The following is a 111,908-nucleotide window of genomic DNA, read 5'->3' on the forward strand; positions in this document are numbered from 1 at the left end:
CTTCTGACCCCGCATCCTTCCTTCCCTCCCTCCATCACTCCCTCTGACCCCGCATCTTTCCTTCCCCTCTCCCTCCCTCCCTCTGCCCTCTCCCTGATCCATCTGTCCATCCATCCTTAATCTCTCCAGCCGCCCCCACCCAGGCACCATCCTGTCCCGGCTGACACATCCACCTCCCCAGCCCTATTCCCCTCTCCATCCAGTCCCTCTGGACTGAGCCTCAACCCTTCCTCACCCTTCATTCCCCTGGAAACAATCCATGATCCCTTCCTCACCCCTCTCAATCCTTCTTCCAACTTCACAGTCTCCCCAGTTAGCCAGGATCCCCCATGGCACCCTCAAACATCAATCCTGACACCCTAATTACCTGCCCAGTAATGTCCATCCCAATGTGACATCCTCAATTCCCTTTGTCACCCCAGAACCCCATGAGTCCCCAGGTACTGTTCCAGTTCCTCAATACCCTCACTTTCATTCTAATTGTCCATGACTTCCCAGTCCTCTGCTGGGAACATTCCTACACCTCTTGATCCCCATAGATCCCCTTGAACACCCACCATCCCAGCCAAACACCCCCAAACTCCCCCACCCCTTTCCTCTTCTTTGCCACTCCCCTTCCCAGCTCCAATAACCCCAGTCCCTTTGACACCCACAACTCCTTTACCTGCTGGACACCCCAGTCTCGGGTTTTCTGCGGTTGAAATGGCTCCCAAGGTGTTAAAGAGTTTTTTTTTCCCAGCCCCGTGACCGAAGAAGAAGTTGAGATTCCTCGGCTCTGGTTCTCAAGGTTGTTTATTTTCTCTGATCTGTTCCATTCTTTCTCTGCCCTGCTGAGATCTGTCCAGCAGGTTGGGTTGTGGCACAGTCCCTGCCCTTGGGGTGGTGTTGGCTTTTTATACTGAGAACTACGTGTACTTTATTTACAATAATTTTCCAATACCTATCACCTATGTTAGACAGTCTGTCTGTACTCTAAACCAATCCAACAGTGTCACCATCACAGCAGAAGATGGAGGCCAAGAAGGAGAAGAAGAACAGGACACGCCCAGATTCCTCCATTTTGCCTCTTGAACCCCCATTCTAAATCCCCAAAATTCTACTTTTTCACCCTGTGACAAATTAACCATCATTCTGCTCAAACTCTTGTGGCTTGTAAACCTTCACACAACGTTGGTAATTGTTTCCATGGGTTAAAATCAAAGGCACAGGTGTCTGTGACTCCATGCCAAGGTCTCTGAGCCCCTGCCAGGGTCCTGAGCCATCCAGGGCAGCCAGAGGAACGTCCTGGGTTCTGACACCCCAATAGCAGCGCTGCCCCTGACTGCTCCCCCAGCCCCATTCTCTCTGCAGGGACCCTCCCCCTAATTCCCCGCTGCTTGGCCCCATTCTCCCCTGTCCTGCACTGCCACAGCCCTTCAACCAGCTGTCCCCATGGCCACCCACCTGCCACCAAGCAGAGTCTGTCCTTGCGTGGAATGATGACCAAGGAGCCAGGCGAGGGCTCAGGGTTCCTCTCCATACCCTCGGTGTTACCTGTGTGGATGGAGAACCACTGAGCTGGTGGCAAGAAAGAAGGAGGAGGTCCTGTGGTGATGGGGGGATTCTGCTTTTGCTCTGACAAATGGATCAAAGTCATATGACCAGAAATTTGGAGGACACGGTGGCCAAAAAAAGTAACTTTTGTCTGATTAAGGGCCATTTAAATATTAACACACATGTCCTGCATATGCTAATAAGCTTAAGACATGGTACCACATCTATAGCTCCATACTCTCCACTTTGGTTGTGCTCTGCATAACGTAGGAGTAGGGGGAGAAGTTTGGGCTGGATATAAGGAGGGTAGGAATCTTATCTGATTAGGAGGAAGACCCAAAAAAACCTGGGAGACAGAATGGGCTACTCTCCTCTCCCTCCCCCCTAGTGGGGACACCTTCGTGGTAAGTTTCTGCATACAATTGTTATTATCACCACACAACATTATTGTCACTGTTAAAACTCTATTGCAGCTGGTGTATTTATCACCAGCAATTCTGTATCTGTATTTCTACTGCTTCCACATGCTGCACTATTCATGAATGCGTGATTAGGAAGGTTTTTATGGAATGTGCCCAAACCTATGGTGTTGAATTAATAAGCTGCACTACTTGTGAAGCTGCACTCATGGATTTTCCTACTGAACACAACCTATAGTGCCAAATTGTTTATACGCAGAAATTCAGCTCAGCTGTCCCCAGCCCTCTGACCTGTGAGGAGCAGCTGGAACACAGGCGTGTTTATTTTCTGCCAAATTTCTTACTCTAAACGCAACACCTGGTACAAATAGGGTCAGCAGGGGGGGTGCTGTGGCCCGCTACCCCACTCACTTTATCCCCGTTGTGGCTCATCAGCCACCACAGCCCCCATCCCCCGGCACCCATCCCGCTGGCCCTGCCACCTTTGGGTCCCCTCCAGCCTTTGGGTCCCCTCCAGGCGGCTCTGTTGGTGGCCAGGGGTGTGGGTACATGCCTGCTGGCACAGGCACGCCGTCAGCACTGCCGGTGTCCCCGCAGGCCCGCGGCGAGGCGCGGGTGCCGTGGGGCTGTGCCTCTGGCCGCGATGCCCAGGAGAGGGCACCAGCCGGCCGGGAAAAGCCGCAAACGCGCTGGCGCCGGCAGCCACGGCTCGGCCACGCGTGTCCTCCGCACCAACGGGCCACAGGCGCGGGAGAGGAGCCACCGGCGGTGCCGGCCGGGGAGCGGGGCGCCGGGATGGCAGGTCCTGGTGTGTCCTCCGGGCACCTGGAGCAAGGTCCTAATGGCTAAAACAGAGACCGGCGCCCGGCTGTGCCAAGGGCTGCGTGCGGGGCCGTGTCCCAGCCGCAGCAGGTCCCGCAGGGAGGGTGTCCCCAGCCCACGCCACCCGGGAGGCCGTGGCGAGGCTGCCCTGTGGCGGTGCCCGGGTCACAGTTCCCTGCCGAGGGGCCGAGGGGCCGTTCCGGGATCGCTGCAGATTTCACCAGCCGCTGCCCTTGACCGCATCTCTCACCCCGCGCCGGCCGCCCTGGACTTTCCCCGCTCTGGCGTCACGGATGTCCCCGGCCGTGGCTGCAGGGCGGCACCGGCCCCGGGTGGTGCCAGGCTGTACAAAGCGCTGGGCTCTCCCACCCAGGCGGCGCTGCCTGCGGCGAGGACACTCATCCTACTCCGGCCACCTCCAGTCTGCTGGGACAGCTCCGTCACTTGGGCTCCGCTTGGTTTGACAGCCTCCGGGGCCCCCCAGGTCTCACACAGGGCACTTTGGTCCCGCAGAGCCTGGGGACGGGCCCACTCCCATTAGGACCTGGCTTGGCAGCGCTGGGTGGGTTCTGCCCACCCCCCATCCGTAGAAAGTGCTGGAAGGCAGGGCCAGCCCCTGCTCCCCACGGGCGGGATCTGGGGTGTGTCGGGTCCCGGTGCCCGGTCAGGGTCTGGCCGCATCCTTTGCCATCCACACGCCCGGGCTCCCGGCCCCCTCCCCACCAGGGCCAGCACTTCCCCCTGTGAGGTCACTGGACGCGGCCACCTGGCTCTTGTCGCATGGAGGGCGTTTGCTGGGTGGCTCCCGTGCACCCCACGGCATTGGGAGCCAGGGGCCAGGGCTGGCCCCGCGCCCCCGGTCCCTTATCAGGGGCATTGCTCAACAGCAGGCACCAAGTCGGGGGTGGGCCGGGGCCGCGGCACTGCCTCACCTCTGAGCTGTGGGGTCTGGGGAACCCCCATTCCTGGGCGAGCTGGGGAGGGTATGTCTGGGTTCGCCATGGGCTGGGCTGCCCCTGCCAGCGGCACCCCCAGCTTTGTGGGGAACCACCCACGCCATCGTGCCTGCCACTGCCGTCCCCCTCCTGCCTTACTGAGCTGTCATAGGCGGGACGGAGAAACTGAGGCAGGGTCGGGACAGGCTGGCCCCGGTTTTCGTGGCTCCCCGACCCACGGGGTCCTGGCAGGGCCCCTCCTTCCTTTTCTCTGCGGCTGCTGGGGGGCCCGGCCCAAACCTGGCCCCGCAGGCTCCTCCCCCCCGGGGGCGGGGGGGATGAGGGGGGAACCGGGCGGGCTGGGGCGGGGAGGGGAAGGGAAGGAGGTGGGATTATGGAGACGGGACCCAATGAGCCCGAAAAACGTGACCGCTCGCAGCCCTTTTAGCGCGGCGGAGGGGCAGCAGCAGCCTCTCGGCGGCGTGCGGAGAGAGCCGGCGCCCCCGTCCCGTCCCTCCCCGTGCCGCCGCCCCGCTCCCGCCATGGCCCTGGGCAAGCTGCAGAAAGTGCTGATCAGCGAGAGCCTGGACCCCTGCTGCCGGGAGATCCTGCAGGCCGGCGGGCTCCGGGTGCAGGAGAAGCCCGGGCTGAGCAAGGAGGAGCTGCTGCGGGAGATTCGGGTGAGGCAGGGCTGCGCCCACGCGTGGCTGGCTGGCTGGCTGGCTGGGTGCATGGGTGGGCACAGCTCAGGCCGGCGGTCCCGGGTGCCAGCGGACCCCTTCGACCGGTCCCCGCCTCCCGTCTGATGCAAGAGCCCGGCCGGTTTCGCACGGCAGGTCCCGGACCCGGCGGCGGCAGCCCCCGTCCCGTCACCCACCCGGGGCCATGGCCCCAGATCCTGGTCCCATTCGCCGTGTCTGTCACCCCTTAGGACTGCGATGGGCTCATCGTCCGCTCGGCCACCAAAGTCACGGCCGAGGTGCTGGAGGCAGCAGAGAGGCTGAAGGTGGTGGGCCGAGCTGGCACCGGTGTGGACAATGTGGACGTGGAGGCAGCCACCAGGAAGGGCGTCCTGGTCATGAAGTAAGAGCAGGAGTGTGGGGACATCCGTACCCGTGAACCTGGGGTGGTCGGGGAGACTTCAGTAGGGTGCCCTCCCCACCCATGGCAGCCCTGGCACCCCCTGTGTGCCTCCATCCTCACGGGGCACAGATCCCTGTCAGCCCAGGGGACTCACACCACTGACACCCCTCTCCATCCCCAGCACTCCTACTGGGAACAGCCTCAGCGCCGCCGAGCTCACCTGTGGGATGATCCTGTGCCTGGCCAGGTGAGCACAAGGCAGGATGCAGACAGGTGTGCCCTACAGCCCCCTACCCCGCACTGACCACCGCCTCCTTTTTAGGCAGATCCCACAGGCAGCTGCCTCCATGAAGGAGGGCAAGTGGGACCGTAAGAAGGTAGGAGGCAGTGAAGCGCCTCTGGGGGGGTGTCCGTGTGGGGTGTGCTCGCTCACTCTCCCTGTACTCCCCAGTACATGGGCATGGAGCTGAACGGGAAGACGCTGGCCGTGCTGGGGCTGGGACGCATCGGCAGGGAGGTGGCCACTCGCATGCAGGCTTTTGGCATGAAGGTGAGGAGATGGGGCAGGGAGGAACGATGGGAAGCATCAACCTTCCTGACCTGGCCAGAGCCACCGTGCCAGGCTGTAAGAGTGAGTGCCTGCTCTGCCTCAGACCATTGGCTACGACCCCATCATCACCCCCGATGTCTCAGCCACCTTTGGTGTGGAGCAGCTGCCGCTGGAGCAGATCTGGCCCCGCTGCGACTTCATCACGGTGCACACGCCGCTGCTGCCCTCCACCACGGGTATGGAGCGGGCACGGTCACAGGGAGGTTTGGGGAGAGCTGGGGCAGCCCCCTTCTGCTCACAGCCCTCCTTCTGCAGGGCTCCTGAACGACAGCACCTTTGCCAAGTGCCGCCGCGGCGTGCAGGTGGTGAACTGTGCCCGCGGTGGCATCGTGGACGAGGGCGCGCTGCTGCGGGCGCTGCAGTCGGGGCAGTGTGGCGGGGCCGCCCTCGATGTCTTCACACAGGTGAGTGGGGCTGTGGGGACCTCCTGAGCTTGGCTCTCTCTCAGCACCACCTCAATTTTGCCCAAAGCAGCCTAGCAAACCCTGTGGGGCTGGGACCAGGAGCCACCCTCAGCTTCTCTCCTTGCAAAGGAGGCGGGGTAAATGCCCCCTGCTCCGAGCTCCCAGCTGGGTGCTGGGAGCTGATGGCAGGATGGAACTGTGTCTGCAGGAGCCCCCAAAGGACCGTGACCTGGTGAACCACCCCAACGTCATCTCCTGCCCACACCTCGGTGCCAGCACGCGGGAGGCACAGAGCCGCTGCGGCAAGGAAATCGCCATGCAGATCGTGGACATGGCCACGGGGAAGGGGCTGACCGGCGTCGTGAGTGCCCTGCAGCACCTGAGCTCTGTGCCTCAGCTACCCCAGCTGTAACCCATGGGGGCATTGGGAGCAGTGCTCCATGGGGGATCCCCAGCAGGCTCTCACCGCTCACTCTCTCCTGCAGGTTAATGGGCAGGCTCTCAGCAAGGCTTTTTCACCCCAGACCAAGCCCTGGATCGCCCTGGCCAGGGCCCTGGGCACGGTGCTGTGCACGGTGGGCAAGCAAATGCAGGGCAGCATGCAGGTCTGCACCCTAGGTGAGCCTGGGTGTGGGGGCTCCAATGGGCAGGCAGGAGAACAGATAGACAGGAAGGTGGTTAACAGTGAGATTGGAGCCCTAGAGTGTGCAGGGATGGATGGGTGGATGGATTGGGTGGGTGGAAGGACCAGCCCCAGGCAGGCCACTCCACTGTGGGCCTGACCTCTCTGCTGCTGGCTCATGCACACCTCCTCCCTGCACCCCAGGAACACCCCTGAAGGAGGCTGGGAGTTACCTGACACCTGCTGTGGCTGCAGGCATGCTGGCTGGAGGGACACAGAAGGAGGTGACCCTGGTGAATGCCACGCTGCTGGCCCAGGAGGCTGGGCTGAAGGTGCGTGGACACCCAGGCTCTGCACCCCAGCCTGGTGTGCCTTCCCCAGCAAGCAGCATGAGCCTGGGGACACCCCACCGTGCTGCTAATGCAGCATTGAGGCTGGCTGTTCCCTGGGTGCTCCCAAGGACATCCCTTCCCTGCCCCAGACACACACAGGACCTGGGCACTGAGTGGCCGTGTCTCCCTGGCAGGTCACAGCCACCCACAGCGATGTGGCCCCTGAGCCCGACAGCAGCACGGGTCTGGTGCAGGTGTCCCTGCAGGGCACCCCACACCAGGTGACAGGGACAGTGCAGGGCAGCACCCCGGTCCTGCGGCAGATCAATGGGGCTGCCTTCAAGCTGCCAGCCCCACTGTCCGGCCCCCTCCTCATCTACAGAGCCAAAGCCTCAGACACCAGTGCTCTGGCCACGCTGACCGGTGAGTGCCTGTGCCAGCCCTGAGCTGCAGGGACAGCCTGGGGAACCCCCACACCCGACCTAGAGCTGAGCCCCTGCTGCAGCAGATGGTGCCTGGATGGATGGATGGATGGGATGGGGGGTTTGGGCCGGGGGTTGTGTGATGTTGAGCAAAGGACTTGGGCTGGAGGAAGAAATGGTGTCATGGGCCTCTGAGCAGGGAGTTGGGGCGAGCAGAGAGGCTCAGCTCCCTGCTGGGGCAGTGGGGGCAGCCTGTGGTCCCTAATTCCTGTGCTCCCCTCCAGGGCTGCTGAGCAAGGCAGGGGCCCAGCTCCTGTCCTACCACAGCTCCAGCACGGTGGCAGGGGAGCAGTGGAGCATCGTGGGGCTCTCAGCCCCCCTGCCCAGCCTCGGCGAGCTAAAGCCACGTGTCACAGAAATCTTCCAGCTCCACCTGCCATAGAACCCGACTGCTGACAGGGACTCTCCCCACAGCCACAGCAGCTGGGCCCTCCCCAGCTGGGGAAGCATTGCACATGGCCATCCCTGAGCCCCACACTGGGTTTGGGGTGGCCCCATGTTCAATAAAGGGTCTAGAAGGAGAGAGCATGTTGTGCCTTGTGTGGTCCTTTGTCCTCAACCCCAAACCCCCTCCCTCCTGCCCCTGCTGCTCCCTGGCCTTGTTGCTGTTTGCTGAAGGGTGCAAAGGTTCCTGTGGCCACAATCCCGTGATGGGCCATGGCTCAGAGAGCAGCACTGCAAGGGGCACGAACCTCCCTGTGAGCTACTGTGTCACCTGTGCCCTCCTGCCCACGGGTTTTACCATGAGGAGGTTTCAGTTTAATGACATCGTGGGGAAAATGCCATCTTGCCCCCATAAACTGGCAACTGGGAGGCTGAGGCTTCCTTGAGTCCCCCAGACTCAGGGCAAACTCCCATGTCTAACAGGGCAGCTGGCCATGGAATAAATCCCTTAAGCAGCTGTGATCCAGACTGGTGGTTGTTATTTGGGAGGGACCGGGGGTGGGAGGAGACCATTCAAGACCAGGAGCCAGAGCTGGGCTGCTGCCCCCTCCCATCCACACCTTTATTCCCCCACACTGTCCAGGTGTTTGCAGAAGCCACTGCCATCTCCAGCAGCTCTGGGGCCCGAGCCACTGCTGGCCATTCCCCACCCATGCAAAGGGAACTTTCCCACACAGACCAGCCCCAGATGTGGGGAATGAATGGGGGAAAGAGAGCATCCCCCTCTCCAGGGCTCACCACTCTGGTGATCCCACTCTAGATGGGCTTCCTGGCATATTCGCGGCGGTACTTGGAATCCACCCGGGTCAGGTACCAGGTTCCGGGGAACAGATCCGCCTGGGAGCCGTGGGGAGCGTGGTCGGCTGCAGGGAGAGGGCAGTGATGCTCAGGGGTGCTGTGGGGTCCCAGCAGGGCAGGCTCACATCCCCCCAGCCCCACTCACCCAAGTGATGGGTTTCCTCCCGCCGCTTCATGATCTCGGCGAAGTCCTGCGGGGCCACGCGCTTGCGGGCGTCCAGGCGGGCGGGCAGGTCAGCCAGGCTGGAGACCAGCTTGTCCAGGGGGGAGCCTGGCAAGGGGCACCCCGTGTGTGAGATGGCAGCGCTGACAGCCCCACGCTGCCCTCCCTTCCCAGCCCCTCTCTCCCCTGGGGCCCACCTGGGGCTGCATCCTGCGAGACGCGGAAGGAGAACATGCTGGCCGCCAGTCCCGAGCCGTAGGAGAAGGCACCGATCCGGGAGCCGGCCAGGTCCCGTGCTGAGCGCCTGAAGCGAGGGGTGAGGGGGTTACAGGACATTTGGGCTGAGAGGGAGATACAGGGCTGTGGGGGCAGCGTAGGGGGCTGCCTGCTTGGTAGGCAGGCAGATCCTTGGGGCCACATTTCTGAAGGAGTGTAGCCCCGAGGCAGTGCGGTGGTGCCAGGGAGGCCCAGGACAAGGCTTTTGTTCCCCTCAGAGCCTGTCTGTTCCCATGACTCCTTTCCCATGGGGTCACTCATTCTACTGGGCATGACAACAAGGGTTTTCATCCTCCCATTGATGACAGAGGGGCTTTAGGCACTGGCTCAGCTCCAACAAGCTGGGATGAAAAGTCTGGCAGGGAGATGGCCTGGACCAGGATGCATCCGCACTGGGGGTTGTGAGCAATGAAAGGATCGGGTCCTGTTGAGGCAGGGGGAGATGAGGGCTAGGAGATGAGTTCTGCCCCTCCATCCAGACAGAGAGTGCCCTCCCCAAAATGACCTCCTCCCTCTCCCCAAGCCAGCGTTTTGGGGGACTCACTGGGACAGGAGGGAGGCCAGGCAGCCATACATGGATGGTGTGTACATGTTGCCATTGCGGGAGGAGAGGAGCAGGGAGGGCTTGGTCTTCTGGTTGAAGATGTCCTGGCTGGCAGCCTGGAATGCCTTCTCCACCTCCTTGCTGGTGTAGGTGTCCTCCAGCTTCACACCACTGCCCAGAGAGAGACCAGCTGGAACCCCAGAGCAGCACGTGCCTGTCTGGGCTGAGGGATGGGGACACAGCCCAGGGACCCACCGGAAGGATTGCAGCCCCTTGTAGAGGCCGGAGGCTGTGTCGGGGTTGGGGCAGGCCAAGAAGTCGTTCAGCAGCAGCCGCCCCACCGACTTCTGCACCAGCTTGCAGAAGGGCGAGTGGAAGATGATGTACTTGAAGTCATCGAGGGTGAAGGGCCTCTGGATGCCAGCTGGGAGGCAACACGGGGCCATCAGTATGCAGGGGGCTGTGCTGGGCACCTCAGGGGCGCTGCCACTCACCCTGCTGCCACTGGCTCTGCGCCTTCCGCCGGTACACGGCGTAGCAGCGGTCCAGCGCCCGCAGGTAGCACTGGATGGAGAGCTGCCCGTCCACCACCGGGTACTCAGAGGACAGATTGGGCTTGTAGAAGTCGTAGGCATGCTCCATGTGGGTTCCACGCAGGCCTAGGGGCACGGGGAGAGCCAGCTGTCAGAGAGCATCGGGAGGTCCCAGCCCGGTGGCAAACACCCGGGGTGCTGCCTGCCACTGCAGCCCTGGAATCCAGCAGCCTCCCTGAGTCGCTCCATGGTGCCCACAGGGATGGGGCTAGCCAGCATCCGAGTAGCCAGCAGAGTCTGGCTGAGCAGCTCTGCCCAGGGCTGGGACATGGATGCATGGCCCCCAGGGACAGCACCCATCAGCTCGCCACCCCCAGGGCCTCATGGCACCGACCTCTCTCCAGCACCAGCGGGGCGTTGGGTCCCACCAGCATGGCGATGGCACCGGCACCTCCCGTGGGCCGCGCGTTCCCCGTGGCGTAGACAGCGATGTCCCCACACACCACCACGGCATAGCGACCTGGGGGAGGACAGAGGGACTGGCAGGGCCACCAGCGGGTGGAAGCCTCCATCCCGTGGCCCTTGTGTGTTCCCATCTTGTGTGTCACACCAAGATGGGCAAGAAACAGGGGTGACGGAGAGCCTGGAGGTGCAGTGGCGCCCTTTGCAGTTGGAGAATCTTTGGGTTTCAGGCCACCTCCTGCCTCCTTCCCCTGTCCCACGGCAGGGTCCCTGCCTGTACTCACCATCCCAGGCACTGGACTCCACCCAGGCGGCTGCGTTGAAGAGCGAGGCTGTGCCCCCGTAGCAGGCGTTGGTGGTGTCGATGCCCTCCACATCGGTGTTGCCAGAGTCATGGAAAAGTTGCATGAGGACGGTCTTGACGGCCTTGGATTTGTCGATGACGGTCTCGGTGCCCACCTCCAGGCGGCCGATGGCGTCCCAGGAGAGGCGCCCGCGCTCCACCAGCCGCTGCACCACGGTCAGGCACAGGGAGTTGATGTCCTCATGGGCAGCACAGAAGCCCATCTGCTTCTGGCCCAGGCCCCGCGTGTACTTGCCGGCCTCCACGCCATCAAACCGCTCCAGCTCCTCCTGATCCACGTACTGGGCAGGGAAGTACACCTCCAGGGCCAGGATGCCCACGTCCTTGGGCCAGGCACCGGTCCTGGCAGCACTGGAGAGGCTGTGGGACAGAGCGAGTGGCAACAATCCCGTGGCAGTCTTGGGCACAGAGGGTGGCCCTGCAGAGATGCCACCAGCGAGCAGCCCACGCTGGGAGCACCCCAGATCCCTGGTAGCTCCTTGTGCCTGGCAGTGCTGCAGGGAGGAGGGAGAGGCTCCCCTTCCCCAGCAAGGTTTAAGAGCTCAGCCAGCTCCCCAGCCCTACCCTGGTTGTGTCTCCAGCCCCCCCGATCCACGTGGGTGCTCACCATGCCCTCTGCCAGGCCGCGGGGTGCTGGGTGCCCCGGGGTGCCCGCTCCGGCGCGGGCGGTGCCCACCTCGCCCCCCAGCAGCGTGCGGCGTGCCCGACCAAGCGCAGCATCTTCGCCCCGACCGCGCTGTGGACGGAGGGACGGCCGGCCGGACAGGCGGACAGCGGGATGGGCCTCGCGTAGTGCTTTTATAAACTGCGTGGGCAGCTCGGCACAGCCCTCCCGGCCTTTATCAGCCTGCCGGACCCTGGCGCTCAAAGGTCACCGAGCGCCAGCCAACGCAGCAGGGGCAGCGCAGCCTCGGAGGGGGGAGCCTGCCAGGTGTCTCCGTCTCGTGTGCCCCAAAACCCGGGGACGCGGAGCCGGAGCCGGGGCCGAGCAGCGGCACGGGCTGTGCCGAGCTCGCTGCGGTCACTGCGCGGCCTCCCCGCCGCCCCCGGGGCCTGGGCAGGGAGCAGAGGGCGGCCGGGCTCGGGGGCCGGCACCGTCCGAGCCTCACACGTGCCGCAGCTCTGGGGGGCAAAAACTCGTGAGCTGGGTGGGGGCAGAGCCATCTCAAAACAGCAGAGCAAACAGCCACGTGATGCCCGTGGCAAGATAACAGTGGCACAAAAGGGACCTTTGGTCCCAGTGCTGCTGTCAACATGGCCATGGGGCCGTGTTGCAGGCCCCGGAGCCCTGTGGAGCTGTCTGCACCTGGGGGATCACCTGTCCCCATGCCTGCACACCCACCACAGCTCCCGTCCCCACCCACGTCTGTGTCCCAGTCTCCGTGTCTGCGCTCTGGGGACACTCCTGTCCCCGCACCTGCTCCTCAGGGACGCCCGTGGTGTTTGGCACCCGAGGGCTGGTACGAGCAAACCCGAGTGCTCAGCCAGGAGAGCGACGGTCCCCGCAGCTCCTGGGGACACATCCCCGAACAGCTCTGCCCGCACCGGCAGCGCAGAAGCCTCTGGAAGCCGGGAAGCTCGGGGAGCCGGGTCAGAGCCCGTCTCTCTCCCTCTCACGGGGCAGCCCAGGGCTTTGCACCAGCACCAGGCTCACACAGCACTTGCATGCTTCTTTTTTTATAAGATGTATTTATAGGAGTTGCGGGGAGAGACACGGAGGTGGCACGGGAGGAACGCCGCCGGCGCGGGGTCCGCCGCGGGCCGGGGCTGCGCTCAGTGCAAGGGGTAGAACTTGCAGATGTAGGGATGCTGCCGGGAGCAGTCGGCGCTGGACCACACGGAGAAGTCTGCGGGAGAGACAGGCAGGGGAATGGCGGGGCCACGGCGAGGACGGGCACCAGCCGTGCCCACCGCAGCCCCGGCGGGGCTGGCCCGGCAGGAGCACGGGGCAGTGCCGCCAGCCCGGGCGCTGCGGTGGCTGCGGGAGCGGGCACTCACTGCTGTCATGGGTCAGCGCGGCGCAGCTCGCCCCGCGGGCACCGCTCCCAGGCACCTCACTGGTGCCGCTGTAGTCCTTCCCACTCGTCCACTGCCACGCCTGGCTCTGTGCAGGGCGAGGGGGGTTCAGAGGCACGGCCCTGCTGTCTCCCAGCCCCCATCAGCCCTGCCGCGCACACCTCACCTCTTTGCTCTTTTGCAGTCCAATCCAGACGGGCTGCACATGCTGGTAGTAGAAGATGGTTCTGCGCAGGGTGGCTGCCTCGAGGTCGTCCTCCACCCAGGCCAGGTGGGCGCCTTTCTTGACGTCCTGGCACCGACTCTGCAGGGAGAGGTGTCAGCGCCAGGGCGCCCCGCGGAGACGGGGGATCCCTGTTCCTCTGTGTACCCCGCTGCGCTTACCTCAGCCTCGTCCCAGCTCCGGGGCTCGGAGAAGTATTTGAAGCAGCTGAGCTTGTAGTAGGACCAGCCGGCGGGGCAGTAGCCGATGTACCTGCCTTCTGTTTGGGGAGAGCGGCGGGCAGGGATGAGCACAGCCGGCATCCCTGCCTGGCGAGGAGCGGGGCTCCCCGCTGCCCCCCGAGCCCTGGCACTCACCGAGCGGCCGCAGGAGCCCCACGCAGCCCAGCAGCAGGAGGGCGAGTCTGGCCGCAGCCGCCATCCTCCTTGCTCCCTGTAAAGGCTCGGGAGGCTCACACAGGGTCCCCTGGGGACAGAGGATGCTCTCTGTGCTCAGAGAGTGCAAACCCGCCCACCTGGCCCCTTTGAGCCGCCCGGAGGAGATGACAGGCTGTGGCTGCCTGTCTGCCCCCCGGCACAGGGCACTGCCCCAGTTCTGCAGCCCGTGCCCCAGGCATGGCTTGGAGTCCCCAGCCCACACTGGCAGCGGATTGTCCTGGCCCCAGCAGCCCCAGACTCGGCAGGAGACAACCGGGAGAGCCAAACTGCTCTGTGGGGACAAGGGGAGGGCCCTGTAGCGGACACGGGACCCCAACCAGGCAGTGGCACGGGTGGGGCTGCAGGCACTGCGTGCACGGCGGCGTTTGCACGCCCTGAGCTCGTAGCGCTGCCCAGGCCGGGGAGGCAAATCGGCCCCATCAGCGCAGTTCCCCTTTATCTGGGCTAATCCCCGGGCAGCGGGGCCGATTTGCAGATTCAGCTCGTCTTCCCCTCAAAGAAGCAGCGACAAAAGTCAACGCAGGGCTGAAAAATGCAGCATCACAGCCTGCCCCATGCAGCGAGGGCAGAGGGAGAGGCACCAGCTCCTGTCTGCCCGTGAGCCAGCTCTGAGCATCCCGAGGCCCCAGCTGCCTTGCGAGGCTCCTCTTCCTCACCTGTTGTCCGGAGATGGCGAGGAATAGCGGCTTGTGGCGAGTCACCGGGACGGGAGAGGAGAGGAGCTGCCCTTTATAGCCTGCTGCTCATCAGCATCTGTTTGCCCTACTCAGGTGATTCTCACTATAAAAATGTTACTGCTGACCCCCCTCCATCCTCCCCACTTTGCTGGAAAATTGCCCAGACCTCCAATCTGTTTGCATTTAACATATCTCCGGAAACAGACAGGAAGAACCTGTCCTAGTTGGTCAATAAATCCCCTGCAATCATCATTAATTGCTCCCGCGATACAGATACAATCTTCCAGCCCCGAGCAGCCTGGCACCTGGCAGGGATGCCCGCTGGGCCAGCCCTGCATCGCCCGAGGGCTGGCGGGGCTGAGCCCCGGGCGTGATCCCCGATCCCGGCCAGGGCATCCCTGACACCAGCGGGACCTGCCGCGGGTCCGACCCCCTGGCACTGCCCCTGTCCCCAACCAAGGGAGGGCACCCAGCCGGGCCCCGCACCCTGCCCGGCCGTGCCATGCGTCACCCGCACACCGCCCTTGTTTGAACTGCCGGGGGATGTTTGCGAGCAGGACGGGACGCCGGGATGTGGGAACAGCCTGCAGCCGGGGGCTGGCGGTGCCATCAGATAGCGGGGAGGATGCCCAGCCCTCGGGCCCGGCCGTGACGCAAGCCCTCGTCACTGGGTGTCCCTCCGGGAGGAAGGGGCAGCTCCCGCAGCACGGGCCCCGCTGCAGAGGGGCGGCTCCCGCAGCACGGGCCCCGCTGCAGAGGGGCGGCTCCCGCAGCACTGACCCAGCTGCAGAGGGGCGGCTCCCGCAGCACGGGCCCCGCTGCAGAGGGGCAGCTCCCGCAGCACTGACCCAGCTGCAGAGGGGCGGCTCCCGCAGCACTGACCCAGCTGCAGAGGGGCGGCTCCCGCAGCACGGGCCCCGCTGCAGAGGGGCGGCTCCCGCAGCACTGACCCAGCTGCAGAGGGGCGGCTCCCGCAGCACTGACCCAGCTGCAGAGGGGCGGCTCCCGCAGCACGGCCGCCCTGCAGAGGGCCGCTCCCGCAGCACTGACCCAGCTGCAGAGGGGCGGCTCCCGCAGCACGGGCCCCGCTGCAGAGGGGCAGCTCCCGCAGCACTGACCCCGCTGCAGAGGGGCGGCTCCCGCAGCACTGACCCACGCAGAGGGGCGCCGCCCCGCTGCAAGGGCAGCCCCGCACTGACCCCGCTGCAGAGGGCGCTCCCGCAGCACTGCCAGCTGCAGAGGGCGCCCCGCAGCACGGCCCCGCTCAGAGCAACTCAGTACACGACCACTGCAGGGCCGCACCCGCTCAAGCACACCCCAGCTGCAGGGGCGGCTCCCGCAGCACGACCAGCTCAGAGGGGCCCCCGCAGCACTGACCCCGCTGCAGAGGGGCGGCTCCCGCAGCACAGGCCCCGCTGCCCCTGCCGCTCCCTGCAGCCCCAGCCCGGGGAGGCTGCTGCCAGCATGGAGCCACAGGGATGAGCTCCGGGCCCAGCAGCTGGAGCCCTGCGGCGAGGACTGGCACAGCCTTCTCTGCCACGGTCTTTGCTCCACGCCCCGGGTGCCCTGTGCACCTGTGGAGTTCTCCACGTTCCTGTGCCACCACGCTGCTCTGCAGCGTCACTTCGCTGGCTCCCGATGGACCAGAGCGGCTTTGAAAGATCATCCTGCTGCTGGCAGCTCCGGCCAACGCCCGGCTCTCCCTCCCCAAAACCCTTGGTGCAGGCTGGTGGGAAGTGGGGAGCTGCCCTTGAGGGCCTGGTGCTCACCAGCATTAGTGTGGCCTGCAGAGGATCCAGACCCAGGGCTAGCCCTGCTTCCCCCCACATGGAGAGCTTGTGTCAGGCTCAAGCCTTGTCCAGCCCAAGGGACCTGCCACGGGCTCTCCTGTGCAGCAGCATTTGCTGAAACACGCAGCTGGTGAACGCTGCTACACCCACAGGGAACAGCTCCCTGCCGGCGTGCAGGGGCAGGCCTGGCTTCTGCCCCGGGAAAGGAGGAGGATCAGGCCCCTCTCCTTCACCCACACAGCAGGATAGAGCTGCTGCTGCTTGCTAGGCATCCTCTGGGGTGACACCTTCTCGTGTCCAAACACAGCTGCTGCCTGCTATCACTTCTGAAGAAACAACCTGCCACACATCAGCTGCCCTGATCAATGGCAAAACCCTGCAAACACAGCAACTCCCCAGAAAACAGGACTCCACCCTTGATTTATGGAAAAACAGTGAAAAATCTCCCCCAAAGAGCCTGAGGCTGCTCCACTACTCCTCAGTTAGATAAGGGATGTGGCAGCTCCCTGCCTGGATGGCTCAGCTTGGATGCAGCACAGCAAGTTTCCACAAGCCCCTGGCCATGCTGGGCTGGGGAGGAGGCAGGAGCAGCCCCAAGACAGCTTCAAGTCTCAGCCTGAGCACCAGGGAGCTCGATGCTGCTGTGCCAGGGGCTCAGCAGAGCTCGCTAAACTTTGGCACAGATGTGCAAGCTGTGGGAGAACGTGGATGAACGCCTCCCGGAGGTTTGGACTCGCCCAGCTGGCTCTACCAGGAGATAAAGGAGCTGCACTGTTTGAATATTAAACCCTTAAAACGCCCCCAGCAACTTTACCTCTGCTCAGCATCGTAACTCAGCTGCTGGCTCCATCTGAGTCCACAGCAAGAGCTGGAGAACAGCCAGGTGAGCACCCGGGGAGCCCAAGGCTCCAGTGGCACCTCTGTGCTGCAAACACAGCTCAGCAGCTACTGACTGCTTGTTTTCTGATTGCTCAAGTCAAACTCTCCCAGCCTGAGACCAGCACAGAGGAGGGGTGGTTCCCTGTTTCAGGGGCTGGAGAATCACACATCTTCATGCTCTTGGTCTGGAGAAATGGAGGCTCAGGGGAGACCTTATCACTACAACAACCTGAGGAGGCAGTAGGCAGGTGGGGGTTGGTCTCTTCTCGCAGGTAAGAAGCAATAGGATGAGAGGAAATGGCTTCAGGTTGCACCAGGGGAGATTTAGACAGGATATGAGGGAAAATTTTGTCAATGAAAGGGCAGTCAGGCATTGGATCAGGCTGCCCAGAAAGAGGTGGAATCACCATCCCTGGAATGCTCCAAAATGTGGCATGTGGCATGTGGGGACATGGTTAAGCGGTGAACAAAACAGTGCCAGGGTAAAGGTTGGACTCGATGATCTTAGGGGTCTGTTCCAGTTTCAGCCTTAAGGATTCCATGCATCAGCTGCTGAGACAAAGCCAGGGAGGCAGCCCCAGCTCCAGGGATGAGAGTCCTCTTCTCTACTGAAAGGACAGGAAACAACCAAGGGCAGCAAGCAGGACCTGAGAGAGTGAGTGAATCCACAGCCCCACTGCCCACTGCCCAGCCCACACTCACTCAGCACCTTCCTAAAAGCCTTCCCTGGCTCCCACAGGCAAGTGAGAGCTCTCACCCAAAGTGCCCAGGAAAGGACCCATCCCAGTCCCTCCCCATCCTTCCCAGTATGCCCAGCTGCTTGGCTGCTGCTCACTGCCCCCTTCCCAGCTAACCAAGAGACCCAAAATCCACCTGCTACACCCACTCCAGGCTGCTTCCAGCTCCCTTGGGTGGAGCTACATGGTGAGGTTCACGTGGTGATGAGACAGAGCACCCCTGATTCATTTATAAACCGGTGGCTGTGCCACAGTAGCCAGGAAAACAAAATGAAAACAGCAGCACACAGAAAATGGGCACATACTTTTTATTCTGGGGATAAAAATTGCTTATACATTTGGCAGCAACTATTTTCATAAAAGACTTTTATAAAAAATGTAAAAATAAGCAAATATTTTCCATTATTAATATAGGAAAATGATGCTGTGTGAATGGTTACTCTACAACTTACGAGATAAAATACCACCTTAAGGAGATATTATCTTTACAAGTAGTTAAAAAAAAATAGAGAAGAAAGGCAGAGGGCCATCGTATTAACAGCCAGGCACGGAACCGGCTTCATTCCACAGAAAGCACTCATCTTGTAAAAGGTAGCCACATATATAAAAAGGCACTTGGTTATTTGGAGCTAACGAGCAAAAGCCCTTTGTTTCTTTAGCATGGTTGTAGCAACACTTCATTATTTGCAGTGAAAGGTGTACCTGGACAGACCCCTGGAGGTCTGAGTCAGCTGCCCCGCTGCAGCCAGCGTGCCGGGAATGCTGTGTGCGCCGGGAAAAGCGGCAGCTCCACACACAGCTAAAAACTAAAAACGTCAGCCCAAAGCGACGGCCCCGGGAACCAGCTCCTCCTGAGGCCCTGCCTTCATGTACCATGGGGTGGAATTGGAAAACAAAACAAAACAAAAACAAGCAAAGCAACTTTGACTCTTGATTAGAATGGGAGGGAAGAGCAGAGGCAATACTGTACACGGTAGGGTGTTGGATGGCGGCTCGCAGGGCAGCGGCCTTCAGTCCTTTGGCAGCAGCTGGCACCCCGAGCTCTTTGGAAGACGTGTCTGCAGCACTCCCCTGAAGAGGTAGGAGCAAACCATCCCCACAATGTTCACTTCGGCTGCTGGCTGGTCTGGAGCCCTTCGGAGAAGCGCTGCTCTTGTGGACAAAGCAGAAGGGGCGGCTGTGTGCCAAGGTCAGTGCCAACTGGCTGCCACAGCTCCAAACGATGGAGCAGCCGCACCACGAGCGGCCCTACTGTCCCACAGAGCACAGGGGCCCCCTGGGCTGGGAGAGCTCTGCTCAGGCTGGAGCTGAGGGCAGAGGACAGCCCCAGAGCTGTGCACCAGGCTGCAGGAGGCAATGGTTTCTGAGCTATTTGGTCGGCTGCCACAGCCCAGCTCCTGGAGGCCTGCGGGGCAGTCAGTGCTGCGGCCTCCGTGCGCTGCGAGGGGAGCACAGGCCGCTGTGACCCAGGGCTGCAGCAAAAGGGACACTTCTCAAAGGGCTGGGTGTCGTTCCTGATGCAGAAGGACACACACCGCAAACATGTAACCACATGTTTGGCACTTGTTGATAATACCATAAAGAGGCAGCATATGGTATCTGGAGGACAGGACACACAGCCACCCTTGGATGGAGGGGAGGGGACTACTGTGCAAGAACGCTGGGAGCTTGTGTTAGCAGTTTTTGAAACACTCGTGCTCATCCCAAAAGGCCTGTATCAGTTGCAGTGCATCTCTTCTGGCATGGGAGCCCATGGAGGCAGTCATGGATGCTCCTGGCAGGATGGGGGCACGGGGAGGGTAGTGTGTCAAAATGGTCAGGGGTGTCTCAGGGAAGAGATGGGCCCATGGGCCACTGTGGTGGGAAGACCAGGTCGGACCAGCGTTTTTGGGAGGGAAAATAACAAAACAAACAATCTAAAAAGACTATATGTATATATAATCTCATAATACCTGGGGAGCAGGCAGTGAGAACGCTAAGGGATGTTAGTGGGTCTCTACAAGGCAAAGACTCCTGAAGAGGAAGGGGTGAAGCTGCGTGACAGGAGGTGTCACTTGACCTGCAGGTGTTTTGGGAGGTCCAGCTCGCTTGCTGAGCAAGAGTGGACGAGGGAAGGAGCAGGGCTAGGAATGTGGGTGCAGCTCTGAGCTGTGTCAAGACAAGGCAACTTGAACTCGAGGAGAACTAGTAGAAGGTGCTTCAGAGAGAGGTTACGTGGGTAACAGGAGGAGTAACAAAATAAGGATACAAAGCTGGTTTTGGCTAAATTTCTGGAGAAATGACCACAGATGTATTAAGCTGAAGAGCTGTCTCCCCAAAGCAATGGTGGAACGTGTTTAAAAGCAGACTGGAGAATCCAGTGCAGACAGCAGTCACATCCAGTTGGTCAGAAGTGACCCAGCTGGTCTTCTCCATCACCAGCTTCTACAGTTCTCCATTTAGCATGAAAGCATACAAGTCTACAGCGACCACAGTCCCTCCAACGAAAGAACATCCTGGGCTCATTAAGACTCTTGGATACTAAAATGGTTCTTCATTTCCATCCTGGAAGACCTTCATGAGTTCTGGAGTCCGCTTTAGTGGGGCTGCTCTGTGGGCAGCCGTCAGGCGTACACCTGCATGTTGTTCCGCTGCTGCTCCGGCATGTGGGCGGCCGCGGGCCCGCGCTGGTTGTTGCTGGGACTGGTGGCCACGTCAGACCAGTCAGAGGCAGAGTGGGGGGAAGAGCTCGACCACTGGTCCGGAGATTCGGGCGACGGAGTCAGGTACGGGTGCTCCCCTTGTAAGTGCCGGTTGTGGCTAGGAGTCCGTTCTGTGGCCGAGGAGTAGCAGCTGTGCTGGGAGGGAGGCGTGGGGTACTTCCCCATCGAGCTCTGGAACTGGTGGTAGGCCGGGAGGACCGTCTGAGCCACCTGCCCATCCTGCTGAGGGATGGCAGCCATGGAGAACGAGGCGCTGGGCAGCTGGGCTAGATCTGGGATCTGGTACATGTTGCTAAGAGGGCCAGCCATGTTCTGAGCGCAGTTGGACTGGGCCTGCTGTGGCAGTGCTTGCTGGTTTATGCTGCCCTTGGGAACCAGCTGGAAAGTCATGATGGGGGGCAGAGACTCCCTGGACACCCCCAGGTGCTTCGCGTCCGCTTGAACCAAGCCGCTCTGCTGCGAAACGCTGGGGTGGGAATGCATCACCTGGGGCACCATGCCGAACATCTCGTTGTACTGGGACTCGTTCACCTCCATGCGGTTCATCCACTCGCTGGAGACGTTGCCTGGCCGCAGCCTGCCCAGCCCGCTGTTGGGAGGGGTGGTTCTGTGCTGAGACAGCAGCTGGCTGACGGAGGGCAGCACCGTGCTGGAGCCACGGCCCAGGGGCTGCATCTCGTGCAGGTTGGAGAAGGACATGGTGTGCGCGGCCTGCACCGACGCAGCCGTCAGCAGCGAGCTGGGCGATGAGTGCAGCACCCCTGGTGACGGCATCACAGGAGAGGGGGTTGGTTCAGATGCAAAAGCATGGGGAGACTCCAGGGAATCCACCGGTGACAGGGTCACGGAGCTCTCGGAAAACTGCCCTTTGCCCTCGCTGAGGGACTTCTTCCTCCTCCTCTTTGCATCTTTGGTGAGGCTAGTGGGCATGCCTTTGGCATTCGGTTTCCGTGACTTCTTGCTTAGTGATGCGTGTTTCAGGTTGAGGAAGGACCTGTTGGGGCCACAGATGACAGGGGAGAGGGCAGAGTTCAGCATGGCCCCGGGGTGCCCGGCAGGGCTGTGGGCCACGTTGTACTCGTTGAGGAGCTGCACGATGTCGTGGTGCATCCGGTCCTGGGCCACGTCCCGCGGCAGCCGGTCCATGTGGTCCGTGATGTCTCGGTTGGCAAAATGGTCCAGCAGGATTTTTGCTGCTTCAAAGCTGCCTTCCCGAGCAGCGAGGAAGAGTGGAGTCTCCTCCTGGAAACACAGAATAAATATTTTAGCAGCTCCAGTGTGGGGGGACTGACTTACAACTCATAGTCCCTTATGGTGTGGCAGACTGGCAAGCACTGTATCATGCAGTGTCATGTTAACAGTGCCCAAGAGCCACCCATCCTGGGAGTTGCCCACTGAAAAAGGCAGATTGCAGATAATTTCATACACAGCGGTGGAGCACAGGCTGAACTTTCCCACCAGGAAGGATGCTATTGTGCCCTGGAACCTTGGAGGAACCATGAAAGCACCTGGTGCCTTTCTCCTATTGCCTCCTATGAGGGAGAAGGTACAAAAGGCTAAAACAGCCCAGTAAGGAACTAGAACTTGTTGGTAGCTCTAAAATCTACTGAGTGATAATAATCCAAAAGAGATGCTTTAGGCAGAGGAGATAAATCAAGGACTGAGACACTGCAAAAACTAACAGTGAAGCTACAGAACATCTGCACAGTGCAGTCTGTCAAACAGAGGAGCTTGTCCCCCATCTCCACCCTGCACTGAGATCCCTGGAAACATCACAGGACATCACTGCTGCTGTGCCACCAGGTATTTTTCTAACTGCTAACTGGAATCCAGCTGTTTGACACCAGCAGCACTTCACCTGCTGCTCTCACACAGCAGTGACTGTGTCTTGCATTCCTTCCCTGCAAGGAAAGCAGGACAGCATTGATGCCCAGCACCTGGCCAAACAAGGAAGAGAACTGCTCTCCCATATCAGGAACCCTGTCAGACACCCAGCACCTGGGGAGAGCTCCAGTCACAGTCTGGGTTTGGAAGACCTGCACTGAGCACCCAGTTCAGAAAATCTGAACTTAGCTCACTACCAACAGCAAAGAGATGCTTTGAGATAGGAAGCACAGGCTTGCTGAGCACTGCCACACTGTACCTTGTTGTCCTGCATGTCTCTGTTGGCCCCATTTTTCAGCAGTACTAGTGTTGCTTCCACATTGTTGACAGCAGCAGCCCAGTGAAGAGCAGATTTACCTGCAGGGAAACACAACAACATCAGTAACAAACCAAGGAGCTATTTTGCTTCTCCTCCAGGATTATTTAGCCAAGCCACTGTGCAGCAGCCTGTAGTTTATTACCACTGGAGGACTTTGCAGGAGAGCCCAGTGTGTGATTTAGCTACAGAATTCATGCAGAGCTCCCACTTTGGGAGAGCACAACCCACCCCTCCCTGCTCACACCACAGCAAACATTTGCCCAGCCTGGCACACGGTGTTCCCATTACCGTGGTCATCCACGGCGTTGACATCAGCCTGGCAATTGATGAGCTCGGCCACCATCCCTTCCACAGCCAGACGTGCAGCCAGAATCAACGGGGTCGTCCCGTCGTTCATCCGAGCGTCCAGGTCTGTCACTCTGTTACGGATCAGGATCTGGACAACAGGGGAAGATGGATTTTTTTCAATACCACTACAGACCAAAACTGAGGAGAAATTTTACCATGACAAAGCAGCCTGAGCACTGAAATCCAAGGACCCAGAAAGCAGGTGACAGGCAAACAGACCAAATAAATACACGCCAGATGATTTATGCATGCTGAGCTCTTCAAGCAGTGAATACCCAAGGAAACTGGGTGTAGACAGCTCTGCCTCACCACCACACTGTGGAAGGCACGAGAGCAGGGTTGTGACTGAGCAGAGCACAGCTTGGACAGGCTCATATAAGCACAGAGCTCTCCAGCAGCCATACCTGGAAGACGCCCTGGGCGTCAGCAGCCACGGCCGCATGCAGAGGGGTCCGTCCCATGTTGTCCCGGGCATTGGCATCGGCCCCGGCATCCAGGAGCCGCTTGGCGGCGTCGGCTCGGGAGTAGCGGGCTGCCAGGTGCAGGGCCATCTCCCCAGTGCGGTCTGTCTGCGCCTGCAGGTTGGCCCCCTGGTAGATCAGATCTGTGATGATGTTTGCTGAGGAATCCTCCCCGTCCTCATCATCCTCGCTGATGTCGGAGCCGCCCGCACGCAGAGATGCCAGCATCAGTGGGGTGCAGCCGTCTGCAGAGGGGGAGATGGGGATACAGGAACCTGGCAGAGGCATGGAAACCTTCCTACAAGCCTTCCCCTTGAGCTACACACAGTGCCTCCAGTTGCTTTAACACAGACCTCTTCTTAAAGCCCCACAGTTAGCGAGTTGTCTTCCTTCCAAGCACGAGTAACCTACTGCAAACTCAACAGAACTTAACATATTCCTCTAAAGACTAAGATAATAAAACAAAAAAACTTTGCTGCTGAAGTGTAAAACTTCCACAAAAAGTAAAGGCTAGCTGAGAGAAGCAAGGGCTATAAAAATCAAAGTGATCTGATAACTCAGTGTAACTGTTTGTACAGATGTTCTAATCACATCCCTGGGGAAAAGAAACAGCTGAAGGAAAAATTATTCAACAACTAGCCACTGATTACTGGTGACATAGGTGACATTTCCTTCAAATATTAACCTGAAGTTAAAGCCTTCAAATCTACATCCAGGTTATCACAAGAAGGATCCTGAAGTTGTGACAGTCGAGCACTCAAAGGTGACAAATGCTCCAGGATGAATATTCTCACATAGTCTGAGTACTTTGGGAGATACTGGTCTTACTCTCCTCAAGCCTCCAGTGATGGGATGCAAACCTACTGTAAACCCAAGAGAACTTAAGATATTCCTGTAAAAACTAAGATCATCATAAAACAAAAAAACTTTGCTGCTGAAGTGTAAAACTTCCACAAAAAGTAAAGGCTAGCTGAGAGAAGCAAGGGCTATAAAAATCAAAGTGATCTGACAACTCAATGTAACTATGGATGTTCTAATCACATCCCTGGGGAAAAGAAACAGTTGAAGGAAAAATTATTCAACAACTAGCCATTGATTACTGGTGACAACTGGTGACATAGGTGACATTCACTTCAGATATTAACCTGAAGTGAAACACAGACAAAAGCCTTCAAATCTACATCCAGGTTATCACAAGAAGGATCCTGAAGTTGTGACAGTCGAGCACTCAAAGCTGACAAATGCCCCAGGATGAACTCTCACACACTCTGAGTACTTTGGGAGATACTGGTCTTACTCTCCTCAAGCCTCCAGTGATGGGATGTCCACAAAGACTAAAGTCACACTCATCCAACCAGGATCCCTGCATTGCCAGTGGAAAGAGAAAGGCTCCTCCAAACCTCTAATTTAACTTAGCTCCCCCTCTGATGAATCTCCCTCTCTGCCAGTCAGAGAGGACAGTGCAGGAAGACCACCTCATGCTGCTGATTTTTCACCCTTGTTATACCCTCCTTGATGCAAGATAATTAAGATTTAAAACATGTCCACGTATTTTCAGCAACCCATAAAAGTTGTGAGTGCTTGAGTTCCAGCAGCTTCTGAACATTATGTGAATTCCCTAAAGCCCCAAAACTGCAGCTGTAGTCACTGATGCTTCCCTGCTGATTTTACTGTGTTCCTGCACATCCTTCAGAGGCACCTGGAAAGCAAGAGGGACTGAGATGGCAGCAGAGGGGAACCTCACTCTGCTGATTGCTCCACTGGAGCCCACCAGCAGAAATACAGGAGCATTTTTTCAGCAAGTACCTGATTTATCTCATGGGCAAGCAGGGGACAAACAACAGCTGCTCTGCTTGCACAGCACTCAGTCACAGAGCACAAAGCCATACTGGGCACATAAACAAGGTGATATCTCCTACTGGAAGTAACACACACAGCTCTAATGCCCTGCTCCCCTTCCCAGCTTCTGATCACTGAGCCTTCCTGGCTCTCTGCTTTAGGACAGTCCCAAAACTTTCTAGAAATCTGCGTTTCCAGCAGGGGCACTGGAGGAGCAGGCTCTGCCCAGCTCCAGCAGCCTGCACGCTCCTCCTAGTGGCTCCCCACCACAGGACACACAGCCTCCCTTCCTTCCCCAGGCTTTGCACAGACAGCAGCCAAGTGCTGGGTTCAGTTCCAAGATCCAGCCCTGTCTGCAGACCCTCTCTGCTGCTCTCCAAAGCTGTACCTCCCTTTGTGCTGCTCCCTCCCGCTGCTGGCTCTGCTCCCTTGTCCCAAATGAACTCTCCTCAGTATTCCAGTCAGGCTGGGCTCTCCTCCGTACTGCCACAACACAAAGAGCAGAGACACAGAGCACAGGAAGGAGCTTTCCTTTCCCCCAGCACCCCAGCTCTGGGAAAAACCACTCACAGGCTGGGTCTGCCTTGCTCAATCACTGCAGCTATCCTGGATGTTCGTGCCTAGCTTCTCCCCAGGGACAGCACAGCATTAAATCCCTGGAATGATTAGCTGCCACCCTCCACAGAGTTTCTCAGGTACATGCAGCTCTTTTCAGAGCCTTGCAAGTTGGCCACACACGGTTGGTTTTATGAGGCTAGCAAAAGCACATCCAGCTAGACAGTCACAATTAAGTGCTTGATGGACTACTAGAGGAAAAAAAAAAAAGCTGTGGACACAATGTCTTTTTTCCCCCTTCCAGCTTGTTCTCTCAAAGAGCTGGAAAAGAACCCAAAAGCATCCAGCTGGAGGCAGACATCCAGCATGGAAAATTCCAGTCTAAACCACTGAAGTTTCAGTAACTGAAAGAAAGAGGGGCATAGAATAGAGACAGTTCATCAATTTTAATTATAGGTGGTGTTACCAGTTATGCTATAATCACATTACCCTGGTTACACACTCACAATAACTGCAGTGAAAAGAATGTCCTCCCTGCTCTGGGGGACACAGCAAAAGAATAGCATGGGGAGACAAAGGTGGTGGCAGCATTTTACAAAAACTCTTCTGTTTGCTGTCTTTCAGTAGGACAGCCCCTGAGTACACGTGAAAATGCAGAGTGAGATAGTAAAGCCAGGAGTTCACCAGACAGGTACTCCTGAAGGTCAGGCACAAGGTACTCAAAGCTGGGATATAAGGAACCCACAGGGAAAATCTCCAGGCAATGCTTCTGGAGAACACTGGAGGTCTTGGCTCCCCCCAGATTTGAGAGACTGCAGAAGGTGTGGGTTAAGAGAGGGCACAAACCCTTGGTACACTGAGCTGTTTCTCCCCTCTCAGGAAGAGATCTCTGCTGCTCAACCTGCACCTGCAGCCAGGATCTAGCTCACCCAGCCTCAGGTGGCTCCAGCCCAGACACCTGCACTCAAGGCAGTCAGCCTGAACACCCTTTGTAATTAGTGAGGGGCAGCAAAGCATTACTGGGGTGTGAAATCCACTTTTCAGACTTCTCGGGACAGAGGGCAACTACCTCTCAGAAGGGCCCATTTTTTCCAAGTGCCTGGGAAAGTGAGGGTGGCCAGGGCAGAGAAACAGCCACATTAACTGTGAGAAATCCTACCCCTCCTTACTAACCCCTTGTTCCAACACCTCTCAGACTTTTAAAATTATTTCTGCCCCTGACAGCTGCTTGCTTCTGATGCCACAGAGAGAAATAACTTAGAGCAGCTTGCTGCAAGCTTGACAATTGTATCTGGATGGCAGGAAAACAACTCACAGGTCAGTATTATTTCATTGCTGTTGTTGGACAAAGCTTTGGGTGAACGTGGAAATAAACTGGAGCCTTAAGAACATTATTGCCTGCACTTGGAAAGCTTCTAGCCTGCCACACAGCTAGAAGTTTCAATTGGGGAAATAAAGAAAAGCTTAAATTTGGCAGAAAGTGATGGTTTATGTTCTCACACTCATTACACAAAAATCCCTCCTTCCCTTTGCATTTAGGAGAGCCAACGGGTCAATGAGCAGAAAAGACAATAGGAAGGAACTGAGAGAATGGGTCCATTCATCCTTAAATTGCATGGAAATATTCCCACAAAACACAGCAGAAAAAGGCATTGCAGCAATATCATCAGCATCGCCTCTCTGCATATGAACAAGAGCCATGCTTGCAGCTCTTCCAAGCAGAATAAAGTCCTTGATCAACTGGCTCCTCTCAGAGCCCAGAGATCAGTTCTTACCAGGTGACCCACCCAGCCCCTCACCAACTTATACAGCTTCAGCACCACAGTCATAAAAGCAGAAGAGGGTTCCCAGGGCATCTACTCATTTGGGACTGAGAGACAGCAAACATGCCTGCATGTGAAAGAAACCTCCCACGTCCACAGTTCTGTTATGAATTCAATGACTTGATCATCATAAGCTGAAGATATAAATCAGGGAATAAAAAAAATCAAGAACAATCTTGCTGCATTGCTGCTCTGTTCAGGACAGACACCTCACACACTGCTAATGAGGGTCAACTATCTGCCAAAAAGTCATCTTATTCAGGAAAAGGCCATCCTTGCTTGCTCAGCTGATAACAGACACCTCAGGTATAAAATCTGCTAAGCTGTCCTTAGAAAAGTCTGGCATGGATATCTGCAGTGAACCAGCTGGAGAAACTGGGGGTTATTTCCAGCACGATTATGCATTCAGAATTTCTGACAGTATCACTTAGGCACACACTGTTACAAGTGAGATTCTACAGGTGCTTGCTAAGTGAATTTTCCTGCTGGCTCCATGATATTCCACGTGCTACAGACCATGGTTTCACCTTTCCAGCAGTGCACACATGTGCTTCCCTTGGGCACCATGCTGGTGATCCTGCATACTCCATTCCATTTGTACCACCAGCAGCCCCAGCCACGGGGCACAGGGCGGGCTGGCAGGACACACAGACACTCTGAGTACTGACCTGGCCCCCTGACGTTGACATCCAGCACATCCACCTCCTGATCAGCCTGGGGCGGGGTGAGGGCCAGGGAGGTGCTGCCGCAGACGTCGGCCGCCTCCAGGTGCTGCTGCGTCCACTGGCGCTGGTCAATCTGCTCGTCCCCCTCGGGCAGCAGGGCCTGGTCCTCAGCCTGGGCACACACACAAGCAGCTGCTTCAAAACGCCCAGCAAGCGGCCAAAGACACTCAAAGCTCTTCGTTTTGGTGGGGATTTTTGTTGCGTTTTGGTTTTTTGTTTGCTTTCTTGGTGTTTTAGGGGGGGTTGTTTTATTTTAAGCTAATGGTGGTCTGCATTTACTTCTGCTTTCATACTCTCACCATACATTACCAGGCCTGAGCTGCCAGACATGTCATTAACCTTCTTGTCCCTCCTGCTGCTGTAGGGAGGGGACACTGAGACAGAAGGTACTGACTTTCTCCACCAGCCTGTGGTGGCAGTGTTAACCTGAGGATTTGCTCCTCAGATAACATTAATAATATTTTACCAATCCCTAGGCCAAGGGATGTTTTGAGCAAGGGAAGGTAATGCAGATGCTTGTCTCACCAGCAGTTTCAGATGGTATTTAAGTGTTGGAGCTCCTCACCTTAGCTCTCTTGGGCTGAGGTCCACCATCTCCTGCCCAGTGCTCAGTCGTCCCAGGGTCGGCCAGGTTACCCTCTGGTATCTGGACTGACAGATTTCTGACAAACAAGGAGAAGATATCACTTTGCAGCCTGAGCAGGTGCTACTGCTGCTACTTACACTACCCTGCAGAGACTAACAAAGGGGTGCTTGTAAGTTTGGTAGCTTGCAAACAGAGGAACCAAGAAATCACAAATTTCAGGCAACCAATGGTGGCATTAAATGCACTTAGAACTGAAAAGCAGTTTAATTCAGTAGAAAGCCAAAACTGCATAAAACTTTTGAAACTTGCCATTACTTCTCAGTCACATTTTTGATGCATTGATCTAGAGATATTAGAAGTTTGCTGTCATCTATCAACCTAAAATGTCTCACCTATTCCAGGAGAAAATTAGGCAAACAGTGCCCAGCTGCTGATATATACTGCTCAGTGTCAGAAAACCAAACAAAGCCAGGACATCAGATTCCTGCTGGCATTTATACATTACAGTTAATTAAAATTCTTCCGTCCAAACCAGATGTTTTTAAATTTAGAGGAATAGCCTAAGACGTTCTAGTTTAAAAGGAAGCTTTCTCTAAGGAGTTAAGTGCCTCTGATGAAACATATTTCAGCCACATTCTCAAAATCCTCAAGCCAGTAATAAACAGAGTGGCAGTGGCCTAGATGCAAACTCACTTGAGTCCCACAGCGTCCTCCCCGACGGGCTCTCTGCGTTTGTGGTTGCTGGGGTCCCTGCGCAGGATGAAGCCCTCGGGGAGCCACAGGGAGCCATGCTTGCGCTTGCGCTTGGCCATCATCACCCCCAGCAGCAGGATCAGCAGGATGATCAAAGCTGCCACAGCAAGCAGGTAAAGCAGCTGGGTCTTTGGTGGTAACAAGGGCTCACCTGAAAGTGCCAGTTAAAACACAGTGGGATTAACAAAGTGGAGACAACAATCTTCAACCTACAGACTCTCTTTTCTCAGCACAGCCCTTCCCACAGGGGGCATATTGTCTCTACAGAGTTGAGGTGCCACCGAGACTGCTGTAAGTACACATCCCTTCTTTTTGACTTCCCTTGGTCTGGTTTCTCAAAGTATTTTTCAGAGCACATGGCTGCTGAATCAAAGATCTTGCCCCTTCCTCCAGCCATGCTCACTTGGCATAGAGAGAGCTGATCTACATGAATCACGGAATAATGAGGTTGGAAGAGACCTCTAAGATCATCAAGTCCAACTTGTGCCCTAACACCTCACCTAGACTATAGCACCAAGTGCCATGTCCAGTCTTTTATTAAACACATCCACAGATGTGTTTAATAATGTGATTCCACCACCTCTCTGGGAAGAAGATACAAGCACGACCCAACTAGGAAAAGCAATAATGCCAGCCTAGAACAGGTTTGCAGCTGAGCCTCAGACTGAGGGAGATGGAGCAGAAATCAAAGAGATTACATATTGCCGGAGGAGAAAACATCTGGCAGACTGGACTGAGGAATGCCTCCCAGCCTTTCTCTCTAAATGGCACCTTTTCCACTGAATTCATGGCTTAAAGCACATCAGTGGTTTTAGTGTGGAGATCACCACTGCAGTGCTGTAGCATGAGTGATTACTGATTCTACAAGTGACTGGGCTCTAAATTAAATGTCCTGTCTTACTAACCAGACGTGCCCTCTGCACTTTGCACAAACACACTCCTATGACTGGGGACAAACAAGTTACCTCCCAGAAACCATGCTGAACAGTGAGACACAAGAACAAGATGATCAATAATCTGAGTATTTTGCAAGCCCAAGTTTGATGACTGCCTCCCTCAATAAGCAATTTTTCCTCTCCAATTACTCACTCTGGACAGACACAAAAGGATAGGGCAGCATGCCCTTGATGGCCTGAGCAGCTAAGAGAGCTGCAGCAGCTTCTGTGTTGTGAAAGCATTGCTCTGAGTCCTCTGCACACTGGCGGTTGTCGATCTCCAGGAACACCTTGGTGCTGCAGAGACACAGTAAGAGGGCACAGCAGTCAGGGACAGAAACTTATGCCAAAGCACTAGGTCAAACTGCAGCAGTGCTTTACGTTAATCTTCCTACCCCAACGCCAAACTGGGCAGTTGCAATAGCGTTGCACTTTCCCATTTATAAAATGTCACAGACATGTTTTATGAAAAATCCTTTCCTTAGAATTTTTCCTCCTAAGAAGCTGAGAGGCCTCAAGAACAAAATGTAAACAATGATTATCTGCTGCTGTGGAATGCAACAGGTGCCTCTGTGATTGGTCTTATGTGGGTTGTTTCTAATTAATGGCCAGTCACAGTCAGCTGGCTCAGACTCTCTTTCTGAAACACAAGCTTTTGTTATCATTCCTTCTTTTTCTATTCTTAGCTAGCCTTCTGATGAAATCCTTTCTTCTATTCTTTTAGTACAGTTTTAATATAATATATATAATAAAATAATAAATCAGCCCTCTGAAACATGAAGTCAGATCCTCGTCTCTTCCCTCATCCTCAGACCCTGTGAACACAGTTACAATAAAACAGCCTACAGCCCTAGAAAATCTAGAAATACTACAAGCAAGAGTTACCAGACAACCAGGCCAGAGGGAGACAGAGGCATCCACTCACCCAATGACCTCTTGCTCCAGCTCTCTGTGCTTGCGAACCACCACGAGCGACCGACGGCTCCGCGCCGCTGATTTCTCCCCATAGTAGGGGAACACCATGGGGTTCCCCTGGGAGTCCAGCTTAATCCTCAGGTTGGTGTGCAGCAGCGTGCCCAGGGTGCGCAGGAAGCTGCGGACGTCCTCCAGCAGCTCGTCGGGGGGCATCAGGACCACGATGATGAGGGTGCCCTCCGCCAGCTTCTCGGCCTTGTCGCCGGCGCAGTCCAGCCCGTCCCAGCCGCACTCCTCGCTGTTGCAGCCCTGGTCGCAGCGCCCGTCCGCGTAGTGATCCGCACAGTACTTGTCATACCTGCAGCAGGGACAGCACATCTGTGCTCTGCACAGCACATCTGCGCTCTGGGGGACTGGGTCTTACACTCTTCAGCATCGTTTGAGGTAAAACAACACCCATAATCAGGGTGGCAGGAGAAGAAATACAACCCCAGGATAAGCTTGCAGCCTGAGAGGGTGAAAATAGGAAGCACAGCACACCCCAAGAAGCCATTATTTCATTCTGGTAACGGTGTAAGAGAACTGCTTATTCTGTTTACTAAGATACTAACACCTCCTGCCTCACTGAGGGAGAATCATCACTGCAAAGCTGTGGCATTGCTCAAAAATAACTGAAGAGAAAGAAGTGCCCCTACAAACAAGCTAGAAAACATGTTCAGAGGCAGCAAGCACAGCTGGGATTAAAAGACAGGTATTGCTGGTATGGAAAAAAATTCAGGATAGCAGGCAGCACACTTAAAATCTAGTACAAGACAAAATGCCTCCTATTAACATTTCCAGGGAAAGCAGGGCACATCCATCAAGCAGGTTAACACATTACCATTGTTCAGGTTATCGACTTAGTGCACAGCACACAAACTCCAAAAATAGACAAAGCAGCAGAAATTGCTGGATGCCAAGCTTTCAGCAAGGACAGCAAGAGAAACAATGGGAGAGAAGGGAGCCACAGGCAGGAGCTATGTTAGTCACACAGAAAATGTTCTCAGCATTGAGCCTTACTTGCATGTCCTGCTATTTTGCTGACACTCAAAGTTGTCAAACAGGCACTCGGGCGTGTTGCAGAACTCGTCACACTGTCCATTGAAAAGCATCCAGCAGGGCAGGGAGGAGGAGCAGTTGGCCCAAGGATCCTCCACAGTCAGGGAGCAGTCGCCTCCATCCCACTGGCAGGCGTGGGTGTTACAGTCCTCATCACAGTAGCCATCCCTGGCTTTCTCTGCACACTGGGAATCCAGGCATCTTCGGGGCTCCGGGCTGAACGTGACGGGCTGCTCACAGTGGCTGCCCTGCGTGTGAGCAGGGCACTGGCAGTAATAGTAAGGGGGCTGAGAATGAGGGTGGCAGCTGCCCCCATTCTGGCAGGGGGCACTGGCACAGCCTGGGTGTGTCTGGCATTCCTCTCCCACAGACAGCTTAGGGCAATAGCACCGAGGACCAGAAGACGTTTGGATGCACTGTTCCCCCTTCTTGCATTTCACTTGTCCACAGGTACTGTGGCTGTTGAACTCACATTTTGCTCCAGAATAACCCTGTGGGGTGGAAAAAAAGGCAAAACAATCAGTGTCACAAACCTATTCTTCAGCACTCTGAGGGCTGGAGGGAAGGTGTCGTGCAAATCCTTTCTCCCCTGTAACTCCTCTAGCCTCACTGCAGGAGCTGTGACTTTGTGGACCTAACCTTATGGATAAAGAAGGAAATCACAAGGCTCTGTTACATTTTGAAAACAGCCTAAAAGGGCCACAAACAAGGGGAAGCTTGCAGCAAGCACAGAAAACACAGGACTGCAAAAAAAACAAGTTAATTAAATTAAGTTAATGTAATTTAACGGTAGATTTAAGACAAAAAAGCCAGCTGTGATACTTGAAGACCATACACGTTTGGGGTAGCAACAGGCAGCATCACTCTCCTGGGGCAGCTGGAAGCCCTGGGCCTCCCTGCTGAGCAGATAAACGAAGGGATGTGGGTAAATCACCTGCAGTAAGCAGTGAGAGGCCGGGCAGAGGGCTCTGGGGCTGGGGCAGGCAGGGCAGTGGGAGCAGGGGTGGGTGCTTACCGGGGGGCACTGGCAGATGAAGCCCTCGGGCATGTTGCTGGCCACCGCGCAGGTGCCGCCGTTCTGGCACGGCTTCCGCGGACACACGTCAATGACACTCTCACAGTGACGGCCTGGGACAGGGCACAGAGAGACACAGAGCAGAGAAACGTGTGTGTGACCACCCCAAAGCCATCACACCACAACACACACTGTCAATAAACAGCGAGCTGAGCAGTCCTTTTGGAGGGAGCATCCCTTTGGATGAGGTGTGGTCTCCACGTGGCTGCCTAAGCAGTAAAGAGGGAGGCACAGCCCCAGATCCACAAGGTGCATTTGGAGACAGCTGGCAGTGCCTGCCTCCTCAAGAACACACACAACACAGCACAGAGACAGAGGGTGCTGCTGTCATCCCCAAGTCAGCCAGGCACAGAGGCTGGAAGTGATGTACCACACCAGTTTGGGGGTTTCTAAGACTTCTTTACTATTTGGGAGATGCTCAATGAGTCCAATGGCAACTCACACTGTAACCCTCAGAACCAGATGCACCACGAGTGAACAGGAGAACCAAGCAGAGTCTCCTCAGACTGATCAGCCAGACAGAGATCTTACTGCACTGACCAGCTTTGCAGCAGCTCCCAGAGTCAGGCTGACACCAAACTTCTAAAAGTTGGGGATGATCTCAGCATGACTTAGACCCCCTAGGAAAACATTAATAGAAGTCTCCAGACATGTGCAGCCAGGACTCTGCAGACAGGAGCAGACAGGGCAGGATGGCCCACAGAGTTCTGGCATCCCACCAGTCACAGACCACAGCAAAGCCACCCTGTCCCCTCCCAGTCAGAAGGGTCAGTGGGGAATGTGCAGAACACAGACAGCTAGAGGAGGAAACATGTTTTCCCTTTGTGCCTAACATTTCCAGACAGACTCCATGTCTGAGACACAGCAGCTCTCCCGGCTCCTCCTGGGGTGCAGCAGGCCTGCACTCCCCACAGCACAGGATCCAGCAACCCTTCCACGAGGGTCAGAAGCCACATGAGACATAATTCATAAAAGCAGCCTTGACAGATAGGCTTAAAATAAACCCATCTGGTGGCCTGCACCAGTGTCCCACCAGCTCCACTTCCCTCATACATCATTCTTCCAGGAACTTCTTTTGGCAGGATAAGTAATGCATTCAAAAGCTACAACATGAATTCTTCGAACATACATTTTGTGATTTCTTTGCATCTGAAACTCACAAATTCAGTGGAAAAACACAGCATCGTTAAGAAAAAATAAGAGTAAAAACTGCTGGTAAAGCATGCAGGAAAGGTGACTGGTAAGCAGGGAAAGTGAAAGGTTTTAATGGAGGAAAACTGAATGCATAAGAAGTTAAACTGACATGGAAAATGGAAAGCTGAAAGTTAAGACACATCTGGAGACTATTAGACCAAACTTAAGCCCAGTGGGAGGCAGAAAGCAGAATAGCAGCAATACTAACAAAGAGGAGGTCTAGAGAGAGTGAGACATAAGTCTGCACAGTGTGAAATTCTTGCAAAGTTGTGATTCAAAGTTGGATTGTGGAAGGCTCACCAAGCTAGGAATGTAAAGCCTGTCTATGCATAGAATACTCCATCCTGACCACATCACCAATGCAAGGAGGAAAGGCAGCTAGGAGTAGAAAAGGAGGCCAAAAGCTAATTATGACACCATGATGCTGATTTATAGAGAAAATGCACATGGCTGCTTTGCAAAAGGAGAAGTCACAGCTAAGCTGACACATGAACTGTTACACTTTCAATATTAGAAATGTGACATTATGAAGGCGACAAAAGTACCACAAGGAAAGAGAAGTCCTGGAAGCCAAATGTCTCAGGAGATTCCTTCATCTGAGACAGCTCTGGAAGCCAAATTTCTTAGAAATTTTAAAAGAAAGACCGGTTTAAAAACAAACATGCTGTAGGGTGTGACAGTGTCACAGGGGTCCAAGGATGAGGGAGGAAACGAGGATCTGACTCCATGTTTCAGAAGGCTTGATTTATTATTTTATGATATATATTATATTAAAACTATACTAAAAGAATAGAAGAAAGGATTTCATCAGAAGGCTAGCTAAGAATAGAAGAAGAAGGAATCATACAAAGGCTTGTGTCTCGGACAGAGAGTCTGAGCCAGCTGGGCTGTGATTGGCCATTAATTAGAAACAATCAGCATGGGCCAATCACAGAGGCACCTGCTGCATTCCACAGCAGCAGATAATCATTGTTTACATTTTGTTCCTGAGGCCTCTCAGCTTCTCAGGAGGAAAAATCCTAAGGAAAGGATTTTTCATAAAAGATGTCTGTGACAGTAGGGAAACAACCAGACACTGTGAAGAGAAGTGGGCAGATAACAGCACTGCCAGGAAGGGACAGAGCCACCATTTCTCAAGATGCTGCCATGAAATGGGATGCTTGTTGATGACTACTCACCAGTGAAAGCGCTTCTGCAGATGCACCTGTAGTCGTTGGTGAGCTGCACGCAGTCCAGGCTCCCGCGCGGGTTGCAGGGGTTGGAGAGGCACTCGTTGATGTCGCCCTCGCAGCGCTCCCCCGCGAAGCCCTGGGGGCACAGGCAGCTGAACCCCCCGATCTGGTCGATGCACTGCCCCCCGTTGAAGCAGCGCGGAGCCCCTGAGTCTGAGATGCAGTCATCCACGTTCTCCTCACACAGCCGGCCTGCCAGGAGAGAGGGACAGCTTGGGGACACAGTGCCACGCCTGCCTTCCCTGGGATGGCTTCAGATTCTGTACTGCATTCGTTTATAACTCTGAACTTCATATAAAGTGCTGGCAGTTCTCCTCACAGCTCAGTCCCACAGAACAATCCTTTTCCAGCCCCAGAACCAAGGGCACCACTGCAGCTTCAGGCCCAAAAAGTGCAAACAACAGGGAATTGAGGAGAGCAAACTGGGAGGGTGGGACTGCATCACCTGGAGCTGGAATTGGACAATGAACCCCAAGATGGAAATGGACCAAAACTTATAAAAGTGTGAGAACTCAACCCAGGGTCTATCTTGGGTGTAGCCATGGCCAGGCTCTGGTACTGCCCAGGGTGTATCCTGTGAAGGCCTTTAATAAATCCCTACTTCATTCCTTTAATAAATCCCTATTTTATTCCTTTAATAAATCCCTACTTTAATTCCTTTAATAAATCCCTACTTTATTCCTTTAACTCTGCCCAGCCTCTGTTCCATTAGCCTTTCAAGGCATCACCTACACTGCTCATCAAGTTTTAAGGCCATGTCACGCACAGACCTTGAAATAAGCAGGTAAAGATCCCAGTTTAACACATTCCACACCCTCTGCAGACAGCCAGCTTCAGGCCAGGCTTAGGGTACATGTGTTTTACATCCAGGCTGTCCTCAGTGCTAAGCTGTCCTGGTATTTGGCAGCTTTCACACTTGACTTAATTTAAGGGCATAATTAAAAACACAAAACCAAACCAAGCCCAAAAAAGATGCACTTGATTCAGCCCTGAGACTGAGCAGAGCCTGGGAGCCCCGTGCTGGCCTTGACAGCCACAAGCTGCCACCAGGCTACCCTGGACCTGGGCAAAGAGCATTTGCAGCATTAAAACAAGCAGCAGCACACCAACAAAAAAAGCAGCTGTGATAAAACACGGATTCCTCCAGCCTGGCTGCTGGGGACTTACAGCAAACCCCCACCAGCAGCCAGGGAGGGCAATTTCTTCTCCTCCCTGTGGGATTTCCTTTCAAGGGACAAGGGCAGGTGCTGGTTCTGCTTTCACTGCACAAGGGCAGAGAGGGGAAGCTGAGCAAGTTGATTGCTGTTGTTCCACCCAGAGCAAGTAAAATCCTTCACCTAAATAGGGAGGATGCTTATACTGGCATCAGTAAAGTACTAACTACAAACTGGGCCAGGGACAAAAGCTAAGTTTTACTATTCTAAATAATTGTATCAAGTCTCCTCCAATTCCTTTCATTTACAAAAAAATTAAAAAACCAACAAAACAAACAAAAAAAACCCAAAAAAACCCAAAAACAAAAACAAAGAAAAACAACAAAAAAAGCCAACCCCCCCAAAAAACCAACAAAACTGTTACATCCAGAAAGTAATTAATCACAACAAAGAAAGACTGAAGGATTAAAAGCAGCACACCCAGAACATCTCAAAGGATGGTGGGGAATTGAGTGGAATACAGAAATTCTGGCAATGCAGATACTGGTACCTAAATACACTCTTGGATGTAGAGACCTAAAAAGCAGGTTTGTTTCTGCTTTTGTTTTATTGCACTTTTTTGCCTGTTTTTTTTATTGAAGAATAATATTAAGAACAATACATGAAGAATTGGTAGTGCAATGATTTACAATGAAATAAACACTTATCCAGAGTGGGGAGAACCACACTGAAGTGAATGAACTGGTGATATGAGTGGGCAAGAGGCAAATATATTATTTTATAATTGTACTTAAATTTCCTTATGAAACAAGAATTTAGTTCTCTCTGACATCTGAAGATTTTGCCAACAATTGAGATGACACACTTCAGAAAGAAAGAGTTCAGTTAAAAATTTTACATTGCTCTGACTTGAGGAATAAGCTTAAAAAAAGAACATAAAGTGAGAAAGCATTTACTGATGGGTTAAAATGTTAAAACCTGAATATTTTCAAAGGCAGAAGCCAGGTTCATAGGTAAGATATAAAAGGGAAGGCTAGGTTTTAAGAAACCTGACAATAAACAGCCTGTGGAATCATGCTTACTGAAAACTACTGATATAAACTGTGGACTACTTTTATTTTCTTTTCTTTTTCAACTTTTTTCCCCTGAAGGAACTTTTAATAAAAGAGCTCCAATATGATGAAATAGTTTAGGGTAGCCTAGAGTCACTCAGCTTCTTTTCCACAAAAGACTCCAGGACAGAGGAAAATGAAGGGCAAAAATTTAAGCAAGTATAGGATATTGGAAGTTATACAAAAACTAAGAAAGTTTCCCACTTATTTCATAGCACCTTAGCCAAAAAGAAACCTTGGATTTACTGTATCAAAAAAGATAGGTTTGGGAGAGATCTTAACAGCAATCTCCTGCATCCACATTGCCAAAGATGGCTCTACATTCCCAAGGGACACTGCCACGACCTATTCCTTTAAAAGAAAAAAAATTAAAAGGGAGGGGAAAAAAGCAGCATTTATTTTTAAAGAGAAAATATGTATCCCAAGGGATCCAGTGTACTTTGGGAACATTCTTCAAAGAACAGAATGCATTCCCTTTAAACTGTGTCTCGTGAAACCAGCAGCCAGAGAGGAAAATTCCCCTTTGTAACATTCACTTAATTGCTGAGCATCCTACCGCGGGTTCCTGGCGGGCAGGAGCACTTGAAGTGATTGACCAGGTCGATGCAGGTCCCTCCATTCTGGCAGGGCTGGAACTGGCACTCATCCACCTCGTACTCGCAGTTGACCCCCTGGTATCCAGCCACGCACTGCCGGCACGGAAATGAGTGTCAATGGCTTCTGGCACACACATGAGCAGGCAGCTCAGAAAGGCCAGCACCGACACAGGAGCCCTCAGTGGGGCACATCAGGACTGCCTTTGTAGCTGGAAAAGCAGCTTAAACACACAACGTAACAGGGCACTGCAAATTTGAATTCAAGTGATTGGATTGCTGCAAAACACAGCAGATCAAATCCTGATACCCTCCAGCACCAAAGCTGGCTTAGTAGTTTTGGCTTAAGGTTTACATAAAACTCATCCTTTCCCTCTGGACATGGGCTTCCAAGGTGTTCTACCATTCCAAAAAGCTTTAGGGAGGTTGATATACACCAATCTCATGGCCTACACTGCTCTCTGCATCAGTGTTAGGAAACAGAAAGCATTTCCCACCCTGGGAGGCAAGGGATACTTTGGCCATCCAACAGGGAAAATACAATATTCCTTTAATACATTTTACAAATATTTTAATACAAACCACCCCTCAGGCAAAAAGCCTTTCCAGATTAGAATCCCCTCTCCAATGTCACAAAGAGTTCAAACGCTCATCAACCACAGCTCCTTCCAACCCACACCTCTTAATTCACTCTTAAAAACCTCTCAGGAGCACTGGTTTTGCTACAGCCAAATTAAAAATTCCTCCCAGGTGCAGGCTGCTTTTTATGCCCCTATTTGAAGGTAGTCCCCAGCACTTGCAGGTGTTTGTGATTGCTGCTGGTGCCTTTGTTCCCCTGTGCCCCCAGGTACCTGGCAGTGGTATCCGCCCAGGTGGTCCCTGCAGGTGGCTCCGTTCTGGCAGGGGCTGGACTCGCACTCATCCAGCTGCACCTCGCAGTAGCTGCCCGTGTAGCCCACCTGGCACTGGCAGTGGTGGCTGTTCCCCACGTTGAGGCAGTGACCAGAGTGCTGGCACAGCTGGTCCACGGGGACTCCTGGAGCGGAGTTAAAACAAACAAGTGAGCAAACACACAAAACGCAATTGCTGCCAGTGCTGGTGGCTCAGACAGAAATGGATATGGGTAGGCCCAACAAACTGAAAAGTTGTAACTTTAAAATTGAAGAGTTACTCCTTAAATTACAGTAGATCAGAACCAAAACTGGCTTACAAATGAAGTCAGGCTCTGTCCTCTTTGCATTGCTGGATTCAATACTGACATGAAGTATTTGTGCTGCTGTGTTACTTTAGCACTGGCTGGTGAGCTCATATCTGAACTACTACTGCTGCTCTACAAAGGTCCAGGTTTGTACCTAGAACATCCCCAAAAAGTATGGGAGCTTTACACCTTTCTCCTTTGACACTGAACCTGCTTGTCTGGCTTTCCTGGACAAAAGTGGCATGACAGTGTCCATCTGCCTGGGCTACAAGCCATGTTGCCATACAAAATTCACGTAAAAATTAAATCTTTGACACATACATCATTTGAAGTAGCAAATTACTACTTTGAGGGGCCATGGTATAACCTATAAGGCTAAATAGTGCACTCAGTAATCAGTACTCTGCAAAAATACTTACCATGAGTTCAAGATGCCTTTCTTGTAGAAGGATGTGGCCTTAACCCCTGGCCTGCCTGGGGTTTAGCAGAAACCTGGGGTTTAGCCTGCCTGGGGTTTAGCATGAAGAGCTGATGCATTTTCCAAAAAGACAGTCCATGTAAAACAGCACTACTGAAACTGAGACCCCATGAAGCATTTAATTCTTCCTGTCTGATATTTTTTGTGACGGGGAGAACCAAGGAAGCCTTGACTCCCAAACACACCGCTGCAGAGAGTATTTTTACTCGAGAAGTGATCGGCTAGAGGCAAAGCTCTCTGGGCTGTGCACAGGGGCAGCGGGGAAGGAGGTGCCTGGGCACAGAGCTGCTGAAGGCCAGAGGATGCTGATTTACCTCTCTGTGAAGCTGCCACCTGGCACGAGACGCTGGGCACGTCGCAGTAGGCGCCGGTCCAGCTGGGCGGGCACACGCAGCGCGTCTGGGCCAGGGTCTGCACGCATGTGCCCTTGTTCTTGCAGGGAGACTTGCTGCACAGATCCACCAGGGTCTGCAGGGCAAACAACCCACGTGAGACATGGCACAGGCAGGAGAAACAGCACTCAGAGAAGAAGTTCAGATGCAAGGAAAGGGAGCTCTGCAATACAGGATCCCTGTGGCACTGCAAAGGGCAGGAGAGTCCTTCCCAAGCTAAGCCAGGTACTCTACTGACAGTCTCATATGCCTGGGAAAGAGCAAGTGAACAGAGGAATAAACCCCAGATGGCAGCATTATTTCACAATCCTCACACCTCACCATGAAGCTGGATCTTTGACTGGCTCAGTTTGAGAAAACTGGGTTTTATCTCAGACTAGCTTTCTAGCTCCATGGTAGCAGGAGGCTTCCAGCTATTCCCCCACACTCCCCCATCTTCACTGCTTGCTGAGGATGACAGATGTGCTCCACATTTTGAGCCATACTTTTCCTTTCTATCATTAGCTCACCATGCCTCCTTCTGGCCCCACCTGCTGCACTGTGGTCTCTCTGACTTCTTGTGTCTTCCAAGATTCAACTGAAACCCCACAACCGTTTCATGACCTGAAGATGGGCCAAAGCATATTGCTTTTCTTGATTTCTCATATAGAAACAAAGAGTCTAAAACTCAGTAAATCATCATATGAAAGTGAAGACCCAAAATAACTCTCTGACGTAATATAAACCAGCCACTAACCATAATTTCTTTTTTAAGCATTTATCTTCAAATTAATACAGCTATTTGATTGATTTCAAGCTGACTTGAGGAAGAGTGAGGTTTTTAAAGTGAGTAGCACAGAATTTTGGCTGTAAAATGCAATTTCAATTGCAGAAAGTTCTGCTTTTCAGATGCAAACTTTCTCCTCACAAAGATTAAAGTAAAAAAAACAAATAAATCTGTGCTTTCACAGGCAACCAAAAGGAAACTTGGAATTAAGTTTTATCACATGTAGTTGAGCGTGAAGAAGAAAAACACCGAGCCTCTTGCTTCTGCATTTGTAATGAGTAGCTGACTGTTTTACATGCAAATTCTAAAACTTATGAATCATTGTCTGATTTTGTCCTGCTTATTTAGCTTTGCTAATTAGGTCAAGCCAGTTTACTACTAAGACAAGAACTACAGTGTAGCTGTAATCTATAAATCTCTTCAATAGAGCTTTGAGCAGTACTTATCTAAATTTAGAAAGTTCTGGTTCCTTGTATAAAATGGGTAATACATTACAATCAGGCTTCTCTGAACATAAAGCAGACCTTCTGAGAATCCACAGCATTTAATTTGGGGAAAGGAACATTAATCCTTTTCTCCAGTAAAAACAAAGCAAACATAACAGAAGAGGAACTACTGAACTTCACAGTACTTCAGGATCCCTCTCAATGCTAATTCTCCCAATGAGGTTGAAGTGGTGTGCCCAGAATGCATAATGAGGGTAGCAGAGGGGTTGCTTTTTTCTACCACTTCATTACTTTGCATTCACTTCCTCCATTAGCAATACCTAGAAGCAGACCTGACAATTTAATGTCTAGCAACATACTTCTGAAAAAGCACCTCCCCCAGTGCCACTAAAATGCTTCTTTCCAACACTCCCTGCTTTACAACACTCCCTGCTTTACAAAGACATGTTGGCACGAAAGAGAGCTGCAAAATTCTTACAAAATTGTAGTGTTTTCCAGCAATTTAAGAAATTCACTTTTTTTTTTAATGGCAGCACTCAAGCCTGCTGGTAAAGGAAGCCAATACAGAGTTTACCATTCCAAAAGCAGAAATAGTCTCAAGTCATTCTTGCCGTTTTGATAAGAACAGAATCAAAAAGAATTCAGATTTGAAAAACGTCATTCTGTTTCCAGTGTGCCATGCCAAGTTAGAGTTTTTAATAGGCACTAGTCAGTCATTTACAGCATAGAGGGTTTGCAGCTCCTGTGGAAAACTGGAAACTGCCTGAACTTAAATGTGCAAGTAAGGATGGAGATTGTTATTGAGGTTGTGAATAGGACAGGCATGTCATTTACTGCCCCAAAACATCTTCTGGCTTTTCATGAAAAAAAATTTACAATCAACCCTGAATAAAATTAACCTCCCTGTAAAAAATGAACCATTGAATCTAAATCCTGCTAATCAGACTGATATTGGTTTTGTTTTGTGCTTGTTTGCTGGTTTGTTTAGTTGTTTTTTTTTTAAAATACAGGACTCTGTCTTCAATCAGGACAATTTAAACCATTAAATCTAAATCCTGCTAATCAGACTGATATTCGGTTTTTGTTTTGTGCTTGTTTGCTGGTTTGTTTAGTTGTTTTTTTTTTTTTAAATACAGGACTCTGTCTTCAATCAGGACAATTTTATGCTTTGAATGAAATGGAGCCATTTTCCAGGGTAACAGCTGGTTTTCATTCAAGAAAACTAATCTAGAAAGTTCCAGCGACACCTGTTCTCATAAATAACCACTCTTCTCCTCCTTGCACATAGACAGGGCGTGGAACTAGATGATCTTTAAGGTTTCTTCCAGCCCATTCTATGATTTCCAGTTTTGAACAGAGGCACCTAATGGGCCAAGCAGGACTGAAGGAGGAACAGCTCAGCCACGTTTGGCACATCACACCTCTCCCGTGTCACCTCTGCTGCTGGACAGCTCAAAACACAACGCCACCAGAAGTCACCCACCTTGCAGTTCTTGCCAGTGTAGCCCAGGGGACAGATACACCTGTATGTGCCCAGGCTGTCCACACAGGTGCCCCTGTTGAGGCAGGGGTGGGAGTCACACTCGTTGATTTCTGTCAGGCAGAAGGGGCCCGTGAAGCCCAGGGGGCACTGGCAGGTGAAGGAATTGATTCCATCCAAACAAGTGCCTCCATTGAAACAGGAGCTGCAAGGGAGGAGCAACAAAGGTAAGCTGAGACAAAAAGCAATTAGCTCACATACAAAAGGGAACATAAACATTGTTGCCCTGGTTTTTTAAGGTTTTCTAAGCCTTCTGATGTTGACATTCTTGTAACGAACCTCTCTCACACGCTTTCTGTAAATAACTCATTGTTTTGCATTCCTTTATGGAGGAGGAGAAATTTGATGGACTGTTGGTTTGTCCAGTGTCATTGGAGAGGCAGCACTGTCACCCTCCAACCCACTGTCACTTTTAGAAAACTATAAATGTTAGAGTCAGAAAATAAACTTCTTTTTTTCCTTCACCTTGAGAGCAGCGGTGTGAGCTTGTGTTCTTTCGTGTCCTATAGCAACAAAACATGACTGAAATAAGGAGAAAAGCAGATAACAGATCTTTTGATCCCTGCTAACTTCTGGCTGAAGAAGCATCAAGCAGAAACAACAATCCTAGGGAATTCCAGCTCAGCCTCCAGCTCACTTCTACCTCAGCAGACCAAGAAGGTAAAGCAAGGTTTTAATGAGTCATTAGTGATGGAGGCAACTAATTTAATGTAATCTTCCCAGCTTCAATGTGACCACAAACACCACCTCATGTGGCTTGCTCAAACTGATACATTTTATTACAAATTACAATTGTATTACAAATTATGAGAAACAAAACAATTTGCCTTTTTTTTTTTAATCTTCAGAGGAATCAGGGGTATGGTTTCTCAAGGAAAAAGTTCATACAACATGCAAAACACAAGCATGTTCCTCACTGAAATTATGTGAAAGTATTGGTATTGCTAAATCCCTTTCTTCTCTTCTCATGAGAATCTTAAGTCCTGATTTGTAAAACTGCTCATACATGCCCTGGCAGAATTCAGATCAAAGGAATTACCCCCCTCCCCCCCAGTCTTCTGATCATATGAAATTCTGCCAGATTAGGTGTCCTAAGGAGAAGGACTGGGAAAGTTTGGGGAATTGACTCATGCAAAATTGACTCCGTTTTCCTTGTAAAGGAACTCCTGCTCCTCTGAGAGTAATGCTAGATCAGACTTGAGATAATCAGCTTGATAAAGTACACAACCCAAATTCACGCCTGCTACCTGCTTTGTGCCCTGTCAAAGGGTATTTCCACCAGAGGAGCCCCTGACTCAGCTCCCTGAACTCCCACTGCAGGGAAGGAAGTTTTAAATATCGAAATTCCAACTGCGATGGCGGCAGAGATGCCAGCATTACCCTACTCATCAAACACTAAACTGCTCATCAGAGAACTCCTCTGTCTTGGGGGCTGAATTCTCTTCTAGAGGGAGAGAAAAATGCCATTTCCACTCCTGGCAAAGCAGGGGAGACAGAGGAACTGCCAATCTCCCGGTGTGTTTCACTGAAACCAGGTCCCAAAAGGAGAGGGCACTCTCTCACAGGCAGCTTCTCACACAGCACAAGGAAGAGTCATTTGACCCAAATTCAAATTAGCCAACCACCACAGAGCTCTTAAGCACAGCTCGGTAATTTTGCTTGAGAAGGTGTGACTGGTTTAGCTTGGCAGAGCGTTGAAAATTGCTACATCCTTAATTCATACCTGCAAGACTGGTTCCTGTCCTGACTGATAACAAAAACAAAAACAGGATGAACCCCAAGGAAGAGCCAGGAGTTCTGCTACAACACCCAGCATACTCCACTTGATTCAACAACTGTTGTGCAAAGTAAACACACCCTCATCAGTGACACAATCCTGCTCTTAAGAAAAAGATATTAAAATACCTCCTCCTCAAATGCAATTTTATGAAAGGTAGAAAAGATCTTTTCTATTTGTGTGGAAAATACTTGAGAAAACCAAGAGTTTTGCATCATTTGTCTCTGCTAACTAGACTAGAACAGAGTACTTCTAATTATTTTTTTAACCACTGCAAGTTTTAAAGAAATTGTTAGAATTTTTTCCCATTTGAGAATCTGAAGTTACATACATCAATCCTAACGAAGCTTAAAATAAATATGCAGGCAGATGATGGAATCACATGTTTAACTCTCAAAGAGCTCTTAAAGCTACCACATGAACCATTTATATGAGGACCAGCTGTTGAGCATTTTAACTCAGTTCCACACCTCCCCCTTTAGAATGACCTCAGGTTTTATCTCAGTACTACTAAACCACATCCCATTTTTTTTTTGCAAGCATTAAAAAATCTCCAGTGATTAAATCTTTTCCAATACAGGATTTAGTGTTTCTCCTGGTTTCTTCTTCATATTATTTGTCAACAACTCGGAACTAATTTATTTTTGCTGCTTTTCTAAGTTGGCCATTGCTTCCATTTTTGCAGCTTTTGTTATTTCTCAGCAGAGTAACCATTCATAACCAATTATTTCCCCTCCTCTATGTGATAGGGGTTTTGTAAAAATATGAATTATTTATATTTCAATAAGCTAGCATCCCTAACTGTTTTAACTTCTGTTAAACACTATCCCATTTATGCTGTAATGGAACTGTTGGAAGAATGTTAGGAGAAACTGAGGACCAGGCAACTGTGCTTCAGCTAAGCCAGCTTTCCTTGCAAGAATCACAAGTATGCCTGTGACAAATGGCAGGAAAGGAGAATTGCCCTGGTTAGAAGCTGCTCCTGAGCAGGACTGGTGTCAGAACCCAGGACATTCCTCTGGCTGCCCTGGATGGCTCGAGACCCTGGCAATGGGTTCAGAGACCTTGGCACGGAGTCACAAACACCTGTGCCTTTGATTTTAGCCCATGGAAACAATTACCAACTTTGTGTGAAGAGTTACAAGCCCTGAGAGTTTAAGTAGAATTATTAGTTTGTCAGAGGGTGAAAAAGTAGAATTTTGGGGATTTAGAATGGGGGTTCAGCAGCCAAGATGGAGGGATTTGGGCATGCCTTGTCCTTCGTCTTTCTTCTTCTTGGCCTCTATCTTCTGGGTGATGGTGGCACTTTTGGATTGGTTTAGAGTACAGACAGACTGTCTAACATAGGTAATAGGTACTGGAAAATTATTGTAAATAATGTACACGTAGTTTTTAGTATAAAAAGGTAACACCACCTCTGGTGTGCTCACAGTGTGCCACAACCCGACCTGCTGCACAGATCTCAGCAGGTCAGAAAGAGAATGTAATAGATAACAGAGAATAAACAACCTTGAAAACCCCAGCTGAGGAATCCTGACTCCTTCAGTCTCAGGGCTGGGAAAAAGAGACTTTCAAACACCTCAGGATCATCCTGACCACAGAGGGTCTGAGAGACTGGCTGGGTGCAGGAGCAGCAATGGGCTGGGGGCAGGAGCAGCAATGGGCTGGGGGCAGGAGCAGCAATGGGCTGGGGGCAGGAGCAGCAATGGGCTGGGTGCAGAGCAGCAATGGGCTGGGGGCGGGAGCAGCAATGGGCTGGGGGCAGGAGCAGCAATGGGCTGGGGGCAGGAGCAGCAATGGGCTGGGGGCAGAGCAGCAATGGGCTGGGGGCAGCAGCAGCAGGCTGGGGCAGTGGCAGCAATGGGCTGGGGGCAGGAGCAGCAATGGGCTGGGGGCAGGAGCAGCAATGGGCTGGGGGCAGGAGCAGCAGGCTGGGGCAGTGGCAGCAATGGGCTGGGGGCAGGAGCAGCAGGCTGGGGGCAGGAGCAGCAATGGGCTGGGGGCAGGAGCAGCAGGCTGGGGCAGTGGCAGCAATGGGCTGGGGGCAGCAGCAGGCTGGGGGCAGGAGCAGCAATGGGCTGGGGGCAGGAGCAGCAGGCTGGGGCAGTGGCAGCAATGGGCTGGGGGCAGGAGCAGCAGGCTGGGGGCAGCAGCAGCAGGCTGGGGCAGTGGCAGCAATGGGGCGGGCAGCAGCAGGCGGGGGGCAGGAGCAGCAATGGGCTGGGGGCAGAGCAGCAGGCTGGGGCAGTGGCAGCAATGGGCTGGGGGCAGGAGCAGCAGGCTGGGGGCAGTGGCAGCAATGGGCTGGGGGCAGTGGCAGCAATGGGCTGGGGGCAGAGCAGCAATGGGCTGGGGGCAGCAGCAGCAGGCTGGGGCAGTGGCAGCAATGGGCTGGGGGCAGGAGCAGCAATGGGCTGGGGGCAGGAGCAGCAATGGGCTGGGGGCAGGAGCAGCAGGCTGGGGGCAGGAGCAGCAATGGGCTGGGGGCAGGAGCAGCAGGCTGGGGCAGTGGCAGCAATGGGCTGGGGGCAGTGGCTCACCTGTCCGTGCACTCGTCGATGTTGCTCTCGCAGTTGGTGCCCTCGAAGCCCGGCGGGCACCTGCAGGTGTAGCTGTTGACATAGTGGGTGCAGGTGCCCCCGTTCCTGCAGGGCTCACTCAGGCACTCGTTGGTGTCTGTCTGACACTTGTCCCCGTGAAATCCGGGCAGGCAGATGCACGAGAAGGAGTTGATCCCATCCACACACGAGGCCCCGTTCTGGCAGGGATCTGGGACAGAAGCACCACAGTGAGTGTTAGAATGGGTGACAGTGTGTCAGAACCCAGGACGTCCCTCTGCCTGCCCTGGATGGCTGGAGACCCTGGCAAGGGGCTCAGAGACCTTGGCACGGAGTCAAAGACACCTGTGCCTTTGATTTTAGCCCATGGAAACAATTACCAACTTTGTGTGAGGAGTTACAAGCCACAAGGGTTTGAGTAGAATGATAGTTAATTTGTCACAGGGTGAAAAAGTAGAATTTTGGGGATTTAGAATGGGGGTTGAAGAAGCAAGATGGAGGAATCTGGGCATGTCCTGCCCTCCTTCTTCCTCTTGCCCTCCATCTTCTGCTGTGATGGTGATACTGTTGGATTGGTTTAGAGACAGACTGTCTAACATAGGTGATAGGTATTGGAAAATTATTGTAAATAAAGTAAATGTAGTTCTTAGTATAAAAAGTTAACACCACCCCAAGGGCAGGGACTGCGCCACAACCCGACCTGCTGGACAGATCTCAGCAGGTCAGAGAAAGAATGGAACAGATCAGAGAAAATAAACAACCTTGAAAAGCAGAACTGAGGAACCTTGGTTGCAGGGATGGGAAAAAAAGACTCTTTAATACCTTGAGAGCCATTTCAGCAACACAAAAGCCAAGAACAGTGAAGGGCCAGGCCTAGAGCAGCTGTTTGTATGAAAAAAAGAGGCCACACAGCCCAGAGCTGGACAGAGTACTGACAGGTTTTTCTCAGCCACTTTATGGAACAGGTAAGTGCAAAGCATTATCAATTAGAAATTTACAAGCAGCTATGGATCAAGGCCAACCTTCAGGGCCTAAAGGTTTCTCTGCTGGAATTTGTTCAACCAAAACCCAAAGCCTCTTGGTTTAAAATTCAAATGCTGCTTTTGTGACAGATCCCTACTGATACAATAAAAACAGAGCAGCAACTGTTTCTTCTCCCTTACCAAGTTTTATTCATCAGAGAACTCAGCACATTCTCTCTTAACACAAGAGAGAACTTGTGTGCTTAATTTTCAGCATGAAAGCAGCGCAGTCAAATCAAACCTGTATGTGTACATTAGCACATATATGAGCACTTATGCACGACTGAGCACTTGACATTTTTTCCAGCATCACAGACTGGTTGGGGAAAGGCTGCCAGAAAAGCTCACAAACTCCTACATCACCAAGGATTCTCCTCAATATTGCATTTCTTGATATTTTCCTTATCTCTGCCATGCTCTTGCTACTTGCATGCCACTCTTTTTTGGTCTAAGCCACCTCCTACTACTGTATTCCTTCTGCTTCCACAAGCACCAATCTGCCTGAAAGACTTCTGCCATTCAGTAATTTCTTCCTGCTTTTCTCCTTCCACTTTTGGATTTAAGACCCACATTCCTGAAGCCAGATTCCTTTTCTACTCTGCATTCCACAGAGCAAAAGCCTAATATATGAAGGCAGAGAGGGAAACTGGGAGGGGGGGAGGAAAAAGGGAGAAAGCAAAGGGGTTGAAAAATAGGTTACTGAGCCTTTTTTGGATTTAGGACTACCTTTAAGTACTACTAAAATATGAACTTGAAAATGCAAATAGACTCCACCAAAAATTTGCAGTTTATCGTAAGTATCATAAACTAATTCTGTTTACTGGGAAATGAAGAAAAGAAATGTGAAAAGTAATTAAAGCTCATTTATTGACTGAGAAATCTGCTCACATGTTAAGAATTTGTATTATGAGACACACCTGCATCCATTTAAAGGTCATTTGACTACTGCAGAGAAAAAGCACATTCAAAGCAAGACCCCTGGCAGCTATAAAATGTTGTGTCTGTGGCAGTGAGCCATGTATGAGTGAAGCCAAAAGCTGTGCATTAATTCTCTGTGCCACACATTTACTGACAGAAGAAGGAGACTCGGGTATCAACTTTTCAATAAGTTCCTGTTGTTGGAGGGTTTGTTTGCTTCATAGATTAAAGACATTTGGCTCAAGGCATGGAAGGTTTTTGTTATGCTAAATGAAATCAGCTGTGGCAGCAATGTGAAATGCTTCTTCAGCCTCATGGGTGTGCTGCCTAAGACAACACGGGGTGAATCCCACAGCTCTCAGAACACTCAGGAGGAGGGAGAGAGATGTCCCAGCTGTTCCAGAGGGAAAAGATGAACACTTGGAGGACGTTTTTATCTTCAGGCACCCACATAAAAACTAACAGGACAGGCAATGATTTTGTTGGCTTCAGTAAGCAAAGCTCTGGCTCACTGCACCGTGACACTTTTTGTACTGTACCTGTCTGCTCAGAAAGAGGGAATTAAGAGCTCAGCCTGAGCCAGACACCTCAGAAGTTCTTTGAGTGCTGCTCTGGGGGCTCCCACGGTAACTTTTGCTAATAGACTTCTTTGGATCCTTCTCTACAGCAGTCATGAATTTACATTTTTTTTCCAATGCAAAACACAATTTGTTAAGTTCACGCCTTAAATCTTCAAAACTCCATTTTGGTTTGAAGCTGATAGTAAAAAACAGGGGATTGGTTTTTTTGTTTTGTTTTGTTTTGGGGTGGTTGTTTTGGGTTTTTCTGTTCAATTGGTTGGGTTTTTTTAAAGACCTGACCAATCTAAGAATTACAGCATTGTGAACTCCTCCAAGATTTGATAAAGCACTTTTCAAATAGTAACAGATGAACTTTTAAACACGTGACATTTCTCAGGAGACTGATTTTATCTGATGATGATATAAAATACGCCCAGTAAGAAAAAGAAGCTACTATGTATTTGGTTTCCCTTATAAACAGCAGTATCAAGGACATGAAATTAATACTTGTTTTCTTGCAATTTGAGCCGTTCCAGTACTCATCAGGGTATGGCCTCCTCCCCTCCTGCAACTGATTCCTATTCCAGAGCAGAGGGCCTTCCTGCTGCTTAATTTGCTTTCAGATATGGATTAACTGGAACTGCAACAGGACCCACTCTTCCCAGAATATTAATGCCAGACAGACATTTCAGGAAGGACGGATTCCCACCACACCTCAATCAAACTGAACGTCGAATTACAGGTAAGCCCTGCAGTGGCACTTTAACTTGATGGATTAAAATTTTAGGCAAATACAATTTTGCATTTAACAGTGCTTCTTATTAAGGTATGTAAACTCTAAGGGCCTTTTCAAGTTAAGGACCTGGGAACAAGAGTTGCCATCAGTTAGGACACCGTGGTCCATTCTAGCAGCCGAACACGATGGATTTTGACTGCCTCAAACATTACCAAGCTGAAGTTTGGGGTTTTTTTTTTCCCTTTTGGCAAGAGATCATAAAAGACCCTTCCAAATCTGTCAAACAGCAGTCAGCAAATTGATTTTTGGGGAACACAGAGCAAGGCGCTGATACCCACTGGCCAGGCAGTCGTCGATGTTGGTGTCGCAGTCGCCGCCGGTGAAGCCGGGCCGGCACTCGCACAGGTAACTGCCCTGGATGTTGTGGCACAGGGCATGGTTCTTGCAGGGCTTGGAGAGACACTCATCAATATCCACTGTGCATCTTTCCCCTGAAAGGTGCAGAGGCCGAGGGTGAGACCCCTCCCAGGCAATGGCAGGAGGCTCAGAGCCAGCACTGCAGGCGCACCTGGTTCCCCACCCAGTTACCTTCCCAGCCAGGGGCACACTGGCAGGTGTAGCCTTCGGAGTCAGAAGATTCTTGGCAGATTCCCGAGTTCTCACAAGGATTAGGGGAACAAGGAGAAACCACTACCTGGCAGTTCACACCTGGAGAACAGAATGGGAAAAAGCTGAAGAATGTGCTGCTAAGAGCTTGGTGCTTCTTGGAAGAATGAACAAAGAGGTCGTAACTCACATTGTGTGATTATCCCACACTGCAGTGGACAGCACTGCCACATTTTGAAAAATCTCAGCAGAAGGAAAAGGAGAGCAAAGCACTCCTCATGGGCTCAGTGTAGAAGCAGCCATGGTCATTTTGAGTTTAATGCCCCTCTAATTTCCAGGGTATTTATGTAAATTTCATAATTTACAAAGAAAATTAAGCTAAGCTTCCAACAGGTCATTTTTTACTAATTCCAAGCAAGGCTTAGACAAGCCCTTGCCAAGTATTCTATTACTGTATCATGTCTACAGGAACTGACTAATTTAACTTCATAGAGCCGTGGCATTTCCCATCTTGATTATTATTTCCACAAGGTTTAATGAAAAGAAATTACCCTTAAGGTGCAATGAAGTAAAAAGGGAAAAGATAACAAATTTTTTCTGAATTTTCACCTTTGAATCCCTTCCTACAGGTACATCTGTATGCATTCAGCAGATCCTCACATGTTCCTCCATTCTGGCATGGGTTTGATTTACATTCATTCCCTTCTGTTGAACAGTAATCTCCTATCCAGCCTGGGTCACAGACACACTTGTACCTTGAAAGGCAAAACAGCATTAATTTAGGACATTTTGAAGTAACTCCTCTACTAGTTTCTCCTGCAGATTAGTTTTGGAGAGAAAACCAGAGGAACCCTCTTGAGAAGAGCCCTAAGTTACTTTAGATTGCTTACCCCAGCTGTATAGTTTTGAAAATACTGAAAATAAACCCTCCCTTAAAACCACACTTCCCTCATTACAGTTTTCACAAAGTGTTCAGTCAACCAGCAACATGTTTCTGCTTTGATAAGACCATCTCAACGCATTCAAAGACAGAAACAAAAAAAAATTTAGAAAAAAAGAAGTGGAGGGGAACAATAGGTTCCAAAGATAACTAGACTGATTTAATACCAAACAGTGGTTTCAAATGAAAACAGCTGGCTGGGAGCAGGAGCAATCTCCTCCATCAGGTTTCAGAACCTGCAGTAGAGCACACCCCAGCCACATGATGTAGAAGGAAGGATTTGGTGGATCAGCCTGGACTCAGGGCACAGAGCACACACTGGCCTCTGTCCCTGCCCTGCCAACACAGCTTCTTCCCCCGGCACAGCGTGCGGTGTACACACGCAAAGTGACACATGACAGACAAGATGAACAAAAATCTGTTTTCCAAGCGTTCAAGGAGGCTGAATTAGCAATGAAAAGTAGCCTTCCTGCCAGCTCCAGGGAAAGTGCTGCATCCTGCCCTACAGAGCTACCTGCAGCAGCAAATCACTTCCCTGCCCAAGTGCTGACAACACTTCCCAGGATACAGCACATATTTTGGAGGCTATTCCATGTATAGCTGAGAACTTTCACAAACAAAACCACCTCAGAACTACCATTACCAAAAGGAAATCTGATTTAGGGCTCCCAAAATCAGCATTTGGTCTTCCTGCATGGGAAGATTCAGAAGCAACTACTGCTATCAAAAGACCCAGAGAGAATTTTCCTTTCTTTTCTCAGACATACAATAATATGTGTTAAGCTGACAAAATCTCAGCAGTGGACAAAGTGTCCTGGGTGAAATATCCATCCCTAGAGCAAAAGTTGTCAGCCTGTTCCTTGACACAGTGTGTGGTTAGGAAGAACAGCACTAGCCAATAAAGACAGTCCCCACGCTCAATGCTTTAGGTTTTGAGAGAATAGGTTGCTGCTGATCCCCAAAGATTTAATTTGGAACCATTTCTTTATTTTAATTGCATTCACTCAGCTCACTAGTGTCACCGTGATATTTTCTGGAAAATCCCTTCACCAGGATTTTTCTCCTGAGAAGCTGAGAAGCCTCAGAAAAGAAACATAAACAATAATTATCTGCTTGCTTGGAATGTGCTCTGGAGGTTGCTCACCAACAGGTGCATCTTTGATTGGTTCCATGTGAATTGTTTTTAATTAATGACCAATCCCAGTCCAGCTGTGTCAGACACTCTGGTCAGTCACAAGTTTTTATTATTCATTCTTGTCTAGCCTTCTGATGGTCTCCTTTCTCTTTCTTTAGTATAGTTTTAGTATATAATTTCTTTTAATATAATATAATACAATAAAATAATAAATCAGCATTCTGAGAACTTGGAGTCAAATTCTCATCTCTCACCTCATCATGGGACCCACAACACCACAACACACTAGAATCACCAAACCCTCCCTCTAGATGGTGGCAGTCCACCCTGCACCACTTGTCCATGCAAAACCAGCAAACAAGGCAGGACAGAAAAACCTATGTTGGAACACCAGCTGGTGAATGAAGGTCTACACCTTACCTATGGCTGTTTGTTTGCCGTGGCAGATTTGTGGGAAAGGCAGCTGTAATCAAAAGGATTTGGAGGGGGTGTAGCAGCAGAAGAGAACCCTCTCCAGACTGAGTGGACATGAGGAGCTGTGCTGAAACTTGGCAGCCTGGCTCTGCTTTGAAGGCAGGAGCTGTGGCTTGCTCCCACACAAGCAGGGGCAGATGTAGCTCTGGCTGCAGATGGTGCATAAATAACCCACTGCTGTTGCTGACCATGGGTTCAGCTGGCCAGTGTTGGGAAGGGCCCCTGGAAGGCACCGCAGGGCACGTGAGACAGGCAGGGGCTCAGGTGAGATTCTCACCTGACTGTGATTATGTTATAGGCAACAGATAAACTGGGACCCTACTGTGAGAAATAAGGGAAAAACCGTGAGCTGGAAGTCTGGAGAGAGCAAGACACCAGTGCAGAAGGCAGCAGCAGGCGGCTGGGCGGCGCTCACCCCGTGGCGGTGTGCGTGCAGTTGCCGTGCACACAGGGGCTGCTGAGGCAGCCGTCGGCCTGCGGCTGGCAGTGCGGGTGGTGGAAGCCCTCGGGGCACACGCAGCGGAACCCGTTCACCTCGTTGATGCACGTGCCCCCGTTGTGGCACGGGCTGGACGTGCACTCGTCGATGTCCACGTTGCACCGGGGCCCTGCAGGGGAGAACAACGCTTCCTGAGCTGCGCTTCTTAAAACACCGCTCGCTTTGCACCTCTGCAAGAGCACACGCTGAGACACAGCTCAGGGAAGCCAAGGCAGCAGCATGGAGCTCACATGCCTCCGTGCTTTAACTCAAGCCAAGAGAAGCGTTTCTGAGAGATGCAGCACTTTGCTGTGCCTGGAGAACAGCACTTACACTCAGCAAGTATTTACAAACCATTCCAGAATCTCCATTAAAATCACCCGTTAATACTGATTAGGAAAGCAAAAACCACTCAGCTGTATCATGCTTGCAACAAACCTCTTGAGCTGCACTTGTCGTAGCCCTGCTCCTCTGCTTTGAAGTACCTACCCTTTGAACAACCAATAGTGCCCAAATGTCTGCAGTAAATACAGTTCTTGTGGTTTATTGCGCAAAGGGGGCTCTAAAAAGCACCATTTCCTGTTTTGCCTGCCTCTGATTACGACTGCAAGATCCTTGAAGCAGTGACCAAAAGGACTTGTGAGGCTGGAAAGCTAAACAGAGTGAATGATGCAGTAAGCTGAAAGCATTTTTAACAGAAGGAAATGACAAAGTACCAAGACCCCATGCAAGCCAGCTCCTTAAAGACTGGAATATGCCAATTCCTCACATTACTGAATTATTTTAACAGTATAACAGTAAGAGACCCAGCAGGATAACAAATATGGAATGCCAGCAACTTAGGAGAGTGGTAGGCACGAGTGATCAGCATCATCCCCCATCTTATTCTGGGAACTGGAGAGTTCCACCATGCCAGAGCCATAGGAGGGAAGGAAGGAGCATCAGGAGTTTAGAAAGACCCCAAGAGAAAAGCACAAGACACACAAAACATTTTAGTGCTCTAATGCATTTCAGATCTATTCTAACTAGAATCATTCAGTAATAAACAGCAACAAACGTGATGAGAAAGCTGTAATAAACTACCAGCTGCCTCACAATGATTATTTTGTATCACCCTACATGACTCAAAACACAAATGCCCTTACAAACAGTGGTGAGATGTGCTTTAGTCAGCAGAAATAGTCCTGATGTTGACTCAGAGCTCTAAACATGGATCCAGAGGTGTCTAACCACTTCTTTTTTCAGCCCCACTTTGACTGTACCAGAGAAATTTTGTAGTGTAAAAAGAAAACAGAACAGACCATGCTATGACAGAGAAGTACTGAAAAAATCAGGTTATTCATCTGAAGACTTCAGAGTGGGAAACAATTCATGAGAACACCAAGTTAATGCTCTGATTTCACAGAAATAGAAATACTGTTCATGGTCAAAGCTCTAGGCAGAGTCTAATCAAACACCTCTCCATATTGTCCACAATCTCTCTGTCCCTGGAAGGAGGCTGTAAATAATAAATCAAAGTCACGTGGGTTTATTTGTTTTAAACCCAAGAACCATGAATTGGACTTAATTACCTAACAAGAATGGCATTTCACAGCACAGATTAGGCCATTTTTCTGTTTGGTAGAACTGGCTGTAATGTAAGATGCTAAGATCCAAAGATTAGAAGGATTTTCTGAGACACCAACTGAATCCCTTGCAGTGAGTGTGGAAAGAACACTTCCCTGGCTACTCGGATAACCATCTTCCAAACAACTGAGAGCCCCTGGGTAGCTGACTTTACCTGTAAATCCAGGTTCACAGGCACAGTTGTAGCGATTGATGCCATCGATACAGGTCCCATGAATGCACGGGTTACTGGCACAGTCGTCAAAGTTATTCTCACAGTTTATTCCTGGATTAAAAAAAAGGAGTTAGAGGAATAAGGAGGGTAAATCTTACAAAGAAGGCAACAAAACTATTTTCCCAAAATAGCCTAATTAAGAATCCCACCTGCTTCAAAGTCACGTTGGGGGCAACTTGAACAGGTGATGATGCAGAAGCACTGCAACAGCAAGGAATGCCACCCGAGCCACTGGGTGCTGACTGAATATGACCCTGAACTTGTACTAAATATTTAAACAGAGCAATAAACATTTTGAACACTTTGCCTAATTTTTCTGCAGGCCTGATTTTTTCTGGAGTACAGAGGAGGCAAATTCTCCCAAAATCAGTTGCAGCACCACTGAGCGTTAGGCAATCCACACAAACACACCAAAGTTCAGCAGGGCAAAGCAATGTGAAAATGATACTCTCAACTTAGCACACACCAGAGCACGGGTAAGAAATAATCACATGCTTGAATTCTGCTTGAATCCCAGCCTTCCAGTGGTGTTTTCCATACCTGAGGTGCCCAGCAGGCAGTTGCACTGGTAGCCATTGACCAGGTCGATGCAGCGCCCTTGGTTGAGGCAAGGATTGCTGTGGCACTCATCAATCTGCTCACTGCATATGCCACCCATGTAGCCAGGGTTGCAGATGCACGTGTATGAATCTATGCCATCCTGGCATTCCCCGTGGTGGCAGGGATCAGGGTCACAGTTGTTGATGTTCTCCTCACACAGAGTGCCAGTAAAACCTGAGGAAAAGTCACGAGTAAGGAAGGAGTCCACTGGTAGGATGCTGCAGTGAATATAACGCAGGCGCAGAAAGAATTGTATCAAGAATCAGCAAAGTGGCAGAGAGCACAAAGGGTAACTGGGCACCTCAACTGCATTTCCAGCCCTGGAACACAACACTCTCCACTGTTCACAGCATTACAGAACAGCAGCATGCACGGAGAACCCTGGCACTGGAAGTGGTCACCTTCAGGTTATTTGGAACAGTAGCCATGAGAGGAAACATATAAATCTCCATCAGAAATATTTACTTGCATCAGTACAAACTGTCTGCAGGCACAGTCCTGCTGTTATTTCCTCTGCACAGTAACAGGGGGACAGAGTGGGGCTGACCTTGTTAAAATGAGCAACTACTGCAAAGATGTTGCTGAAACCTTCCCAGGGGAACTCCCTTGGCTCATGTCAAAGCTTCTGCAGCTCTGCTTATTAGAAAGTTTCTTGCCTCCTTCACTGGGAAACTTTTCAGTAACTGCAATCAAGCACCAACTGCAAACTTATTGAAGGCTGCATGCAACCTCTTGGTCAGGAGCAATGAAACAAGCAGCAGTTTGGCCTGTTTCATTCTGCTTCAGCTGGGAAACATCCTGAGCAACAGAGAGGGGCAGAATCTATCCACAAAAAGGGCTAGAGGGTTCAGGAAGCTAGGAGCAGCAAACAAGTCCCTCCTCAAGAGCCCTGCTCTCCGTGATGGAGCAGAGCTATATAAGACTGGGACAATTTCAAATAAATGGTTTTCAGAGCTGAGGTTTTGGAGCAACAGCTCACATTGCCTTCCAGCAGCTGAAGATCAGGAAGGCAGAACTTGAAATTTCAAGACACCAACTGTAGACTGATACAAACCAAGCTGCAGGGAATTTCAACAGCTGAAGAGTGGTTCTCACCTGAGTATTATAAGTGGATAAGAGGCTCCCCATTTTTCATACAGGTTTGTGGTTATTTCTGTGGTCAAACATACCAGGTGACGGCTAACATTTCCAAGTTCTGCGAACGTATGCTTGGATGAATGGGTGTGGAAGTGGGTGGGGAGAGGGAAGGGAAGCTAGTTAGAGAGATGGATATAAAAAGATGTTAGGAAGGAGGAAAAACAAACTGACAAGGGGAGAAATGGTGGCAGAGGGGGAAAAAAAAAAGAGGGCAGAGACAAATAAAAGAGGAAAGACCTGAAACAACCCAAGAAAAGAAAAGCCATGATCTACCACTGGGAAGGAGAAGTGGAATAATGCCAGAAGGGAAAGAAAAGACAAAAAGCAAGCAGTAAATAGAGCTATCTGTACAGCATTTGGCCAAACATTTTGCAGTTTTCAATCACGTTGGCAGCCGGCGATTACCGCTCAGGGAACAACACAAACACATCACTCACACCATGAGAGGACCAGAGCAAGAACATACTCAAACTCATTGTCCAGTAACTGACCTGCCCCCAGGAAGAACTCCACATTTCAGTCTTACAGAAGGCTGTCAATATTAAATATAATACTTAGCACACATTCATTCAACAGTCATTACCTGGCCTGCTATTGTAGCTCAAGTGAGCCACTCAGAGATCAGGAAAGTTTCTGGATCTCCTAACTGGACATACCTCACCAAAACATGATTTCTCTCTTTGCAGACAAGAGTTAGACTAGGAAAAAACCATTTTAATGTTGAATATGAGAATCCTTCTGACAGGATGGAAAACAGCATCCCTCTTCCATTTTCAGTCAAATATTTAACCAAGGATTTTACTAAGAATTGCTGCTTCAGCAGCATGCATTTGGTTGCTTTCAGCCTGAAGATGCTCCTTTACATCATTTGCCATCATGGAAGCAATTGCCTTCCCTCCTCAGGTGGGATACCTGCAGTTTCTGTATTGATTTATGCAGTTTTGGTGCCAAATTCAGAACTTGCTTTTCAAGGCACAGCTCTCCACATTGTCCTCCCCCACACTACCCAAACCCACCCCAGGCCTCATAAGCTCTGCAGTCTCAGTGAGTGAAAGCAACCAGAACACACCCCAGGCCTGAGAAAGACTAAAACAGTTTCCAAGTTTGGAGAAGATTTGAGCTCTTCCTTCTTTTTGCAAGTGTCTGCTTAGTTTGTCACATGAAGTAGTCAAAAGGAAAATTCTGACCACAGTAATTATTCCTCTCCCCGTCAGAACTACTGCATTCTCCTTCTTCCAACAAATTCAATGCCTCTTCAGGAACTTTGGAAATGGTGGAGACCACGTGTGAGAAAAAAACTAGGCTATTTTTAGGCTAATCTCTGCTACATTCTGTGCAGTGAAGTCAAATTTGCCTTAATAATTTGATTACTGGAATGATTCAAAATGAGAACATTTGCACATAAATCTAACCAACCTTACTGCACATTACTGGGACTAATACAGCTCCAGGAATTGTTCAGCTTCTTTCCTAATGGAAGAGCTAAAGCCAAGGCATTTCATACCTGAATCTGTAGCATGAGCAGTGTATCAGGGACCTTGAACTGAAAGCAACCAAGTGTAGCTCCTTACTGAGAATTAGAACATAACAGCTCTGAACACTCTTATTTGACCAGATGTAAAAATGAAGATAAAGCCATATCTACATCACCCCTGGAGGTCTGAAGATAAGAAAATCCTATCATTAAACCTGACGCTTCTGAATATGTAACTCACCAGGCATTAAAAAACCACCTGAGTTCTGGCCACAGCTCTGCCAACATTTCTGTGACAAATAATTTCAAATCATTCCCACTCAAATTCTGAGTGGAATTTCTTCCACAACTGTTACTGCATTTCAGTCTTAGCCTTCTGACATAAAATGCAACTTGTGACATAAAATGCAACTTAGCCTTCTGATGCAACAGAAATCAGAATGCACAGCAGCACTGCTCTGCCCATCTCTTGTTTTTCAAGTGCACACGATATAATCTGACTTGGGAGAGAGGGAGGTAAACCCCAGATAAGAGCCTTCACACTGATGTTTTCCCTTATGTGGATTCCATAGCTAGTACAGAAGAAGCTGTCATCTGCTGGGAAGCAAAGGATGGTGCTGAAAGAGGGAGGCAGAACTCCCATCAACTGTGAACTTAACTGCCACAAGTGAAAGGCTTTCTCTACTTAAATACTATTCCCTGCACAAAGGATCGGACAAAGCTCTGCAACGAGCAAGCAGCATTTCAGAGAAAGAAAGAAAAAACAGTGACATCTTTGAGACCAGCCTTTCATGTACTTAGGTTCCATGTTCTCTGCCCCCAGGGGCTCAGAAGAGCAGACTGACCTGTGGCACACTGGCACTCGTAGCCATTGGGGTGGTCAATGCACTTGGCTCCGTTGAGGCACGGCGTGCTGGAACAGTCGTCTATGTCAATCTGGCACACGGCCCCACTGAACCCTGAGAGGCACACAAACACAGGGAAACCAGGAGTCACTGAAGGACTGCACCAGGACAGCTGCACTGTCAGGAATTACCTCTAACAAACCCACAAGCCCACCCAAACTAAGCCCAGCCAATCTACATCCAGTGGCATCATGAAGCACACACACCACAGAACCTTCGGTCCTCGTCCAACCCACCCTCCAAAGGTTCTGTCCTCCAGGTCAGCTTGAAAACTGAGATGGCCAAGTCACAGAGAAATAAAGCAGTGTCCACCACTGGACAGTAATGCTTGCCTGTAAAGCTGAGAGCCCACTAATAAAAATCTTTAAGGGGCAATCAAAGCAAGCAGCTAAAAATAAAATAACAGTGCATACATCACCAGAGCCTTCAGCCTAGAATTACTACAGCAGTATGGAATGTGCTGCAAAATAGCACTGGAACTTTGAAAACAGTTCTTGAAATAGTTAACAAAGTATTGACAGGTGATGTCAGGTGATGCAGATCCTTGGGCAGTTTCAGGAAAAAAAAAACATGAGGAATTCTTCTTGGAGGAAGGAACCAAAGCTGAACATCATTAGTCAATAAGAAGGGCTGCAGAGCACACTTTTGTCGTAAATTCTGAATTCAAAATTTTTTGTAACCCATGAAGAAAATAAGGATGTTCGCTCTACAGCTAACATTGATCCCTCAGCTCAGCTCTTTTTCTTTTCTAGTGGAGCCCAATTCATCTCACTCCTCATGCAAGCATCATAAACTATACTGATGCAAAGCCAGCTTCTGCCTAAAAACCTCAGAAAAAAGACAAAAAGTGTGCAGAGGGTCTGATCGTTAAAATGTACTGAGAATCTCTCTGTAGTTTCCACAACAACAGAAGCTCTTGTTGCCAGCTGCCCTTTCAGATGAGGTGTCCAACTGTGTGTTTGTCAATGCTCACTCAGTTACAGGCACAATATTATTGCAACCAACATGAAACTATTCTGATTTAATAGTGATTGCAACTCACTCACTCAAACAGGTGCTGCCATAAGAACAACAGAAACTCACAAGAAACATTTCACCCACAACAGCTGCGCAGCTCTTGGTAAGGTGAAGCAGGAAAAGCTTCCAGAAATCAGAACTCACCAGGAGGACAGACACAGAGGAAGCGGTTGACTTTATCAAGACACACTCCATTGTTCACACAGGGATTACTCAGGCATTCATCAATATCTTCTTCACAGTGAACTCCTTTAAAACCTGTTAAAAAGTAAAAATAAATAAGAAGATGTAAATAAATAAATAAATAAGAAGGCTGCAGAAAGTGCCCTTGAGAGTGTAGCTGCCTCTTATACCAGGGTTGAAAGTCTAAGCAGAGTTTCATTGCAAGTTTGCAGTCTGGTCAGAAACTATGAGGTAAGAATATACACCAGAGGCTAAAAAGGGATGTTGATTGTGTAGGTTTCACTGTTGCTGAAGATGCTCACCTAACCAGCAACAGCAGAAGTCAATGCTGAATTCACATCTAATGTTTTCTTCCACTTGAGAAGGGGTTAATTACTTTGTAAAAGCTATATAAACAAACACAACAGATAGTTTTAGCTCAAGGGCTTATAGCTAATGGCAGAGTACAAGAAAAACATTAAGAAGGGTGAAATACTTGGGACTAGCCTTTCCTGTTCCACCTTTCAAAACATATTATATATTAATAAATACTATATTAATAAAAACTCATTGTAATTGTCAGGGTATCATCTGATCTCCTGCAGGGGTCACAATTCTTTATTTATATTTATGATTCTAGTACTTTATAAGTCTGTGCAACTGACAGCTTGCATCCTTTTCTTTTTTCACCCCTTTCTATCAAAGTGCAAAATACAAGACTAACATTGGTCCTTGGTTACATTGGCCATGCAAATTTTACAAGCACAATTTCATTCAAGTAGCTTTTTTTACAATGACTTCCTCAGTTCAAAGGGAGCTTGCATTATTTGGGGTATTTTAGGCACAGAAAAACCCCAAACACCATTCATTACCTGAAATCACCATATGCATACCTCAAAACACAGTCACTCTTGTAAAGGTTGCCCTTGCTTTGCTTTCCCAGAGAGATAGATAACTCTGCACATGCACTTTACCAGCTATAGTAACAAATACTTTCACACATAGCCAGCTCAGCAGGCTAACTTCCTTGCTGATGCAGAGACTGGTTTCTTTCTCAGCCCTCTAATTGGCTTTCTCCCTCCCACAGACCAATGCCAGGTCCCCCTGGCTGGTGCCACCACAGCAGGCTCTCTCTCAGCATTCAGCCCTTTGCAGCTTTGTGTTCCACCTGAGCAGAGCTGGCAGCCCTCCCTCAGCTCTGCCTCCTTGCCTCTTCCATCCTTGTCAGAGCCTCCCCTCACCTGGCATGCAGAGACACGTGAACCCTCCAATTTTGTCCAGGCAGGTGGCATCGTTCTGGCACGGGTTGGAGTGGCACTCATTGATGTCCATCTCACAGCGAGGCCCTGTGTAGCCCTTCAGGCACTCACAGTGGAAAGAGCCCTCGGTGTTGACGCATTTCCCAGCGTGCTCACACGGATTGCTGTTTGCTGCAAGGACAGGAAAGACACAAGTGTGCGCGTCAAAATTACTGCTCTCTCTCTTATTGCTCTCTACAGCTTCCTGAGGAGATGTTGTGGACAGGTGGGGGTCTCTTCCACAGGGCAGCACCGACAGAACAAGAGAACACAGTCTCAAGCTACGGCAGGGAAGCTACAGGTTGGATATTAGGAAAAAATTCTTCACCAAAAGAATAATAAAGTACTCTAATGCTCTTCCCAGGGAGGTGGCAGAATCACCATCTCTGGATGTGTTTAATAAAAGACTGGACATGGCACTGGGTGCTATAGTCTGGTTGAGGTGTTAGGGCATAGGGTGGAGTCGATGATCTTAGAGGTCTCTTCCAACCTCATTATTCTGTGATTCTGTGAAAACCTCTCCCCAGAGCAGGAAAGCCACAGCATTCTTTATTAGTCGTGGTCTTTTCATGGGCATTCCTTTCTGGCAAGTAATATTGGGGAAAGATTGTTCATCCTGCTGGGGAAAGGCCACGGAAGAAAACAGTGGCAGTTTCTTGCCTGTCAGGGGCAAAAAGAAGGATTGCTGTCACCATCAGGGACCAGAGGAGTAACCCTGCTCCATATTACTAACGACAGTTCTTAAGAGAAAAGTATCAGCTAGCAGGGATTAGAGAACTAATTATGTTTTCAAGGCTTTATTTCCAGATCACATTTTACATTTACTTCATTCCTGAGGCCGACAAGATGCCGCCAGAGCCACAAAACAGCCAAACTTGTCCTTTCTGTGTTTTCAAAAAGGAACAGCACTCTTGTCCAAGGCAGACTGAGGAATGAAATTCAAAGAAGTGCTTCTTTCCAACCCTTCCATGTGCTGGTTAGGCATTACCTTCACGCATCACTCTCTCTAGAAGCATGAACGAGCACTCACAAAACTGTAAGTAAGTCTGTAAGAGTGCAGTTAATCCCCAAAACAACACAACAGCATGCTATCAGAGAACTACAGCTTTAAAAGCCCACGTGGTCACCAGTCTTGGAAGGCACTCAAAAGATCCAGCCATATTCTGGCTGTCAAACAGCCTTGATATATTTCTACTGAGGCTGTAGCTGCAACAGCTCCCACACAAACTGCAGTGCTCTCATTGCACCCTGCAGTTCTAAGGGACAGCTTCATTATCACATCTGTTTGCAGGCACTCCCCACACAGTGCCAAAGCCCTCTTGCACAAGGAAGAATGGCTAAGCATTGCCCTGCTTTTCATATTCCAGCTCAAACATGGAAAGCTATTCCAGCTCAGCACAAGGAAGAATGGCTAAGCATTGCCCTGCTTTTCATATTCCAGCTCAAACATGGACAGCTATTCCAGCTCAGCCCTTTGCCCCAGGTCTCGCACAAGTTTAAAATGCATCTGAAGACACTGAAATGGAAGGGGGAGGCCACAAAAGGAGTCCCAAGTATGTGGGGAAGCTGTGACAAAATGTGCATTCTTGCACTCACAGAGAGCAAACAGAAACTCACCCATTGCACATTCATCCACATCCTCAGTGCAGTCTGCTCCCTTGTGGCCCTGGGGACAGGTGCAGATGTAGTTTCCATTCACAGGGTTGGTGTCACAGAGAGCACCTTTCTGGCACGGATTGCTAACACAGGCATCATCCAAGTGGCACAGAAGACCTAAAGAAGCGTCCAAGAGTTTATTAAAATAGAGAGATGAAGCAGTCAGACTGTATTGTACACAAATTCTGTGTTCTGGTATTTCAGATAGAGACTCCCATAGCAAGAAACTTGAGCAGGCTTGAGCCCTGAACTACCACAGGGAATTCATCACACACTTATAGAATATCATATTTAAATACAAATTCTGTTACTTTAGAGGTGTGTTTCCAGCACTTCTGAAGCAGGAAAACGGCTGACCATTATCAAAATCTCATCCTTGGAGCAGTTAACTAACTCTTCTCTCAAGCCAGCATGATAATTTTTCTGACATCTGAAAAGGTGCACATGAAGCTCGCTTTAATTCAGATATGCAGATCATTTTTATTTCCATGTAGTTAGGAGATACACTTCCACCTAACCTAAACCAGGAAATCTTCCACTATACCAGTGAGGATGCCCAGGTCCTAACACAATCACACAAAAATATCTAAATTTGCTTTCTGGATTCATATAATTATTATGAAGGGCATAGAGCAAGTCACACTCATGGGCAACTTCTCAAGCAAATACAGATTCTGCTAAGGGCTGGTGTCACAGTTTGATGTTGGCACAATGCCAGTGCCCCCATGAAAATATATGCTCCCTGGTGTCTGCTGTGACCAGGAATAGAGCAAAGCAGGCTCCAGCTTAGGAATAAAGAAGAAAAAAACTTTATTAACCTACAACTATATATAGAAAGAAACACACACAGAACTCAGAATGAAAACCTTCCAAAAACATTCGTCCTCCCCCCACCAAATTCCCAATACATCCATTCCTCAGATCACCAACTCTCAGTCCATCAACACCCTTTAGATAATCAATTCTCGGTTCATCAAGGAGAGAGGAGTCTCTCTTGTACCATAGGCTTCCCCTGGAAACACAGCTGAGACCTCTTGTGTTTCCATGTCACTCGTGGCACCGCTTGGAGATCATTTGCCAACCTGACATCTTCCTTCCATGCCCAGTGCTCTCACCACTGCACATGGACCAGAGCTGCTTTTAAGGACAGCTAGAAAAAGATCTTTCCTTGCAACCTAAACTGTACTAAGTTTGTCTTCTAGCCTGGCACAAATACTTCTTTGTCCCAGGCTAGAGGGGTTTAACAGCTCCTTGCTCACGGACAGTGCTTTTCCTCCCGGTGGCGAAGTGCGTGGAATAAACACCCCACTTTAAACAAGTGCATAAACCCCAGGGAGCACCTTCCGTGCAAGTGCCAGACTTGTGCAAGTGGTGCGCCCTCACCTGCCTTCCCCTCTGGACAAATGCAGGAGAAGGAAGCCACCCTGTCGATGCAGGTGGAGCCGTTGGCGCAGGAGGCAGTGAAGCAGTCGTCGATGTTCTTGCTGCAGTCGTCCCCGCTCCAGCCGTTGACGCAGACGCAGGCGTAGCCCCCGTTGTGGTTGGTGCAGGTGCCCCCGTTCTGGCAGGCATTGGGCTGGAGCTGGCACTCATCCACATCCTCGGTGCAAAACTGGCCTGGGGTGTTGGGGAAGATAAAACAGGAAAGCCTTAGAAATATGATTGCCTGGCAAAAGATTTTGAGAATTTAGAAACCATAAGTGAGATTGAAATGAAAGCAAGCTTTGAGATACCTCAGTTACTGAACAACGGGAAAACAATGGTGTGGCCAGCTGAAGATAATCCCCTTTTGATGGAACAACACCCTCTGCCTGCAGGCAGGCCCAAGGGTCAGAGCAGACCCTACTAGCTTGGTAGAAGGGATCTAAAAATGAGGCTTTAGGGTTTAAAATGTAACACAGTATGGTAATGTAGTGATTCTTATAGGCTGTATGTAAATGCTACAGGATTTGTATCTTGTATTAGATTGGTTAGTGAGAATTAGAATATTCAGCACAGAAGACTTATGGTATTGTAATGGGAACCTCGCTCTCTCATCCTCTTTACCACACTCTTGCCTTCTCTCTCTTTATTTCTCTCTCCCTCTTTGGGGCCTGCTCTGAGCTGTGGCTGGCAGCTCCCAGCAGGGCCCTGCACCCAGGCCCTTTGCAATAAACCACAAGTTCCACGACCTGGCTGCAGAGATCTCTGGTGTCTGTCCGTCCCACCCGCATTGCTCCTACACTGGGGCACAGAAAGGAGCAGGTTTAATGCACCTCAGGTGCTCGGACTCAAGGGGGTTCTTGCACAGACAACATGACCAAAGGGAATGCTGTAGTCCCCCAGTTGATGCTCCTCAATTCCAGCATGCTCCAGTGCTAGAACTTCCACAGCACTGTCACCAAATCAGGCAAAGACAACCAGCATCCCTAAACAGCCCCAAAGCAGGAGCTGGACTGCAAATTACTTTAAAAGAATTACTTTTAAAAATAATTACTTTAAAAAGGCACAGTGCAAGAGCCAGCAGGCAGCCTGCAGCACACTGGAGATACATCTGCAAGGAGCTGAGAAGCAAAAAGAACGAAGGGCTGCCTGCAGAGCAGCCAAAGGGACTAAGGAAAGATGGTTTGACAAGAAAATCTTGGCCAAAGGAGTATCAACAGGTCAGCAGCAAGGTCACACTTGTCAGGAGAACTTAATTCTTTCCTGTATAATTATTCAATGATGATTACCCAGTGAGGAAGAATAGAATTCTTAAAACTCTTCCACCTGAAATATTAATTGGCCTTGCCCCAGGTATTGTACAGACAACCATAAATACTTGGGGGTTTCTTGGTTGTTGAGACATTTTTTCTTTCTTTTCAGTAACAAAATAAGTAATCTAAAAATGTTCTTACGACCAGAGATATTAAAGAGAAGAAAACAAGTGTACACTCTTAGGGAGATTTAAGGAAAAAGACCAAAGGACCAGTAAGAATGAAATAATTTTCAAAGGATGCTGAACTTTACAGTCACATTTAGTGAAGTTTTTTTTTGCTGAAATCCATCTTGCTTTGACATCAAAATCTGGAGAACCTTCCACTTGCAATAATATTTTGCTTCAACAGTTATTCATCTTCCCCATTAAAGTTGCACAGTTTACTTTTAAGCCAAAATTGTTTAGCTGAAGTTTCAAGTAATTTTGAGTTTCCTGAACAGACAAAACCTCCTGAGCACCAGCCCATTTCTTCCCAGGCTGGCATACGGGTACACATGTGCAACCACAGAGTACTGGTCACAGTCCACAATCTTCTTCTTGATATTGAATAACTATTCTCTCCTTTCAGTTACATTAAAAACTCTCTAAGCACTGAAAGCTTAACTTTTTTTATTTTAACACTTCTTGGTAACTTGCTTTTGCCAGCCTTACTAAAATGTTGATAGGATGCACACAGCATCAGAAGATGGCCCTTTATCAGAGAGTGAGATTTGATTTGTCTGATGTGACCTTCCCCTCTTGCCCAGCTGACACCACCTCCTCTCTCACTGGCTTCCAGCAGCTTTCTGTTATTTGGGTCAAAGCTCTTCAGTAAATATCTTCTCCCACAAGATTTCTCTTCCCCAGCCACTCTATCTGCTGCACATTTACATTTGCATGGAATTCCCCCCATATTCCAAGAATAAGAAATTCAAGAGCAGGCCACAGGTCTTCTCTGCCAATGCACCTGGGCTCCAGTTTATTCAGGCTTGCCAAATTAAAAATACTTATCAGATGTTGATAAGTCACATTGTTTATTAATGGCTCAGAAATAATGATGCAAGAGCACAGACACACCCTCCTCCAATACACCAAACTGAAACATTTATCCTGAGCAGGAATCTAAAAACATCCAAACGTAACCATCTCCATCTACTATACTCATGATTCCTTTTGTTTTCAAAGTACTTGGATAAATCCTAGCCTTTGATCCCATGAGACTTGGATTTTTTTTCCCACTTAGGGGCAAAGAAATGAAATTATTATTAAAAGAATAAGTTGAATAAGTTGCACAACTGTGTTCTGTGAGTATGTTCCATTCTCTGGTAGGACTACTTCACAACAATAATTTTATCACTTGGAAAACCATAACAAAATTTTGACAGCAATGATAATTACAGTAGAATTTTCAGAATTAATCTTCAATCCCCGGTTTGCTCAGTGAAAGAGTTGGGGAGAACTCGATCCCTTGCCATTGTTATCTGTGAAACACCTCTGTGCATTATGAACACACAAACCATGCATTTGTCACACTAGCAGTGGTTTGTTCAGGAGCTTTCAGTGCTGCCTTATCAGCGGCCACCCTGGCAAGAGCCAGAGAGCTGGGGCTGGCTCTGAGCAGTCACACATATCTCGCAGCCCAACACAACCCACTCCCTCCAGGAAAAAATAATCAAGACCTTATTTGCTTATTATAAAAGTGATTTTCCTTCTGTTCCTGGAGGGGGCCCAGCCCAGATCAAAGGACTCCCTCTCTGAGGAACCCTTGCAGAGCTCACATCCTTTTGGCTCAGCCAGCCTGAGCTGCTGCCACCAGAGCACGGAGAGGTTTCAGCCACAGCACTCCCCAGTGTGGTGCCTCAAAAAAATCATTTGCCTTTTGACTGGCTGAACACAGCTCCGCGCACAGGACGCAACACAGCCCCGCAGACAAAACGCAACACAGCTCCGCGCACAAAATGCAACATTCTCTGGGCTTTTGGCGAGGGTGATTGAGCATGGGAGTACATGCTTTTAATTTGTATCTTTTTTGCTGCTGGGGGATGTTTTTTATAGTTGTCTGTGGTGTTTTGTTAAGCAAAGATGGGCTAACTAATCGCCCATATAAACCATCAGGGCTTGGTTCTGACTTCCCATTTTGAGTGTAATACCAACACTTAGGCCTTTTTTTAGTATTTTTTTACTAGTACTCACTCTCCACTTCTAGAAAGGACAGCACCAAGAGACATCATTGATGTCCCTTCAATAACCCTATGTTCTTGGCTATTCCATTTTTCTGCAGCCCTAAACTAAACCAAACTTTTAAAAGGTCAATCAGTGCCTTCATAAGAAAAGAATACAGAGCTTAAACTTCTTCAAGCACTTGAACTGTATTTTAAAGACACATACCACATTTGAGCTCCTTGAATCTGGTCCTCACTTGGCTTCTCCAATTTCTAATGCCCCTTTTGCAACACAATTGTATTTGTGTTTAATTATGAATATGAATTAGAGCTGCACCTTAATGCAATTTGTTTTAAAAACAAAGGAAATCCAATTCAACATATTAAGAGGCATAAATGAACAATTAACTATTGCATTTTACTATTGAGTACTTTAATGAAAAGACCTTGTTCCTAATTGAAGACTTCTCTCTGCCAGGTTAGTTAGATTTAAAACCAAATGAGATGATGTCTCGTTTCTGAAACAATTTACTTATGGGATGCTGCTTTGACTTAACTGTTACAAAATAAATACATTTATTTGTAGCCATGTAGTTGGCAAGCTTGTTTTCTGCTTCTTAAGAGTTTTAGGAAGAATCAAGTCTTTCATCCTCAGAACAGAAATTCAACTTCCAAGGGCAAAGTCCATGATGGATTGTACAAACTGCACAGTGCGATGCACGTGTCCACAACCCAAGTCACTTCTGAATGCTACAATTACTCAATGTCAGTTCATCTAGCTGCACGTTTGTGTAGGTATTTCTTTCCTTGTGCTCTCACTAGTTTCAATTACATTTCCAAAAGACACACAGTAAACACAGGCTGAGCTAGTGAAGTGTGAATATACTTACAGCACAATAATTTGATGGAAATGTGGAAACATACACATAAAAGACAACAAGAAAGGAAACACAACTTACTCCAAGAAGGTAATGAAAACCTAGCCTGACCTTGATATTTGCAGAGACTGGGAAATGAGTAAAATGCCGACTCAGGTTCTGAGTGACCTTGTACAAAGTAAACAGCTAGTCCATGTGGTATTTCAAAATTGAAAACTAGAAGTAGAAAAAGGGAACAGCATTCAACTCTTAGCACTTTTTGCCCACTATGAAACTAAGTTACTTCCTGCATATTTCCCCTCCCTCAGAAAAGCCATAGGGAATAAGCCAGACATGCTTGCTGCTTTGATTGCTCCCATTTTCAGAGCCTCAGGAACTGCAAGGGACTCCAGGAGCTTCTCTTTTGGCAGACACAGGATTCAAGGCCTCCCTCAAGTCATTGTACCAGATCTCATTGATGAGAAACAGCCAGCCCTTCTCCTTCTTTACGTCGGAAAGAAAACAAAGCCTGATTTATACAGGTAAAGCAGCACATAAAATTAGAACAATGCTACACCAAAAGTGAGCAGCATTAGCTTGAACAAAGCAGTCAGTGAAACAGCCACCCTGGAAAGCAGCACCAGACATCTCCAAAGAGCTGATCCTACCAAACCTTAGAGGGCTTGCATTGACCTCAATTCCAGCTGCATTGATCCTGCAGGACCCTCAGACAGTTCAAGCAGAGGAACTTCATCTTTGGCAGAACAGACTTTCCAAAAAGGAGAACATTTTCTTGGCCTCTTAACAGCAGGAAAGTCTGCTGATGCACAGCTGGAGTATCAGAGGCTAAAGCTCCTGACAGCAGATCTAATGCAGTTTAATCACTAAAAACATTTTGTAGGGCAAAGGGTGCAAATACTTTCCTGTGCCTTGAAAAAAAAACAAAACCAGCTCCTTGAAAACTGAGCTGGGAGGAGATGGCAATATCCCATTTCTCCCAAAATCACAACCACCCCAGCACCGGGCTCAGACTGAACTGGAAGTCAGAATATCTTACAAGTTTAGTGATACTGGAAAGGCAACTTGTGAGAATCACAAACTGGTCCTCGGGGTCTTAAGAGACCCACTGGAAAGGGAGCATCAGGTCTCAAGAAGCTTTTATGCCATCATCCACTCAGTAGCTGAAGAAGTTTGTCACTTATCTCAGACACAGCACACAGGGAAGAGGTCACTAGCTCTCCTGAAAGGGCTACATAGGAACTATAAACCAGTTCTAGACAAAAACTCTTTCAAAGAGTAGCTTAATTCATAAAACATTCCAAAGATTGCTGTATGGGTTTTGAATACAACCAGTGTAGCTCAAAAAAGCATGGCTCATTAGAACTGTTTGCATTTTTAATCCAAGTTTCAAAGGACTCCTAAGTGAGAAGGTGAACAGCATCTTATCAAGACTCAAGAAGGGGCTAAGAGATAAGGAACAGTATTTGTATACATGCCCAAATCTAACCGTGGCAGAAGGGCATCAGTGCCACACTCCAAAGGACCCTGCACTTTCTTCTCCTCTCTAACCACACGTGTGCATGTTCAGGATGCCAGCTGGCAGGCTGAGAGAAGGACACTCCTCTGTCCAGTTCTGGCTTGAAACACAAGAAAAATGCCTGCATTGACAGTGTGACCCAACACGCACCCAGTAGCTCAAAGCTCAGTTTCCTCATGCTCCTGTGCGAGCCTCCTTAGCAAACAGAAAGGGAAAAATTGCATTTTGAACCATCGAGCCTTCCAGGAAAATGGTATCTATGAAAAATACTCCAGCTCCCACGTTTTTGAATTGTGTATTTGTAAAAGCATTCAGTTCAATCTTTAACCCACAGAACCATCCATGCTCCTTGAAACAGTTCAGCAACATTTAATGCACACAGGCACTGGAGCGTCTAATTAATGACCTAGAGGGTGATGAAAGAGTAGGCAGGGGTGGCTTTAACAAAATAACATTTCTCTTTTCCAAGGGGAAGCCAGGGATTTCAGACAGGTTCAACCAAGTGAGGCTGCTGGGCAGTGCAACAGCAGGCAAGGCTGGAGGCACAAAAGCCAAGCAAAACACAAAGGCAAACAGCCTGGCTGCAGAAGGTTTGGGTTAGGCACTCCTTGAGGAAACAGCAGCTTCCCTGGAAGGGCTCAGCAGGGACCTGTGCTCAATCACAGCTTTAATCAGCAAAACAAACACCACTGAGCAGACATTTGACTGCAAGGAACAATAACTAATGCAAACACTGCTTGTGCAATGCGGATGGCACAGCCTCTGTCAGGAACACATTTTGCAGTACTGGAGCCACCACCTCTGAATAAAAGAGAGACAGAGTTCACAGCCTGACAGACCACCGGAGAAAGAACTTCCTAGGAGACTTATAAAGGAATTGCTACCCACAAAGAGAGCTAATAAAGAGTGCAATACATCCAGTTATTGCAGGGAAGATGCAGCACATGGCAAAGTCTACAAAAGAAAATATTTGATTGTTTACATAATTTGCTTTATTGACACTGGGTATCTCAAAGCAGAGAACTGCAAACTTTTCTGAAGGAGAGAGTCTTCATCCAGACCAAAATGTCCTGAACAATAAACAGGCAATACTGAAAGGGACCTCAGGTGTGATGCCCAGATCACATCCAAATTCTAGACCCTTGAACAAAGCCACCCCCACAGCTCCCTGCAGGCAATGCAGCAAATGAGACTGATCCTCTCATCTCCAAGGATGGCTGCAGGGGCACGCAGAATTCATGCACTGCACTGTTTGCACCTGCCAGAGTTGCGTGTGAGTTTAGAAAAGGTCTTCCCTGCTTAAGTTTTACAGTAGTTCCCTCAGAAAAAAGGGCTGAAGCCAACTGTTTTCCCTTTCAGGAGTTTTCCAAAGAACAAGCATCACGGCTTTCAGAAATGTGCTCCTTCCCCAGGATCTCACAGCATCTTTCTTCCAGAGCAGCAAAGCAGTAGCAGCCATTCCCAAACCTCAGGTGCTCAGGTTGTGGTTTTATTTTCATTTGATCTCAAATAGATGTCAAATACCAAAGAAATCATAAAATTTAAGAGCTTAATATAGAATTTGAACACTTGAAGACAAATCTATGATTGTAATGAGCAGAGCAAGCATCTGTGTTTATTTTAGGCTAATATGGTAGAGAAAAGAGTTTAATTTCATAACCACACTGGGAAGCATGCAGTGGAACTAATGGGCTTTTACAAGGGATTTTACAAGCCCCAAATACAAAACTCTGGGCTTTAAGAGACTTATGCACGGCCTGATCCATTAAATACTGCCCTAAATCACTCCCCACAGACTGCTGGGTAGAGAAGAGCAGTCCTGACCAAGCTCTTCAGAGGCAGCAATACAAATGATCAGAACAGGATTCATTAAAAATGCATTAAAACTGATGCACTGATGACAGACTGGTTTAATATGGTGGGGGCAGGTGAAGTGACCAGGGACAGCAGCAGGACAGAGAGGTAACCCACAGGAAATACACATCACCAAGCTACTCTCTGCTCTGTCCTTCTCTTTACCTCCTCTGGAAAATCCAGTGAATCAGGGAAATACCAAACAAGTGAAAAGATCTGCAAGGCAAAAAAAACTGACAGCAGGAGCCAAAACTTACAATGAAAGCTTCATATTCTCAAGCTATCTCAGCAACCCATCTTCAGTAATTACCCAAAGACAAATCACCTCATTTTAAGTACAAGGGAAGGGACAGGAACTGCCAGAAACGAGTCAGCTGGAGATGTAACAACTGCTCCCTATTAGTCTGGTCTCCAGCAGACATCCACCAACCCAGCCTCACCAGAGGGGTCTGGCCCATCTTGTTTTAGTGCCAAGCACATAAAAGAGGTACTGAAAACCCAAGGACAGCTCCATAGGAGCTCATTTGGCACACCTGACTGCTAAGAGTACTTCCCCAGCTGGAAAGGCACCAAGGGCGTGAGGGAAGGCGGCAGCGGCTGGACACGGCCGCTGTCATCAGATCAGCTCAGCTGTTCACACCTCAGGTGTTTTATTACTGCTGCCTCCCACCCAAGGCTTGGGAATGAGAAGCAGCACCAAGCAAACAGGAGGCTGTGGTAGGTGTTCCAGAATCCACGCTGGATGAAGGACCAAGGGTGTAACTTCTAATGCCTCTGGAATCCGTCCCCTCCGCACGACACCGAGATCAAGGGCCACAAGAGAAACAAACAACGTCCAGGATAAAGTCTGTTTGTGTCCAGCACTTCAAATCATTTGTACACTCAAGCTTGGAGCTGCCAGCTCTGGAGGCTGCCACGTGCTCCCTGCTCCCTTTGTATCTGCCAGCTCAAACATGACGGAAAAGAACGACCCATGATTGCTCTTGGCCTCTGTCAGAGCTGCTCTTGGAGATGCCACTGCAGTGACACCAGCCAACCCATCAAGCTTGGCATAGACAGATCCCAGCCAGTACCAAAGAGGCCACTCTGCTTTTTAATAAAGCCTGGAAAAGCACCAGGATGCTGATCACTGCTGCACTGCTGGGGAAGATGAGTGCTCTTCTCATGGAGGCATGACCCAGCCTCCCTGAGCTCACACAAAGGTCTTGGGACATCATTTGGGATCACCAGGAGGGACAGGAGAACAGCCCTGACAGGACTCTCTGTCAAATAGCAAGGATGTATATCTAATGATTTAGGAGACTGGCATGTTCAATATTTATCATCCACGTCACCTATTGTCAGAGTTAGCGCCCCTACATTTTGGCCCTCTAAGTACACCAAGAGGGCAGCATTTTTGGAAAGAGGGCAGCATTTTTTGGAACACTAAACTAACATGACTTGTCACTGTGTGCTTTGGTGACACAGAAGCTGAGGAAAGTGGTATCAGGCAAAGAGTTTTAAGAAACAAAATACCTGAGCGTATGATCTTAAATTAAAATGTTACATATTAGCCTTTTGATGTTTATCCCCCTTCTTAGAAAAGAAAAGTCACGTCTGCCCAGAGTTGAAGACTGGGATTTTCAAAGAAAACCAGGGAGCAAATATTACTCGAATTAAATAGGAATTGAACCCTTAACACTCCACTTTGAAAATTCCTGCCTAAAGCTCTGCAGAAAAAGTAACCCTTGTGCTAGTGTTTAAGAGCATATGACCAAGCTAACAGCAATTTTAATTAAAAAGCACAGCCCTGCTGCCTGAAGAGCTTTTCTGCTCAAGACAAACATTTGCTGCTGAAGCTAGCTCCCAGTGCTGGAGTTCTTTGGTGGAGTCAGCTGTTAGCACACTGTGCTTCCCTTAGAGACAAAGGTCGCCTAGATTTTAAAATATACAGCTCACTGGAGCCCTCTTTTCAGGGGAAAACAAAGCCTAAATAAATACAACTGCCATGGGAGTCTCGCCTTCCCAGCCACAGGGCAGAAATAATGAAAGGGAGTGAGCAGGCCAAGCCTGCATCTGAAGCACTATAATGTGAGTCTTCCAAAACCCACTTGAGAGTGGCACAGGGTCCCCCAAACCCAGAGACTCACCCCACAGCTTCTGATGCAGCAAACTGTGCAAAAGATTTAACTCCATGGAGGGCACAAATCTTTATCTGTGCTGTGCGCTGCTCCTGAAACATGATTTGGGCCAAAAACAGATTCATGGTGAGCCTCTAAAACACTGCAGACTTTCCAGGGGAGCAGGAGTCTTTCTTAGACATACAAGAAAAACATAATCATTTACAGCATTTAGCATTGGTAATCTCTTAGGCACCCAAGGCATCTTTCTAGACCCAAAGCTGCACAGGTCAGGTCAACAGAATCAACAGGTGCATTTTAAACCAAGCTTTGTTTCTTTAGATGAACTGTAGCTAGAATGACTGAGCAGCCTTTAAATTCTCAGATGGTTTCCCCATGTGTGTGGAAGGACACTCTAATCTTCATATGGCTTTCAGCCCTGGACTGCCATCACTTCCCTCTGCACCCACTCACTGTGAAACTGCTCTGTGAATTTGAATTCCTGATCCCAGGGAAAAAAAAAAAAAGAAAGAAAAGAGGCAAGAAAGGGGGAAAAAAAGGCAGATGGAAAGGATTTTTTACTAGATTAGTGAGTTAAAGTGGCACACTCCAACAAATCCCAGAGCCAGCTCAAGGGAAAGGGAAGAGTGTGAGCAGGGAGAGAAGGTAATGACATTCCTCCTCAGACCACAATGAGGCTGAAGAACAGCAGCATAAAACAGTCCTCACATGGCACTTTATCTGATGTTAGCCAGGATTGTTGGCTAACTGACTCAAACCACACTTACACCAAATTCTCTGGCCCCTCATGCACAGAGAACAGACTTCACACTTTGACAAAGCACCCAGGACTGTCTCCAAGGAAAGGAGCAGCTTCATCACACATCTGCACCACTGTGCTTTGAAAGGACCCAACACACAGAGGTTCTAACAAAGGCCCCATCCTGGGACAAGATAAAGTCATCTTCAAACAAACCAGCAATCAGTTAACATTCAGCAACAGGAAAGATCTGGGGCAGTTTCACCCAAGCACACCGGAGACTGCCTTGCCAGTTACAAATTTGTGAGATTGATAATCACTGTAAACATCTAAAATACAAGAACTTTGAAGGTGACAAAACCACTGGTGACAGCAGGAATTTCTCATCATTGTTTTTGAAAGACAAGATTTTATCTTTCCGGAAAAAAACAGCAAAATAAGAATGAGAAGGCAGGCACCTCAGCAGAAAAGGAGCAGTGAGCTCTGTTTGAGGAGCAGGAAATAAGACTGAAGGCAAACAGCATCACAAAAGGTAGGAGCAAGCAGCTAAATAAAGGAGTTGTTTTTTTTTTAATGCATAGTTATGTAGCCCAGCCAACCACCTGTCAGGGAATTACAAGAGGCAGATGGTTACCAAAAGGAACTGGGAAAGATTCTGTTTCAGTAAAGGTTGCTCCAATATTACTTTACATAAAACTTGTCTTGATCACGTGCAGTACAACTTCTTGATTTTTTTAGCAAGGAATGGCACTGCTTTCTCTGTGCCATGAAGCACAAACCATATTAACACACACCAGAGAGCATCACCCACAGCACAAAGATTAAATAAAGACTAAAACTGCAGAGAAACTTAATCTTCCCCAAAAATAGTTGACAAGTACTTGAAAGCAGAGTCTGTTATGAAGACAGCACATCTACACTGTCAGGTGTTCTTAGAAAATTTAACATCCTTCCATTTTTGGCGGATGTTTCCTTATAGATATGGGTATTTGGGGTTTTTTTTAAGCAGCACACAATATCCCCTAACCTCATGATCTCATTGGAAGCTTTTGTTTTCCTGAGGTGTTCATTCTCACCGTTTAGCCCTGCTGAGCTATAACATTTATCAGGACAGACTCCGAAAGAGCTGCCTGCTCAGCTCTCCCCTCTTTACTTACCTTAGAGATGATTTAAAATGCTATAAAGCCCCTGTGTGTAAAGGATGGACCTGCAGTTATGCATTTCCTTACTGCTGAATAACTGATGTTTTATTTACTCCTGTCAGCACCAACTGCAGTTTAACCTTGAAAAAAACACCATCTTTCTCTCCAAACTACTGCAGAAGTTCTCTATCCATCCTCCCTGGTTTGTGCCCTGCCTCGGTGTCACCTCTCATGTCTCCAAGCTGGATGTTCAGTGTTTTCCTCACTTCCTTGGTCTCTAATTGAAGATGCAGGGAAGGGATTGAAGTCCATTCAGAAAAAAAAAAAAAAAGCTTTTTTCACAAAAAATGTTACTGAGTTGACAGAGAGGAGTCACAGAAACTTGCACTGTGCATTTCAGACAGTTGAGTTCCATAAAGGTTCTCACCTTCATTGTTCAAACAGCCAAGCTGCTGCTTCCTAAATTGTGAGCTCATTTTTATTTCCACACTGACCTAATCCTAGAAAGACAACGGCCTTGAGAAGGCGTCACCTCAAACCACTGCGGCACTGATAACCTCAGCTGCACCATAAACAAGGACATTCTCAGAAAGGCCATTCCATTAAACTGTGCTAGAGAGCCACAGGAGCCTCGTGCTGGGGGAGCTCCTCTCTCTTCCCAGGGTTTCCCTGGAGGGAAGCATCCTTCACACACACAGGGTTTTCTGCAAGTGCCATCCACACAGGAGAAACACGGCACAAGAGAGGCCACAACACTGCCTCACCACTTTTCCCATTGCTACTCAGAGCCCAAGAGAGGTTCAGAGAGAGAACCACCACAACTGCATTGCAAAGAGTCGACTGGGGAGAAAATCTACCAAAAAACCAAACAGAATCACAGCCTATGGCTTGTGATAGAGAGACCAAGGTCTCTTCCAGGGGAGTTGCAGAAGTCATCCCTGGCTGACAGCAGACATCCACCTGAATCCTGTAAGCCAAGCTAAATTTATGATGCCAGGATAATCCCTTGGAGACTGTATGCTCATGGTCATTACACCCTCTGTGCTTGGGAGCAAGACAGATTAATTTGCTACTGACAGGCGCCAGAAATCACAACAAGGGTTATAATTTCTGTGGGATGGAGCAAGACTATGGGGGTCACTAAGGGTTTGCTGTCTCCACACCCAAGCTCTCATGTTTTCCTTTATAGGTTTCACTTTCTGCAGGCTTTCAGGACATGGAGAAGTAGCACAGAAGCAGGGACACTTGCTCATTGAGGGGAGGACTCATTTTCTCCTATTTGCACATAGTTTCAAAGAGATATGCAAGCTGTGGTGCGCTTCACTCTTATGTGGTTTTCACTTCATTTAAGAATATATAATTCTTTTAAGTTAATGAAGGTTCTTAACTGGCAGCCTCCTTTGCATTTAATGACAAACATTTTACAACCAGAATTAATGTTCTCTGAGGAAAAAGGCGTTTTTTAAACTGGTTTTAGGTTTTTTTTTTTTTCTCCTACGATTTTCAAATAAGGGCAAAACCATACTCAGCTGAAAAAGTGCGTCAGCTAAGACTAGTATGACTCAAAAAAACTCAGCCCATAACCGGAGGTGTTTGTTTATTTTTGAGGTATGGAGACATTTTGCAACTAAATATGACACTGAGTTTCCTGTAAGCTGCTTCCTTATATTGTGCATAACAGTTTCTTGAAACTCATGGTGTTTTCCCCTTCAGACTCTAAGTAAAACCAGACTCATTTATGAAGCAAAAGGAGCTTTGCTAGTTGGAGAACTCTACATAAAAATAAGCCCAGCAGGAAAACAACAGTAGCAAAACCATAAGCTTCCCATATATACACTGCTCTTCCCTCCTTTTTCCCCTGCCTTTCAGATTTGCCCTGTTTCTCAGCAGCATTGCTATAACCAACAGGATCATTATCCCAACTTAGAAATACCCCTGCATGTATCAGCAAATGCCCACAGCTGTAACAGCAAAGCCACGTTCTGTGCTTTTGGAAAACATTTCTCCATTTACAAAGTGCAAATCCACACGAGAAGCGCAACTCATGGGGAAATTCTCCCTTGTTGTGGTGGTTCTGATGCTAACAGCTTTTCTTTTAAGGGGTGCACTGGCATCTGCCCTGACTGTGGGCACGGGGCCAGGGCCACATCCCTGTGGGTGCCCCAGCATGGTTATCAATTGTTGTGGTGTTGTTGTGAGGGTCCCCAGGACAAGGTGAGAGATGAGAATTGACTTCAACTTCTCAGAAGGCTGACATTATATTATATTTTATGTAGTATATTATTATATAGTATATATATTATATTTTTATCCTATTATATTTTATATATTATATTTTTATCCTATTATATTTTATATATTATATTATATATTATATTTTTCTCTATTTTATAGTTTATATATGATTTTTATATTATATTTTTATATTATATTATATTATATATTCTATTTTTGCTATTTTATAGTTTATATATTATATTTTTATATTATATTTTATATATTATATTATATATTCTATTCTATTCTAGTCTATGAAAATGGTATACTATAACTATAGTAAAGAAAGAAAAAGGATACATCAGGAGGCTAGAAAAGAATGATAATAAAAACCCGTGACAGACTCAGCGAGCCCGACACAGCTGGCTGTGATTGGTCATTAATTAAAAACAATTCACATGGAACCAATCAAAGATGCACCTGTCGGTGAGCAACCTCCAGAGCACATTCCAAGCAATCAGATAATTATTGTTTGCATTTCTTTCCTGAGGCTTCCTACCTGTCCACTGGGGCGGGCAGCGGCAGTTGTAGGTGTTCACCCCGTCCACGCACACGCCCCCGTTCAGGCACTTGTGGTTCGGGCAGTCGTCCACGTTGTGTCCGCAGACGCTGCCCTCGAAACCTGGACAAAGCAGAAACAACAGCAGGGTGAAAAGGGTTTCCAGTCTCTTTTGAGGAGAATTCACCCCTCACGCAGCTTCCTCTCCTTCTCTTTTCTTAAAGATTTGCCCTGTTCACCTAATCCTGATGAATCCCTGTAGGAAAGGCATTTTGTGCTGCTCTTGTGAGCCATGGAAGGCTTCCTGAAGATAAGGAAAGCCCCGTATCTCTCTCGAGGAAGACACCAAGGCTGTCCCCATGACAGCGCGATGGAAGAGAGAAAGTTAAAAGATACAGACTCGAGCTGGCTCACAGAGTGATGTGGCTCCTTGGTCACCTACTGAGAACTTTGTTTCTTTCTTATGACCAATGGGCAGTGAACGTGTCTGCTAAGTAAATATCTTGAAAAACTATAAAGGCAACATGTTGCTGTAATAAAGCTCTGTTATGCACCCTCCTGATGGAGTCTTGGTGCTCTGCACTGTGTCACGCTCTATAGTGACACATCCCCACGCAGCACGACTTTGCTGAATGCCTTTGCCAATAGCACGTGGGTCAGGTAACACAGTCAAAACACTTCCACCATGGGTAGATGGCCAACTGTGCTTCCATAACCCAAAAGACATGAGGAGTTTCTCTTTCAGTGACTGAGGAGCACTGTCATTCACAGCAAACAAAGTGAAGACCAAGACATTTCGATTACCATGAGATAAACTTGTCACTGCGCACCAAGCATCAGCCAGGACAAGTTTTTCCCATGGCAAAAAAAAGTGCTGGCATGCATTTCATGGATACCTCAGCACAGCCTGCCTTGGATACGTCAAAGAAAAGTCTTTCCTTTGAAAAGGAGTTTCTAAAGTCCTGGTCTGGCTCTCTTCAGTGTCAGACAAGTCAGTCAATCAACAAATCAGCCACCACCCAAGTGATGCTTACAACACTAAGCCATGCCTGAAAAGCAGAAGAAATCAGATACCCTTCCCCAATGAAAATCCAGGCTCCTAATGAACACACTGACAAAATATTCTTGCTACAGTTCCCTCTCCTTTTCAAAGAAGGAGAAGTGGGGACATTAGGGAAGGGAGCTGTCAGTGAAGTGTCTTCCCCTTGATTTCCCCTGCTGATTTATTTCATGCTTCATTAAATAAACCTGCCATTTCTGCTGGATGAGAGAGCTATTTATCAAAGCACAAGTGGAATGCATGCTAATGTGGATGAAGTAAATGATTCCAGAACACACATGTTAATTTAAAACACCAGCCCTGCCTCTTCACTGCTTTGGAATGCTACATTAACATGACACAGTTCTCTCATCCAAAATCAGGCTTTAACCCCTCTACTTTTGATGCCCTGTTCCAGACACTTCCATAGCATCTGTGTCAAGTCACACAGCCCCTCTCAGTAACATCTGGTCCAACACACATCGCGCTGTGTGGCACATGAGACAGAAACTATAAAGCTCTGAGCCAGCTTCTCCAGACTGCTGCTGCTCTCAGGAGACCTGAGGTGATTCATGTGCATTCCCATCTCTTGAACTTCTCTACAGAAGAGCTGGGAGGTTCCAAGCTGTATCAAGTGCATTAACATCAGCAAGGAACAACACTCAACTTTACAAAACAAACAAACAAACCAAAACAAACCCCAAAACTACAAGACCTTCAATATTACTCCATCCCTTCAAAGCCCTTCCAGCCTCCACCCAAGATCCTAGAAATTTTATGATAGCAGGGAATTTTAAAACAAAGAGGAAGTATAACATGCTTTCCCAGAGTCCCAATCATCACAGCAGCACATTCCTGGCAAAAGCTGCTGAGGAACCACCACCAGGGAACACAATTAGCTTTAGATCCCCATGTTTAAAAGTGTATAAAGCTACCAAGCTTGAGCAAAGGCTCAGCTGTAAAACACAGGGGTGTCCTATCAGCTTGTGTTTCAGCTTGGGAGGAATCATCCCACTGACCACACATTGCACTCATGCCAGCACGTGATCAGCATGGAAATACACCCACAACCACAAAGACAAAAGGTTTAAGTTCTTATCTCTTCAGTTTGTATAATATGAAGACCAGCCCTACTTTCTAGTAAACAAATTTCTGACAGCAGGCATTTAAACATCCTCACTGTACTTCACACAAATTTAAAGAGGCTCAATTCTTTCCAGAATAAAGCATGGAAGTCACTCCATTACTAAAATCTCACCAAGCCACTCTATATTTTCACGTTTTAACCAGTTACACTACCAAAGAGCTGCTCTGAGATGTGTGAGCTTTTCTCTAGCTGGGTCCCAGGCTCTAATTTTGCAGTTATATAACCTGACTCTCTTCCAGAAAGCCACTGAGCTCGCTGTTTTAATGTATTTGGACACCTGACACTGTTTCCTGCTCCCCCCTGTGCTGGGACTCACATGTTGTCCTGTGTTTTCTCCCTGCACGAGAGCACTTTGCAATCCACATCCTGACTTTTGCTCCATATCTCAAAGCACACCAAACTAAGGAATGAGAACCTCAGGGGGAAAAGTGTTCCCACTGCTAACAGCATGTTGTTCTTCCCCTCGTACAGACTGACACAAGCAGATAACTTTATTCCTATGTCATCTGAAATCTCCACCCCGTTGCTGAGCATCCGATCCAATTCCCTCCAAATCTTAGTCCTTTAGCCTTATTTCAACCTATCAGTTACACCTCAGACTTTCTAGGCTGTTTTCAGGCCCAGTTAGTACTGGGGACAGGAAATTATGCCTGAAAAATGTCACATTATTTCCAGACTTGGGGCCTGCTGACAGGAAATCAGGGATGCAGAGAGCTAAAACCAAGCTGGGCTACTCATCCAGAGCAGAGGGGCACACACCTGAGCTGGAACCCCAGGGCTGCAGCCAGGGAGGAGCTCAGGGGAAGGTGCTCACGCCCAAATCCCAGGGCTGCAGCCAGGGAGGAGTTCAGGGGAAGGTGCTCATGGTCAAATCCCAGCACTGCAGCCAAGGAGGAGCTCAGGGAAAGGTGTTCATGCCCAAATGCCAGGGTTGCAGCCAGGGAGGAGCTCAGAGCTCAGGGAAGGTGCTCATGCCCAAATCCCAGGGCTGCAGCCAGGGAGGAGCTCAGGGGAAGGTGCTCATGCCCAAATCCCAGCACTGCAGCCAGGGAGGAGCTCAGGGGAAGGTGCTCATGGTCAAATCCCAGCACTGCAGCCAGGGAGGAGCTCAGGGGAAGGAGCTCATGCCCAAACCCCAGGGATGCAGCCAGGGAGGAGCTCAGAGCCCAGGGAAGGTGCTCATGCCCCACCCCAGCTGCCCAGCCCGGGGAGCTCCGTGTGTGTGGGTCCCCAGTGGTGACACTCAGCCAGGAACCAGTGTGAGGTTGCTTCCTCTTCCCGGGAAGTGCTGCAGCTCTCACAAACAGCTGAGGTTCCTTCCTCTTCCCGGGAAGTGCTGCAGCTCTCACAAACACTCGCTGCAGCCTGACAGATCGCTTCCTGAACAAGCCCTTGGAATTCCCTAGGGTCCTTATCTTAGTTAATGGGTAATTATTTTGATGGATAACAATGAATAATCACTTTCCCAGCTAAGAACTTCCTCTATTGACTTGTTTAACATTCCATTAAAGGTTAGTTGCCAAATGAAGTCCTTTTTTGTCAAATATTTATAACTACTAGCTCATTCTTATATTCAAAGGAGTTGGTAATGCTTCAGGTTACGTCTCCTACAAGGAATTTTTTTTCACTACTACACTGTTATGATTGACCTAACATGCTCACTTGCCTACAATCCTGTTCCTACCTAAATCAACAAAGCCCAGAGGAAAAATGATTAAGCCAAAGGGATAAAAAAAATGAGGTTACCTTCCAGATAGATGCAATACCAGTAGTGTGTATATGTAACTTCACTTGGTGCTTGCCACCAAATGCTGACTTAACACACATGACTTCATGGATTACCTAATGCAGGATTTGTTTGTGTACATCCACAAGTGACATGGGAACCTGGGAATTTGAAATAGCAGCTGGACATAAACAGAACTCGTGTGACAGTAGGAAAAGCTGCTGTGACACACAGCTCCAGGGTCTCGGTTCTTCCTACTTTTTCAAGCTCTCATTCTCACCTATCTGTATTTACAAATAGATTAAACTCACTGAAAAGCTAAGAAGGAAACATCTACAGGAAACAAGAGCCCATTTCAAGGCCAGCGCAGTAGTAGCCTAATTGTGCCTAAAATGCTGCTTGGGCACAGTTTCTTCAAAGTGTGACTTTTGCAGGTCACAAGATGCAAAATCCTACCAAAAGCCAGTCGAGCAGTGTGAGATGTAACTGCCTCCTGCCTCTGTGGCCAGAGCACCCAGCAATGGCAGCATCTTAAGGCAGCCCAGAAGGGCCAGAGCAATTCCATTTATAGTCACAGTATTGTCGGCATTGCTCCAGTTCAGAGAGCGAGTCTGAAGTGGAATTTCTCCTCCATAATCTTGGCACTGTCCTCCAGAGGAGCAGGCCTTGTTCACATCCTCCCCAGGCGTGACAGGCCACCATTTCTCTTCTCTTTCTGTTGACCTTTCCTTTCCAGACAGAACCTTTTCCAACACTTCAGAAATTCTGCTCTGCATGCTCTGCACTAAGGGGGGAGAGAAATGGCTGGGTGCCCTGCCTTTATCAGAGAGTTTAATGTAAGCATTTGGGTCTCTCCAACAGCTCCCTTTTTTGCTGTTTTTCAAATGACTGGTTTATTTAAAAAAAAAAATCAAGCTAGCAAAACAGCATGGCCAACTTAAACAAATACAGGAAACAGAAAAGTAAAGGCTCTCAGAGCCACATTAACTCACCCCCACCATACACACAGTGTAACAAGTCAAAAAAGACAGCTAATAATCCAAAACGTGTGAGGAGTGTAGGTGTGCAACTGTTACTATAGCAATCTCATTTCCATTTCCTGACCGTATTTCAGCCAGCCCACATGCTTGTCTAAGGGAAAATCTACTCCTACTCAGTCTCGTGCCCTGTAAGAGAATCTCTAAAGCAAACTCATCAGCTTGACAGGATCAAGTCCTTCCAACTTCATCTTTCTCTCTTCTTCCTCCCACCACACTGCTCCTGCATGAGGCCTTAAAGTCCTTGAACTGGCTAAACAGATCTGACTTTAAAGGAAATTCTGAATGTATGGACAAAACTGTTAATCCAGAGATACTTGGTTTATAACTTAATTTTAAAAAGATGCAAAGCAGAAAAGCAATAAATTCCTCGAGGGCAATGGTTAGCTAAACTACTCCATTTTCAAAGACTCTTTCAAAGCACTCTCCCTTCAAGCAAAGTTAGAATAATTGCTTTCAAAAATAATGATCCATCCTTCTGCTTCTAGACTGACTTTGCTAAATTCTTCAAAGTCACATGCTTGCTCAGACAACCCAGAAAGTGGTGGTGCAGACACTAAGGTTGGCAATGCACATTTAAGGTCATTTGAGCCAACACCTCAAGACAAGGGTCTCCAAAACGAGAACCGTTTTCCCAAGTTCTAAATGCCCTTTCCACACAGACCTGTGACTCCAGATGATCCTCATGAGAACACAGCCACTCTATATTCATCCCAAGTACTGGGCAGCTTCATCTTTCACATCAGTAACAACAGAGACATGCTTAGGGGAACAGAGTTTACTTTTCTAGATTACCACACACCAAGTCTGTGTGTGCCAAACTGCAATACACTCAAGTAGGAAGTCTAGTCAAAAGCATTTCCAAACACTCAGTTTCCCATGGAGTTGAATTACTCGGTAAAAAAAATATCAGCCTAAAAATACCCTGAATATGCAAAGACAACGGGTAGGGCCCTGTGGTCAAGGCTGACAAGTGGATAGGGAGGAGGACAGGATGAGACCAGCATCCCAACCAGGTGGTACATGGCCGCTTGTAGAGGTGACACAGAACAGAGCAGCCCCAGATCCTGAGCTAGCATGTCACCCCTGCTGTGCACGAACTCAGGGCAGCTAACAGCATCAGAAAACAAGCAATCAAAATTCATCTGGAGACAAAAAGGGTGTGGTGAGTTGGAACTGGTATCCTGTTAGATTTGGAGGAACTGGAGGAGGAAAAAAAAGAAGAGAACTTTGTGCGTCTTAGGGCTACAGATGGAGAAGGAAAAAGACATGTGTGAATTCTTCAAACACTGAAGTTACCTGAGACCTTCACGGACACAAAACTATGTATTTGTAGATGCTTATGTTCATGGAATTTCACATTCCAAATGGGCATTATGAGATACCACCCTAATCCCCTTGAATCCACCTCCTAGCCTTTACCTATTTGATTCTCTGACTCTAACTGGTTTCCATAGAAATTTGTAATTTCTGACCGTCTTCCCCTTCCTTGCTTTGTGTGTCCTGAAATCCCAGCACTCAGGAATGAATTAATAGTGCAGGAGCACTACAGAGCTCCGCATCTTGCTGAGATTTGTCCCTCCCAGCTGACAGGGCACAGAAACCCCGAGAGGAGCTCTGGAGCAGGCAGGAGTGCAGAACCAAGGCTGCAAATGGAGCTCTGGGTAGGAGCAGGCAGGAGTGCAGAACCAAGGCTGCAAACGGAGCTCTGGGTAGGAGCAGGCAGGAGTGCAGAACCAAGGCTGCAAACGGAGCTCTCTGGAGCTCACCTGTCGCAACTCAGTACATCCCTCTGGGTGTCCAGAGTTGCCAGAGACCCTGCCAAGGGGCTCAGAGACCCTGGCACGCAGCCCAGAGCACCTGTGGATTTGATTATGACCCATGGAGCAAATTACCAGCTTTGTATGAGGACCTGAAAGTCACAGAAGTTTAAACAATGTAATAATAAAAATTATCACCAGGTGAAAAAGTAGATTTTGGGATTTCTAGAAAGGGGATTTTGGGGACAAGATGGAGGGACTTGGGAGTGTCCAGTCCTCCTTCTTGTTCTTCTCTACCCCCATCTTCTGCTGTGATGCTGGCACTTTGGGATTGGTTTATAATAGAAGTTCACTGTCTAACATAAGTGATAGCTATTGGAAAGTAATTTTTAAATATAAATATATAATTGTTAAATATAAATATATTAAATATATTTATTTATACTACAAACTACATATAACATATTTATAATATGTTATACGTAGCTTGTAGCATGTATAGTATATTTATTTATAATAGTAGTACGTATAATATACGCACATAGTTCGTAGTACGTATAATATATTTATTTATACTACAAACTACGTATAACATATTTATAATATAGTATATTTATTTATACTAGTAGTACATATAATATACGCACGTAGTTTGTAGTACATATATTTATTTATACTACAATCTATGTATAGCATATTTATAAACATATTTATAAATATAAGTAAATATAAATATTTACTAAATATAAATACTATTCTAATAAATATAAATAATAAATAAATATATTATATACGTAGTTTGTAGCACATATAGTATATTTATTTATACTAGTAATATGTATAATATACATACATAGTTTGTAGTATGTTATATTTATTTATACTGCAAACTATGTATAGCATATTTATAAACATAAATATTTCTAAATATAAATGAAGTAAATATAAATATTTAATAAATATAAATACTGTTTTAATAAATATAAATAACAAATAAATATAAATATGTTATACGTAGTTTGTAGTATAAAAAGACACCACTGCCTCAGGGGCGGTCAGAGTGCCGCTGGCTGCCCTGCTGAGCAGAAAGAAAATTTTATAGATAAGATTTAATAAAAAACTTCAAGACCGAAAACTGAAGAGCTCTGACTCGTTCTTTGGACGCACGAGCCAAACCAGAGACATCCTGCACATCTCGGGGCTGCAGTTAACAACTGAGCTCAGAGACTCACCGGGCAGGCAGTTGCACTCGAAGGTGAAGTCGCTGGTCTGGTGGCAGGTGCCCCCGTTGAGGCAGGGCGAGGGCGAGCAGGGCACGTAGAGGCTCTCGCAGCGGGGCCCGGTGTAGCCCGGCCGGCACTGGCAGCGGTGCGAGCCGGGCAGGTTGACGCAGGTGCCCCCGTGCTGGCACAGCCCCGGCGTGGCACACTCATTCACGTCCGTCTCACACCTCTGGCCCGTGTAGCCCGCCGGGCAGGTGCAGGAGAACTTATTGCCAGACACGGTGCATGTACTCCCATTGGCACAAGGTTGGGATGTGCAGGCATCAATCCACTGGCATTCCTTGCCTTTAGGGAATCAAGGCAGATTAACAAAAATTATTTCTGTAGAAAACAGAATCTCTTTTACACTGCCTCAAAATTTTTACTGAATTAAATCCTTGCATTACTACAGGAAAACTGATGTCTGCATTTTACCCTGTTCTATCTGAAATGGAAATGAATTTGTATTTACAGTATGAAGCCATTTACTGGGTTGCAGCAAAATACAGAATGTTGTGATTTATAAAAACCTGAAGTCATACTACACACACTGACAGTCACTCTTCTTCTACCTCCCCCTCAAGAGTCAAAGGAATAAATTTCCATGCTTCCCCTCAGGCATCAAAATATTGTTTTCCCATAGACAGATTTTGCTGGCCAAATCTGCCCTTTTTTTTAAACTAGACTCTGAATTCAAAGTGTAACAGCCACTCCAGAGTAGTTTCTGCATTCAGTTTTCCCATGTGGACAACCCCACAAGATCCAAATATTTTTCTGCTTACGTGTAAAGGGTAGGGAGTCTGATTCCCTATTCCCCTTTGCTTTTTTTGGTCATGAAGTCATTTAGACTTCCTCTCATTTCCTGTGCCGGAGCTAGAAAACTTGAGAGCATATTACAACTGCCCCAGAACATTCCAGGGTGAAGCTGTTCCCAAAGGAGGGGGTCTGGAGGCACAGATGCAGAAGCCCACCTGTGAAGCCTGGCAGGCAGACGCACTCGTACGTGTCCTGGCCGTGGGGGTGACAAGTGCCCCCGTTCAGGCAGGGCTGGGACACGTAGCAGAGGTGAGACTCTGAGTACTGACACTCCTCCCCCGTGAATCCTGGAGCACACTTGCAGGTTGGTTTTCCTATCAGGGATGCAGCTTCACAGGTTCCCCCGTTCTTGCAGGTGTTGCTCTCACAGGGGTTTCTGTACTGGCAGTAGTCTCCAAGGAAGCCTTCTCGACACCTGCAAGAGAGGAGAAACAAAGTGCAGCAGTCCCACCTGAAGCTCTGCTGCTCTGGGAAGACTCCAAGAATGAAGTCCCATGACCACCAAAAGTCCTGAAGTTGGCAATAATTGATGGTGGCACTAATAAACCTAAAGGCTGACGTCACACGTGTAACAGGGACTTCCTGTGGGACTGTCTCAAATGAGACCAAACTTAAGTGCAAATGGTGAAATCGCTCATTGCAAAATAAACACCACATTCAATCAGGGCTGTATCAAATGCAGAACCTCGTTTTTGCACTTCCCTTCAAAGCTTCAGTAAAAGCCTAAGTGTTAAAGAACTGCTGAGTAACAATCCCTTGCACCTACTCCCATTCTAACAAGCACCCTTTTCTAGAAGAAAACCAAGCAGTTTAATAAGGCATTAACAGCAGGTATTATCCATCTTCCCAGAACATTTATAAACATTGTAGAAATGCAGTGTCTGGGGACCTGGAGCTCTGCAGCAGCTCTTTCTGCACAAGGCTCCCGTGAGACAGGAATACACTGTTATCCTCATGCTGATAAGTGCATCTGGGACTGGGACTGCCTGCAGCCTGCACTCAAATAGCAACACAAGCACTGCAGGCAGGTCTCCCACGCCCCTGGCGAGCACCCTGACGACAAGGTCATTGTTCCTCTGTCTCCCACAGAAAAACGAGTACACACACACTATCTACAGCCAGGGCAGTACTTTATACAAAGATCTGCAACTGCAGAATAATTGCAGTTACTTCTCTCTAACCTAAACTTATGTCAATACAGTCTGACTACGCTTGTCAGCTGTAATCCATCTTTTAGCCGGCCTTTGTGCTACAGATTTACCATTTAACTTCCAGAGACAGAGGATCCAGGCAAGCAAGCCTGCAAAGCCCACCTCCGTGGCCCCCCCAGGTCCATTGGCTCCTCTCAGGTAGCAGAAAGCGGCACACTGGATAAAAATAACACACAGGACTGTCCCCTTGCAGCTTTCTGTAGTGCACAGCTGCCTGCTGCAACTGGTGAGTAACCCAAGAGACAGCCCAAGAGAACGTGTATTTCATTAAAAAAAAAAAACAGAGATGAACATTAGATATGCTTTTGTTCCAGATCAGGAAAGGGGTAATTATTAAATCAGTGAGTTACTCATATCTGAAGGGAGGAGATTCCAACTGCTAGAAACACACAAAGTCTCCAGTCCTCAAGTAGGAATGTAACAGTAAAGAGGCTGCTTTTTTCCTTACAAACTTAAAAGTGTATGGTAGATTGGAGGAAGAAAAAAGCAAAACCACATCAACAACAACAACCCCCACCATCAAAAAAAAAAAAAAAAGAAACACAACCAAAAAACATCACAACAAAACCCCACAACTAACCAGACAGGCTCTAAAAATTAGTTGAAAAAACAAAGAATGGACATGAAGTTGTGTTTAACAGAATCTTACAGGAATCTGCCTTTGTTCCTATGATATTCAACATATCTATTGATTATTAACAATGGAAAACATCAAAGCTGGTCAAATATGCAAGTAGGAGAGAAGAAAGTTGTTGACAGAGAGTAGAAACATGCTTAACAAGGCAGTCAGCACCCAAAATGCACTTTAGCACTGCAAAGTTACACATCTAGAAACAAAACACACAGGGCATCCCCCCAAACCAGAAAACTGAGCTGGGAACAACATACTGGCTTCTGGGGATTCCTAACAGCCAGATAAATGTGAATTCCTAGCGTGACAGTTTGGCCAGGGGTACTTTACATGTACAAATGGCAAATATCAAGAAGGAATAAATGAGATTATGCTACACCTGATAAATGCTTGGCATTGCCACTACATCAGCTCTGGTGTTTGCTCTTTAAGAGGGAAGAGCTCAAATGAATTCAAAGAAGGCAATAGTAATGATTAATAGAAAACTCTGGCCACAGTGAAAAGCTCAGGTGGCTCAGTCTATTTAGCAAAGGGAAAAGGGAACAAGACAGTTAATCAAAACTCCAAGTGTCCACTGTGAAACACAGATTTAACAATAATTCCCAACCTACAAGACTCAGGATAACAGAATTGAGCATTTAAAACTTTAAGCTAGATGAATTCACTTTAGAAATAGGGCAGTATCTTTATTTTCAGACACAGACTTGCACACAGTCTCTGAGCAGCGGAGACAAACAACTGGAAGAACGCATTTAAGGTTGCAGTGGAATTTCTCCATCACTCATGCTTGTTTAAAAGAACCCCAGGATTGGCTGTTTCAGGGAGAGTATGCACGCTAGTTCAAACAAAGCTATTCAGAGAGGTTATTATCCAAGTTATGCAAGGGGCCATTACTAGATGACCACAACTGTTTTTTCTCATGTTAAAATTTATTAACTAGCTTTAGCCATCTGTCTAAAGCAGGAAAGTCATACGTGCACAATTGTAATTTAGCATTGCCCACACCCAAATTAGGCTCCTTTCACCATACCTTAATACTTTCAACTCCATGCCCAAGAGTAGACATGAAAGGAGAGATTTTGCAGGGCACGGCAGGATTAATAAAGTCACAGAAAGCAAATCCTGAGACAGCAGCGATGCAGAACATCCTCTGCCTCCTGTGCCATGCTCGGTGCAGCAGCCCAAGGCTGTGGGTCAGCATGAGCCACAGCCACATCACACGAGAGGCAGTCCTGGGCTATTCTGGGCCTAACCACACGGGCTATGGGCTTCCTTTAATATCCAAAATCTCTCCTTGCGCTGCCAAACACCAGCGGGCTGCAGCACGGCTCTGCAGGATCCCCCAAGCTCTGGCAGGCAGCAGAGACAGCTGTGCCAGGAGCTGGGGCTCAGCTCAGCTCCCACGGCTCTCACAGAGCTCTGCCCCTGCTCAGAGCCTGCCTGGGCAGCCACGGCTGAGCCACGGCCCTGGACATCCCTGTGCAGCCCATGGCCGTGTCAGGACAAGCGGAACTTCAGTCCCAGAGCCTCACAAGTCGTTTTATCTCTCAGTTTTATCCCTGCACCAAGCTCCTCAGACAGCACAGCACGCGCACTTGTAGCTCTCTTTACCATGAAGAAAAGAGCAACAAACCAGAACAACACAGAACCCACCCAGGCCATCTCATCAGAGCTCCTCCAACTCCACCAGCAAGTACAAAATAAACCAAAACACACCTAGAATTTAAGTGCTAAAGTGCTTTTTCATTGAACAGCTGTAAAGCGAACCAGAAAGTCTAGAGGAACCTCTCATGTTTTGTCCACAAGTAAATAAACCCCCAAAACATATCTTCTCTCCAACCCCTAACACTCAGGGACACTGGAAGGTGCATTTGGCTGTTGCCCCTAGACAAGAGGGAGAAGGGAGCCTAAACACTGATTAAGAGCATTGCTGGTATGAATTAAAAGGAAAGCTGAGATATGTGCTCTGAGACAACCATCACCCACAAACAAACAGCATTTTGTACACAAATGTTCTGGTACAAAGTTGAAGAGCACTCCAAGACCAGGCTTGTTCTGGTATCTTCTGAGGCTAATCAGAAAAACATGGGGGAGTGCTCCCGACAGGGAACAGCAAAACCTCTTTTAACTTCAGCTCTTTTCATCTGGAAGGAGGAACACGCCTGCCCATGGAAAGATGGTAGGTCAGGTATCCATGGCCCTTGTACCCACCATTTTGTTCTCCTCCTGGAGAAGTGCCTGGTCACAGAGTGATGCAACTTTGCCCTCCAGCAATTCAGTGCAATCCTTTTTTAATGTTAAAGAACAAAAAACCTACAGTGCAGACTTTCGACCATGTCTCCTGTCAAAAACATTTCTAGGCACAAATACTAGTAATTTAGTTCTAAATGTTGGTGTAGACGAAACTGCAAATATTTGCTCCTGATTCATGTTGGGCACCACATAATTTCTCTAAGAACAGAGGCAAACACTGAAAACATGCAGTCTAAGTCCAGACTTTTTTATAGGATATGATTAAACCCAACAGCAGCTCCAGCTTCCCACCACCCCTGCTCTGCTCTCATCCCAACCTACTCTTTCAAGTTCTCTTTAGAGAGGAAAAAAAACCCCACTTTTCTACAGAGCAGCTTAAAATTGTAGCAGCTTGTGTCAGCTCCAAATGACATGATCAGAACAGGAAACCAAATCTTTTCCAAATAAAAGCCACTGTTTCTCCTCAGTTTTCCATTTAACACTCAGAAAAAGAAACAGGAAGATGAAGTTTGTTCTGGCACTTTCTGGAAGCACATGAGGTCTCTCAGCCTACTTCAACAGGAATTTAATCTTTTAAGAACAAATTTCACATACAGCTTAATTCAAATCATGATTTCTGAAAGCTAGAGAGAGGTTGAAATGGGAAAATGTCCTGTGGGCTGCATCAGCTATGCAGCTGCTTCTAATTAAAGCTTCTCCTTTACTCTCTCTGGGCTACTTTCCAGCACAAATACTTTAGAGCTCAGCCTTTTTTTTTTCCCCTCCTCCTTTTCAGCTCCAGCCTGCATTTGCCTTAGCTCAGGCTCTCATGGAGCTAAACAAGAGACATAGAAGCCAAACGAAGGTATTTATCCAAATTTGAAGTATCCACAAACCCAGAGAGCTGCATTCACTCTAACCACCTAATGCTGCAAATCAAGGTAGAAGACTCACAAAAGCTGTGCTTTTGGTTCTTCTGCCACAGAACCACACCAAAGTTACCTTCCAAAACTTAGTTCTCTCCTGCTTTCAATAGACTTCTGGAAAATATGTCTGGTCTGTTGGAAAAACTTCCTCATCTGCTGTACTGTGTCTGCCCGGGCACACTCATGAGACAGCCTCTTCAAATGCACCTTATAGACAATTCTAACCAGACTTCCAGATGTTTGAGTTTCATGGGAGTTTTCTACTCAGGCCCATGATATCATCTGGAGATGCACAGAAGAAAGCAGATGGTTTTAATTTAAAAGGCAAAGGGAAGCATTTCCTCGTAGTCCTGCCTCTCCCCCTCCAACCCAACTCTCCTCCACTTTGATTGGAAGATGCTTCATCGAAGAGCATAAAAAATTCCCTCTGACGACAGAGGCGAGCAGGGTCCCAGCTATTCTGTTACAGATTTTAACCAGACTTCCCTCTGGCTCCCGGGCTCTGACTCCCACACCTACACCTCCTCTCAGGAGGCAGAACAGGATTCTCTGGTTCGCTTTACAAACGCTCCTTCCCATGTCTCAAGGCGCCCATTTATGCGTCATAGCCTGAATGCGAGCGCTGGGATGGGACGGCCTCCCTGCCCTGCCTTTAAAGCAGCACTCAGCCATTGTTCCCAGCCCACAGAAAGTGCCTCTGCAGAGAGCCACTCCACAGTGCAGCAGCAGCAGCCACACTCTGAACACACAGGGTTTAATTCAGCTTTCCTGGCCCATCAGAGCTCTGAAGAGCTTTTGGTGCACACAGGTAACTCACTATAAAAAACTGTGACTGGAAATCACTACTCTGTTCCCAGAATCTTAGCTAGCTATGCTGTACTCTCCCCTTTTTCCTCTGCCCTGGTCTCAAGGGTCTCCTTTAACTTCTGAAAGGAGACAGAAGGAAACAGAAAAGGGCAGACCATTCTCAGAAAGGGACAACTTCTCAACTTCTGCATTTGGCCTCTTCTGGAAAACTCTCAGACCTCATCCTGCTACAAGGTCTCCTGTGGGTATTCCCCATTCAGTAGCCTAGGAGTGATTAGTCTCTCGAGACAGATCCCAAGCAGATATCAGATGCAGTCTCAGAAGCAGTTCTGCGGTCTTGGATCTTGCCCTCAGCCCCAGAAGTCCTCTTAAATCCAAGTTAAAATTAATTTACGAAGGTCCATCTTGAAGGAAAGGTAGGTCAAAAACCTTGCAAGGGAGTTGAAGTTACTGGCAGCTGGAATTAAGATAGAAGCCCCTTACTGCCATGCCATTGCTGCTTTGAGTTTAGCATTTTTGGGAGGTCCTCCTGTTGCCAGTCTACACATAAACTGTATCATGCTATGGAAAAGGTGCACAAACTTCAGCACACAGTGGGAGAAATGCTGCTCACTGAAGAGACAGGGGCACACAAAGCTGTACAAACCCTGGCAGCTTGGGGCAGGAAAGGTTGTGCTGCAGGAGACTGTCCTCTTGGCACTCCATGTCCCCATTTGACTGAGCACAGCTCTGAGGTTTTTGACACCATCAGCAGTAACAGAAGACCTCAGTATTAAAGCAGCACTTGGTTTCACAGAGGTACAGATATCACTTCTGGATACACAAATTGTGACAGTCCTAAGGTCAAAAACTCAGTCCTCAAAGCTTGCCAAGCACAAGAAGTAGCAAGGCCCTAAACCTTGCAGCACCCCTGTGTCAACTCCCTTCCCACTTCTGCTTCTCTCCCTGGCACAGCTTCTGCTCCCTGCCACTGGGGTGGGAAGCTGGGAGAGGACACAGCTGTGGAACGGGGGAAACCAGTCAAGAGCCTCTGTGCTCTTGGGCCCTGCCCCATTCCAAGCAGAGGCACTGCCCCATCCTGCACCCACCTGCAGGGAGCAGATCCTCGTGCTCAGAAAACAGCCATGCCAAAATCTCTGCTCTGCTTGTCCTTGAAGCAGCTCCCTGTGCCCACACCTTCCTCCCCAGCCTGCTGCAACTGCAGAAATGCTGCAAGCTCACAGCTCTGCCCATGGACTCTTCCCACCACTGCTTCCCAGTCATCCAGCAGCAGGGAGACAAGAAATTGCTTTGCTGTGATGGTCACAATCAGCATTGAGCAACGAGGAACTGCTACCCTGCTTCTCCTGGGATATGAGAGGATACGAGAAGGTTCCTTCATGTTTGGCACTGCAGTGGGTAAAAGGCTGCCTAGAGAGGCTTTGAGGGGAAAAAACCCCACCCATCACAGTGCAAAGCAAAGCCAAACTCCAAACTGAACCTGCCTTTTGTCAAAGCAGGACCAAGAAAGCTTGGGAGGATGGGTCCCCTCCAGTGCTGCTGCAGATACAGACATACTCTGTGGAATAAGGCCTGCATCCTCACCATGAGAGTCACTGAATGAGTGCAGAAAAGAGCTCTCACACACACAAAAAATCTGTCTTTGGAAGATGCAAACACAGGAATGTGTAATTTTCTAAATATAAAATCAAGGTCAGAGGAGGTCAGTAACTCTGTCGAGCAGTGCCACAGAAGGACAGCCATGGGCCAGCAGCGTCACCAGGGGAACAGAGCTGCTTAAAGGGCACTCACAGCAGCAATCTGATAAAGCTCAACCCCAGCTTCCTTACAGGGGTCACACTCACTGTTCCCATAACACATGCCAGACACACCACCATGAAGGTTTCTCAGCAGAAAACCAGCTTTCCTTTTTAATGGAGGAGATGCTACAGGATGTTCAAAGGAAGCTGCTTCAGCAATATGCTGCCATCCACTGCTGGGCCAAATATCCAGACTAGGTGTTTTGTTATCAGTGCTTACTCATATCTTATCACATTTGGTTATTGCTGATGCAGGTTCTCCCTCAGCAGTTCACCTAGGAGACAGCAGGACTGACAGGATGGCCTGACCACACACTACAACAAACAGCTCAGCCAAGAGGAGACACAGAAAGAGGAAGAGAGCCAGTTATAATAACTTATTGCCCAGCAAAGGAAGTACTGCAGATAACTTCAAGAAAGTGGAAGGGGTGGAGATGCTGCTAATCATTGAGAGATCCTGCAGACTTAGAAGCCAAGCCACTTGCTTTAGTAATAAATTCAGTTTCCTGAGCAAAACATTTCTACTCTCACAACCATCAAAAATTCAGAAAGTCATTTGGGTTACTAAACTGGAGAGAAAGTTCCCCTATTCAGAGTTCCTCATAGTGCAGGAAAGAAAAAAAAAGTTAAAACCAAAACAGGATGCTAAGAATCAGCTTGCTAAAGGTAGAGACTCCACAATTGAGGTGGGTTTTGCTACTTTGTTCCTTCCTTTCTGCAAAAAAAGTGTTCTTACTAATCTCTGTATACAGCTCTTTGTTAGCCTTTCCAGTTAAGACAGCACCTGCAAAGGAGCTGAGCTGTTTCTTGAAGGAGGGGTAGGTTTAAAACCAGCATGAGCACTTTGCACAACAAGGAGGAAGGCAGCATTATTATTGTAAATGTGTGCTAAAAAGAATGCAACACTGGTCAAAGCTGCCATTGTAAGGAGGGAAATGCGTCAAGGTCTGGACTGCATCACAACCAGTGCAAAGTTAATCAGATGAACCAACAGAGGCTGTAAAAAACAATTGTTAAGACATGGTTAAGAGGAACATGCAAGTTGGAGAAAATGTCCTGAGGAAGGTAAAAGCAGCACCAACATCAATAGCAGTCTTGTTTATTATCTTTATTGTGACATGCATACTTTGGCTCCAGACTAACATGCTTAAGGACCCACCAGAAAGACCTACAGAAGACACCTATTTCTTGTTTCAGTCTCAAAATAGAAGTGAAAAGCAGGAAAAGTTCCTGCTCTCTTTTCAGAAGGGCAGCTCCTTTAAGCTGACATCAATATAAAAGGCTGGAAAGGAAAAAAATAGGAACCAGCAAAAGTTAGAAATTTTAGAAGAAACTTACAGGGAATAACAAGTTACATATTTGCTTTTCTGTGGCCTTCCTGCACATCAGGTATTGATTTGAACCTGAGGAGAGCCTCCAATGAGATTATGATTTCCCCTTTGTGTGCCACAGGTGCAATTTCAGTACATCAAGCTCTATGTACCACATTAATAGAGAACTAAAGGTTGTGGTTAGGGAAGATGGAAGTGTAAAGAAATGTGAGGAGCACAGCTCTGTGTTAGCCAAGCCAAATCAACAGGAGAAAATTCACTAATATTTCAAGAATGCTGGCACTAAGATAATGTCTTAGCATGCTAGAAAATGACACAACTTGAACTGATGAAGTAAACAACCTCTAGAAAATAGTCTGGTTACTGCAGACGTAATAAATTAACCCAACCAAACAAAGAAGGTTCATTTTTTGGCAAAATAGCACTTTATTAAAAAAAAAACAACAACTCAGTACTGCAGTTTGAAAGGTGAACTGCATTTAAATAGATGTGATGTTCTCCAGACAACACCCCCCCTGCCAAAGCTCCTGCTGATGAGCTTCCCATGCAGCAACAAAGTGAAGATGGGTGTCAGCATTTACCAAAATCAATTTACAAGACGCAAACAAATGTGGATGTTTGGTTGGGGGTGTTGTTAGTGTGTTTTAGCAACTCACATGTATTACTTGCTCTCAAGCAGTAGAAGGGAATTGTCACAGTTCAGAGTGCAGAATAGTTCTGAAAAACCTCAAAAATATTTAAATTGAGGCTGGAGCTCTATAAAGTAAGGTGAGCTATTAAGATGGAGAGCAAGTTGCAACTTAGCTTGTGGGTCTGGAAGCAAGGTACAGAGTTTACCTCTATGATGGGTTTGGCCTCAGTTCCCAACCTAGTGCAAAGAAATCCAACTGACAAGATCCAAACCCAAACACTGAACAAGAATTCCAGATTCCTTACATTACAAAAACCTAGCACACAAGAACTAAGGCATCATAAAGAAACACCAACTGTGCTAAAACTGTTATGCTGAAAAAACCCCTTAAGTGAATCTCAAAAAATCACACTTCCTTTCTGGCTAAGGTCCTGAAGGAAAGAAAATGGGTAATTAAATTGATTAGAAATGAAACCAACTTACTTGCAATATCCTGTACCGTTTTGATATGGAATGCACTTTCCCTCATTAACACATGGCTTGGAGTCATCCATACACTGCAGAGCTGAAAGAAAAGAAAAGAAAACAACCATCAAACCCATAGCTACAGTACATGTCAGGTCAAAGCTTCATTAGCGTATTCAGGGGAATGAAAACTTTATAGGACTGGAACAAAAACAAAGACACTATCACATAGTTGAATTTCATCTCTGGCAGCATCAAAAGAGCCAGACTGAAAGAAGAATCAAATACAGATTTGTTCATCAGGCAACCAAATCTTTCCAGAATTTCTTGAAGGTGGGTTTTCAAAGCAAAGTGTGCAGCAATTTCAGCAAGCTCCAAAGACATTCGTGTTGGCACCTGCATACTTTGGGTTAAGTGTCCTCAGTTACCACTTTCTGATCAAAATTCTGGGCTGAAATTCTCTGAAATACAAAGCAGCTACTCCTAAGCCTTCTTCCAGAATATTTAATCTCAAATCCTTTCCTTCTTTTTTACTGTCTCTAGGGGTACCTGGCACTGAAACAGGGGCATCTGTCCCTCATGAGCTGACCTGCTGATTGCCACCAGCAACCCAGAATTTGCTGCAACAGGTACTGTTGTGGCCCTCTGACTTCAGGCAGGATCGTGTTTGCAAGTGAGTGGAAAACACCAGAGCAGTTGACAACTTTCAGCAAAGAATTTGGTATTTCTAAGGAGATCCTCTGTAACTCACACTTGACGTTTCTGCTGCTGTGTTTTTAAAAAGGCATTAAGTATGACACAGCTCAGGGCCAGCCAGTTTTTATCCAAGTCTACAGGAAGCTCTAGTGAGGTCTGTCCTGATGGAACCTCCAGCTCTGACAAGTGCTTTTCCCTTCACAGGGACCTGAAGCAGCACTCCAAAGTGACCAGGACAGAAAATCTGCAGGAGCAGACGGCACTTTGGAACCACAAAAATTGAGCCATTCCACCTAGACCACAGCCTGCCATTTGAACAGTACCAAAGTACCAGATAAAGCTCTCAGAATCACATCAGCTGGGTCCTGTCCTGAGCTTATCCACAGACCAAAAATCACAAGCTCTTCCCAGCCTCCAGTTCTGTCTCCTGGCCCCAAACTCACACCCTTCCATGCCTTTCCACAACCTTATTGCATTTGGGAAAGCATTTAGCCAACCTTAATTAAAGGCACCTAAAGACATCAATAATATCCAACCACTTAAACTGCCCACTTGTCAGCCAGCTGTTGGAGGGTTGATTGCCCTCCTCCCTTTTTTTTAATAAAGATGGTTTTCCTTTCCTCAAATGGTACTAAATTTTCAAAACAAACTCAGCAAGGGGCATCAGGGAGAACTGGTGCAAACCACCCCTGATGTGCTGGTGACTAAGGAATGGGACTGGGAAGAGTTAACACAGCAGTCCCCCTAAGCTCTCCCTGCAACCCGAGCAAATTCAGTCCAGCAACTGGACAGCTTGGAACAGACTCTGCTTCTGCAGTCCAGGGCTTGAAGTGTTATTTCTCAATAACCCTGAGCACATAAACAGGTCACACGTACTACGAGGCACTATAGGAACGTTTCACTTGCAATCCCTATAGAGAATACAGCTAAATTCAACCCAGAACCCCGGGAAAATTATCAGTGTTTCCCACAACACAAGTATGCTTGCTGCTGTTGACTTGATTCCTGAAAAAGGGGCACTTGGATGGCGCTGCCTCTGCAGAGCTCTCAGGAAATGAACAAAATTCCACTCTGAGCCCCTTTGAGATAACCCCCAGGTCAGGGTTACCAAGCGACAGAAACATTAGCAGGGATTGTGCACGGCATTCCCCCACAGCAGGCAGGGACACCCGGCCTCACTTGCACCTGTCTGACAATTTCTGTCCCATTCAACCGCAACCTCCACACGGCTTTGACTCCAACTTCATCTGCCGCTGTCTACCACCGCAGCAGCTTGTTTTCACAGCAAAGATTAGCTCTAGTTAGCAGGGCTGGGTTACACCGTGTCCAAGAGAAACTGCTCTGTGGCCAAGGGAAAGCGCTGGGACTCCAGGGACTCCCACCACCCAGGGCTCTCCGGGGAGCTGGAGGGGGGTCAAAGCGACCTGTGCCACATTCAGAGAGCCAGGAGGGGAACCAGCCTTGGTGTTCCCATCCCAGCACCTTGAATTTCCATTCCTCTCACACCAATCGAGCCAGTGAAGCAAATACTCAGAGGATTATTTCTTTTGTGCTCGTGCTTTCAAACACAATTTTGTAATCTCGTCGAGTACCCGCGTCCCCAGTGAGAACTGAGCGGCCAGTTGATTTTGTAACCCACATGGTAAAAGCTTAACCAGCACTTGGCCAAAAACACCTTCCAGCACAGGCACACAGAGGGGAACAAGAGCCTGGCAGGGTCACAGGAAGGATCCCAACCAAGGATTCCAACTTGGTTTGCTAGAGGCAAATACAGACACAGCAGAGAGGCTTTAGCAAAGTAATGATTAATTTTCCTGGGGTTTTTGACAAATTATTCCCACCTTGAACTGCTGTTTAGCAGGTCATAAAACTACTACCAGCCTTTAGAGTTCTTTCACAGAGACAATGGGATATATTTTCTCTATAGTAATTCAGAAGTCAAAGAAGCTAAGAAAACAAACACAAAAATATTTCATACTTTTTCAGCCTTAGACTGAATAGGCATGCTTTGAAATGCAACTACAGCTGAAATGAATGTAAATGTAGCCATATTCTATATTAAAATAAGTAAAGAATCATGTGACTTCTCTTGGAAAAAAAAAGAAATCACAAGGGAAATAGAAGACTACAGTTCTCACAGTAAAATTAGCATTTGTGTGCACAAAGCACTGTCTTCCTGTATTTCACTATATCTTTCATAAAAATTTCACAACACATGCAAAACCAAGGCATTTCAACACAAATCACTTCAAAAGCTACTTCTCTGCTACTCTACCATGTTGAGATCAAGAGTGGAAAGTGCCAGAAACTACCTTCTACCTCAGCCAGCACAAAAAGTTTGTTTTGCTGCCTGCATTGTGTGAACTGGAAATACTCTGGTGTGTGTACAGCACGAGAGAAGGCAGCCTTGCCTTGAAAAGATAAAGCCACTTTTCCAGAAGCCATATATAGACAGCATCAGCACACTGTCAAGGCTCTGACAGCTGCTTTGGACAGTTTTCTTCTGTGTTTAACACAAACAGAAATGCTGAATTGTTGTGCTCGCCATAGCCTGCCAGAAGGTAGGTTAGCCTCGTGAATTTTAGGCACATTACAGGGATGTTGGGAAGACACCCCCTGGTTTTCAAAAGATTGGTTTCTCCTGGAGAGGGCAGGCCCTGCCAGAAAGGAGGACCCAATTTCCAGCAGCCGCTGCAGCCAAGGCTGAAGGACTTCTCAGGAAAGGGCTCCTGAGTGCAGGCAAGATGAGCACTTGAAGTGACACCACCCAGCCTGGAGTCCATACCAACCCTTGCCTGCACGGAGATGCAAACTCTAACCTGGCATTTCACATCCTACCAAGACTATTTTCCAAAGCCAGAGGGAAAACTAGATAACCACTGCTGTAAAATGAGCACAATATACACTATAGGGAATGCTGGAATTTACGACATCCAAATCTGAAGCTCACAACTGGGGCACAATTATGACTAGATTTAATTTTTCTTTTTGGCTAAAGAGACAGTTAAAATCTAGGGGGAAAAGTTTTGTTTCTGCCTCAGTGTTCTTTACGATGCCAAGATTATCTGGATGTTGTGATTTGGTTTCCACACGTCATCTGCCTACTATAAATTCAAATATTTTCTGGGCTATAAATTTCAAAGAAATAGTGTAGGATTAAGATCAGAAGCTGTGTCAGAGTTCAGCTTTTGAGAGAACTTTGCTATAGGGAACTCAAGCCATAACCAGAGCAAGTCTGAAAGGGCTTTGTTCTAACTACCCAAAGGAAAGTAATGCCAATAAACTCCTCGCCCACAAGTTTAGAAAAAGTCAGGCAGAAATAGATATGAAAAATACCAAAACAATTAATGCTGTGAGAAAGACATTATAAAGCTGATTTCTTGTAGCTTTGTGGTTGATTATCCTGCGTTTCAGAGGGTGCAGGCTCTGGCCAGAGGTTTTATTTTAGGTAAGGGGAGAGCAATGCCTGGCAGAGCTCGCAGCTGAGCCGCTGGTACAGCTTTCTCCCAGAAGGACACTACATGTGCCTTTCTCCTCTTGCTGCCCAAAAATGTTTCATTATGTTCACAGAAACTCAGAATCAGAACCCAAACCTTTGTCCTACATGGTTAAAGCTTGCCCATCGGTTCAAAAGCTTTCTTGTGGGAGTGGGTGGAAAACAACCTACTTGAACATAGGAAAAAAGTCAAGCTAAAAACACATTTCAGACTAGACAGAAAGTAAAGGACAAAATAGGTTTCTATAACCTTTATGCAGGCAGTGAATTTTCTGTCTCGACTGAGATTCATGAGAATCAGCCTGTCAGTTCAACTGTGCTACCCATTATGTGTGAAAGGAGAGGAGGAAAAAGGATTTGGAGCCCTCAAACAACAGCAACACAAGACGAGGCATGGAAAATCCCAGCTCAGGGCTGCTCGACAGAGGTGGATCAGCTCTGAAGAGGACGACCATCAGCATGGCCAGAAACACCAGTTACACAACAAATCAAGGGGGTCTCAAATTCCAAGGGAGAGAAAGACAGCTGCTGATTCCCTTCAGGAAAAACAGAGCGTGGAGAAAGCAGTTAATGCTGAAACATGAGGTACATTCTGCAGGAAGGTCCTCCTTGTGCAGAAAGGGACAAAATGCTCCCACAGCAGCACAACACACAACTGCTGGATGAGCTGGTAAGGAGTAAGCAGCGCTGTACATATGGGGAGAATACCCAAAGATAACCAAATTTTGGAGGAAAACCACAAAGGACTAATTACGCTGCTCACTAACCTCAAGAGATTACAGCTCCAGTGAGATTATATAGCAGGGAAGAAACCACTAGTAAATACCAGCTAGCTGAAAATAGGAAAATAGCTTTTTCTGTTTTTTCCCTTTTTTTTCTGAAGAAAAGATCACCCTATGGCAGGCACATGCAGGGGGAAGGAAGCAAACTGGTCAAAATCTTCTCTGTGAAAAAACAGTAAAGCCTCATACCCAGCTCAGATTTAGAAACCATTAACATTTGGGGAATTTAAACAAGCTGACCAGTTAGCACTTCACACACTGAGGGTAGTAGTTAAAGACAAAGCTTGTCTACAGGGCATGGAAGCTGTCTGTAAAGTGAATTGCTTTAATCAGATTAAGACATCTCCACTGTTTTTACACACAAAAGCCTGAAATCAATTGGATAATGCAAGACTCATCAACTGAGAAGCAAAGCAGAGCTCAGAGAAGTGTGAAGGCACTCAACCAACACCCGACACCTTTTGGGAGAGAAAACTTTAATATCTAAACTGCTTTCCTTCACTAATGCTCTAGACAAGCGTGAACAATTGTGAACAGAAAATATTTCAGTGGATTTCAGAAGAACAAGCCTGTAAACGTGAAGAACTTAATCAGTTTTGGTTTGTTGTTTGTTTTTTTTTAGTTTGAGGATGCCAACAGCCAATCTGACTACACAAAGCTCTTGGACATGCAGAACCTCATGCCCTGCCATCATCTGGTTCAAATCTCTATTCCAAACACCTAGGACCAGCAAAAACTACTAATTAACTCTCCTAAGAACAGAGCTGGGAACCATCCTGTAGATTCACAGGTAGAGTTTAAGTCTTCCATCATTGGGGTCTTAGGCCCAGGAAGCTGCAGGAACACTGATAATATATCAGATGCTGCTACAGTTCATGTGACACTGCTGCTGCTGAAAAACTACAGATAAAAACTCCCATTGTAATAGACACTGAATTTAGGATGAACTTGTAACACAGTTTGAAAGACTGTCAGTCACCATGCTCTCCATCTCCCCTACTGTTCTCTGCCTTCCCCCATTTGCAGCTTTCCAAAGAAAGCCAAAATGCCTAAAATCCAGAACAGCAACATAAAGCACTTAGTTAGGAGGAAAAAAAAAAAGTTTTCAACAAAAAAATGTAGGGAAGGCAATTAAAGAGCTGAAGAGGTATTGGTGTTTCCATGGCAATCTGGCAGGCGGGAGCCATGCTCGCCTCTTCTCCCAAGTGTTCCATCATTCTGCAGCACTAAATCTTTATTAAAGTGAACGCTGAGCATGTGTGCCCGTGCAGAAATGGGAAATCTTTATCATTAAAGTGAACGCTGAGCATGTGTGCCCGTGCAGAAATGGGAAATCTTTATCATTAAAGTGAACACTGAACATGTGTGCCCATGCAGAAATGTGAAATTTTATCATTAAAGTGAAGGCTGAACATGTGTGCCCGTGCAGAAATGTGAAATTTTATCATTAAAGTGAAGGCTGAACATGTGTGCCCGTGCAATGTTTTATAAAAGTGAACACCGAGCATGTGTGCCCGTGCAGAAATGTGAAATTTTATCATTAAAGTGAACACCGAGCATGTGTGCCCGTGCAGAAATGTGAAATTTTATCATTAAAGTGAACACCGAGCATGTGTGCCCGTGCAGAAATGTGAAATTTTATCATTAAAGTGAACACCGAGCATGTGTGCCCGTGCAGAAATGTGAAATTTTATCATTAAAGTGAACACTGAGCATGTGTGCCCGTGCAGAAATGTGAAATTTTATCATTAAAGTGAACACTGAGCATGTGTGCCCGTGCAGAAATGTGAAATTTTATCATTAAAGTGAACACTGAGCATGTGTGCCCGTGCAGAAATGTGAAATTTTATCATTAAAGTGAACACTGAGCATGTGTGCCCGTGCAGAAATGTTATCCCAGCGCTCTGTTATGGCAGAGAGCGAGAGCAGGGCTTGCTGCATGGAACAAACAGCAGGCGCCCGTGCCATTCTGAGATACAAAGCTCTTTTTTCATCCCCATGGCAGTCTAAAAAAAGGACATGTGCCCTAGGAACAGACTATTTTCTAAACAGAACAGACGATTATTTCTGCAGATCTCAGATGACCCTGCTTAGAATGATATAAGCACTGCATCTCCTAGACAAGCCCTCGACTTCTGCTGGAGAGACGATTTCAAAATGAATTCAGAGAAACTGAGGGCATAAAAAATCCACGAAATTACTTTTAAACACGTGCTTAGGAAAGCTCTTTTTCCCACTACACGGATGATGTTTCCCTAAGGTGCCCCAAAGGAGGGGTGACAATAATCACTGCATCCATGCTGCACTGAAGCAATTAGCCAAGAGTACGAACTCAAAGGAAACGATGTTACACCTGGAGCTACTGCACAGTTACTGTACTACCTGGGCAGTTACAATAACTGCTTGGGTTTGATGCTAAGTAAAACAGATTCCCAGAAGAAACAGGCTGCCAGAATCCTGCTACGGCTTTTCCACCTACCCCTGGTCCTGGGCTCAAAGGCCAGCCACCCATACTCTCCATGGCACAGACACCAGTTCTGGAAATGGGAGAACCCGAGCAGGATCTACTGAAGGGAATCACCCCCTTACTGCAACAGCAGCAAATAATTAAAAAAAAAAAAAAAAATTAGGGAGGGAAGTAGCTGTGGAAGTTGACAAAAACCCAACCCATCCACTGAAAGACATTCAAATGCCAAACGCCACCAGAGGCGTGAGTCCTCCTTTCCCAAGGATTCAAGTCCTGAGAACAGGAGCAGGAGGATCTTCACGTATTTATAATCTGACTAAGTGATGCCCTGCAGGAAGTGATGCGAGTGAGCCAGATTTTCATAACGCTCCCTTTTGAAAGTCTAAATCAGCATCTTTGATAAGAACAAATTTGATAGATGGCAACACCTTCAAAAAATCAAGTCGAGCTTGCTCTCCCATAAGCAAATCCATATCAAGCAGACCAGCACTGTCAGCGTTATCTGAAGTCCTCCAAATTTCACTGGGTGAATACCAAAGACCTCAGCCTGCAGTCCACGCCAGCACAGCACCGATTGAAAGCGGATTGTAACCTGTTGGAAACACGGCTGGCAGGCAGCAGCAGCGGCCTGGTGAGTTAACGACAGCGGGTAATTAGGGTGGGCTTGACAGGCGGGCCAGGAGAGAAGGGAATGGTTCACAGCAATTATCGGGTAAGTATCCTCACCAAAAGCGCAGGTGTTGCTGCCCCACCCCAGCTTACTGCACCTCCAACTGCAGCCCTTTGCAAAACTAAACTGGAAAAGCGAGTTGCTGCACCATGGGGCTTGCATGATGAGACAGGGCTGAGCAGTCCAAACCAAAGCGCTCCGTGCATCCAGGAGCCTCCTCTTTATTGACCAAGAGGGCTGACATCAGGTACCTGCCCTCTCTTGCACAAGAGCATCAAGCCAGTTGAATATGCACCCGAAAATACCCTTTCGGTGACTTCATCTTTCCCTTTCCCATTAATTCAAGGCACAGCTCCCGCTCCCATTCCCAGGGAGTGATACTGAGCAGATGCAGGTCAGTATCTCACAACAACAGGAGTCACTTTCAGCCTGGATTTGTCACCTCTGCCGACCAGCCTTTGTTCAGCACCAGGAAGAGATTTCAGCCACGAAAGCAAAAAATTTCGGCAGCATGGGAGGACCTCAGGCAAGAGTACCCAGGCAAGTGACAACAGGTGATGCCACAGCTACTTCTCTCGGCCCCTCGGGGAAAGGGCCAGCAATAAGCTGCCAAATTGTTCCTATGAAAGTACAGTTTCACTAAGTGGACACGACATTTAGTCTTTGCAAAATTAGTGTTTTGCCACAGTGTAAGCCATTTCCAGAAATGACGGTGCTACTAGGCACCACAAGTCCATGCTACCACAAAAGCCTATTTCTAAGACACCTACCCCTGAAAGACCCTTTAATTCTCCTTTTGAACAAACCTAGCCAAAACACATTTGTGAAACAGTTTTTTTTTTTTTAACTCCAACCACCTTCTTGCAACATATTAGCAAAACTAAATCGGCTTTCAGAGGGGATTACTGGAAAAAACCCGAACAACATTTCTCCCAGGAGACAAATACTGGCCATTTTTAATTTGACCATTTCAAAGTCAAAACAGACCGATTGACTGACCCAACTATTCTGCATCCAAACCAGCAAGAAGTGGTTAAATCGCCACATTCAACAATTTCCACTCCAAAACCACGCTGAACAACAAAAGTACTGAAAATACCAGTGTCTTGCTCGCTCACCCCTAAACGACTTCCACTAATACTTTCTCCCATCGCTGCACTCTTCTCGAGTCATCTGAAGAGCAGCCTAACCTCTCAAGAGTAAAAAGCAGGAATGAGAAGGCACGCAATCAATCAATGACTGCTGGTCCTCGACAGCTTTAACGCGCTGCAAGACCGCACAGGATTCACTCCGGGAGCAGGAGCTGTGGAAATGCCATGAGACCAATCTCCACCAGATCCGCTCGGTTATGGCTATGGACAAGCCTCGCACATAATGCGAGCGCCAGCGCGCAAGGGGAACGGACCAAAAGCGGCACTTCCCTCAGATGTGCACACATGGCTTTATCGCGCCCGGGCCGATCAGCAGCAGCGGGAGGAGGAGGAGGAGGCGAGGCAGAGATTCCCTCTGTGTGTGTGCAGGAATGTCCCGCACACAAAGCTCCGCGGCGCAGGTATGCGGAGAGCCGGGCGCCGCACACGCTCTCCTCCCGCTCGCTGCCCGTTCCGCAGCTCGGTCCCCGGGCCGAGCGCATCCCCGGCCGGGCAGCCCGGGGCGGCTCCGGGGGCTCCGGCAGCGCCGTTCCCACGGGGCTCAGCCGCCGCCGCCCCCGCGCCCGCCCGCCCGCCCGCCCCGGGGCCGCTCGCACAAAGCGGCGGCGGCCCCGGGCCCCCGCGCGATGTCACCCGGCCGCGGGTGCCCTTCCCCGGCGGCAGCGCGGGGGCGGCGAGCGGCGGAGAGCGGCCGGTCCCCCCGCGCCGCCCCTCGCTCGGCGCCCCGCCGCAGCCTCCCCCGACCCGCGCCCCCCGGCACTCACCGGCGGCGGGCTCGGCGCGGCGGAGCACGGCCAGCACCAGGGCGAGGAGCGCGGCGAGCGCGGGCCCCGCTCCGCGGGCCATGGCCACGGCCGCTCCCGCCGCCACCGGCTCGGCGGAGGGATCTGGGCGCCCGCCCCGCGCGGAGGGACACGGCCGCGCGCGCCGCCCCCGCTTCCTCCGCCGCGCCCCGCCCCGCCCCGCGCGGGCCGCCGGTAGGGGGCGCCCGACAGCGGGAATGAGGGGCGGGAACGGGAACGGAGCGGGAATGGACGGGGATGGAGCGGGAACGGAGCGGGGATGGAGCGAGGATGGAGCGGGGATGGACTGGGAATGGAGCGGGGATGGAGTGGGAACGGACCGGGAACGGAGCGGGAACGGAGCGGGGATGGAGCGGGAATGGAGCGGGGATGGACTGGGAACGGAGCGGGGATGGAGCGGGGATGGAGTGGGAATGGAGCGGGAACGGAGCGGGAATGGACCCGGGATGGAGCGGGAACGGAGCGGGGATGGACCCGGGGATGGAGCGGGGATGGACCCGGGGATGGAGCGGGAATGGAGCCGGGGATGGAGCAGGGATGGACCCGGGATCGAGCCGGGAATGGGGGAATGGGAGAGCGGAGCTGGACCCGGGGCTGAGGGCGATGGGGACTGAGGGGCTGCACCGTGGGGGTCACGGAAGATGGGAGGCAGCGGGGATGGGAGCGGATGGCAGCAGGGGCGGGGGAGCGGAGAGGGAGGGCGGCAGGACACGGTGTCCCCCAGCGGGGTGGTGGCGGCGGTGGCAGGAGCCCACAGGGGAGGACGGGGGGCTCTCCAGCTGCCGCACTGCGCTGCCCTTCGCTCAGATGTGGGGGGCAGGCAGCAGATCTGGGCTGTGCCCAGCTGGATGGGAATCCCAAACCAGCCTCGGCCCCGAGGCTGACCCCAGTGAGCAGGGGAGCCTCTGGACAGATGGACAAGCTCCCTGCCCCACGGCTCACCCCCACAGCTGCTCCTGCTGCAAAAGCCCGGGAGGAGACCTGTGTTCCCACGGAAAAGGTCTCAGGAGGACAGCAGCTGGATTCAGCCTCAAGATCCCTCCCAGTCCTCGGCTATCATTTAAAGCGTTAAAAATCCTTCTGCCCTGGCTCAGGCTCCGAGGACTGAGAGCCCTTTGTGTGCAGTGCTGACACGGCAGCCTGGCCCGTGAAGGCAGGATTGTACCGGGGCTGGGGGAGACAGGGGCAATGAATAAACCTCACTGTTTTCCCCCTGCAATTCTCCAGATCCCAGCGTCCCTCCCAAGCGTGGGGCTGGACAGCCAGTGCCCTAACCCCATCATGATTTTTCCAGGTATTCCAGTGTAAGCCCTTGACAAGTCCCCTCCACCCTGCCCAGCTGCCAGAGCCTCCCGTTCTGCTCCAGCAGCTGCTCGTGGGCAGGCGGTTGTGCCTCACAGCCATCGTGGCCGTTCCATGGGATTGCTCGTGGCCCACCGCCCTCCCTGCAGCTCCTCACCTGCTGAGGTGGAGGCCAGACCCCCAGCGTGCAAATTCAGGAGGAATTCTGGTGTTTCACTGAGAGCTGCCATTTCCAGCTCCCCTCGGATCTGAGCATTACAAATCACCCCTGACCTTGAAGTGGCTCATCCTCCACTTTGTTTCCCTTGGCCTGAGCACAAGGCTCCGAGCCCCAGCACAGGGACAGGATCCACGGCCTCCCTGGCACAGCTCTTGGGAGCAAGCAGCTCCAGCTGGCAGCTGGGGCTCAGTGGGAGAATCCGGCCAGCAAGAGGGAAGGCTTTGCTTCCCTGCTGCAGCTCTGGGGAACCTGCTGATTGCTCTTCTCTCTCTGCTCTGACCCTGCCCTCATGGCGCACAGGGACTCAGCTGCTCATGGCAGAGAGCATCCCACGGCAGCTCTGGTGGGGAGATAAAGGCTGAGAGCAGACACCAGTGGATCCTCTACGTGGTAGAGGCTGGGAGTGACTGAATCCGGATGGACAGAGTGGATTTTGCTGCAGGAAGGTGAGGACCAAGCTCCTCTGAACTGCCCTGGCAAGCTGAGCTGCCTGTGCCAGCAGGGAATGCACAGAGCAGAGCAGAAAGGGGACAGGGACAGGTGCCTCACTGTGTCCCCAAGCCAAAGTTCCTCAATTAGCCCCCCATTATCCTCAGG

The 111,908-nt window shown here is 48.8% G+C and overlaps 4 protein-coding genes across 4 annotated transcripts; 1 reads left to right on the forward strand and 3 right to left on the reverse strand.

Moving 5' to 3' along the window:
• Positions 1-4,143: 4,143 nt before the first annotated feature.
• Positions 4,144-7,770, forward strand: PHGDH (phosphoglycerate dehydrogenase). The gene is made up of 12 exons (XM_030953382.1): positions 4,144-4,389; positions 4,641-4,792; positions 4,974-5,039; positions 5,115-5,169; positions 5,244-5,342; positions 5,446-5,578; positions 5,658-5,806; positions 6,015-6,167; positions 6,292-6,424; positions 6,633-6,760; positions 6,955-7,183; positions 7,467-7,770. Exons 1-12 carry the CDS (start codon positions 4,252-4,254, stop codon positions 7,622-7,624), a joined length of 1,593 nt encoding a protein of 530 aa, XP_030809242.1. The 5' UTR covers positions 4,144-4,251; the 3' UTR covers positions 7,625-7,770.
• A 501-nt stretch (positions 7,771-8,271) lies between these two features.
• Positions 8,272-11,610, reverse strand: HMGCS2 (3-hydroxy-3-methylglutaryl-CoA synthase 2). The gene is made up of 9 exons (XM_030953488.1): positions 11,434-11,610; positions 10,747-11,186; positions 10,395-10,520; positions 9,962-10,126; positions 9,723-9,891; positions 9,468-9,638; positions 8,845-8,951; positions 8,630-8,755; positions 8,272-8,549 (listed from the first exon to the last, which is right to left on the reverse strand). The coding sequence occupies exons 1-9, from the start codon at positions 11,544-11,546 to the stop codon at positions 8,443-8,445; spliced, it is 1,524 nt and encodes a 507-aa protein (XP_030809348.1). The 5' UTR covers positions 11,547-11,610; the 3' UTR covers positions 8,272-8,442.
• Positions 11,611-12,599: 989 nt separating this feature from the next.
• REG4 (regenerating family member 4) lies at positions 12,600-14,236 on the reverse strand. The gene is made up of 6 exons (XM_030952976.1): positions 14,159-14,236; positions 13,422-13,497; positions 13,227-13,324; positions 13,009-13,146; positions 12,825-12,930; positions 12,600-12,673 (listed from the first exon to the last, which is right to left on the reverse strand). Exons 2-6 carry the CDS (start codon positions 13,483-13,485, stop codon positions 12,600-12,602), a joined length of 480 nt encoding a protein of 159 aa, XP_030808836.1. The 5' UTR covers positions 13,486-13,497; positions 14,159-14,236.
• Positions 14,237-17,879: 3,643 nt separating this feature from the next.
• NOTCH2 (notch receptor 2) lies at positions 17,880-109,832 on the reverse strand. Its single transcript, XM_030953915.1, has 33 exons — positions 109,751-109,832; positions 99,743-99,824; positions 89,847-90,106; positions 88,846-89,181; positions 80,905-81,027; positions 66,385-66,618; positions 64,963-65,118; positions 63,289-63,477; positions 62,030-62,143; positions 60,809-60,922; positions 57,293-57,526; positions 56,693-56,803; positions 54,850-55,042; positions 52,495-52,640; positions 51,868-51,987; positions 51,618-51,770; positions 48,026-48,254; positions 43,652-43,853; positions 40,879-41,032; positions 39,740-39,924; positions 38,852-38,984; positions 35,976-36,221; positions 33,544-33,656; positions 32,490-33,019; positions 31,441-31,788; positions 30,670-30,812; positions 29,521-29,731; positions 28,807-28,903; positions 28,185-28,353; positions 23,243-23,544; positions 22,779-22,926; positions 22,431-22,528; positions 17,880-21,529 (listed from the first exon to the last, which is right to left on the reverse strand). Exons 1-33 carry the CDS (start codon positions 109,830-109,832, stop codon positions 20,189-20,191), a joined length of 7,296 nt encoding a protein of 2,431 aa, XP_030809775.1. The 3' UTR covers positions 17,880-20,188.
• Positions 109,833-111,908: the final 2,076 nt, after the last annotated feature.

This window comes from Camarhynchus parvulus, chromosome 8 (genome assembly GCF_901933205.1).
Source record: "Camarhynchus parvulus chromosome 8, STF_HiC, whole genome shotgun sequence".
NCBI classification, from domain to species: domain Eukaryota; kingdom Metazoa; phylum Chordata; class Aves; order Passeriformes; family Thraupidae; genus Camarhynchus; species Camarhynchus parvulus.

Coding starts and splice junctions, on each gene's coding strand:
- PHGDH (XM_030953382.1), top strand. CDS start 4,252: ATGGCCCTGGGCAAGCTGCAGAAAGTGCTGATCAGCGAGAGCCTGGAC. Junction 5,343..5,445: donor TGCAGGCTTTTGGCATGAAG/GTGAGGAGATGG, acceptor GCTCTGCCTCAG/ACCATTGGCTACGACCCCAT. Junction 6,168..6,291: donor GGAAGGGGCTGACCGGCGTC/GTGAGTGCCCTG, acceptor TCTCTCCTGCAG/GTTAATGGGCAGGCTCTCAG.
- REG4 (XM_030952976.1), bottom strand. CDS start 13,485: ATGGCGGCTGCGGCCAGACTCGCCCTCCTGCTGCTGGGCTGCGTGGGG. Junction 13,147..13,226: donor GGAGCTGGGACGAGGCTGAG/GTAAGCGCAGCG, acceptor CTCTCCCTGCAG/AGTCGGTGCCAGGACGTCAA. Junction 12,674..12,824: donor CGCGCTGACCCATGACAGCA/GTGAGTGCCCGC, acceptor TCTCTCCCGCAG/ACTTCTCCGTGTGGTCCAGC.
- HMGCS2 (XM_030953488.1), bottom strand. CDS start 11,546: ATGCTGCGCTTGGTCGGGCACGCCGCACGCTGCTGGGGGGCGAGGTGG. Junction 11,187..11,433: donor GCGGCCTGGCAGAGGGCATG/GTGAGCACCCAC, acceptor TCTGTCCCACAG/CCTCTCCAGTGCTGCCAGGA. Junction 8,550..8,629: donor GGAGGAAACCCATCACTTGG/GTGAGTGGGGCT, acceptor CTCTCCCTGCAG/CCGACCACGCTCCCCACGGC.
- NOTCH2 (XM_030953915.1), bottom strand. CDS start 109,832: ATGGCCCGCGGAGCGGGGCCCGCGCTCGCCGCGCTCCTCGCCCTGGTG. Junction 90,107..99,742: donor AACGGTACAGGATATTGCAA/GTAAGTTGGTTT, acceptor CCTCTCTTGCAG/GTGTCGAGAAGGCTTCCTTG. Junction 55,043..56,692: donor CTGTGAACCTGGATTTACAG/GTAAAGTCAGCT, acceptor TCTCCCCTGCAG/GGCCCCGGTGCAACGTGGAC.